The sequence below is a fragment of the Magnolia sinica genome, chromosome 4 (assembly GCF_029962835.1).
Source record: "Magnolia sinica isolate HGM2019 chromosome 4, MsV1, whole genome shotgun sequence".
In the NCBI taxonomy this organism is placed as follows: domain Eukaryota; kingdom Viridiplantae; phylum Streptophyta; class Magnoliopsida; order Magnoliales; family Magnoliaceae; genus Magnolia; species Magnolia sinica.
Genome location: NC_080576.1, coordinates 25848855 through 25964346, shown reverse-complemented (window position 1 = coordinate 25964346; position 115492 = coordinate 25848855). Strand labels below are relative to the sequence as shown.

The 115492-nt window shown below is 39.8% G+C and overlaps 2 protein-coding genes across 3 annotated transcripts; both read right to left on the bottom strand.

The window, feature by feature from the left end:
* Positions 1-2425: 2425 nt before the first annotated feature.
* Positions 2426-23433, bottom strand: LOC131242846 (vacuolar-sorting protein BRO1). The gene is made up of 8 exons (XM_058241762.1): positions 22450-23433; positions 14754-15704; positions 14001-14090; positions 10477-10545; positions 5213-5353; positions 4347-4395; positions 3508-3611; positions 2426-3191 (listed from the first exon to the last, which is right to left on the bottom strand). The coding sequence occupies exons 1-8, from the start codon at positions 23101-23103 to the stop codon at positions 2637-2639; spliced, it is 2613 nt and encodes an 870-aa protein (XP_058097745.1). The 5' UTR covers positions 23104-23433; the 3' UTR covers positions 2426-2636.
* A 15305-nt stretch (positions 23434-38738) lies between these two features.
* Positions 38739-108829, bottom strand: LOC131242845 (DNA-directed RNA polymerase I subunit 2). 2 transcript variants are annotated; one of them, XM_058241759.1, is made up of 27 exons: positions 108498-108829; positions 108175-108263; positions 107917-108048; positions 81567-81643; positions 80962-81025; positions 80732-80802; positions 80393-80470; positions 80212-80257; positions 78686-78866; positions 78507-78559; positions 78306-78379; positions 77724-77841; positions 71149-71236; positions 68438-68553; positions 58154-58281; positions 57996-58075; positions 57592-57833; positions 57351-57515; positions 56996-57160; positions 56780-56854; positions 52707-52810; positions 52560-52635; positions 49746-49874; positions 49527-49670; positions 41507-41719; positions 40370-40624; positions 38739-39520 (listed from the first exon to the last, which is right to left on the bottom strand). In XM_058241759.1, exons 1-27 carry the CDS (start codon positions 108649-108651, stop codon positions 39113-39115), a joined length of 3525 nt encoding a protein of 1174 aa, XP_058097742.1. In that variant the 5' UTR covers positions 108652-108829; the 3' UTR covers positions 38739-39112. The 2 variants fall into 2 exon arrangements, with proteins under 2 accessions (XP_058097742.1, XP_058097743.1); XM_058241760.1 differs by lacking the exons at positions 108175-108263; positions 108498-108829 and having other exon boundaries at positions 81571-81643; positions 107917-107934.
* Positions 108830-115492: the final 6663 nt, after the last annotated feature.

Genomic DNA, 115492 nt, shown 5'->3' with positions numbered 1-115492 from the left:
GGCTCCACATATTTGTTCTTTTCAACTAATGGATATATATCTCTTGTTTCCTCAGATTGTCTAACAAAAGCCTGTTCAGCTGTGAGAGATTGTCCCTCCACTTTAGAAGTCTTGGGTTGGTTCTCCTTTTCCATAGGAGCGAGGATAATCTTTTTACCATATTTAATAAAGATAAATAGGTTATCCCGATCCCTATGTGTAGCATTAATATTATTTTGCCAGGGTTGACCAAGTAACATGTGGCAAGCTTCCATGTCGACCACGTCACACATTATTTCATCCTCATAATATTTACCAATGGAAAAGGATATACGACATCGTTCAGTTACCTCCGTTTTGTTGACCTCCTGGATCCATCCTATCGTGTATGGAGATGGATGTCTTTCTGTTTTCAGTTGTAACTTTTCCACCATTATTTTCGACACGAAATTCTCATCGCTCCTGACATCGATGATCACGTTGCAGACTTTTTTGTATGCAGTGCACCTTGTTTGAAAGATGTTGTCTCGCTGTAATTCTATTTCTACCTTTGGCATGTATAACGGCTTCCTTATGATCGAAGTGGTGGCTTGTGATTTACTATCATCTGATGGTGCTTTGCAGAAATTGGGGTTGTGTCGTACAGCGGCCACGGGCGGTTGAGCATCACTTTGAGCTCGGGGCGGAATTAACGCATCCGCAATACGGTTGAGGGTTGCCTGCAGCCCTTGCATAGTCAACTGACTCTCCCGGTGGAAAGCTTCCATTCTTTCCAAAAGATAACGAATCCCTGGATCACCGTCCACAGGATTTTGATTTATACCTTCGTTGTTTGCCATCGGCCCGAGGAGAATCCTCGCTCTGATACCAATTGACGCAGGGATGAACGTGATGAGGACGATCACCATCTTCCTCAAGGATAACTACTCCGAATCCACGGAGCTTCTCTGGACTCCTCACAGAGACTTCTCGAATCCACGAGGAAAGAAAGTAAGAAAATAGAAATAAATTCTAATAAATTCGAAATTGATTAATTGATTAATAAAAACGAGTTCACAACCCTTTAAATAGGGGTACCAAGCAATAAGAAAGAAATCAGAAGCAAACTAAAATTAAAACTCCTATGAATTCGCAACTTACTATAAATAGTAAATTTACTTTTTATAGTAAGTTTCATAAGTGGCTTAACCACGTTATTCTCTTAATTATTCTAAGCACTTTTCATGTTGGACACAACTCTTAAGACCCAACGAATGAAGAGTTATAATCAAACTAAAACTTACTATTTATAGTAAAAACGGAACTAAACATGGAATTTCACCGTCAATAGGATGGAATCTCGCAAATTTCGGCATGGGCAACGTTGGCTAAATTAGCTCGTTCTACCCCAAAATCATATATGGTACGTCGAGTAACTCATTCCGGTTTGCGAGATATGCCTATTTTATGGTTCTGACGGTCTTGATGATTTCTGTCTCTGATCGGGCCTTCTCTGATCCATCTTAGACATGAAAGTGTCTACGGCCCTCTCTACATCAGTTTATTTGCCATCCAACCGGTTGAAAAACAAATATCAACTTGATCCAAATTGTGGCCCACAATAAGTTTTTAATGGTCAATCACCACTATTTCCCATAGTATGGTCCACCTGAGATTTGGATCAGCTTCATTTTTGACGTCATGCCCTAAAATGAATGGATGGACGCATGGATATACTACACATACATCAAGGTGGGCCACACTAATGGTCAATCACCACTACTTCCCATAGTATGGTCCACCTGAGATTTGGATCTTCATTTTCGGTGTCATGCCCTAAAATGAATGGATGGACGCATGGATATACTACACATACATCAAGGTGGGCCACACCTAATCTGCTCCCGTCTAAATGATATATAGAGCTTTGCTAAGCCCACGTGCATAAACATTGGCTAACACGTGCCACCACATGCCAGCATGGCAGACGGGTGAAATATCTAAGCCATCCACCAGAAGGGTACCACTATGTAGATTCCCCATCCCAAGATCAAGTTGGTCCACTAGTCAAGTGGGCCACAGTAAACAAATGTACATTTGATAACTAAAAAAAAGGCTCACCTATTGAGTGGACCACTTTTATCTTTTGGCAGTAGCATCTACATGGCGAGGTCTACATGATAGATGGCTTGGATATTTCGCTTGTGTGCCATGCTGGCATATGTGGTGGCATGTGCATTAGCTGACATTTAAAGGCACTTGGTTTGGGCAAAGCTCTGAAACCTAAGCTCAATTACCCATGACTTAATCTTTTACGGGGGCATTTGGTTGCACCTAATATCACGACATTTCGGACCAAATCAGTCCATTCAATCATGAAATGTTCTAATAGTTGGTCTAACCAAACATGCCATACACCTACCAGTTTTCTTAAAAATTGTCCCCAAATACAATAATCCTGGACATGTATAATCAAACAGCTAACAATATTATTAAGGATAAGGTGCACAGATAAATAAATACATGCACGCATGCGACTCCACAGACAGGCAAGCGCACCAAGATAACGAACCTGATGCATAAGACCTGATTATGATCCAGGTAGAGTTCCACACTGCTGTCTTAAACACAGGAAATCGACGAGTATAGCAATCAAATAGATGAAGCGAGGAGATGCTTTATTGGTGCTTATAGTAACCACCTTGATGGGGAGGATACGGGGATGGTACAGTGTAGGGAGGCGGAGGGTGCGATCCGGGTTGCTGCGGCGGAATGGTGTAAGGAGGTGGGGGTTGTGATCCAGGTTGTTGCGCATGGGCATTGTAGTATGGGCCGCGCCACCCGGGGTAAGCAGGTTGGCCATATTCATGGCCCACTGGTTGCTGAGGTTGGTAATGACTACTGGTGGGCAGTGGTGCATGATAAGGAGGCTGCTGGGATGAGGCATATGCAGGCTGAGGCTGCGTGAATCCAGCTGCCGGCTGCTCCACAGATTGGTAATAAGGCGTCTGTGGGCGTGAAGGATGTGGTGAGCTTTGGGGATCTGGTGGTTGAGAGACAGATCTCTGTGATTGTGGCGGTCCAGCTGAAGAATAGTTGTGGCCACTTCTTCCATTGGCATTGAAGCTGAGACCTGCCACTTGCCTCTGTACATCTTCAATCATTTCACGGCACTGGATGTTGCGGGTCATCGCAAAATCGCTACACTGCTGCTTCACGATTGTGATTGCATCCTGTTCAAGCCCAAATTAATTTTTAGTCCGTCCTTGACATTACTGCAGAATGCAGCAAAACCATGTGGACTGATTGTGCTGTGCAGCGGCTACAAGTATGGAAACGGAACCAGACATATAAACCAGATACAGGAAGCAATAAGGGAACCGGTACATTTGTATCCTTTGATACCCTTGCTATCTTCTATGCATGTGATCAAATCACATAACATAGAGATACTACTGGGCAAAGGGAAGCTTTTAATGTATAATTGAGATTATCTTGCAATACAAAACAGATCAAAATATCAGGAAGCAGAAACAGGTATTTCCATACCTGAAGAGTGACATAGAATTTGAGTCCCTCATTGATGTTATCCTTGATTTCTCGGAACTTTGATATGGCAGCGGCAATTTGTTTGTAACTCTTCTCCCGAGAAGCTAAAAAGGATAATTCAGAAAATCAATAAGAATTATAGGAGCTTTTCCATGCATAATAGACTCAACCTGAAGCAACTAACATATTCGGTATAATATCTTGTAAAAGAAGTTTTTATTTTATTTTTATTTATTTATTGTTCGTTCCCAATGGTGATTCTATTGGAAAAGCACTGAAGTAATTACTCTTCAACAGTTGTTGGAAGCATTTGCATTGCAGGAATTCACTGCTTCAGGAAAGGACGTGTCCCAAATCAACTCTGCTTGGTCTTGCAAAGGCTATCAAGCCTAAGAGTTTTCTCCGGTAAAAGTATTCACCTGAACTACCCATTGTGTGAAGCCCATTAAAATTATTTACAAGGCTACCAATGCAAATCTGCAGATAAAAACATGTTTGTTTTTTTCATTTTTCATTTTCTAAATGGGTGATGAGTACTGCACTGATTAGAACGAGATAATAAATACCATAGGAAACCAAAGCTGGTGTGAAGCATCACAGAAATATCTTCCCAGCAGCTACAATCTCTTAGCATTGATGTTTTGTCCCAAAGATTATCCAAGTAAATGAATAGAAATTGCTCAAGCTCTCTTTGAAAGCAACCCAAACACATAAACCCATGAACAAATGAAAAACAAATTATTTCAAAACAGCATGTTAATAAAGAAACCCGATAGGTTCACTAAACTAAACCAATATATTTTCATGAAGACGTAGAGGCAGCAGAAACCGATACCCACCTCTGTAATCTTCCAAATTAAAGACAGCAGTGAAATGATCATTTTGAGCCTGCAGAAATGAACAATTGAAAAGTTTCAGCATCATAAAACTCAAATCAGTTTGACGAGTAAATTCTGGATTGCCGTGGTACTGGAATCTTAAAAGGAATTTGGTCAAATATTTATTTACTGAGAAATAGCAGTAGGACAACTGAACAAGTCAGCATCATAATTACTGAGGCGTTTGGCAGGTACATTCTAGATAATTATGGCATAATGGAAGAAATTGCTCAAATTCAGGTAACTCAATTCCTTGGGAGCTGGTGAAAAACTGCCCGTTCTCAAGGCTTTGCTTTGATAACATAGTAAATGAAAGGCAAGGAAGAAGTGTGAGTTTCATTTTTTATTACTTTCTTTGAATGATCATTATGGCATCATGGAAGAAATTGCTCAAATTCAGGCAACTTAAAAACCAGAAATAGCAATGCATGTTTTCTAGGGAGCTGGTGAAAAACTGCCCGTTCTGAAGGCTTTGCTCTGATAACATAGTAAATGAAAGGCAATGAAGAAGTGTGAGTTTCATTTGTTATTACTTTCTTTGTTGCTAAGTTAAATTTAAATTGTTTGGATATCTGAAAGGGTTCCACATAAAGATGTTCGTCCGCAGGCATTTATTTAGAATCAGCAGAAAGAGAACTTGGTGGGTAAGAAAATTTGCACAATAGGGGGGGGGGGGGCGCAGATGATTCCAGCTCACAAAAGGATGATGACGGTACTGATAAACTATTACTATAAATAAGAAGAGGGACAGCCAATTTTAAGCTCACAAGATATTGAAGCATTGATTGAAACATGGCAGTGTTATAAAATAAAAAAGAATAATGGACCTGAATTTGCAACAATAACTGCTCTTGTGCCTCTATATTTTGCCCAATTTCTACACAGATGTGATCATACTTTGCTATCTCCTTCCTGAAAAGATCCTCATATGACCCAGCGGTAGTCATCAACTTGGGTAGAATATCATCCTGTAAACACATTTAATAAAGCACAATGAAAAAAATAAAAAAGCATACCCGTTGTTGATTCCTGAGTTTGCTCAAAAGCTATGATAACAATTGGCAAAACCAAATCAACAGAGAATAAAAGAAAATTAATATCTTTTCATTTCAATGGAAGGGTCGCAAAAAGACAGAACATGGAAAACCAACATGTTTCACAATCTGATGAGTGCAATTAACAATATATCCTTCATGCTAGGAGAAACAATACAGGGACAACCATTTTAAAAGTCAGTCTCAGCCTCGCTGCAGTCTTGCATTGTTTTCATCTTTCTTTTCCTTTAAACCTCCTTTTACTTCCACAAAAGAAGCTGCGGCCATGCAATATCTCACTGGAGTAAAAACCAGTTCACTTGCACATGGGAGCCACAGAAAGTAACTATGCAGAATTATAGTTGAGTAAGAGTGATTTACTTATTCATTTTTGCTTCTAAAGTTTGATGCTGAATAATATAAGAAAGCCCAATGTGTAGGCAATTCACTTTGAGACAATATCATCATCATCTAAACCTTATCCCAACTAATTGGGGCTGGATCTTTACAACAATGTACTAAATAAAGAAATAAATAAATAAAAGGAGAGCCTACCAATCCTTTTCACCACTTCTCAATCACCCAGACAAACGCACAAAGCCAACGGCACACTGAGTACAATGTGTATGTTCAAAGTGAAAGCAGATTATAGCGATGTTTCACCTAAGCAACAAGAGGGCCCACATAATTGTGTAGATCATCATCATCATTTTTTTGCCCTTTCTCCTAACAATTCGGGGTTGGCTTTTAAATGGTAGATTGGCAGAAGTTATATGATTGGATGCCCACTGGACATGTGCTATAAGTTCACACTGACAACACTCGCATGTTGAACCCAATACTAACCCCAGACTAGCTAATACACCCACATCACCAACGGAAAACAAGAAAAGAAAGGTCATGGAGGGATAGTTATCAGGCTTACTACTGAGCATGGGGCACACACATACAGATTGAGATCCATAGCTAGTAGCAGGAAAGAAACGCAGGGCATCCGAGTTGGCATAGAGGCACACATGTACCAGTATTGGACCAAAAGAAGAAAGGACATGCGCAAGTCGTTGGCTGCAAAGAATAGATGGGATCCCAATGACAGATGTTTACCGAACACCACCCAATCATGCCCAAAACTGCACTTTAGCTTAACTATGGAGCATGCAACACCAAACAAGGTAAGCATGATAATTAAACTTGGCCTTGTGTGCTCTAGACCTTAATTATCCACAGATTTTCTTCTTTTTTTTCAGGCAATGTGCAATGGTTAGGATAAAGTGCAGTGTTGGGCATGATTGTGTGGCCTGTGGGTGGTGTTCAGTAAACATCTATCATTGGGCTCCCTTCTATTCTTTGCAGCCAACTACTTGCACATTGCCCAAAAAAAGAAGAAAATATGTGGATAGTTAAGGTCTAAAGCATACACCGCCAAATAAGGTAAGCATGATAACTGAACCATTATATCTGTTAAGTGTCACATTTTCACGAAGTAAACATTTATTCCTGGGGCTTGTGCATCATGCACATTCTCTCGAATAGGGGTGGCAATGGGCTGGGTGATCCATTAGGGCCAGGACTTGGGCCCCTAAACTTGGCCTGAGGGCAAGCCCAGGCTTGGATCGATGCATGGTGCTCAGGAACAGTCCGGCCTGGCACATTCACTTTCACGTAATTTATGAATATTTTGTGTAGAATATCCTAGCTGTGCAAACTGTGGGTCACAGTGGCTTCCTGCTCAACATGATCCTAGAGAAGTTATCCCTAACATTGACTTCCTGCTCGGCAGTGGTGCTAAAATCAGATTTTGGGATGATATCTGGATCGAAGATCAGAAGCTTAAACTCAGGTTCCTTCTCTCCTACCGGATCGAAATTCTGACTATAAATAACCTGAGGAAGAAAGGTATGATCCTTCCCAATATCTATCTTTGTTGTATGCGATTGGAAGAGTCTGTTGATCACCTTCTGCTTCACTGTCAATTCGTCCATTCCATCTGGACTGAGATTTTGATCAGCTTCAATATTTCCTAGTGTATTCCGGGAGAGGTCAACCATTTCCTTCTAGCTTGGCACGGGATGTACTTTGGTAAGATGAAAACCACCATCTAGAGGATGGCAGTCCTTGCAGTCTGGTGGTCAGTTTGGGGGGTAAGAAACGATAGATGCTTCAGCAATTTATCCAATTCAGTCGGGACAGTGGCGACGTTGGTCAAGCGTCTAATCATCGATTGGGCTTCGAATGTAAAGGACCTGTCGGGTTTTGATTTCTTCTTTTTAGGCGTGTTATCTGAGACCTGCTTCCTCAGCAGCCGCCCTTTTGTTATTTCTCTCTTCTTAATGAATTCCTTTCATCTTTCAAAAAAAAAAAAAAATCAACATGAAAGAGTATAGGACCATAATTTCAAATTGCTAAAAATAGTGATCTGGATCGTAAATGGCCCATAATTCAGATCCCACAATATAGAATGGAAAACGTAGGGGGTTGGTAATTTTGGTAAAATCAAATCACCATAAATAAAAAATAAAAAATCAAGATGGTCCGCTAAGTGAGCACACTATTGAAATTGATGAACCAATTATATGAATTGTATGTTTGTGGGCACCTAATGAGTGGGTTGGTCTGATTTTTTTCCCTTTTTGAGTTTAGAGGACTGGCCTGCACCTGGCCCGGCCATGTAGGGACAATGCCAAGGCCTTTTCAGCCCAATGAGGGCCAGGGCTGGGCTAAGGCACTGGCACTAGCCTGGTACATTGCCACCCCAACACTCAAATCTAAGACAAGGTCTGTGCTATACCAGCCTCCAAGGTAATAAGGAGCAAAAAGAAGATCTCAGGTCCGTTCCCGATGCCTTTCTTTTGTTTTGGCCTGCCTATTCTGATTACCAGCAACGTTAACTGACGCCTTTCTTTTCTTTTCTTTTCTTTTTGAAGGGCAAAGACTTTATTGATGGGGGAAAAAACAGGAGAAACAACAGGTCATCTCCTATCAACAATGGAGATAACGGCAATTACAAGACCCTGATTTGGCTAAAAATCAGCCCTAACATTAGCCTCTCTATCAACCCAAGAGAAGACCACCCTATGATGTCCAAACAGATCAACCAATTCCTTGATCCAGTTAGAGACTCTCGAACGACAGTCCTTCAGGGATGCCCAGGAAATCGCGTTGGAGATGATCTCCTTCTAGAATAACATGGAAGAAATTAGACTTGATCGCCACTGTTATTGCTTTGAAGAACTGACACCTCTTGTATGCGCAACACTGAAGTTGCCATATAGGCAATAGAGGAAGACAATTTCTATTGAAAAAGGAAAGAGACAAAGGTAAAATAGGGATGATGAAAAATCATCCAACTAGTACAAAGAAGAGTTAACTCCCTAGCCATCCCGGAACACTTCCCCAGGAATACCCTTGAACTCTGTTAATGAATGTGATATGGGCCTAAGCAGGTCCACTTAGATGAATTTATTTTGTTTATAGTAGTCCAGGACATGGTGGCTTTTAATCATTCTGTTGAAAAATATTTGGACCTCCATGGGAAGCCTGCATGGGCTAATCAAGCTTCTCACATTAGAGAGAGCAGTTGGCCTCCTCTGGCAAACTCTACATCTATGACTCCATAGCCACGTACAACTGGTGAAATAACTACTCTGACTTAGGAAGAATATTCCAAGTTGCTGAACAATTTACAAAATCAGTTCGCTTCTACTACTTTTGCAACTACTTCCACCCCTTCGGCTACATTCGTGACCTTAGGTGTGATTTGTTTAGGATCTAAGTCCCCAACTTAATGGGTCATCAACTCTTGAACATCCGACCTTATAATCGGTGAGTCCAATATGTTTTCATCCATTGATAGCTCATTAACAGGTTCATTTATCACTCTGACAAATGGTACCCAATCCAAAGTATGTGGAATGGGTACCGTTTACACAAGTCCTATTTCATTATCACCTATTTTGTTTGTTCCAAAATTTCTTTTTAGCCTTATATTTGCTACCAAACTTACTAAACCCTTTAACTATTATGTCACTTTCTATCCTTCACATTGTGTCTTCCAAGACCTAAAGACGAAGAAGAATGGTTAAGGACATGAACATGAAGGGTTGTATTATCTTGATTATGACGTTGTAGGCACAACAACACGAAAGACATCTCAGTTTATAAGTGACATTGTTGTCTTGAACATTCATCATTGAAGATTTTTTAAGGGTGTCATTCCATCTTCACCATTGATGTCATGTCTAGATTGTGATGAGTGTGAATTAAGTAAGCATCACCGTGCTACTTTTCCACCACGTGATGAAAAGCGTCATTTAGTTCCTTTCTCTTTAGTTCATTCAGATGTTTGGGGACTAGTTAAAATATCTAGTAGGCCCATATCATATTCATTAACAAACTCTTTGGCAGCTCTCGCCCATTCCACAATCATCAACCTGCCTTTGTGGAAAACCTGCTCCAGTGACATTGACTTGTCACTAAATTAACTATTGGTACGCTCCAACCAAATCGCCCAGAGCACAATGATTAGGGAGATGCGCCAAATCATCTTTTTCAACCAGCCCGGTCAAGCAAAGTGCCACATGGTAAAGAGATCCACCACACTATGTAGCATCACCTAATTTGTACCAAGTAGGAGAAGAACTTTGCCCAAATTGCTTTGTTTTTGCTTTTTGATAATAAAATCGTCACTTAAAAAAAATCACCCAAATCTACCAGGCAAAAATGCAATGGACACAATAGAGGAAAACATTTGATGAATATAATAAATAAGGGGTAGTAAATACGTCTCAAAAGGCCATGAACATTAACTATAACAAATTTACAAATCTCTAAGTGCATATTTCACCAGCAAGTAAAAGAAAGCATTCAGTTATACATGGTAAATAGGTTGCCACATATAAGAGTGGAAGTAGCAAAGACATATATAGTCTGCAGCTTCAAGCACATATAGTCAGAGACAAAATGGTCATCTAGAAACTCAAATGAGAAATGAATTGCAGTATTTCTTTCGAAAATTATTTCATGAATAACAGTATTCTACACAGACAAAATGGTCGCACCTTTCTTTTAATCTCTTTAAGCATATCCTCAAGACCTGCCCGCTGTGCACCAAGAATCTCCAATTGCCTCTGCAAAGGACGAGAATGTGTCAGGAAAGAAACAATTCCTGTCTAAGAATATTGCATCATGGAAGGAGCTAAACCAAATTTGGGAGAAGGTTCAAGGAAAATTTTCAGTAAATCCCCATTTCTTGTCTCCAGCTGGGGCTGGATAGCACAGCAGGTTGTGATGCCTACTCTCTCCTGTTGTAAGAACCGGGTTCAAGTCCTGCCAAGAGTCTCCTGCTGGACTAGTGCAGCAGGTTATGGACGTCTACTCTCAGGTGGGCACCAAGTGGGCTAAAAAAAAATTCCTTCTTTACCAATTCACATTGAAAATTTTGTACTAATGCAGTATAAGCACCAGAAGACCACAACATGCTACCACAAGTAGAGAACTTGATGTAGTGATGCAAATGGTGCCACCTTCCATCATGCTTAAAAAGAAAAGAATTGAACCAATGAAACAGTGATAAAGAGACAAGAAACTAAGAACTCTTGGGCAACAAGGGTCAATCACAAGATCATTCAGTGAATACATCACCAGAACATCCACCGAACATAAATAGAAAGAAAGTATTACATTACATGAGATTTAGCATGGAGGACGTACATAATTCAGCAACAAATGTACATACATATGTGAACAGCCCATCTCAGAACAGCCAAGAACAACTCCATGCTTAATAGTGGCATTTAAGCAGTTCAAGCTTGTCAAGGAAAAACAAAATGGAAATCTAATTAAAATTTGACCTAACATGCTAAGGCTTGATGGGGGAAGACATCCTTTCATAGATGAAGAAGTCGGAGCCATCTGTCATCTGCCCTTCTTTCATTGATAAATGGCATGGGCCCTCTAGGACTGCTATTTCCTGGGCCTCCACATGCAAGGGCCCCTTGGAAAAGGTTATTCATTGTGAATGAGGTAATATCAATATTCAATGGCTGCAGCTGGCTATACTTTTTTTCAGGCTATTCCTTGAGATGCCATCTCCTTAGCAGATAGCTTGGCTGAAGACAGTGTATCTCAGTCTTCTCTTGAAACTGGCACAAACTATCCACTTAGTGGAGATTTCTGCCTTCATATTCTGCTTTTATCTTAATAATATTTCAGTATTCCGTCATAAACAAAGGAACTTTCTAAGATCACAACCTCATGAGCACGTGGCAATTATATGCCGTGGTGATCCTCCATCAAAAAGAAATGACGCTGCCACGGTCCTGCAAAATATTGATGCACAACAAGGTCGATGAATGATTACAACAGCCAGATACACTCATCTTTTAACAAATCCATAGCCATGCACATTGGAGCAAACCAAGCCAGTGTTAGAGCGAAATGGAGATGGGCGATGAAGGGCAACGCGAGGAGAGACGAGACAAAGGCCGATGTGATATCAGTCGAAGTCATGAGAGCTGGAAAGGAAGGTTGTTGTGAGGCAGATCATTGCGAAGGTCTTGGGTGAGAAATCGATCGGGCGGGTGGGAAATGAGAGAAAAGATTAACATCAGCGAAGACCATCGGGGTGGTAGCAATGGGGTTCGCCAGGATTCTCATCAGGGGAATCGCAGTAGGGAGGAAGGTCAAGTCATGGGGAAGACCAGGATCCCTCAAATGGGGTGAATTGAAGAAGCTGTGAGAGGGAAAGGTTGGATAAGAAAAGGGGAAACAAGTGTTGGATCAGGGAGGTTTCGACATCAAGGGAGGGCAATGGAGGGGAAATATCTGTGGGGGAGATACCTAAGGAAGGAAATGGGGAGGGTGAATGGATAAAAGCGGGAAAAAGGGTGGTTGTGAAGGGAAGAAGGCCTTGTTGGCGAAGAGGCCTATAACCAAGCTCTCAACCATATTTGTGCAAAACTTCCAATAGGGCTAGTCTGACTAAATTTCGAAAGGGTTTTTTGGGAGGATTGCAATAGTTGAGAAGGTGGTAAGTCCGAAGAGGTGGGACTCCGGGGAGAGGAGAGAATTTGCCTTCGTTCGGTTGGAGGAGGTGGGCGATGCTGCCTCTATGGTGAAATCATTGAACAAGAGGATGTACGAAGGTTTGAAGCTTTTAGTATGGAAAGCCAGGTATGGCCTGGACTTTGTGAATCAACAGATAGTGAGCAAGCAAAAAAGGAAAATGGAAGGGGATAGAAAGGAGAAGGAGAGGGAGGGGGAGGTTTCAAAAACAGGGGTAGGGAGGGGAGAGGAGGGGGTAGCACATGTGGGCTTATCCTTCAAAGACGTTCTACAGGGTCTACAAGAGTTGCAACAAGGGCAGGAAAAAAGGAGGTAGAGGTTTTAAGAGAGGAAAGGGACGAAGGAGGGAAGCAGAGGATGGGATCTTTAGGGAGAGTGGGCGCGGATAAGGGTATCTAGAGAGAGGAGGGAGGATCAATACCAGTTGTCAGGGTGCACCCTGGGGTGGTGGAGGAAGCTTGGAGAATGCTTCAATGGAGTCTAGTGGTGTAGAAGAGGCCTGAGGCGTCAATGCAAGAGGTGAAAGAGTGCTTTGATGAGAGCAAGGGAGTGGAAGATCATCAGTGCAAAGTGAAGCTGCTTTTAGAATTGGAGGTAAGGGTGTCTCTTAGCCCGGAGGTGTCAATTGATCGGGTTACCATGATGGGTGCCCTGTATCGAGATGGTCTAGTGGTGGATCTGAGCTGGTGGGCCAATTGGTTTGTGTTTGGTTGGGATGGGGCATGGTTTAGGTTTCAGGAGATGCCTCTAGAGCTTTGGTTTACAGAGGCCTTTGTAACAGTCGGCTCTTGTGTTGTGAAGGTAATGGTTGTGGATCCGGCAACGAAGACAGGGGAGGAGGTTCGGTGGGTGAGGCTCTATATTAGGCAGAAAAGACGAATCCCGACAACAGAGAGGGTGGTTATTGCCGCTGGGAAAGTAAATATATCTTTGAGGGTGGAGAGGAAGGAGGTGGTTCCTCTTAGGGAAAGAAGGAAGGTGGTGGTCGACTAGGGGTGGGTGTTGCGCCCTCCTCTTGTGAAGGAACACAAATTCAATGCTCCTGCAGAGCATGAGACCAGAGACAGTTTGCTAATCAGCGGAAAGGCGCGTGAGATTTAGACATGTGGCATATGTCAGATGTCAGGATGATATCATCCATTGGAATGTGTACTCTACCTCTCTCATTAGATGGTGGATAAGATAGGTTATCCTAAAAATCAATGTGGTTGCAGATACATGAAAATATGTGGCAGATAGAAGAAAGACCGTCAATGGCCATTAATAGCATCCAATTTGACAAACATGCTCAATGACGATAGCACCAACATTTTAACTCCTCAAATAGCTAGCAGATAATGCTAAAGCTTCTATGCTGATAGATGCCAGCAACCTCAATAGTTCAGCTAAATAATGCAAACTTGGGAAAGGAGTCAAAAATACATGACTCAATTGACATGAATGGAGAGTGGGCAAGGAGCATAACTGAAATGTATGAACTAGGAAAAATAATGCATTCTATAGTTAAAGAAGAAATTACCAGACTCTGTTTCAGGGCCCCAACAATAGCATCTTCATTGCCATCCAAAGACAAGATTGGCTTCGCAAGACTTGGAAGAGCAGCTTCTATCTATATTTTAAAGTAAAACTAAAATCAGCAGATATGTAAACATGTTTGGCAATAGTACACACTGCAAATAATATCAGCATCAAAACAAAATCTAGTTATGGATAAGATGAATAATCGAATTCATCGCTCGATCAGACCTAGTAGAATGTTGACTAGCTAACTATATAGCTCTTGTGAGATAAGATAGTCACTGATTAACAAGAAAGCATCATCGTTGACTCGGAGAAAACTTTCTTGAGGGATGTGACACAATTGATGAATCAGTAGGAAATTGGCAGAGTTGGACAATCAATATAAAATCTTAAGAATGCAGAAAAGTAAAGAAAATTTTGAAGAAACTAGGGTGGAACTTAGATTTAAGAGGGGTTGGTATTAAAATGAAACGAGGATCTTTGCAAAGGTACCATCTTTCATGCAAATGCAAGAAATAGATTCAGCAGAAGGAAGAGAAGAAAGGAGACAACAGGTTAATAAGAAAGAATTTAACATCCCGATATTGAAGCTATAAAAGTCAGTGAAAAGAGTCTTAGGGGAAGATCAGTATCCTTACACAGTACACTCCAATCTATCATGGAGGAAGAATACCACCAGAACTAAGTGATCCTAAATTTTTAAGCATTCATGACTCTTGTTACAATATTTGCACAGTAGTAACAAGCATACCGGCCGATGGTCAAGGATTGACATGAGAGCTGAATGCTCTCTCACAGCACGCTCGATTCGTGCATCACTTTCTGTGGCTTGCTTCAGGTTTCCAGCAAATCTGTTCAACCTGTCCTGCAAGTTCTTTGTCAGAGTGCTTGACTGAGGTCTAGTCCACCGTGTCCCAAATTGGCTTCGGAATTGAGCATCCTCTCTTGCTTCTTTCTGCAGAAGCTCTTCAGTCTGCACAAGCAGCTCCTGGTTCACCCTTCTCAAATCCTTAAGCTGCTGCAACTCAGCTTCCAAACTGGATGGGCCACCAACGATCTGAACTGCCTCTACATCTTCTTTAAGATCCACTGGTAGTGTGAAATTCCCTTCCAACGCAAGTATAGAATCAGGCAGGTCCATTTCTTTTAGCTTAACTCTAGTTATCTCACTCCCTTGCTGCAACTTCTCAGCTTGTGTCCGAATGATGTCATCGACCATCTCTGTATACCTCGAAAGAGCCTTTGCACTGGTATCTGGGACAAGACTTGCAAACAACTTCTCTTTGCTCGCATCCAAGATTTCATTCATGGGTGTGGACTTGACCAGTGAAGCAGCCGGAAGAGGTGATAAGGAGTTAGCTGCAGGAACCCTCATGAGATAAACCCTATCATTCTCCTTCATAGCCCTCTCCAGGTTGCGATTTAAATTAGCTTCCAATCTAGTAACAGCATCGAGGAGGGGCGCGGCAACACCTTTAGCTGTTTTCTTTGCATCAGCCAATGCAGTGATCCCACTTTTCAGCCGTGCAATTTCCTCCGCAATCTCTTCTTTGTCATGCAGTTCCAAGCCAAAACGGTAGCAAGCTTCCGCATAGAACTGAGCTGCCTTTAACTGTACATGAGAAATCCAGGTCCGGTCGAAGTGCTGGTTGAGAGGTTGAACATTTAAGGCTGCATAAGCTTCCTCATAGTAAAGGCCAACCTGCAGTTGTCACATCACAACAGTTCCAGTTTCATGTCCATAAATATGAAACTCATGTAATTCAAAGCATAAAATGGTTTGATCAATTTTAAAGTGCAAACAGAATCAACAAACTGGCCCCAAAAAGCAGCATAAGCTCAACCCATTTGTCAATATGATACAATCACATCCATCTATTATGGAAGATCAAAACAAAAATGAGAGCACCCATAGCCAACATAGTTTAGGCAGCATTTGGATGTTCAATTGAATTGGATTGCAAGTTGCAACAAATAAATTCAATAAAATCTTAATGACCAAGAGTGAGGCTGGCCTCAAAATTGTGTTCACTAGCATTTTTCAGATCCAACTTGAACCGCACATCCTCATTATGAATTAGATTCCATTCTCATGCTGGTCATTTCCTCTGTAATGAACTGAATTGCTTCCAATATTCTTCACCCAAATGCATCCATAGCGTTTGAAAACAAAAAAACAGAAACTTTCATGAGAAGTAAAATGAGATTCCCCTCTTAAATGAGTGGAAAGGATTCATCCTTTCTCTGCTGCCTCTCACATTTACCCATATGACAGCCCAGTGGTCTGACAGATGGAGTTGAATCATGGACTCCAGAAAGAAGATGGCCTAGGACATGCATACTCTGATACCCGAAGGCTGTCGGAGCAATGGGAGGCTATTTCAGATATTGATGATGAGTGCAAAGTCAAAAATTAAAAAGACTAAGGATTGAAGGAAATAGCAAATATTTCATCGCCAGTCAACTATGAGAAGAAAGAGAGGTTGCCAACAAGAGCTTGATCGTCTAATTTGCCAGATAATATGCTATGATGGAATTAGGCATCAAAGTGGTTCACTTTCTACATGAATATGTTCAAAATTTTAGCTTCACCTGGCCATTACTAGACTGCTAAAATGACAAATCTAAGAGTTATAACTGTTCATTTGGCCTTCTAGCTTCAAGTATCACCTTATATCTTAAGACTGCTCTTGCTCGGGTGGTAGACTCTCGGGAGTTTCAACACCCGGTCAAGGGTTCGAGTATCCATAGGTGGTGAAAGCTCACTACTGCGTGAGTGTGTGGGGGTGTGTGTGTGTGTGTGTAAAAAAATAAAAATAATAAATAATAAAAAATAATTTAAAAAAAGACTGCAATTGAATGCTCAACTGAATTGAATTGCAGGAATCAATCCAATAAAGAGCATATGACCAAAATGAGTTAACTCAACTCCATTTAACATGACGGACAGCCCCCAAATCGTAATGCCTATTATCTCAAATCCAGCATGGAGCTCTTGGAATTACAATTATGATTTTCATCATCATTACAAATTAAAATGGTGCCACCCTTTGTTTTTTTCCTCTATGCTGAACTGAGTGAATTGCAATTCGGTTTACTAGAACATCCAACACAACCTTAGTGTCCTACTGAATAATCGCCTTACTACAACATCCAGCACAACCTTAGTGTCCTACTGAACAATCGCCTTGGTAATGATCAAGACAATAGCCACAAGATGAGAAAATTGGTATCCAAAATTTGAAAAAAAATAATAATAATAATAATAAATTGTCTGGTTTCTAGACAAGCGGTTTGGAACTTTCTACAGTCACGTTTGCAGGTTATGGAAAGATGAATTTCATAGTTGTAACTATTTTTTCAGGCTTTTGACTTCAACTTTTACCTTTTAGTTCCTTCCATGTGCACTTTTGAATGACCAAGAAACGTAGAAAATATATCAGGTTATCTGATACCCACCCTAGAAGTGTGCAACTGTCCACAAGCATGGAATAAGATACATAATCCAAAAATTACACCGAACCAAGAATCATAACTATCTGGTTGTGTCCATCAAATGGAATGTCAAAATACGAATAATGTAGGGCCATTTTCACATCGGGCTCAAGTGGGGTGGCATGTGGGATGCGGGGGCACACTTGGGGTGGGGGCCCGTGTGAGGCGTATCCCATGTGATGTGGGGCCCACGAGGGGGGATCGGCCAACGACCTAACCCATGGGATGTGGGTCTTGGGCTATGAGATAAAGGGATTGATTCGTCATGCTCTATCAGTTCAAGCTTTTAGAGCACGTGGTTAATTGTCCTGCATCAAAGTGGTATCAAAGTGGAGGTCTTGTGTTCGAGACTCTCCTCATCAGGGGTGATTAATGCAAGGGCATTTCCACACTGGGCTTAAGTGGGGTCCACCGTGGGACGTGGGGGCACACTCAGGGTGAGTTGCCCATGTGAGGCAGGCCCCACCTATGTGAGACGGGTTGGCTCGTGTGAGGCATGGGCTATGAGATAAAGGGATTGATTTGGATGTTGTGAGGCTCGGGCTATGAGATAAATGGATTAATTCACCACGCTCTATCAGTTTGAGCTTTTAGAGCAAGTGGATAGTTGTCTTGCATTAGGCGAAATTGTCGAAACCACACAAAGTCAAGAAGCTCGAAACCACACAAAGTCAAGAAGCAAATGTTTAAAAAAATGGAAGTAAAGATTGACCAATCAATTGAGAATTGAACTATGCGAGACAATTAGATCTCAAGTCCCACATGTATAGTCCATTGGATCACAAGTGTGGGTCCCACAAGTCATACATGAGCCCAATATGAGTTCCATATGAAGGAGCATGTGTTTATTTTATTTTTAGCTTTATGCCTTAAAATAAATCTAAAAGTCTAAACTACCCTCACTTAAGGGCTGATTGAACTAATACTTAAAGTAGGATATCTTAGTCTTTTCATTTATTAGGGTGTTCACCATTGTTGGGTTATAAATAAGTCCTTCATGAGACGTGTGACTTTCTTGGAGCGAAAAAAAAGTTGAGAAAGTTTCTTCTGTTTCCATGAATTGCAATGGTGGCATGTGTTACCTCTTTAGCCTTTGTATGCATTCCTCATAGTCCTTCGATTTAGTCTCTTTGGATAGCGAATTACAATATTGTAATATAAAAGCGTCATCATTACGATTTTACAATGTTTGTTTAAACATGTAATTTGGTGGTCAAATGCAAATGTAATAGGAGACAAGTAGATGAATTTGTAATCATTACAAATTTACAATATATTGCAATAAAAATCACCTATTCAAACACATGAATCAGTGTATTTTTCCTGTTGATTGGACATCTCAATAATGTAAAAGTATCATCATTATTATTTTACCACACGCCTATCCAAACACGAGAATTCTTGGTCAAATTACCTGTTGATCAGGAGACAAGTATTGTAATGTGTAATCATTGCACTTGTACAATTCATTACAATCGTAATTCACTATCCAAACAGGCCTTTAATTGCAAGGTTTTAATCATTCAATTTGGTACATCGAATTCTGTTTCTATAAGTAGTTTCATTCCCATCCAAATCCAAACCCATCAAAGAAAAAAAAAATCTTCCTACACCCCCAAATCCAACAAAACCCTATCCATCCCAACTCCCTAAATCAAACAAAACTTTAACCATCTCCACTCCCCCAAATCCAACAAGACCTTAACCGTCCTACCCAAATCCCATTAAAAATAAATAAATAAATCCCAAATTTCCCTTTTAGCTAAATTCTACCCCCAAATCCAAATCAAAATCAGCCAATTTATTACCCACCTAGATACCAATTGCTTGTGCCCACAAGAAGCAAGGCGCCATATAGTCCTTAGATGGGATGAGAAGGCCCTAATGTGTTCCAACAAATTCTACAATAACTGGGACAAATGAATGCCGACTAGCATCTATTGAGCATGAACAACACAAGATAAGTGCCCGAGTGAAAGTCCTCAAGGTCAATGGTAAGAGATGTTTAGGTGATTGGTCTGTTGTAGCTAAATTATCAGCATTTTCCGAGTGGTTATAGTTCTAGTTGGGCCCGTCCCTATGATGTATGGGTAGGCTCAACTGCATGTTGTATTTTTATCTTTTTTCTTTAATAAGATCTTTGATTACTCTTTAAAAAGAAAAAAGAAAGAAGAAGAAGAAGGTAACAGTGATGCTACAGATCCTTAGGCAAATCATATGGCTTGTTTTACTGAAACTAAAGGGACTGGCAATGATCACCTATTTGGCATTGGAGAGGAATGAAGGCCAAGATGAAGTAACGATCTGCCATTAGGCTATGAATCTAAATTGTTCAAGGATTTTTTTAGATCTGCAATAAGATAGCCTAACTTTTAGCAGTACGCCTAGAAGAACCATGATCTGACGTTGAGGTGTTGATTTAATGGAATCAGAAGTGCAACAGGCAGCTCGTCATAAAAAGGGGGCAGGAACACCCTGTCATCATTAAAATAAATAAATAAAACCACGTAGTTTGTCATTGTATCAGACTCATAAGGAATATTCAGAATGGGATGGTAAAGGTTCAAATGGAGTGTGTGGTTGAAGCATATCAGATTGCAAAAGAGCACAGGAGATACCCAGATGGATGGTAGATTAGACACAACAACTATCAGTCTGGAGGGTATCATCTTGAACTGTTGTCGACCATTCATGAACTCCCATGATCACCATAGGCAAAAACCGAAGGACACGACAAAACAATGACCCTAAAGCAGTATAGGAAACATTGGAGACATCAACAGGCAATCATAATAATCCACCTGCTACAAGTGTGGAAATAAGGGCCACCTTGCTATCATGTTCCGATGAAGAATCTCAACCTTTTTCAAGAGGCTAACAATGAGAAAGAGCGAAAAGAGGAAAAAAGCATAGATGATGTTGAGTTATTGCTTTATGGCCTACAAGAAAGTCCAATATCTTGTTTCCTTAAGCATATCCCGACAATGCCTAAGGAAGAAGAGAATGAAGACTTGCATACCAATGTCTTCCACGGATGAGGTAAATATGAGGAAACACCTATCAAAGTCATCGTCAATAGTGGCATCAGCATGAACATTACTTCACAGAAAATGGTCAGTCAATTACAATTGCGATCAGAAAAGTACCTACAACCCCATCAGGTTGCAGGAATAAGTGTGATGAGATCATGCGAGTGACAAATCGATGCTTGGTGACTTATTGTGACTATATTACACCAAATTGATATAATACGACGCTATCCCAATAAGAGCTTGTCACCTCCCTTTTGTCTGTCCATGGATGCACAATCGTTGTGTGCAGTATCTTGGATTTACTATAACATACGGTCTTGTGGATTAAAGGAAAGAAATCACTATCAAACCAATAGTCCTTGAAAGGATGACGGTATGAAGATTGTTTCCGAGACAACCAAGGGCATTCTAAGTAATGATAAGGTGACATGGGCTAAGCTGGCAAAAGATGTGACAAACAAGAAGGCAACAACCATACGCTTGATAATGGCACCTTCATTAGCAGAAAGGAAGGTGCCATTACCAATACAGAAGCTTTCCTATCGAGAACTAGTTTACACTCAAGGTTGCATAAAGAGAAAGCGAAGGCATTTTTCATATTTGGAAGAATTCTACCGACCAAGGACCTATCAACAATGGCCAGAGCTAATGAAGAAGAATCACAACAAAGCAATAAACTGGAAGTTCCCTCTTGATATTGCAACTTGAGGCTGAGTTCTTCAAAGATGGGGGAACTGATGCATTGATGCAACTAGATCACAAGTCTCACATGTATACCCCATTGGTTCAAAAGCATGAATTCCACATGATCACACATGAGCAAAACTTGGGGTCCACATGAAGGAGTATGTGTTTATTCTGCCAGTTTTAAGCCTTAAATAAATGTAAAAACGTCTGCACTGCCTCACTTAAGGGGCCGTTTGGATGGGAGTAAATGGAGGTAAATGACCTCTGAGGTGCGTTTGGATCGGAGTAAATGCATGGAAATGAAGTGAAATGGGAGTAAATAGGCATGTAAATGAAATCCTCCTTCAAAGGAGAGATTTGGAGGCTGATTTGGGATTTTCTTTGAGAGGCAATTTGGGATATTAAAGCTGATTTGAGATATCATAGATGTTCCTACGAATATATTGGAAATTTCCAATGCCTTCCAATCCCTCCCATTTGCTCTCATCCGAACAGAATATTTGGATTTCAAATGCATTTCATTTACTCCCATCCAAACACAGCTGAGTAAGTCATTTACCTCCAATTCCATTTCCCATTTACCTCCATTTACAAGCTCCTAAAAGAGCCCTAAGGGTTTATTGGACTAATGCATAAAGTAGGGGTATTTTAGTCTATTCTTTTATTAGGGTTTTAGTCTTAATTGTTGCCAGGTTATAAATAAGTCCCTTATGGGACATGTCTTTCTTGGAGCTTGAATATTTAGAAGTCAAGAATGTTTCTTCTCTTTGCATGAATTGCAATGATGGCATGTGTTGCCTCTTTGTGTCTTTGCATGTTGTGCTCACGATCTTTCAGTTATTTCTCCAGTTTGCTGCATGTGAATCCTCCCACGCTCTTAATTTTGGTGTTTTGATCATTCACTCTGTCCATTTCTGCAATTAGTTTGTCTTTGAGTCTAGTTGCATTACTACACCAATCTAAAGGGGGGCCCGTGATTTTGACAGTTTCGATCAAGATAAATGCATGAAACACATACAATGGTTGGGTCCATGCCTATGGATGGCCCCACAGATTATAAATGGTTTATCATAAATAAATATACCACAATTACAAACACAAAAACAATAATTAAGCAAGCAATAAAACCTTAAAAATCAAATACCATTATTCTCAATCAACAGGAAAAGAAGAAGAAGAAGAAGAAGAAGAACATGTGAAGACATTGAAAAAGAAAAAGATGAAGAACACTACCTGCCTGGAGACCTTCGCACAGAGCCCCGGTGGCTTTCCGTCAGCGATCACCTTCTCAAAAAAACATTCCTGCGCCTGCGCGAGCATGAGCTTCTCAAGCATCCCTGCGCACTCACCCGACAAATCAAGTGTCGCGGCACCGCCCACTGCCGCCTTTGTAGCCTCATTATCCCTCAGAAACCCAAAAGCTCCAGCAGCCGCCTGGAACGAATTGCACGCCTGCTTGAGCCCGTGGGCCGCAGTCCTGTCAGCCGAAAGCGCGATCTGGCTATATACGGCCCCGAGGTTGAAGAGAACCGCCGCCTTCTCGAGGTGGATGTTCTGCTGCGTCGCCTTCTTGTTGGGCTTGAAAGCGTCGTGCCAGGTGAAGGAGATGGCGTTGATGTGGTCCCGATCGGCGGAGATCGGGAACCTCGATTCCATCAAGCAAAGGGCCCGATAGTAGGATTGAAGGAGGTCACGGCGGGCATCGGGGGAATCGGACGGCCGCTCGATGTCGGACCGCATCTGACGGATGGATTGGAGGTCGTCTTCTAGATTTTGGGCTTCTCGCTCTGAGTAGTGGAAGGTGATGTACTGGCGGAGGGGACGGTACATCTCCACGGACGAAGTCTTCTTCTCGTGGATTGCTAGCATCACGTTGTTCACAGCCATCGATACTGGTCGATCGATGGATGCGATCGGAGTTTCTACCGCTTACGCGGTTGTTTTTATTGGAATTCCGCGTCGGACTGGAACGATTTTCTACGCTTTTCTTTCTCTCTCGCGCGCGCGGGGGCACCTGTGACTGACTTTCGTTGTGATTACCTTCGTTCCTTCCCTACGAAGGCTACGACTGATTCCTAAAATGCGCAGCGGTGCGCACTGCGCATGGTGTACACAAGACGGCGTTTACCTCGAGAAATCTGAAGCGATTCGCGAGAGAAATGGAACAGGATATCCGTGGTACACGTGTTGATGTAGTACAGGCGTGTGGGATCCTGGCCGCTTATTAGGTAACGGCTATTGTATCCTGGCCGTATTTACTAAGTTTGGGCAGGCCACGTATGCCTGTCGAGTACAGCATTTGGGACGCGGATTGCGTACTACCACCGCCCGTCCCTACCTTGGAACGGGCAGTTCTGTGGGCGGGCCCACCGTGATGTATCTGTACATCCAAACCGTCTATCCCTTTTCTTAGATTATTTTAAGTTACCAAAACAAAAATGAGGCAGATCCAACGATCAAATGGACCACACCATAGATGACTCTTGCATTTAATGCAATTGACATTTAATGCTATGTGCATTTTAATGCAACCAAGCTTATTATTTAGTGTGGTCCGCTTGATCGTTGGATCTACCTCATTCATGTTTTATTACTTAAAATAATCTGAGAAGAGGGATAGACGGTTTGGATGTACAGATACATCACGGTGGGCCCGCCCACAAAACTACCCGTTCCGAGCTGGGGACGGGCGGGAGTAATACGCAATCCGCGTCCCAGCATTTGGTCCTGTTTTTCTCCCTGGAGGGGTGTATTTCACGTGCATATATGAACTCGATTAAAAGCGACTAAACTGTGGGACCGACCACTATCGACTAAGTTACTGTCCTAAAACCAGATTGTGTCAAAATCCGGACGACACTTGTTTGTTGAAATAAGAGCCTTTGATTTTTAATTGCTCAATGAATGTCCACCAATTTAATAGTGAGATGACTAGACAAGACTAAACTGTGGGACCGACCACTATCGACTAAGTTACTGTCCTAAAACCAGATTGTGTCAAAATCCGGACGACACTTGTTTGTTGAAATAAGAGCCTTTGATTTTTAATTGCTCAATGAATGTCCACCAATTTAATAGTGAGATGACTAGACAAGTCTAATTTATGGTTAATCGTACATCTGAACAGGAACCCATTTTGGACGGTTTGAAATCAATTACTAGCATTCCACGAATTCAACTTCTAGACATTTCGTAATTGCCTGCATATAGCCGTGGCTATATGCGAGGTTCTCTTTCTTTCTTCCAAACTACCTTGGACTCATCGGATTTTTCAAATCCTCTGTAAATATGATGAAAATAAGTAAATTATTTTCACGGAATCAAAAGAACTTGTTTAAATATGTGGTCCCCATCGTGACATATATGATATATCCGATCAGTCCATCTATTTTAATGGAATATTTTGAGACATAAATAGAAAAATGAGTAGATCCAACACTCAATTGGCCCACACAAAAGGAAATAGTGGTCTCAAGAAAATTTTAACATAGGCATTCAATTCCCTTTTTATTACGGTGTGGTCCATTTGAGCTTTGGATCTTTTTCAGTTTTTTGCTCATGCCCTAAATTCAACTGGCATAACGGATGGACAGCGTGGATAGGCCACTTACATCGTGGTGGGCCCTACATGTATATTTCACTGTGCCCTCCGTTTTAGCCTAAAAAACAGTGCGGCTCAAATCGAAACAATGCTTGGGATAATAACTATTATTTGAAAAATCAGGTGTTAACAGGATAACATATTTGTAGGTGTTTTCCTGACCATTGGTCCACCTTAATTTAAGTATTGAATATCCAAGCCGTACATCAGTTTTTTTCAATTCATGTGGACCACACAGCAATGATTGAATGCCCACCATTAAAAACTTCTCAGGGCCACAGAAGTTCTAGACTAAGTTGATTTTTGTGTTTTCATTTCATTCAGCTTTACGAGGCTTTATCAACAGGTTATCCTTAGAATTTTTTAATGGTAGGCCTTCAATAAGCATTGTTTCATGGTCATTTGAGATCTGGATCTGCTTCATTTTTTAGACCATGGCCTAAAATGAGCTTGAAAAGCTGATGGACGGCTTGGATGTACAACAAATACATGAAGGTGTGGGCCCACGGTCAGGGAGACCCGTTAACGTGTTACCCGGATAACACCTGCTCCGCAGTGCATCCATCGGATATTTGGGCCAGTTTCCACTCACGGTGGGCCCCAAATATTGATTTGCATCTTTCATCTGACCGTACATTTTTCTCGAACGCGCCTGCCCCAGCTAACGTGCGGACGGATCTGCTTGATTTTTGGGTCACTGCATTCATGGTGGGTCCGCATGATGATTAACGAATGAGCCGAATCTCGTGTACACGTGCGACAGAAGTACGTGTGATTGCGTCCACGTGTGGCATAATCATTGTCCATTTCCTAATCAGAGCCCGGGTTCTGTTCAGTGTAGGGTAGCATTTGGACGTGGATTACGTCCTAACCCGCCCGTCTCTAGCCATGATTGGACAGTTATGTGGGCAGGCCCACCGTGATGTATCTGGTTATCCACACTGTCCATCCCTATCCATCCCTTTTCTGTGATCGTTTTAAGGCATAAGTAAAAACAATAGGTGGATCCAACGCTCAAGTGGACTATATTAATGATTACTTTTGCATGTAATGTAACCCAAGCTTATTATTTTTTATGGTCCACTTGAGCAGTGGATTTGCCTCATTTTTATGCACATAATTTGAAATGATCTGAGAGAAGGGATGGACAGCTAGAGCTAGGCATTTTTGACCCGATTTGGTAGATCCGACCCGATCAAAACCAAACCGACGACCTAAATTGGTGCGAATCGAGTAGGATCAATCAAATCCGACCGTCTTTCAAATCAGTATCGGATCGTGGTCCATCCGGACTGATCCGACTCGAAACCCGAACAGAATAGATCCGACCCGAACCGATCCGGAACGAGTATTTCCTATATATATAACTTTTAAGTTTTTTACCCTAATACTTTTACCCATATTTCTTTCTTACACCCTCTTTCTTTATGACTCTACCCATTTAATGATCTTCTCTTCTTCTTCTTCAAATCTCCCACAACAACAATTTTAGTTGTCCCTGATTGGAAGAAGATTGGTATGTTTTTTTTTTGTTTTTTTTTTAATTTATTTTCCTTAAGTCCATAACCGAACGATTCCAAATCCTAACCTAAGTCAGATAATCAGATCCACTAGGTTGGAAGTTGGAACCATCATGACGTTTATCTGGTGCAAAAATCAACCATGTCGGCTCCTCAGGTGGGCCACACATGAGAACAATGTATAGTCATTGATAAATAGAAAAATGTAAATGTGGTCCACCTGATGAGTCGATATGGAATATTTACATATAATGTGATCATCATGTTGGTGCCAACCTATTGGATGGTTTGGATGTTGTATAAACATGAAAGGTTGGAAGTTATCTACTAGTTGTACCATAACTTACAGTCCAACCCATTGGACTTAAGACCTGATATATATATATATATATATATATATATATATATATATATATATCAATCAGTACCTGTCAGAAATCCGGATTGCGTACAGAGTTACACCTGTACACTTTTATCGTATCGAGTAAACTCAGTTGGGCCCCCTGTGAATGTATGTGGTTTATCCACACTGTCCATCAATTTTTTCTACTAATTTTAAGGGTTGATCCCAAATTTAAAGTAAATCCAAAGCTCAAGTGGACCATACCACAGGAAACAGTGTGGAATAATGATTTCCACCATTGAAACCTTCCTAAGGCCGACAGTAATGTTTATTTGTCATCCAACATGTTTGTAAGATCACAAAAAACATGGATGAAGAGAAACCACAAACATCAGCTTGATCCAAAACTTATGTGGCCTCTAAGAAATTTTCAATGGTAGAGGCTCAATCACACTGTTTCCTGTGGTGTGGTCCACTTGAGATTTTTATATGCTTCCGTTTTAGGCTCAGGTCCTAAAGTTATTTGTTAATATGAATGAACAGAGTGGATAAAATAAAAAAATAATGGTGAACCCCACAGAGTTTACTAAGTACGATAAGGGTACTAAGTTACTCAGTACACAATCTGCTTCCAACCTGTTAGTAGCTAATCCGCGTCCCACACACCAGTTGCACAGGTGACAGGCCGTTGCCCGTTGTAAATACGTGTCGTGCGAAGACGAGCGCATATGCGCCTCGAGCTCTGAGTTGTACGAACGGCTCAAACGAGATCAAAGTTACATAGCCCCACCATGACGTTTATTTTCCATCCAATCTTTTAATAATATTAAAAATACATGGATGATGTGGAAAAACAAATTTCATATTGATCGGAAACTTATGTGATATGAAAAAGGGTTTCAATGGTAAACAATCAATCCCCCACTATTTTTTGCAGTGTGGTCTAACCAATCTTTAGATGTCTTATTTTTTGGCTCAGGCCTTAAAACAAGCTCTCCGAATAGATGGACGGTTTGGATATAACACATACCTCATAGTTTGACTAAAAAAACTTACTGACGTCAATACACCACCACCAGCCAATCTGCTTCCAGTTTGTATCGCCCACTTCTCTCTTTCGATCTGAACGTTACTCAACCTGATCCGATACAGTTTTTCTGACCGAGTCGGACTGGATTCAGGTCAGGCTAGCAGTGCATTAGATCGGATTGAGTCAGATGACCCGAACCCGAATCGGATCAAGTTCGGATCCAGCCATGTAGAATACGGACCGAGTCGAGTTGGACCCAATCCAGTCTGACTCGGTCCGATGCCCAACTCTATGGATAGCATGGATAAACAGATACATCAGGTCTACCCCTGCCCTTCGTCTTTAGCCAAGAACAGGCGGATCTATGTGAGGGCACACCGTATTGTATCCGCATATCCATGTTGTTCATCCCATTTCTGGTATGGTAAGAAGCTTGGAAGACATTAAGGTCCGTTTGGCACGTTGATTGGATGGGATTAGAGGGGATTGGAGGGGGTTTCAAATCCCCTTGGTTGTTTGGTAGCATAAAGTAACCAGGGGTTTCAAATCTAGGGGGTTTCTAATCCCCTCTTTGAGGGTGTTTGCAATCCACGGTGAGAGCTTGGATTATGGGGTGTTTGACGCATGGTATTAGGAAGGATTAGGTGAGATGGGATTAAAAAAACATAATTATTACATGTGGCAGGGATTATCCCCTGTTACTATGGGATAAGCTTAATTTTATGCTATGTTTGTAATACAATGGTACATTGAATGATATACTCACCATCATTTGAAACTACCGAGAATAACACATATGTGTTATATCCAAACCGTCCATCTGTTTTGTAACCTCATTTTATGGCATGGGCCTAAAAATGAGGTAGATCCAAAACTTATGTCGCTGCAAAAAAGTTTCAGCGGTAGGTATTCAATCACCGCTACTTTCTATGGTGAGGTCCACTTGAGCTTTAGATCTACCTAATTTTTTGGCCCATGCTCTAAAATGATCTCGAAAAATGGGTGGACGGTGTGGATATAGCCCACACATTATGGTGGGACCTACACAACTTGCTAACATTGAGTGGGATTGGCACGGGACCCAATGTAATTCCATCTAATCTAATTTCAAGCTTTTCCATTCTTCCCAAACATTGAGTGGAATTGGCACGGGACCAAATGCCATTCCATCTCACCTAATCCCATCTAATACCATAAGCCAAAAGCCTCCTAAAATAATTTCAATAGTTGCAGGTGTACCATGTGTGCCACTGTACACTATTATTCTATTGGGCACATGACCCACTAATGATGATTAACATTGTCCAAACATTGTCCATGTAAATCAGCACCGTCCAAACATTATCCAGCACTGTCCAAACATTGTCCATATTAATCAACGATTAAAAATTGTTGTTTAGTCACTCAAACATGATCTTGTGCTTGCGGTCCATCCGAGAGTTGGAATTTCATCATTTCAGGCAAAGCATATATTTCAGTGGGCTTATCACAACCATAGTGTCAAAAATTATATATCTCACTAATTGGGGATATTAAAGTTGATTTAGTAATTAAATTCAAATCCCTGTAAATATACCATATGTAGGTATTTTTGAATTAAAGTTGATTCACACTCCAGGGGTGCCAAACACACTGGGAGGATTGCCAATCCAGGGAGTTTCCAATCCTGGGGGTTCCGAATCAAGGGATTCCAAATCCACACTCCCAAACAGGCACTTACTATAACAATGAGGTCAACTTGCGATCTACCCTTGTCATTATTATAACCTGACACTATTCAGGTTTTAGTGATTTGGTGGGATTCACATTTGTGCCAAGAAAGAGAATTGACATGGTCAATGGTCAAGGGTGGTTTGGGTATGAGGTTTAGGGTTAAGGGTCTAGACCAAACACACACCCTAACCTTTAGGGTCTAGACTATAGTGCTCTTTTCCTGAGTCATTGTTTTTGCATCCTAAATATAAGGGTGTCAATGAGCAGGCTCAGGCTTGAAAAATTAGAATTTTGACTAAGACCAGGATAATGGCATTCAAAAATCAGACGAGACCTACCTAGTGCCCCATTGACAGCCCTGCTAAAAACATCCTTACTAGAAGACAACCATGGTGAAGGACAGCCAGGTGGTATATTTGTGTAAAATTGTCACTACAACCGCACCACTCTTGTCCACGTAGTACTAAAATATGCAAATCGAGCATCTCATCCTCTATTTCACAAAGTAAGAATATTAACCACTCATTCACTTATAAACCACAACTTTTCTCACACTTTATTCGATGTATGACTAAAGAATTACAATGTTTTTTTAAAAACCCATTTTGAAGGGGAAATGAAAATTTCCAAAACAAAAAAACAAACTTTATTTTTTTAACCAAAATTCAACCGATATACCTAGAGATCTGTGTACCTTCATGTAAAATTGACAATTCTACAAACGGTGAGAAGGCAATGAAGAAGATTACAACATAAACAACAATCCATATACATTAAATATTACACGCAAACCTTAATTAACAGAAAAGTTACATCCAGTGATATTCCACATTCGATCCACATAAATATTCCATGAAAAATATGTGTAAAAATATACCTAGTTAATTGTATATAAGTATAAAATCTACTCCACAAATCGTGACTAACCATCTGATTATATCCACATCATGCCCAAAAATTATATACATACACACACAAAATAATGTACATGAAAAAAGAGTCTTGCCCAATCCAACTATAGATGACATTCACAAAATTCGAGCCATAATCCAAAATAATGGTACAGTAGTCAATTAGCCAATATCAAGTCATCGAAGCCTCTCATCTTAGGTGTATCACTTTATCCATTTTAAGAGTTTTTAATATTTTACATCATCGAACATTCCCACTTGCTTAACTCTTCCGCATATTCAATATGATCTAATATGATTTTTAGAACTTTTTGCATTTCAGCATGTCTTGTCCTCATGTCCTAATAAACTTGTTGAGTTTGCATAATATCAATTCTCTCATTCGAGATATGTTTTAGAGCATCATTTGCTGATTTTTCAACGTGACATTGAATTTTCATCCCACGAATTTGTAGACTATATATGAATTGTCATCTTGTGATCAACTCTTTTTTGACGTTCCACATTTGATCTTTCATAAGTTGTTGAATTATCAACATGACTAAAACTAAAAAGAGTTACGTCGGTGATTCAACAGCTTTCAGAAGATTGGATACGGATGGTCAAAAAAATAGTTAACTACAAGACGACAATTCATAGTTTACAAATTCATGGGATAAAAATTCAATGGCACACCAAAGATCAGCGGATGATGCTCTAGAAATGCATCTCTAACAAGAGAATTGATATTGTGTAAACTCAACGGGTTTATCAGGCCACGAGAATAGTACATGTTGAAATGCAAAAGTTCTAAATATCATATTAGATCATATGGAATATGTAGAAGAGCTAAGCTGGCGGGTGAAGACAATGGCCAATGTTCTATCATTTGAAATGTAAAAAACTCTTAAAATAGATAACGTTATACACCTAAGATGAAAGGCTTCAGTGACTTGAAATTGGATATTATATTATTGTTTTGGATTATGGTTCGGGTGTTGAAATTTGGTTTTTGAAAAATTAAATATATTTGAAATTTTCGTTTTCCCACCAAATCAATTCAAAATTTTCAAATGAAAAAAGTGTAATTTTTCTTTAGTCCCACATCGGAAATGAGAAAACAAGTCTTGTAGTTTATATGTATAGGTGTGTGTAGTATTCTTGCTTGGAGTCTTGGAGGTTGAGATGCTCGGGTTGTGTAGCACTGGAATGGACGCTTGGGCTTAGGCATGGGCAGTGTGGACGTAGTGGCGCTAGTTGACACACTTTGCACTTCGCGCACGAACCGTCATGAGACGGTACGATCGTGGTGCAAGTGGTCTGAGATAAGCTTAGGTTTTATGGGCTATAGAGAACGGTCGAATTATTGATCCGAAACGGTCAGCTGTTTTGAGAACGGTTAGCAGCCTTAAAAGCCACAACGGTCCGAAAAAGGACGGGCTTAAATGCTCTAATGATCAGATCTTTTGATCCAACGATCTAAAACGGTCCAAATTCATTATCAACGGTCATAAATGTTTTTCAAATGTTTTAAGTCATTGATGACCAACTAGCTATAGTCACTCCTCTGGTGCCTATATAAACTGGACCATTATGGTCCAAAATCAATCAACTCCAACAGATCTATTCCAAACCATCAGATCTCATTAAAATCCACCTCCTTCTAAGAATATTGCAAATATGTCCACTAATTGAGTTTGCTAGAAAATTAGCTGCATTGAAAAGTTCCAAAATAGACCGTTAGTGATTGCTGCATATAGGATCTAGATAGGCTTGTTTTTTCATGTAAGCAATTCTCCTGTAACCCATCAGCATTTGATCAGGGGGCGAATAACGCTTTAAGGACAATGTAATTTTAGGTGATTCAACTTGGTGATAAAAGGAAATAATATTTAAAAGTTTTATTTCGATTTTGTAACATATTTCACAACAATCTTAAAGCATGATTATGGATATCGAAAGTGTTGCATTAGTTAAACCGATGAACCACGATTTAATCAGATTAGACCAATTCAATGGTACGAATTTCACCATGTGGCAAGACATGCTGAAATTTCTTTGCACTGTGTTGAAGATATTCTACATCATGGATCCAAATCTCCAGCCTCTACCAAAAACAACGGATGCCGACACTTTGGAACAAATCGCTGCCAGAATTAAGTGACAAGAAGACGAACTGCTGTGTCGCGGCCATATTCTCAACGCACTTTCTGATCGGTTGTACGATCTGCACACAGGAACCACTTTAGCAAAACAAATCTGGAGTGTATTAGAATACAAGTACAAGGCTGAAGAAGAATGAACACACAAATTCCTAATCACCAAGTACATCGATTTCATGATGGTAGACAATAAGCCACTATTGGCCCAAAAACCATGAATTACAAATAATTGTAAACAAAATAAAAACTTTGAAAATAGAACTACCTGAACCCTTTCAAGTCGAAACTATTATTGCCAAATTGCCTCAAAGCTGAAAAGACTACAAGATGAATCTATTGGATAAATATGAACAATTCACCATGTAAAAAATTAAAAAGCATCTTCATATTGAGGAAGAATCTCGTAATTGAGACAAGATGGATGACGCAAATGGTGCATCCTTATCTAAGGTGAATGCAGTGGAAAAATCATCCTAGAATATAATAACTTTGAGAAAAATGATTTCCTAAAATCAACAAAGTTCATGAGAAATTCGAGAAAACTCAAAAGAAGAAAAATGGCAAACTCAAGGGTCATTGACATATCTGTGACAAGACTAGACATTTCGTCCGAATATGTGGGGACTGAAAAAAGCCTAAAAAAGAGGCTAATGCATTATACGATGATATCGTAGTAATGGTCACAAAAGTGAACATAATTCAAGAGAATGTCCTGGGTTAGTGGTATAATACAGGTGCCACAGTCCATGTATGCAACGACAAATCTGCCTTCAAAATCTATGAAGATGTGACCAATGGTCAAGATGTTTAAATGGAAAATGAAGGTCAATCTATGATTGTTGGCAAATGAACTGTGGAATTACTCTTTACTTTTGGAAAGAAAGTAATCTTGACCAACGTACTGCATGTCCCATAAATAAGGAAGAACTTAGTCTCAAGGGATCTTTTGACTAAATTAGGAATAAGGGTTGTGTTTGAATATGGCAAATTGATTTTGTCCGAAAATGAGAACTTTGTGGTAAAGGATTATGATTGTGATGGGATGGTTAAATTTTATTTGAATGAAAAAAATTCTACTTACAAGGTTGAGATTATAAAATTGTAGCATGATAGGTTAACACATTGATTATAGTACCATAAAACTCATGGCTAAGAACGGCTTAATATCATACAATGATAATGTGAATAATAAATATAAAGTGTGTGTGTGTGTGTATTGTAAAATAATTAGGAAACCATTCCCAAGTGTTGAGAGATCGTCTCAAATATTAGATATAGTACATACTAACATATGTGAGCTAAATGTCATTCTTATCCGAGGAAGCAAGAGGTACTTCATAACGTTTATACATGATTGTTTAAGATATGTGTATATATATGCGAAAATTTAAAGATGAGCCATTTAATACATTCAAGGTCTATAAATCCAAAGTAGAAAATCAATTAGTTAAAAAGATTAAAATTCTTCATAATGACAGAGGATGAGAATATTTTTCTAATGAATTTTCTACCTATTATGAAGCACACGACATAATACACTAATGCACAACACCTTATACACTACGACAAAATGGTGTTGTCGAGAGGAAAAATAGGACTTTAGTTGAAATGATCAACTTAATGCTAATACAAGCACAATTATCATTAAACCTATGGGAAGAAGCACTGTTAGCTACGTGCCATATTCTGAATAGAATCTCATGTAATAAGATCAACACCTCTCTGTACAAAATATAAAAATGAAGAAAACCTAACATAAAGTATATTAGAGTGTGTGGGTGTTGTGCGTATTGTAAAACTCCTGAATCCAAAATAACTAAGAATCAAGAGCTATCAAGTACATCTTTATAATATATGTACAAAATAATAAGGCGTATAAACTTTTAAACTTAGATTGACATAACCCATGAAACCACCCCCCATCTTGAACCCAAAAGAACTAAGTTACAATCAAGAGCTATCAAGTGCGTCTTTGTAAGATATGTACAAAGTAGTAAGGCCAATAAACTCTTCGAATTAGATTCACATGTCCCATGAAACAACCCTCCCCCCTAAAAAAATAATAGTAATAAAAATAAAAAAATTCGCATGCCTTTTAAAAGAGGCCTAAGCCTGTGTAAAATATTCTCATTATAAATTCAAAATTTTTTTCCTACCTATCCAATGTGGGACTAAACCCACACCACAACAAGACAAAATGCCTTTGTTACTTTTTAAAATTTTGGAGGAAAATTTTTAAACCATTTAATTTTTTTTATTAATTTTGAGAAATCAAAAAAATATGAGAAGGATTTGAGATGTCAAATTATTAGGCAACAATGTTAAAGAAGAAAAGAACTTTGACTATACCATTACCTTATCGTAGAAGAAAAGCTTCATTAAAATAGCGCGTTAAAAGAAGAATATTTTAACATTTTATTTAACTTTTGCATGGAGCTTTAGGCTATATTTGGTTACACTAAGTATCATGATATTTAACACCAAATTATATGCTCTTTCGAGAGTATTGTTGTTATGGGGACATTTATGAAGACTTTCCTATATGGGTATTGGAAGTGGGTCCGCTTCATAATTCGAGAGTTTTGACAACTCTCATCAACTCATGAATCTAGGGTTGAACACTAAATCGTGCTATAGTTTTAGAACATGTGGCAATTAAAAATATGTGTGTGACCTGTCCAATTGTCCCTTATACAATACTTAGTTCAAGACCGTGGTTACTAGGGATTCCTATGTAACTTTGATTGTCTATATTAAGTGAATGTTCAAGTCCATAAGACATGTTTTCCTATACATATATCTTCCATATATATCCCGATCTCTTTATTTTGAAAAACAATAGGGGGTTGTTGAAATTTCTAAAATAAAGAAAGAAAAAAGTAAGAGAATGGTTGTGCCTTTTGGTGATTGTTTGTGACAATTTATTTGTGAATGGTGGTACCTCTTGGCAAATGAAGCATCATTTGATTTTGAATATAGTGGTGAAAGGATGCTATTGATAGTGGAGGGATACTATTGTTGAAAAGACACTTTGGAAAATGATGTTTTTAAATAAAAATGAACTTAAAGCAACTCTTATAACCCTATAAAAATTGATTTTTGGGTCATTCCAAAATCGCAACAACTCCAACAACCTCATTTCCCTGTTCTTCTTCATTTTTCATATATATATATATATATATATATATATATATATATAGTTATAAATTTTTCAAGGGATAAATTGCAAATAGTTAAAAGGTTAGGTGGTAAATTGTGACAACATAGAAGTTAGGAGTGTACGGTGTAAAAGTTTGTATGGGTTGCGTTTTTTTTTTTTTTTTAAATTTGATAGGTCAAAGCCCATTATATTGTGGAGATAGATTTACTATAATCCTCTTGTAAATTAGTTTAACCACTGGCAAGGTGCGACGCTATCATTAAGTGAGTGGTTAGGTATCCAAATTAAAGTCAAAGACATTTGAAGATGCTTATTATTTTATAAACAATTGAATTAGGGCACACTATTTGGACATTTAATGTGAGCAATTCAAATTAGGGTGTGGCATGTGCCATACACATGGAGAGGAAATGAAGAGAGAACCCAATTGGATGCCAGGATACTTTGCATCGGCACCTGCTGGGCTTCTTTCACAATCATGGATAGACGATTTAACGTTTAAAAAATTTGGGCCATCTATCAAGTAAATTAATCTTGTTTGACCTTGATCCAAAAAATCAAGCTAATTCAACCTCAAGTAAGCTGCCTTATAAAATTATACCTAAAATACCTAAATTTATATGGTATGACTTATTAGAATATTATGATTTTTGGTGGTTCTTTCATTGGTATAAAAGCCCATTAAATGAATGAATTAGATGGCACATATTAAATACCATGGTAGGCCTTGCACAAAATTAACGGTCAACATTTCTTTTCACCATTTCCTTGCCATGTGTGAGACTTGAGTTTTGGATGATAAGCAGCACAGCTATGGACAAGAAATTAACCCCACTAGATATCCAGCTGTGTTGTGGATAAGTTGGGCTTTGGTAGGAGAGAGTCAGCACACGTGCGTGAAATCTTGATCATTTTGGGTGAAATCTTAACCGTACATCATTAAGCAGGCACATTTTCTAATTTCAAAATGCCCGGAACTTTATCTAAAATGTCTTTTTTATATCCCCTAAATTACTACAGTTGGGCACTTACGAGAAAGTCTCACCAACGGTTGGACGGCACTCAGAGAAAATCCTCAAACCGATGGTTAGGATGCTGGTGAGGTTTCGGCATACAGTAAGATCCGGTACATGTCTGCCTCCTGTACCGAGATTGATGGACGCGATTTACCTGTAATCCGGCTGTGGGCCCCACTGTGATATTTGCGTTATGCTTACTCTGTCCATCTGTTTCGCCAGCTTATTTTTGGACATGAACAGAAACATGAGGGAGATCCAAAGCTCAAGTGGGCCACACCAACGAAAACAGTGTGGATGAAAATGCCAACCGTTGGAACCTTTCTAGGTCACATCGGAATGTTTATAAACCATCCAACCCGTTCATAAGGTTACTCCCATCCGGATGAAGGTAAAACACAAATATTGGCCGGATGGAGTTAATGATAGCCGTTCAATTTCTGCTATATTGTGTTGTGGCTCACTTGATTCTTAGGTCTCCCTCCTTATTGAGCTCGTGTTAAAAGGAGCCAGAGAAACAGATGGACGGAGTAGATATAAGATAAACATCATGGTAAGACCCACACAGCTCGAGGTTACAGGGGATTCTGGTAACTCCGTGTTACAGGCGAAGTGCATCCCAGATTGATTACTTCGTAAACAGTAAGGCTGCAATGGACGGCTGGCAATGGGCCCAAAAAAAATAAAAGGCCCACCCCGACCTGTTCAAAATGTCTGCCGGGCCAAACAAACATGCACACGCCACACAAGCAACCCACGTGTCAATTTTCCACACGTAAGCAAGATCCATCTGCTCCATGCTTCGTGCCAAAACAGTCCCCGAATGTGGTGGAAAATCCTTTTTATTGAAAGGAACCCTGACCATCCACAGCAGGGAGCCGCAGACGTGTACGTGATCCAACCTTTCCCCCTGCTCTAAAATTCCGTGCATCTCACTTCTACATTTCAAAATATAGACGGCCATATTTTTTTTGGAAGATGAGTATCCAAACATATGAGCTCTGTTCACGTACACACGTGCGGGGCCCACACGCGTGTGTGCAAGTTAGATGCTGACTAAAACGTCAAGATGATCAATTAAACATTGACGTGGACCGCTGGTTAATCTTTCCACATGTTTGGTCTACATGATGATCAGATCAGACTGACTCTCTCACTCCAGAGACAAATATCTACGCAGTGGGACCCACCTGACGTACCAGAAGCAGTCGCAGATTCCTTTCGCAGGAACTTCCTCCCACCGTGATGTTTGTGGGAAATCCATCCCGTCCACATCGGGACATGGTCCAAAAAAAAAAAAAATGATGCAAATCCAAAACCCAAAATGGTCCCCACGACAAGAAAACACTGGGAGGAAAATGCCTACCGTTGAAACCTCCCTTAGGTCGACCATGATGTTCATATGCCATCCATACCATTCATAAGGTCATTCCTACTTGGATGAACCGAAAATATAAAAATTAGCACGATCCAAAACTTTAGTGGACGAATGCTTCAACAGTGGACTTTCAATCCTCTCTCGTGCAGCTAGCGTGAGTATTGGATTTTCGTCAATTTTGGGCCCATGTCCTAAGATGATCTGTAAAAAACGGTGAATTTTTCAAAAACAACACGATGGGCCCCACCTAACTTCCCGTAAAAACGGTTGGATGGGGTGGATTTTTCAAAAACATAACGGTGGGCCCCACCGAGCTTCATGCTGCTAAAGGCTTTGGCAGGAAATCCGCGTCCACCATAAGCGTGCTCCATTTCCACCAAGTGGATAACTGTCAAATTTTATTTTATTTTTTTTAAAAAGAGAGAAAAATGTGAATATTTCTCTTCATTGATCACTTGGGGGATGTTCAGGACCATTGACCGGATGGACCATACCCAAGAAACTCATCCGACCATTCTACTTATCAATGATCAACATCAAACATTCAATGGAAAAATGCACCAATCAGGTGGCTGCGATCATTCAACCACAAGGTTTCTGGGGCAAAACACTTGTAAATTATTATTATTATTATTATTATTTTTTCCAGATCTATGATCATTTAAGAAAGAGAAATGCTCTGGTTTGATTAAAGCATTATAAGTTATAGTGATCTGAGAGCATTGGAGCATTTCTATTTAAGAAAGAGGTGCAGAATTTCCGACAAAATCATAACATCAGGATATGTTAATATAGAAATAAATAAATAAATAAAACATGCTCAGAAAATAATTAGTCTAAACCTACATTTTACAGATACAAAACCAACATGATATTTCAAAATTTGAACAGAATTTCTCCAGTGAAATTCCCACTCTCCGGATGGCATTCCAGTTTCAAATTGAATTGCGTCATACATGCCAACAGCTGCCAGTGTTTGGTTCCACCGCTGCCTGCAAAGTTGCAAACTCCAGATGTATAAATAATTCCCCATCATCAGCAGGCCCCAGGACGACTTGCATGGAATGCACCTAGTTTCACTCTTCACTCTCCGGTACTCAACCGAAGGGTCACTTTCACGTTCATCGCCGCTAATTCTGCGGCCAAGTACCTGAAGACATACGGCATGGCCACCGTCTCCATCCCTTTGCTCGTTTTGCAGGCTTGGCACATGACCTTCTTCGGAGCTCTCCCAGGGGGCAGCCCACCGATTGCTGGTGTGGCTCTTTTCTGCTGTTGGATGACAGATGCCGTGAGGACACTCCCGCAGAGGGAGCAGACATCAGCGATATGATAATCGGAACATGTGTGGAGCCTATCGTGTAACAGGTATGCGGCCCCATGTGCGAGAACTGAGTCGCGCTCCATCTCCCCAAAACGAATACCTCCTCCACGCTTTCTTCCTTTGATTGGCTGCCTGGTGAGCTGATCGACGGTTCCTGTGGACCGAACCTGCATTGATTGCCACAAGTAAATTGAATCAGATTCTCAAACTGAAATTAGGTCGTTACAAGGAACAGACATGAATTGTAGCATGATAACTTGAACATGGGCTCGGATATGCAAAACGGTTACAGCATAATAACACCTGGAGCTTTCTTAAGCCCACATGCGCATGCAATAAAGCTCATGTACATGCCATATGCCAGCATGGCACATAGGCATAAGATCCAATCCCTCCATCAGGTTGGTGCAAGCTTCTACATGTTTTCCCAAAAAACAAATCTTGTCCATTCAGCATGTGGGCCCCAATATTAGAAACAAGTGGATGGCTTAGAAAATTTCAGCCAAGTTTCTCGGAGCTGTACATTTATATTGCAAACAGTGGGCCAGACAACTAGTGGATCAACCTGATTCTTGGGCTAGCGCATCAATACCGTTGTTACTTTCTGATGAATGGATTGGATCTCAGATCTGTTGTGCCAAGCTGGCACGTGTGTGGCGTGTACATGAGCTTTATTGCACACGCATGTGCTTAGCAAAGCCCTAACACGTGAGGATTTAGCAATTGTTCGTGAGATTTGGCAACCATGAATTGGCTTTCAAGGCACAGAGATAAAATAAAATGGCATCCATGGCCTCTAAGCTCGATTTCGGAATGCATGAATACATTGGTTTCATGTTGTTTTGTGAAGTTGGCCGCACCACAACCAACTGCCCTGATTTATGTCCCAGGGCAAGTTCATGATGGGGACCACACGATGAATGGTTGGATCCCATGTGTGAAGGCCGTATGAACATTGCCAATGAGACTAAAGCAATGTCCTCTGTGTTTCTTGAAAAAAAAAGGACATAACTCACCTGATACTTGTCAGAAACCATGTGTCGGAGACGCTGGTAATAGACAGGCCCAATAAATATTTCACATGGAAGCTCTGTCCCGAGGACACCACTGTACATGACTTCCAATCCATGATAATTGAACCCATAGGAGGTCAACATAGGGCCAAGTTCATCAACAAGCGAATCTGATTCGGTAGAGGACTCTCCATCTGCTTTCTTAACTGACTTTGGAAATGGAGTTGCATCAATGAATTTTCCATGTAGGCAGCCTCCCTGTGCAAAAAAGGTGAAAAAAATGTGTCGTTCTTAGAGAAAATGCAATCAAAGCAATTCGAACATCAAGTACTCAACAAGTCAAAAGAGAGTAGAATTCTAACAGTGTGAAGGTGGATTCTATCTAGGAACGAAAATTTTCACTCCTAGGTTTCTGAAATAGAGGTATCCTGCAGAAAATATTCGACAATACTGTTTCCCAGTAATTTTCAAGTGATACCAAAGATTTATTATTTTTTAGTGGACAGCCCATACACGATACCTAGAAAAGCCACACGATTAGGGGCCGTCTGGAGCCTTGTGTTTGTTAAGTCCTGTTTTACCAATCCAGGGATTTGCATTGAATCCAATGTTTGGAGCCTCTAGGGATTGGCAAAGTTCAGGATCAATGAAGCAACTTACCAACCCCCAATCCCCAATAACTAGTGATTGACAAGAAAGGGAAAATGGAAAAGTTAATCTTTGATAATTTTCATGAGAACTACTGTCAGGGTCATGTTTGGATTGAAAGTGTAAATCTTAATATTTGTTATTCAACGGTCAACTAGTTGCTTATGCTAGAGAATCCAAACTATGAAAAAAATGCAATGACTGCATTATGGAATCCCCCCTTTTCTTTGATTTCCAAACATTTCTAACTGTCACATCAATGAAAAAAAAAAAACTTCCATTTCCATGATTTTCCCCACATCCAAACATGCCCTTACATTCACAAGTGAGATTTATCTAATGAAACCAAACATCCCCATTCCCCATCTAAAAAAATAACATAAATCAAAGTTACCAAAATCACATATTAAGTAACTAGTAAACATCCTGGATGGAATACAGACGGAAGAGGAAATGAGATGGAGCCATTCTGAGGCATTCATTCAACAGTACCTTAGCTGCTATAGATTCCAAGAGCATTCCAATTGTCATCCTAGAAGGAAATGCGTGTGGATTGATAATGAGATCTGGTCGCATTCCTGTACTTGCTGAAAATGGCATATCAATATCAGGCCAAAGCTGAGAGCAGACACCTTTCTGCCCGTGTCTGCTGCTAAACTTGTCACCAATGATAGGATCTCTACGACGTCGCATTCGGATATTCACCTGCTTGAAAAGTACAAAAGAACAATACAAATCTGGGGAAGAAAAATTTTCAACATATTGTATTTCTTTTCAAATTCACATTTAGTCACCAAAGAACTATTTCATTGGTAGGAAAAACAAAAGATTCATACATTCCATGGCATTCCCTCCCTCCCTCTCCCCTACCTGGGCTCTTATAACAAGCCATGGCATAGGTTCAGAGTAACACCATTCAGATGCCAACACAGTCCCACCCAGTATTTTGACCCCCAGCCCAACTATTAAATGCATGCATGATGCACCAGAGGTCGAGCAAGCAACAATGTAGGGACAGTTTCTACGCAAATTGCAAAGCAAAGAGCACCTCCGTGTTTGCTCAAATTAGGCTGCAGCCTCCAATCCTGGTGGCGCCCTTTCGTCAACTACTTGTAACCATCACCCCCCTGGGACCCAAAAATTTTAAATCTCCGATATGATTCTGGCGGAGTCCTAAAAGCAACAACATCAGCCGGTCCTTGGGTCAGCACTGTCACAATTTCTACCAACAGCCATTGTACACAAATAGGCACCAAATTCCTGTTTTATAGAACGTCTCTGTAAATACTTTGTGCACTGCCCCCCTCATGGAAGTGCCAATTAATCTCATATGCTTGGTTCTTTTGCAGGAAACAGGATTTGCTGCAAACACATAGGATGCTTCATAGTCACAGAACTAATGAAACAAAACATGATGGATGCTGTTTTTATGGCAATCCTAAAGTCATTAAGAAATGTCCTAAAAAGGCACTTCGCTAGGTAGTTTGTTTTAAAGCCTGATTTGGAAACCACTGCCTTGCTGCCTTTTCTTGATATTAAATTGTTGCCAGAGAATACAGGGACTACTGCTTGATCTTCTCAGTCTTTGACACACCTCAATCTGCATCAGACATTAGAGAACCATTTCCTAAGATCTGAACCTTCCTGTACTCGAGCCACTCCTCAAAATCATAAGAAAATGAAAAATCTTATCCTTTCAAAGTGAGCAACCAAGGGTTTGAAGGTATGTCCCTGCATAGTTGCAGAACACCAAAAAAAGCATGAAGATGACACTAGCAAGAGCTGCAAGATCCCTCCCACTTTATCGTTATTATCTGCTGTTTCAGTTGACAGATTTGCACAGTGTTGCCTTGGAGAGAAATTTGGGATCACAACATGCACTTCCACCGTAGTAGAAGAAAGCATCAAAGCATTCTGGCATCTTGTCCAATTAAAACAGTTGGACAAGATGTCACTAATTTAGTCCCCACTACACACTACAAGAAATTAGGAGCATCAGTCCTAGATTATTAGTCAGACCCGATGACACATCCCATACCTTTGTGACAGAGCTATCAGCTAGAAATTGAATATCAACAAGAAGGATGTTCTGCTTACCAATATGAGATCCAGTTTCAAACCTTTAGGGCCTGTTTGGTTGGACGTATTCCATGTGAATTGTTGTGTATTTTACACTTTTTAGCATTAATTACTTACCACAGGAATTTGTGAAGGAAGGGAGGCTGCATGAATGTGACATCAACAACTTTTGGGTATGGAAAATGAGATGGGACTCTATGGATCCCACCATGTTGTATATCTCTTATCCATCCATTCATTTGGCCTGATCATTCTAGGGTATGCCTCAAAAAATGAGGCAGATCCAAAGCTCAATTGGACAACACCACAGGACGAACATTTAGATGGTTAGCGTTCAACCTACACTGTGTTATGTAGTGTGGTCCACTTGAGCTTTGAATATACCTCATTTTTTGGGCTCATGCCCTAAAATGATATGTAGTAACGAATGGATGGCGTGGATATAACACATATCATGGTGGGGCCCACAAAGTTTTGACTTCAAATTACGCACACTGTCATGAAAATTGATCCAGGGCAAATACTCCTCACTTTCAAACACCAGTGGTGTTGTTTAATGTTTGTATTTATTGCTGACTTGAGAGGAATTACATACATCCAACCAAACAGGCCCTTAGATCCACAATACTTGATAAGATCCACAATTGCAGCAATAAATAGATTAAAAGATAAAAGTTAAAAATGTTGAGTGACACCACAAGCAAAACCCTAACAAGTCACTCCAAAAGGAATATGGAGCCATCTCACTGCTATCTTCTAGAAGAATCACTCTCCGAGGACCAGACTCCCACTGCAGGAAACCTAAATGATACTTTATTGAATTGAAAATACCAAAATCCATTCACAAGGATCATGCGTAGCGTACCCCCCAAAGAAAAGAACCCAGTTTAAAAGCTGATTGGTCCAAATGTAAAACTACTCTAAATTTGTCTCAAACTTGCACAGGAAAAGAGATAGAAAAGGAATGTAAATAAAAAGTATTAGACTCACAAAAACACTTATATACCAACCATATGGGAGAGTCTGCACCAGGGTATGGAATAATGCATATGAAACCCAAAATTAGTATATGGCTCGCATATAAAGCCCTTTAAAGACATCTGATTGGATCAGTAGAAAGAGCAATAAATCAGATCATATATATGGACCATCCAATTAGATTTGTGGGCTCACAGTTATATCATTCAGGACCGCATCCTTAAAAACAAGTAGCAGCAGCACATCTACCCTTGGCAGCTGTCCAAAACTTCACACGGGGATGCTGACATCATATTAGGCTAACAATCATGGCCCAAGGGCTTCCCTCAAGCATAGAACATGCAGCATGATTTTTATATATATATATATATATATTTTGCGGGGGGGTGTGGGGGTGTGTTGGTGTGTGTGTGTGTTCTGGGGGATTGCATTGCTGGCTGTTTTCTGGTTGATCTGGTTAGAAAGGAATACTCAAGCTTTTCAGAATCAAAGTAACTCTGTGTGTATAGTTCTTAATAGGGCCCTTTTGTTTCTGTCAGCTTGGCTAACCTGAGTTGAGGGGCTGGGTGGTTTTTTTTTTTTTAATCTCTTTTCTTAGTTTTATTTTCTTTTGTTTGTTTGTTGTTTCTGTTTTTTCTTTGCCCTTTTGGCCTTCTAATAATATTGCATCATCTTAAAAAAACCAAAAAAAAAAAGCGTGCAGCACTTGACTCACAACTCTGTGAACGAGTCATCGTCAAACCGCTAGGATTTATCTAGAAGAAGTTTCTAGATTATTCTAAACTACTCTAGCTACAAGAAGGCATTAGAGAACTCCAGAACACTCTAGAGATTACTACACAACTCTAAGCCTTCTCTACAATACACTACAATGCCTTTAGTCTACAAGATTAGCAAGCAGACTTGACAGTCCGTTGAAAAGCTCCTTGGAGATGATCGGTCCATGGCATGATGCCACCATAAGATCAACCCCAATTTTGGACTTCCAAACTTGCTACCCCGTCTATCTACTGCAGCCATCTTTGACTGCTTGAGAACTTTCTCATACTGACCATAAACTGTGTCCCATACGGATTCAATAGTTGGGCAGTCAGATGCAGCCTACTTTGAGACTGCTTGTCTCCATCAAGGTTCCTGGATTCACTATTGAACACCACTTACATCTGCACCCGCATGTATGCTTAGGTTTGGCACTCGAGACTGCATCATGATTAATTTATCTTCAACAAAAAACCATCTAAAGAGGTTTGGCACCCGAGACTGTATCATGATTAATGTATCCTCAACATAAACCATCTAAAGAGCCAACATCTACTACTCACATGCATAAGTATAGATTGAAATGCTACTACTCACATGCATCAGTATAGATTGAAATGCTAGTGCGGAAGGAGCATCCACTTGTTCTCTTATGCACATCAATGTGTATGATACACTATCCATTGGATATCAAAATTACATTTAAACACATGTATGACTTTAGTTTAGCAATTACGTACATGTATGCATCTCTGTATGCATATGGAACCATAGATAAAAGGGAATTGTGCAAGCATGTATAAGGATATATCGATATCGGTCCAGGAACTAAATGATAATGATGACACGTGATATGCTTACATTTGACTAGATGGTATACCAATAGGGTTTGGAAGTGTATAGGAGAAATAGGATTATTTTGGTTGACAAGTTGTTCAATAGGATGGTAAGATTGAAGAAAATGCTAGACAAATGGAGGAAAAGTACCATGGAAACTATTTATAAGAATAAAGAAGATACACAGAGCTACACTAAGAATCATGGATTAAACCTATGATCCATACAATGAAATTTTGGAAAGGAGTGATTGAGCAAAGACAAAGGCATGAGATGAATGGATTAGAAAATCAGTTTGGTTTCATGTCAGGGAGGTCCATCTCTGAAGCTATATTCCTACTTTGTAGACAATTGATTGAGATATATCGGGAGAGGATGAAGGATCTCCACATGGTCTTTATGGACTTAAAGAAAGCTTACAATAAGGTCCCCGGAGAGAATCTTGTGGGTGTTGTAAAAAAAAAGGAGTTTCAAGAGGATATATTAAGATGATTAAGGATATGTACTAGGGAGTAGTAAAAAATAAGGACCACTAGTGTATAGACTAGTGAGTTCCCAATAACAATACGTTTGCACTAGGGGTCACCATCAAGCCCATGCCTTTTCGCATTGATTAGACGAGTTAACGAAGTATTTGTAAGAAGAGATCCCATGGTGTTTGTTGTTTTCTGATGACATAGTTTTGATTGACAAGAGAAAGGAGGGAGTAAACACCAGTGTTTTAAATATTGATACTATCGGCCGATATTATCGTTATTAGCTACCATCGACACGAAACCCTTCAAAAATACTAAAAATTTCCGGAATTATTTGTATTGTGCGATATATCGCACCATATTTTGTGATATTGCCGTTATTATCATTTTTCTCGTGCTTTATTAAGGGATTTTATCAAATTTGATGCCTAATTACCCGAAAAAATTGAAAAAATAAAATAATAAAAGAGAAAGGCTTTCAATCCACGTAAGAGAGGGGATTTCGGTACCAGATCGCGTGATCAAAAGTATAATTTGGTGGGCCATGATCGACAACGGCGCGCCGTGCGAAAAAATCTCAAATTCCCTATTTTTTTTTCTTCGAATAGATGATAGATTGAAATTGTAAAGGTGATTTTGGCGACAAATCAACAAAAATCCTGGAGTTTTGGAGTTTCGGCGAGAGATTTTGGGGTTTTGAAACCCACTTCTTTGAAAAATGGCTTCGGAAGCCCTTTTATAGGGAAGCCACCACCAACCTAGCTGGTGTGGGTACATGTCGTGTGAAAACGAGCGTTGACGCTACTCGTGCTCTGAGTTGTACGAAAGGTTCAAACGACATCAAAGTTACATGGGCCCCACAATGACGTATTGATCATATCTACACCACTCATCCATTTGGGGAGATCATTTTAGATCTTGATCCCAAAAATGAGTAATTTCAAAGGCTTAAGTGGACCACGCCACAAATAGAAGTGGGGACAATGATTCTCACCGTTAAAACATTCATAGGGCCCACTGTGATGTTTACTTTCCATCCAATTTGTTCATAAGGTCACACGGACCTGGATGAAGAGAAAAAACAAATATCATATTCATCCAAATTTTCTGTGACCCTCAAAAGCTTTCAATGGCAGGCATTCAATCCCCCACTAATTTTTACAGTGTGGTCCACTTTATTTTTTGATGAGTCTTATTTTTTAGCTCAAGACTTAGTATGAACTCACCAAATGGATGGACGGTTTGGATATAACTCATACCTCATGATGGGACCCACAAAACTTGGTGACATCAACACACCAGCTAGTGGTGGTGTGTGGTACACCAGCCAATCCGCTGCCCTTTTACCCTACGAGGTCTCTAGTTATAGATGGACGGTCTTGTTGGGGGCTTTGTGGGTTCCACCTTGATGTCATGTGTTTTATCCGTATCGTCCATTTATTTTGGATGATCAGTTTAGGGCATGAGCTGAAAAATGAGTTAGATGCACATTTTAGGTGGAGCACACTAAAAAAAGTGGTGATTTAATAGTTAAAATTTAAAACTTCCTTGGCCAATGGTAACATTTATTTGCTATCTAACCACTTTTTAGGGCCTGCTATTTTATCACATAAGATCTAGACGAACAGAAAACCAAATATCAGCTTGATCGAAACTTTTGTGGCCCCTAAAAAGTTTTTAATGGTGGCCATTGAACGACCCTTGTTTTGTGTGGTGTGGTCCGCCTCAATTTTGAATCTGCCTAATTTTTTAGCCCACACCCTAAAATCATTTGCCAAAATGAATTGACGGTGTAGATACACCTTATTACATCAATGTGGCCCAATGGTCAGGGTCTCACTCAATGCCACAGTTGACCAATATTCGAGGAAGCGGTTTGTGTAGTGGGCGTGGATTTCAGGAAGCTGACTAAACTCTTTTCGGCCTACCTCGATGTATGTATTGCATATCCACGCTATACATTTGTTTGGGCTGCTTATTTTATTGCATGGCCCCAAAAAATTAAGTAGATACAAGTTTCAAGTGGACTACACTACAAGAAATAGTGGTCAATGATCTCCCACCATTAAAAACTTCCTAGGGTCCACTGTAATGGTTATTAACCATCCAACCTGTAGAATCTGCTTTATTTTTTGGATAATGTCCTTAAATGATATGGTAAAATGGATGGATGGGGTGGATATTGAATATAGTTGTCTTAGTTCAATTGGACAACACATAACTTAGGACCCTATACAAAGGAAACCTATTATGTGCACTTTTTTTTTTTTTTTTTTTTTTTTTTGAGACTTGATGATTTAAAAGTGTGCATTAAGGTCTTTTTAAATAATCCTTGAAGTTTAATTGAAAATTTCAACAATTTTCTCAATGTTTCCCCATGTTTCCCAAAAAGTGCGATAAATTACGCGATACAAACGATATATCCCATGCGATAACTGATATGTATCTATATCCCAAGGCTGCGATGCATTGCGCGATACCAATATTTCCAACTTTGGTAAACACAAACCTAGATATGTGGAGGGGTGCTTTAGAATATAAAGGCTTTAAAATTAATTGAACTAAAACAAAGGATACAGAATGCAAATTTATTAACAATAGGAGCGGAAACAAGGAACTAGTCAAGATTTCTGACCAAGAAGTTTCCCAAGATGACCACTTCTGATATATTGGGTTGATAATTCATGGGAGCAGAGAGATTGAGAAAGATGTGGCCCATAGAATTCAAGAAGGGTGGAAGAAATAGAGACGTGCCTCCGGAGTTTTATTTAATCATCATGTACCACTTAAACCAAAAGGGAAATTTTATAGGATAGCTATAAGACTAGTCATGCTTTATGGGACAAAATGTTGGACAGTTAAGAACGACATGTTTAGAGGATGACTGTAGCTAAAATGAGGATGTTGAGAAGGATGAATAACAAGACAAGGATAGAATCATAAATGAATGCATTCTAGAGAACTTGGGGGTAGCAACAATAGGTAATAAGACAAAGGATGGTAGGTAGACTTAGATGGTTTGGTCATGTGCAACAAGTATACAGACTGCGCCGGTTAGGAGTGAGTTGGTACAAGTTGAAGGCCCTAAAAGGGCAAGGGGGAGGCCCAAAAGGACGTGGGTGGAGGTAGTAAGAATAGACTAAATGACCCATGGTCTAGCTGAAGTTATGGCCCTTGATAGAGTGGAATGGTGGAACAATTCATGTAACCGACCCCAATTAATTGGGATAAGACTTTGATGATGATGTTTACATCTGGAATTAAACAAAAGTAAATACAGTTATCAAGTTTTCATCAAAACCCTTTTCAGCTATAAACATCTATATTACAACACAGGCTCATTTCTTGTACAGAAATCTAAATCAGGGAGAAACAAACTTTACCTTCTGCAAGCAATTTTTGGAACTTGCCCCATCAATAGAAACATAGTCGATCACAGCAGATTCTGAACCCTTTAGTGTCATAGTTTTTGTTGTATTGTTTACCGTATTATGAAAACTGCAATATGGTTCATTTGGGTGTATTACCTGAGAAAATAATGGTAGTGAGGTTAAAGGTTGAAACTCTCTTAACATAACTGAAGAAAAAAATTGAAGTCTAACCTGCCCAACATATGGGAGACCATCAGAATCAATCAAAGAATTCTGAGATCTATCTGTGTTACTTCTAGCAAACACTTTGAAACCAGGATCTGATTTGGTACGCTGATCCGCTAAGTCAAAAGTTTCAACCTGCGTAACAGGGTTTACAGAGAAGAAAACAGGTTAGAAAAGGGAAATCCCAATAAAGATGCCAAGTAAGCTAGTAAGCCAGTTTCAACAACATAAGAATGGTACATAAACCAAACGGGAGATCTCAATGGAATACAACAAAGTATTTTCTGGGCAAGTAGTGTTGGACAAGTGAATGGCACTACTACAGTTTCATTGGTGGTTAGGAGCAAGGTTGGCAAACTGAACATTCAGACTTGACTTGGCCAACCTACAAAATTGAACTCAGGCAAGTCAACACGGTGGCTTATGCAGGTCATGTTTTGTAGAATTGATGTTCATTGTTGCCCATCCAATGATTCCTACCATTGGTATGATGTCCAGTTGTCCACTGTCACCCGTACCATTAGAATGATGGGCCTCATTGAGTGGCCCACATAAAAATACCCCAGATTGAAAGATCCTAATAATGCAGGGGCATTTTCACACCGGGCTTGAGTGAGGTCGCTTGTGGGATGTAGGGGCACACTCGCGGTGGGTGTGGCCCATGGAGGAGGTCTCGTGTTCGAGACTCCTCACCGGGGGTGATTAATGGGCATTTCACACTAGGCTCAAGTGGGGTAGCCTGTGGGATGCGGGGACACACTCGGGGTGGGCGGCCCATATGATTTGGGTCCCACGAAGGGGGTTCGGCCGAGGTCCTAACCCATGCGATGTGGGGCCTGGGCTATGAGATAAAGGAATTAATTCGACATACTCTAACAGTTCGAGCTTTTAGAGCAAGTGGTTAATTGTCCTGCATCAAATTGGTATCAGAGCAGGTCTCATGTTCGAGACTCCTGACCGGGGGTGATTAATACAAGGGCATTTTCACACCGGGCTTGAGTGGGGTCGCTTGTGGGATGCAGGGGCACACTCGGGGTGGGTGCGGCCCACGGAGGAGGTCTCGTGTTCGAGACTCCTCACTGGGGGTGATTAATGCGCATTTCACACCAGGCTCGAGTAGGGTAGCCCGTGGGATGCGGGGACACACTCGGGGTGGGCGGCCTGTGTGATTTGGGGCCCACGAAGGGGGTTCGGCCGAGGTCCTAACCCATGCGATGTGGGGCCTAGGCTATGAGATAAAGGGATTTATTCGCCATACTTTAACAGTTCAAGCTTTTAGAGCAAGTGGTTAATTGTCCTGCATCACCTAAACTTTGGCCTCTTTTTGAGAAACAACTTCAATACTTTGGCAGACCATGATGCTTGATATGCAGACAACAAGGAATTGCACACGTGGCATACAGTGACTTAAACAAGCTGAATAGCGCACCCTGTTTAGATGGATCAAAATTTGAGTTTGCACTGATTTATATTTTTTTACTGGTTGATTGGTGGACATGCAATGGATGGTGTTAATGGCCCATTTAACCAACAAATGTCCATTCATAAGAGGTTACAATGGTTCGATAAATCTGGTTACGAAATAATGACCTGCCTAGAGTGGGACCCACAATCTGGACGGTTTAATTCAACTTTCACCACCATTTTTCCTCACAAGGGTCTAGCTCCAATTTCCAAGGGCCTGTGAATCAACCTCACATCTGAGTTTCAAATAACACAGTTTGTGATGGTTGAAATATGGGCTATCAGAAATTGTACACATGACATGCACTGCCTCAAATTGAAATGCCCAAATTGCGATCTGCTTAAGATAGGTCATCATCCAAATGTCAAAACGATTGAACCTCTGATTAATGTAAAGGGCAGTGTGGATTGGTGGAAATCAAAAGGTAACTGAAGAAAGGAAATCAATTTCCTCAGATGAGATGGTTTATCTCATTTCTCTCGTGCAGGTTTAGTGACTCATTCCAGTCACTGGATCATGTGTACCAGGGAACCAAGTTCATGTCCTATGTTCACCCCCATCAAGAGCTCACCATTTTTCACTTGGTGTTCACCCCCATCAAGAGTTCACCATTTTTGACTTGGTGAGTCCTGAGTTAAACTCACTGACTTGACTGACCTGGGTTGGGAATTTTATTTTGTGATTGTTGCTATTGATGATCATGTTTCAGCTGTTTTCACTCTTTTTCTTCTGCATTTGTAATTTTTACCTTTCATAATAAATTTCGACCAAAAGTCTGGCAGTTTAAAGATCTGGCTTTACTTTTTGGCTATATAAATTTCAAAGTTGCAAGAGAAGAGGGGAGAGTGTCATGTGACGGAGATGATGTTGTGTCAAACTGCTTAATCACATAAAGACAATCATTTGGCAATGAGGTTTGTCTGGTCAAAATTTCAGAGGCCTGAAATTATGCATCCTAAATTCCTAACTTTCAGTGAACATTTAATAATTGTATTAGTTCATTGCCAACTCAGTCCCAGTTTCAAATGCTGAGGAGTCCACTTTTGCATGTGTTATACTCAAAACACTGTAAGATCACCAACCATTCAGAACCAGACGGATGAAAATGACACACTGATAAATAGGCAATCAATAACAGGACATGGAAGGGGCAGCAAAACTTCAGAAACACAATTAACAGAAAACATTTCAAATGTGCCTCCAGCACAAGAGAGCTTCGACAGATAATTTTCCACCAATTTCTTAGCAAGAAGCTTGTGCAAAATTCTCAGAATTCATAGGAAAGTGCATAGATTTTCAAATGTCTTGATGTTCACAGAAGTGTAACTTGTAAATCTGTAGTAATATAAGCAGACCTGGTATATATGACCATGACACAGCCCACGATCAACTGATGACTTGTTCAAGATCATAGCATCCTCCATATCGTAACTGAAAATGGTAAGTGAATCAGACCATGTGATTAACAATAACAGAAGATGTCTCATTTGCATAAAGCTTACCCTGAGTATGCCAAAACTGCAACGATTGCATTCGTTCCTGTGGGGTACTCATCCATGCTATATTTTTCATATGAAGCTGTACGTACAATGGGGGATTGAGGAGTCTACACAAGTTACCCACAACATGTGTTATCATGCAGTAAAGAAGCAAAGATTATGCAATCAATAAAGTACTACTAACTTATACGATAAAGGGGTAAACAATAAACTACCATAAAAGACCATTTGAACAAAGAAGTGGAAAAAATTTAATAAAACAATTTTCCGCTTTAATCAAAGAGTGGTGGGATTCTTTGGAAGTCAATGGCTATGCCGAGTTTATCCTTTGTAGAAAGTTGAAGCTCCTAAAAGGCTGAATTTTGGTTTGGAAGAAGGATGTGTTGGGCAAGAGGCAAGCTGAAGTGGATTCCATGCTAAGTAATATCCAGGCTCTTGATTTGAAGGAAGAAAGTTGTGAGCTGTAAAAAGAGGAACAGGCACTTAGAGCTAAGCTTGTGCAAGATTATGTGGGTATTCTTAAAGGAGGAAATTAAGTGGAGGCAACAATCTCATGCCACATGGCTTAAGGAAGGCGACAGAAACACTAGGTTTTTCATAATATAACTATTGCTCAGGCTAGAAACAACAAAGCTAGCAGCATCGTGGTTAAAGGCAAGAGGATCGAGCAGAAAGTCCAGGTTTGTGAGGCAGTGGTCGACTTTTACAAAAGTCTGTTGCCAGGGGAGAGGTGGAAATAGTTTTGGATAATTTGAACTTTAGCTCCTTTTCAAGGACGGACTCGGATTATCTAGAGAGGCTTTTTCCGAGGAGGAAGTAAAAGATGCTGTCCTCTCCTTGGGGAAAGACAAGGCCCTAGGTCCTGATGGCTTCCCTCAAGTGATCTTCCAAGAGTTTTGGGAAATGCTTAAGGCTGACATGATGAATTTCACACAGGAATTTTTTGAGCGAGGCCGGCTTTCTTGGGAAATGGGGGTGTCTTTCATTGCGATAATACCTAAAATTCCAGGGGCTCAAAGATTGGAGGACTTTTGGCCTTTAAGCCTATTCGGAGGGCCGTATAAAACCTTGGCAAAAGTCCTTGCCAATAGATTCTAGAACATGATTGAAAAGGTTATTTTGGCTAACTAAGGAGCTTTTGTGGAAGGGAGACAGATCTTGGATAGTGCTCTCATTGCTCACAAGTGCATCGCCTCTAGGCACAAGGAAGGGCTCAAGGGGGTGGCTTGGAACTTGGTCATTGTTAAGGTTTATGACCATGTGGATTGGGATTTCCTAGACTATAAGCTCAACAACAAGGTATTCAAAATCAGTACGTAACGGTAATGGTTATTACCTTTACATGTTACAGGGTTGAAACGGCCGTTACAAAAAAAAAAGGTCATAAAGGCCCCGTAATGGCCCTTTAACAATTTTTTCATAAAATAAAAAAGATCATAACAGTAACGGTGTTGGCTGTTACGGCCACCGTTACCGTTTACACTTGCTCAACAGAATTGGTTGCAGGGGGATGTGGTGTGTCTAGATTAAGGAATGTATAAGGTTAACTCGATTCTCGATTTTAGTCTTCTTTTTATTTATTTATTTATTTATTTTTAAAACGATGATAATATTATAGCCAAAGGCCAAAGCCAAAATTTTACAAATATATACAGGTAGGAGATTATAAGTAGGATGTTGAGAAAGGGATCAAGAGGTGGGTCTTTTTTACAGTTTCAAGGCAGCTAACTCAAGCCCTCCAATCTCCAAAATTAAATTTGTAGACACATTTTTGTTTTGCAAGGTGATTGAAGAAAAGGTCAACACTTGAGTACGATCATTAGGTGCTTCGAGGTGGCATCGAGAAGAAGGTTAATTTGGCCAGGTGTGAAATATTGGGCATCCATTTCGAGTTCGAAGAGTTAGCTCAATTGGTCGGGTCCTTCAGATGCAAGGTAGGTTTGTTTCCTTTGACTTATTTAGAGCTTGTTTGATTTTCCAGTGCAGTGGTAAATACCATGAAAATATGTAATAATTATTTCCCCTATATTTACCTTGCCTTTTTCGATGTTTGATTTGACGACCTGTATTTTTGACACAAAAATTAAGAACGCCACAACATATTTGTGGGTCCCACCGTGATGCGTATTGCTTATCCACACCGTTAATCTATTATGCCTGATGAATTTATGGCATGAGCCAAAAAACGAGGCATATCGAAAGCTTAAGTAGACCACACCACTAGAAAAAAGGGAATCAAACACTAACCATTAAAAACCTCTTAGGCCCATTGTTTCTTTTGGTGTGGGCCATTTGAGTGTTCAATCTGCCTCATTTTTTGGCTCATGCCTTAAAATATTGTATTAAAACAACTGGACGGAATGAATTTATCATATACATCACCTTGGGGTCCAAAAATTTAAAATAACTCTTTTAAACTGGTTTTCGAGGTAAAAAGTACGGTAGATTTTCAGATGATTTTCAAACGGGTGAAATGGTAATAATTACTCATTTCACAGGTATTTACACAGCCACTGAAAATCAAACACACCCTTAGGGATTCCTCTTTCCTTGGGGAGCCCGACTAAACACTAATGAGACAAAGTTATGGAAAGGTTCAAGAGGAAGCTAGTGAATTGGAAGGGGCGGTATTTGTCATTGGTGGTCGAAGCAACCTTATCAAAGCTGCTTTATTTAATTTATTGGTCTATTTTATGTCGCTCTTCACGTGCCTCAAATCAGTTCTAGCTCATTTGGAAAGGCTTAGATGCAACTTTTTGTGGAGGGACGCCAAAGGGAAGAAGCATTTCCACCTATTGGAATGAGGTGAGCTATGCAGGCCTTTTGATGGCCCTATTGGGAAAATGGTGGTGGCACTTTGGGAAGGAGAGGGGACCGCTTTGGATGGAGGTTATAGCTAGAAAATATGGGTGCCTTGATGGTGGGTGGTGGACCATGGAATCTTCTTTGTACAGAGTGTCGGCACTTTGGAAAGGAATTCATGGGGTGAGTGCTAAATTCAAGGAAGGCGTGGATTTTCCTGTGGGAATGGGGAAAATATTTGGGAAGATGTTTGGAGGGGTGATTCACCCTTACAAGTCAGTAACCCATTGTTGGCCCGCCTTGCTCCGAATCGCAACATTATGGTCACTAGTTTCTATGCTAGTTGCGGCGGGAAAGTAGTTTGGATCCTACCGTGTCGTCAGAATCTCCGGGATGAAGAGTTGGTGAAACTTATTTCCCTATTAGATTGCTTGCATCTCTATTGCCCATCTAATGAAGAAAGCAACAAGATGGTTTGGGTTAAAGACAAATCAGCCCAGTTCTCGGTTTGATTTTTTTACTCTCCGAAAGTCAGGTAGGAAGAAAGCGCACACTAGTCACGTTTGGCATTATGGTGCGCCCCCAAAAGTAGCAGCATTTGGTCAGCTAGCAGGTAGGAAAAGAAATCTTAACCATCGACAACCTCCTCAAGAGAGCAATGATCATCCCAAATATTTGTCTAATGTGCATATCTTCGGCTGAATCTATTAATCATCTCCCAGTTCATTGCCCTTTTGCAAGAAGTGTGTGGTATGCCATTCTAAGGAGTTTCAATTGAGCGTGGTCCATGCCTCTTGACATCGAGGACCTTCTGACAGCATGGCATGGTCTCTCCAGAATGAAGTGAAAGTTCGTTGGTGACTGTCGCTCTTGGCCAGCTTGTGGTTGATTTGGGGGGAGAGACAATAGATGTTTCCACAATGAAAGTAAAGGGGAGGAGCGGGTAGTCAGTAGATCTTTTTCTTTCATCAACGAGTGGGCCGTAAGCATGCTTATGATTTTGGTTTTTTCTTGTTTTTTTCCTTCCTGTTTTCAGCTTTGTAGTTTGGCACTACTTCAGCTCCTTTTTCTTTTTCTTTTTTTTTCTTTTCTTCAATGAAAGCTTTTGTTGCCTTTTGAAAATAATTTAATTAAAAAATATTAAATTTAAGTTGTAGTAGTTTTGCAGCTAGTAACTGAACCATCAGAAAACTTGTTGGTACATAAGAGTTAAAGCAAGTTGTGAGCAGCTTATCTTGTCTATCGAAAAACAGATAAGATGATATCACCCATACCTGAAGATGGTATAGCTTGTGATCTGCACGAAATTGTATAGCTTGGGATGAGAAAGCCATTGTTTGTTTAGCCATCTACAATTGAGTGTAAATTAATTGGAAGTTATTGCATAAACTAATAAGAGTAACAGACAAGACTGTATAGGCCAACATTGTGCTACAACATTAAATTTTCTCGTTAAGTTGTAACCAAAATGCATTTTTAGAAGGGACAACCTGGCATTGATACATATTACGAGGGCTTTGATTGTGATCAGACCAAGGCGTGAGATTGGCAACCACACTGAGTATTGCGGTCGGGTGGATCTCTTCATGAGTGGCAGAAAAAGGACCTTTCCTCCCCCCATCTCCCCCATCCGGACATCTTATCTCCATATACGCCTAGGAATTGCAGATAAAATCCACTTAGCTACATAGATGATATCCACCAGACACAAATGTATTGTTGAAACAAACCATCATAGAGCTATATGCAAGGAAGAAAGTGTTGAATTCTGGAGTCCAATACTAAGATAATAAGCAATAAAATGTCATAATAAGACAATATAACAAAGTTTTATAGCTACTGCACCTGTTCGAAAGGTCCAATAAGTTCAATATCCATATTTTCCCCTGAAGGCTGGGAAATATTCCTAACTGGACGAACAAATCTTGAAGGTGATGTGAAAAGGTACAAGCCAGGATAAGCTCCTCCCATGGTAAAAGGTACATACCCCACCTCCAAATCATCAGGAATCTGAAATCTATGATATCATCGGTGACTTCCATGGAAGAAAAAACATTTAATGTCCACTAACGTTGAGAATACGCACCCCGGAAGATGGATTAATCTTCAATCTTCGAAAATGTGCAATGGCATTCTCGACCAAACTAGAAATTATAGAGCCAATAACACATCCATCTAAAAGAACATAGAGAACATCAGGGGGAGCAGCTTCCTCAAGCTTTGGCACCAGAGGTGTCATTCCCATTCCAACAAGAGCATTCAAAATGCGCATGCGGATTTTGAGAAAATCTTTGACATTTCCTTGCGAGTCAAAGTATGATGTGATTCCTGAAAATAGATGGAGAAAAGTATATTAGATGCATCTTGTACAATGGGGAGCACAAATATGACCCCTTGAATTGACAGGAAAAAAAAAAAAAGAAGGATAGGTGACCCTATTGCACCCCTAATGATGGATAAAATTCACCAATACGAGGAATGAAAACTTACGACAACTAGATGTCAGATGATTCAACAAACCACATGGTTCCCCATCAGGTGTGTGGACAGGGCAAAGAAAACCCCAAGCTCTGAAAACCAAAACAATAGGGATAAAAACACATAAAACAACCATTAACTACCCAAATAAAGTAGCATGACAAACATACTCTGGTAGCAACTTCCGAACGTCAGTGGTGCGCATTCCCGTGAAAAAAGCACCTCTATGAACAGATCGAAAATGTGAGAGAAAGCGGAGAAAGTTGAGCTTCTCTGCTAGAATGGTCATGGACTCTCTCTGTTGAAATCATGAAACACACCATAAATAGTATGCCGATCTATTTTGGAATTAAGCCAAAACTTCCAACCAAACAGACATCAAATAAAAAATCTAAGTGACAACTCCTAATGTTTTTCATCCACAGATTCTGAAGACAAAAGTGCCCTAATTTTAAAATTACTGAGAATCGTGCATCTAAAAAGGTAAGGGTTTGCTGCAGTTCATGAAATCACAAAGCCAATCGATTTATGGGGTGTGACATTGAAAGTCTAGAGTCTAGTTGATCAGTGGATTTTTGAACAAAAGTCCTTTTAATGAATTCATTGATAGGAAGATTTAAACATCAATTGAGTCTAGTTCACAAATTCACATTTAACTTATAGTCCTTAAGGCTTAATTGAACTCTTATTTTAGCTTGATAATTACTCAAAAGTGTTAGGAACCAAGCCTGGTGATCCCTTGTCTACCTCGATATGAAAAGAAAAAAAGGACCAGCTGAAAAAGAAGTGGAATCAAAAAGGGCTACCTATTACATGTGCTTAATGAAAAAAATGAAAGAAATGGAGAGAAACAAAAAGATGAAGAAAGACGATAGTGTGAATGTCATCGATGAAAAATCAAAACCTGAAAAATTAAGTGGAAAGGCAGATGGGTTCGGAATCAATAGATTATCTTGATCAGACCATTTCTGAGTAATTATCATAGTTAACATCATGGAGGGAAGGCTGCCTTTTAGTGATTATAAGTTGGAATTCATGGACCACACTAGGAACTTGATGTTTGTATGTATGCTATCAATTGATTGTTGAAAAGAACTTGGTTTAATGGTTCACTAATCATATTAGGTTTTAGACTGATGATATTTTGTCTTTGTATCGTTGAATTCTATTCACATATGCCTTGAATTACACAAAACATTACTCTTTTGAAAGATGTTTGAAGTTTGGGTTTTGGATTTAGTTTTTCGCGTGTTTTGCTTGGGACTACCAAAATGTTGGTTGGCGGTGTGTTGAGTGTGAAATATTGCATACTTCCCCCTCATTGTGTTTTTTATTTATTTATTTATTTATTTATAGGCATAGATGTGATAAATTGATTTAATTGTATGTGTTTTTCTGTGCATATGGCATCCAACTCTTTCATCATGTGTGCTTGACTTGGATGAAGGGACAACCCAAAATCAGGCCATTCCAAAACTAAGAAAGACCACAACACGTGACTTCAGAAGTTTTAGGCGAGATTTTACATCGTTTCCTATTGCATTTGCATGGCCCAAATGATTTTCTCCCTCCCTCACACACACACACATGAATATCACATGCACATACACGTGCATGCATGCATGCACATCAACAAGTACGTGTAGATGCACACACGAATCTTACACACATGCAAGAATACTCCCCACACATAGTGCTAGATGGAAACACGCAATGGAGAAGGTTAATCACCTTTGAGGAATCGATTTGACCATTGATTTCAATTAAATCCTCACACGTATAATGGTTCTTAGTTAAATTCCACACTCCATCTTGGTTATGCTAATTTTAAGCCTCTAGAATCTAGAGCCTTTCTGCAAACCTCCATTTTATCATATGCCTCCTCTCTAGTTTGCGAATATTGTCGTCTTGGTTGACAAGAGTAGAGAGGGGAAATGTTAAATCGGAGACATCAAGAAATGCTCTAGGGTCTATGGGCTAATACCCTCCCTCCCTCAGTGTCATCATGAGCTCCCTCCCTACCACCATTATTAGTGTCATCATGAGCAGTATAAGCTCCCTCCCCACCTGTAACATCCCGTACCTCTGGTACACGTGCGTTACCTCTTAAAACGGCATTAGTGAAAGCCAGGATCGACCAGCTAAGTAACTTAAGTAAATCATGTGTAGGATAGAACCCTCCGTCAGCACTGATGCCACCCACCATGACCCCCTGGAAGCTCGGGCTGCACTTCACACCAGCCAAGGAGGTAAGCATGAATGAAAAACTTAAGTACAATTAGCTTCTAAGTCAACTAGTAGTGGCAATATTTTGAAAACTCAACCCATGAGAGTCAGTGGGTAGCCAACGGAGTACCCCTGTGCCTTAAATCCATACTTAACCGTTGAAAACAAATATCAGACCCATCTGACCGTCGGATCGCGGCATGTGGGCCAAATATGGCCCCAAAAGGTGCATAACGGCCCACTTGGACCTCATCAACGGCCCAAAGTGGCCCAGGACACCCTAATGGGACCCATGAAGTGGTTGAACGGAGTGGATGAGTCACCATCATCACAAATAGGGCCACACATGGTGCGTGTGCACCTTACAAGTGTAGTGCACGACGTGCACAGGATGAGACCAAGCGGTCAAACATGCATTGACCAATAACCCTTGTAAAAAGCTGATTTTTCCCATCATTTCAAGTGTTTGAAATTGTAAGACTTCAAGCCCCAAAGTGGACCACCCTGGCCACTTTCCAGATGATTCAAACCGTCCATTTTACTCGCGTGGGTCCACTAAACAAAACGGTATATAGTCTTAGGCCCATGCATTGGAACGGTGAAGATCAGCCCCAACCGTCCAATTCCTTCATGTGGGGCTGAGATTCAACGTAAGGGACCGTCAGGTGGCTTGTTGGGCAAGCCAACACCCTATTGACCAAAGGATTATGGCCCTCCCCTTTGCCAGCTGAGAGGAGTCCTCTCACAGCCCAAAAATGGCTGGACAACTAAGAAAGAAGAAAAAGAAGATTTCCTTCTTTTGGATAGTGAAGGCTGTCACACTTGTGACCGTCCAATGGGCCACGTGGCTTCATCTCAGCCCTCCCAAGTGGAAGGTACGAGATGAGACAACCAACTCTCTCATCTCATGAGAAAGAGAGGAGAAATCGGAAGATTCTCATGAGATGGAGCCAAGTGTCGCCTGGGGTCCGAAAAGTGGACCCCACACCACTTATGGGACCTATCCAAACCGATCAAATGGTCTGGATTGCCCTAAGAACCTTTAGATGACGATTTGCCATTGATGGGTGGGTCATCTTCCTCAAAGACCCACCCAACCACGTCAACAAGATGGGTCCCACTAGGCTTGGAAAAATGTACTTCTAGGGAGCCCAGGGCGCTACAAACGCATCTCCACAAACATATGGGCCCCATGCACAATGGACCATGGATCCAAACCATTGAATATCACTAGCTGACCGTCGGCTGTCCCTCTCCCAGCCTATAAAATGGGCTCAGCTCTCCAGGGTTTACACAGAAGAGAGGAAAAGGAAGGAGAGAAGGAAAGGAAAGAGAGAGAGGGAGAAGAAAAAAAAGAAGAGAGGGAGAGTCTGTGTTGGAGGACAGTTCAGCCAAGCAAAACCAGGTCCTCTTCCTTCCATTTTTCTGCTTCATTTTCCTTACTTGGTGGCCACGTTTTGGGGCCAGAAGTTAGGCAGCAAATAAGGCTGCAAAAGTCCCTTGCATAGGTGTCCGGTCTCATCTGGAATCAGGCCTGAAAACAGCCTGAAAATCAGGCCAGGAAACATGCCAAATCCTGGCCGTTTCCGGGCTGAAAATGGGCCAGGAAAGGTCCCTGTTTGAGCTCCGATTTAGACTGAAACAAGCCTCACAAACGGGCCATGCAAGGTGCTGTTTCTTAGCCTGAAAAATAGCTGAAAGCTGGCAATGTGATAGCTGATTTTCGGCCTTGAGAACGGCTGGGAAAGCGCAGCGCATCAACAGCTGAAAGTTACCGGTTTTCAGCCTAACTAGTGGCTGCAAATCAGCCAACAATTTGCCTCCAAATAGTCCATGAAACAGCGCCAGCTGATGCACAAACACGGCTGAAAGATCAGTTGTAACGACTGATTTTTCTGCTCTAATGAATAGCTGAAAATCTGACGTGAAAGCAGCTGCAAAATGCACCTGTAAACGGCTGATTTTCCAGCCTGAAAACAGCTATAAAATGCACCTGTAAGTAGCTGATTTTTCAGCTCGAAAGCAACTCGTATTTGCAACTTGAAAGCAGCTGAATTTTTCAGTTTGCAAACGGCTGAAATAGGAACTGAAATCAGGCCTTGCAAATAGGTCTTACGTGGGCAGCAATACTGGGCCCTACAGAGACCTGGAATCAGCACTACAGTGGCTGTATTCTGGGCTGAGAACTAACCCAGAACTGGGCCAAAGCAGGCCCAGCGTTTGTACATCAGCAGGGGTGGGCCACACCACATCAAGACGTGTGGGCCTCACCACGTTAACGTCAGGTGGGCCGCACCCTGTGCAGAACCAGGTGGGCCGCACCATGCAAATGAGTGGGCCCCACCATAGAATGTGGTGGGCCTCATCATGAGGTGTTGAGGGCCAGCCCCACTTGGGTTTAATTTGAACCCAACAACTGGGCCAAAACAGGCCCAGTTCAGCCCATAGTTGATGATGGGCTTGAGGCCAATAGGGCCACCTTGTTTGGATAAGTATATGGTGGGCTTGGTCACTTTAATTCAAGCCCAAATCTCCCCCATAATGAGCCCTATAAGTCCCATACACTTTCAATGAATTAAGAACCTTGAAACACTTATCTAATATGGGCCGTTAAATCAAAAATGACTACCAGGAAATTCCTAGCTTGGTGTTGGGCCGCTAGACGCTCACGAGGACTTGGATCGAGTGGCACGCCACGCATCGTCTGGTGATGATTTTCTTCCCCTTGAGCTTTCCATCTCTAAACTGGATTAAGGATAGTTTTTCTTAGCAGTTACAATGACATCCTAGGAGTGGATGATCATTCGACTTGCTTGCTTAAAAACATGCCTTGTAACTGTACTTAGCTTTTGGTTGACTATGGAACAGACATCTGGAAAAGATTAAATCTCTAACTTTCTATGAATACGATCCTTTAAATAATTTACCATGTTTTAAAAATCTATTAATCATATGGTTTATCTTACCTAAAGGTATGTCTTAGACTCACTGAAGCATTGGTTAATCTTGCTAAGAACTGTATGTTTAGAACTGAATCATGTTGATATCTTTATGTCTCATATGATTATAATGGTTGCAAGACACATAGCGATTGAAATCTCTCCACGAAAACTCTTATTGAAAGAGAGTCCGGGCTTAGGGTGTAACGGAACGAAGGTGATGAATAGACCCTCAACATGGAAGTTATAATTAGTGGCGATTGAATTATGGGGCTCACCATCTATGGAGTGATTCCACTTACCTGATTGAGGAGTGAACTATACCATGTTTATGCTCACCGCTGCTTACTCGTATTGATTCATACATACCGTCCTACTTTAGTCGCTGCATTTAACTGATTTCTATATTTCATTCCTAGTCAGCATACGGTGGTAGTACCCTAACATTGAGAATTGATTGGCTACGTGTTAATGGGTTCTACACACACCCTAAGGCGGTAGCCTCATGAGCCGAGGATGGTGGTATGGGACCTATGCCCGAGCTGTTGGCCTACGCTGGTGTTAAGCCCCCGTAGTGACCTTGAGCTTACTTAAAATGGCTGATTGTAACTGGATTAATAACCGTTGACTAATCATGCATATATGGCACAGACCAGCATCTATCGCTATCGTACGTGATGTATATATTTTTCCGACCGGATGATTTTCACAGGTTCGATGAATGCATGGGTGACAAGCCCAACTTCCGCATAGATGTGCATTCCCGGGGCGATGACTGCATTCATGCATCCATGCACATAATAAGACTATATTTGCTATGTTTTGGATTGTCTGTATATTTTATGTTATTTCTTGTCTAGGGGCAGTGTGTAATCTTGAGAGGAAATTACATTGAGCTGACCACTCATTCATCAATGTTCAAACTGTACAAGCACAGTCGTTGAAGAGCGCGAGGCGGACCCGAAATCTACTACCGCTGAGGAGTACTACGACGAGGAGTCGCAACAGGAGGCGGCTGCCTACTTCGGTTTAAACCAATAGTTTAGTTATCATGGTTACTTTTTGAACAATTATATTTTTGGGATTTTGTATATGGCCCCAGCTGAGTGGCCCTGAATATTCATTTGAGTAGGGATATATATCTATGCTACGCTTGTTTCCACAAATCGCACTTTGATAAATTGTTTATTTTGATCACTAATTAACACTGAGTTTTCGAGAACGGGTCGAGTACCCGGGTCCTCGAAAACTGGGGCGTTACACCACCACCACTATTAGTGTCATCATATTCACGAGCAACATGAGCTGAGAATGAGTCTACCACCACCACTCCCTCCCTCCCTCCCTCTCATATATATAAATTTACGAGAAGGTTTCAAGCCCAACCGGTCGGGTGATAAGTTATTGTCCAACCAACGAATAACTTAAGACTGTCATGAGTGCATGACATACAACCCGACTGTGCGGTTGGTCCCATTGTGAGGGTGCACAAATTGGTGGGTCCCACCATAGAAAACAATAGATAGTCACTAATAAATAACAAATACAAGCGTAGTCCATGTAAATATTTATGTACCATGCCCTCTGGACCAGGGGCCGTCTCTTATTCTCCTTGAATTTCTCTTATTATTTTTCCTTTTGCCCTTGGTTCTACTGGTATTTTATGTAATTTGAGACACCACTTAAATAAGAAGAGAGCTAGACATCTACCCCTAGTTAGGGTTTTTACTCTCCCAAATGCTTTTTTCTCTCTAGCCTCATCCTCCCTTCTTGATCTCCCTCTCTTTTCTTTCTTTTCTCTTCTTTTCTTTCTCGTTCTTATATTTTTCTCTTGGTTTAAGAGTTATTGCAGCCTCATCAGCCATTGAATGTAATTAACAAAGAGGGATCTTATAGCAGTTTTTGATTTTCTTTGAAAGATTGCTGGATTTCAGTTTTGATCAGAGTTTTCAGCCATTTTTCTTCCAGTAATTTTAGAAACTGGTTTGCAGCAGCTAGAGTTTTCTGGATATTTATGTTTGAACAATTTTTTGGGTTCTTTTCGTCCTGATTTACAACAATTCTTTTGCAGCCGGCAATCGGGATTTTGAGACTTGTTTTTCTTTTTGAAAATTATCAAGATTTGTTGATATATGGTGAATTTAGCCATAAGATCCCCTTCTCCTCTTTAGTGGTTTGATTTGACGCTACGAAGATTGGTGCCTTTTTTAATATTTTGGGTTCTTTTTTTAGACTGCTGCAAGTTATAGTTGGTTATAGCAGTTTTATTTTTTGTATTGATTGGTGTGAAGTCATGATACATAGTACTCTTTTAATTGTTTGGGATTAAATATGGCTTCATCGTCAACAACTGAGACAGTTGATCCCATCACCTCCAAGATTGAGAGGTTGATTGTTCATTCTAAAAATCATGGGTTGCAGCAACTCAGAAACTTAGCAATTATCTTCAATAATCAAAAGTTGTTGAGATGTTTGTTTGAGGAAAATAGAAGCTAGAATATATAAGATGGCAATATAGTGGAACCTCCTATGACTGATCATTTTCAAAGAAAATCGAACAATTTGGTAGTTATATCCTGAGCCTAGTTTGTGAATTCTATGAACCAAAGGTTAGTGATGAACTTTTTCTATTGTCAACTGCACATGAGACTTGGTTGACTGCTTGTGAATTGAAAGTTGATCAGAATAATATTGTCAAATTTAAAATATTTATCAAGAGATTGGTCATTTGAGAGGGGGAGAAATCATATTTGATTATTATACCAAGATGTGTGGCTTGTGGTAGGAACTCTCTCTCCTAGATGATCTTCAATTTGTTTGTACTAGATGTAGAGGCATATAAAAGAAGTGTTGAGAAGAAAAAGATATTTGAATTGTTGGCAGGTCTTCGTTTTGAGTTTGAACCTGCTCGAGCTTAGATTCTTGGCCCTCCTACTTTACTTAACAGTGTATATGCTTTGCTTTTACAAGATGGGAAGTGGTGTATAACTATGAGATCAACTGTGGTTGAGAAATCTACCCAGTGATAGGATTCAGAAATTTTACTAATGTTAGCGTCAATTGAGGTATAAGTGTAAGAAGAGGAGGTCGTGATGGTGGCCGAGGTCATGGTCGTCGTATAGATCGTCTATACACTCATTGTGGTAGATATGGACATATTGCTGACTATTGTTAGATCCTTCATGGTCAACCTCAAAACTGAGCCGCTAATTCTACAGCTGCAGATGGTAAGGATTCTTAGGATGCTATTGGGGACGCTATATCATTGGCAAATTCACTCACGGTTCCATCAGCCGGTCATGTGTTTCATCGCTCGAAAGTAAGTATCATGCCTTAATAAGAGATGTCACTCAAAAGATAAATGATTTGAAGTATAGATTCCAAAGCGTTTGATTATTCAAAGGATTCAACCCTACCGTAAATAAGTGAGTGAATCCCAACGTCTCATATCTATACAATTAAGATAGATGATTTGATGGTTCTAACTGTTATGATTGATATGGTTGTTGTCCTAGCATAATCCTTGCTTTGTGATACACGCCCTGAAAGATTTATGCTGTATATTGAACATGCAAACATGTCAAACGTTGATATCATGAACTTATTGATACTCTCAGAGAGAAATGTATTGTTGACTATACATGACTATGCATATACATTGAGCACGTGTGACATGTGATGTAGGATGATGGAAACTATCCTAGGATGCAAGATGAGAGATCAATTACACATTAATTTCACAAATCAACATATAAAATCAAGCATATCCTCATAATTGATTCAGAAATTCAGATTTATAACACGAAGATCCTAGGTTATCACATACGCAATGCACGAAAATATAAAATAATTCAAGAGTGGCCCACTTGGAAGTAGGGACTTCTAATTTAGCATGGGTAGTGCAACAACCAAGTGGATAGAGGGTCCTTTCTCTTGCTCCAGTGGTAAACTCTAATGAGTTTCAACACCTGGTCAAGGGTTCGAGTACCCATAGGTGGTGAAATCCCACTACAGCGTGTGTGGGGGTATGTTTGCGTGTGTAAAATAATAATAATAATAATAATTTTTAAAAAAAACCACGTGGATAGATAATGATACAAGCAAAATTCTGGTTTGGGAAAAGTTCGAAAAGAAAAAAAAAAAACAGATTTTCATTAGGGTTTTGGATTCATGAATGGAGATTTAGGATTGGGGTATTTAGGGATTCAAAGGATCTAGGGATTAGGACGTTTGGAGGGAAATCAAAGAGGGAAAACCCCAAACAGGGGCCCACGCGTGGCTAGGTAAAAGGAAAAAGAGATTGAAGATTGGGTAGGGTTTTGATGGGTTGAGAAGGTTGTAAGGGACAGGGAAGGAGGAGGTTTGGAGGGAAATCAAAGAAGGAAAACCCCAAACAGGGGCCCACACGTGGCTAGGTAAAAGGAAAAAGAGATTGAAGATTGGGTAGGGTTTTGATGGGTTGAGAAGGTTGTAAGGGACGGGGAAGGAGGAAGATGAGAAGAAGAATGATACCTTTTGGAGATGAGAAAGATGAATGATGCACCTTGGGGAATGCACCACCAAACCAGCATTTATCCTTCCACAATTCAATTGGAAGAGAGGGTTTCTCACAAACCCTAAAATATGAGGAGGAAAAATCCTTCACACAAGAGACTCTCTCTCTCTCTCTCTCTCTCTCTCTCTCTCTCTCTCTCTCTCCTCAATAACTCTACTAGGGTTGGATGTCCACCCCCCCTCGTGCTTTTATAATAAAATTTCAAACTAATTACAACTATACCACTCAATTAAGTGAAATAGCCCATCATTTAAAATAAGGAAACTAAAGCATCTATTATTAATCTCAATGTCAAATAAATCCTAAAAATAACAAAAGACAAAGGAAACAAGCTCGGAGTCTAAGGGACCCAGATCTAGAAATTTGATGGCCCAATGGCCTGATTGACAAGATCCAATAGTCGAATCGACACGAAATAAAAATTCTCCGACTAAAATGGTATCCTAAGCAGCGCACATGCATCATCCTAAAGTGAGGTCTTCCTGATGCACATCTAGATCTGGTGGCCCGATGGCTTGATATTTGTGGTGATCCGCTTGGTGGACAGATAATCATTGATAAATAACAAAATATAAGAGTGGTCCACCTAAAGAAAGGATGGGGCCGATTTTGCACAAGATCAATCTTCACGACAGAAGGTATCTTATCCTCCATGTGTCTCTATCCATATATTCAACCATTGTTCACATTTTAGAAAAGATAAAGACATCATCTAGTTCCCAACATGTGAATACCTGTTGCAAATCAAGACCTGACATTGTAGCTAACCTTCCATTCTTTATCATACTCTCAATAGCTTTACCAACATTTGATGCAGGACTTTTATCCATAACCTTCTTTATTTGGGCAGCTGCATCGATTTCACATGAAACAAGGGTTAGATCTTCCAACATGAAGGGACTGTCCAACATAAAAAGACAACTAAAGCAACCAATGTCTAGGAAGCCAGACAATACGGTCCAGACTTGTTTGACCAGAACCGGAGCAGTTATCCAATCAGAACCAAACTAAACCATTGGACTTTCTGAAAGCCACTCAAACCATCCGGTTAAGCAGTCAAGCCATTCAGCCCTGATGAACTGGATGGTTTTCAGCAAACCGGACTCATCAATACAACACACCATTCCATTTTTGGTTTCTAAAACACGAAGTGCAACCTAAAAATTTCAAAGAAATGAATCAGCACATTAATATCAGAGCCTTCATGCAAAAAACTTGTATCTCCATCAACAATCAACCAAGAAATCAAACACCATGATCAGACATTTAAACCTTCGAGGCAGGTAAGATTAATGGAGAACAGGAAGCTCAAGAGATTGAAGGTTAGGAGATCACTGCATATTTACGCACGGCATACATGATCATCAATCCAAATCATAGCCCACTACAGATGGATCATAAGCACAAAAACTACATGAAACTGATGATCTTAACTCTCCAACTGGTTCCAATCCAAATGGATAGTTAAAATAAAAGGTAGCCAATTGTTTGAATTCAAAATCCAATGTCCATTAATCAGATGCTGTAAAGCATTCAATGATTTCGGGCTAATATTCCATTTGCAATGGGTGCCAAGTTTTGGACAGTTCAGACGAACTACATGCATGCGATGTGAGCATTGGCAATGTACTTGTGTTATAGAAGTCATTCTCTACCAAAGTATCAACTACCACCTCATCGAGAAAAGAAGGTTTATTTATTGATGCGGGCAGGTGGGTTGGTTGTCAGGTGAAATTATTACAGCTAGAATAGCTAATGGTGGTTGCTTTTACCCATCCGGTGGCATAAATGTACAGAAATACTGTCCAAATCACAAGCCCCATCAAGGCAGGAGTGTATCCCAAAAGTAACACCATCCAGACAATCATAACCATCCAATTGACATTTATCATGTGGATGGTTAAAGATAGAAAGGCCACCCCATTGCGGCAGAAGCACATCCCAAAAGTCACATCAACCAGACAATCATAACCATCCAATTGATGTTGAGCATGTGGATGGCTAAAGATAGTAAGGACGCCAGCCAACCTCTATGGAGTAACAACCCAGAATAATCCTCCATGGAAAAGCAACTTCCAAGGTAAAATATAAAGCGCGAATTTTTAGTGCATAACACTTTTGGTGATAGCTAGGACTTGAGGTCCTCAGATAAGTTGTGGGGACTCAATAGCTTCACACACATTAATCACCACAAAAGGCAATTCAAGCTGCTAATACAAGGATATGAAGCTAACCAATGCAAACACCACAGAAGTCAAGTCTATGACATTGCATATTTTAATTAAAACATAATAGCCATTTAAAATTGAAAGGCAAAAAAAATAAAATACAAACATAAAGAATTATGCATTACCATGTTAACAACAAGAAGCAATCACCAACATTAAGAGGCTGACTTGAGAGAAAAGAAAGAACGTGTTTAATGAATAGAAGGCGGCCAAAGTATTTAACTCATGGCACAGGCTGCAAGTGATAATAGATGCATATCAGAGTTGGCTTCCATTAGCAAGGAATGCAGCTGAGTTGTGAACTAATCCATAGGGCAATACCGAGGAGAGCTAACAAGGGCATGGAACTCACCCAAAGAATCAATTAGTGAAGACAAGCCAATTCTTACTGTTAACAGTTAAAGGCAAACTAAAAATGTGTCACAAGCAGTGCTTCTGTCGGCGATATTATCAATAATATCGGTATCACTGATACCAAAACACCCTTTAATTTGGAAAATTCCAGGTATCGCTAATGTATCGAAACATATCAGTATCAGTACAGTATCGTTAACCCCCCTATACGAGGAAGTGTGTAAATACTGGGGAAAAAAAAAAACCTGAAAATTAAAAAGAAAAGGGGGGGATATTTGTGAAATTTTTTGTGAGATGTTGTTCTTGACTCGTTTCGACCATTCCTTTTGAAGTATTGTGAATTGAAACACCTTATTGGGGGAAAATTGAAGATTGAAAGGTTCTTAGACAGGAAGTTCCAAGGTATGAAAATTTGTATAAATTTCTGTTTTTTGGTTCTATTGCACGGACTTGTTCTAGATGGAGATTAGGTCAAAAGCCCAAGATCCATGGCAGGCAGTCTTTTCTTCAACATCGAGCTCTGTGTTCAAGCATATCAAGTCATAATTTCCTAAATCAAAGAAGTCACATTTACTACTTTTAGAGCATCAGTTAGAGCAAATTGTGAGAGGATCTTTTCTTTTCTCCTCTTCTTTTTTTAAGGGGTGAATTCTGCAAGGATTTGCCATCATTTATCATAAGATTAGTAGATTATTTATTACATCCATGGTTGATTTCCACCCAAAAGCCATATGATTTACTATTTGGGTCTCCAAACACACAAAACCAATTTCATTGCGGGCAGGACCACCAAAAAACTAAATAAATTAGCATACATGTCTTTTTGGAACCAAGCAAAATATATAAACAAAGATATGTCATACTGCTCTTAAATTCGAATGTCTCCTCGCTGTTTTGTATCTTGTCCTCAATTTGCTGCCTTGCTTTGTGTAACCAGTCTTCTAGTTTCTCCTGCAATACAGAGCATTAGATCAAACGTTGACACACCCACCCACCCGTGCATGTGTCTGTCTATAAGTGGCAGTATCAGGCTGCTGTAGAGCCCAAATGCTGTGCGTATATAACAAATGACCCGTACAATAGATATTCCTTACCATGATGGTTAGACATAGCAAAAATCAGGCCAATCCAACCATCTGCTGCACCATAGAAAACAGTGAAAAGGCCCCAAAATCTCCAAATTCAAGTGCCAGGGATCACCTAATCATTGGATTGAACTGATTTTTTGGGGTGTCGCATCATCATGTTAGGGCAAACCTTTTCGATGGGTTGGATGCCATATATAAGCCACATGGACCCCACCACTAGAAATTGGGTGTTTTCAAGCGGTTGTGCATAGTTTTTTTGTGGGCCAGTCCACATAATGATTTGCTTGGCCTGGTTTTTTGTCTAGATGCAGATCATGGTGGGGGATACCTTTAAGATTGGTTGGATTTCATAGATGCTCCATGTTGGACCTACAACACCCAGCACTATTTTTTTAGAACATCATGGTGGCAACTGGCAATACCTTTCAGATGGATTAGATGTCATACCCGCTCCATGTGGGCCTGATTTTTATCTAGATGGACATCACAATGGGGCATACCTTTCAAATGGGTTGGATGTCATATGCACTCCATATGGGCCCCACAACAGACCAGTACGGTTACCATGTGAGCATTTGTACACGCATGCATGCACACTTACACATCTTGTGGTACTGATACTAGCCAGATTTGGGCCCACGAGATGTATGCACATAATCCAGCCAGTCCATCTGATGTGTTAGCTCATGTTACCCCCAGGCAATGTTCGAAATATCGGTACCACGTTACGTATCGCATCCTTGGGAGAGATATGTATCGATTATCGCACAGGATATATCTTTTGTATCGGGTAATTTTCACACTTTTTTGGGAAACATGGGAAAACATTTGGGAAATGATTGAATTTTTCGATGAAACTTCAGAGATTGTTAAAAAAGACCTTAATACAAACATTTAAATCATAACATCTCAAAAAAGAAGTGCACATAATAAGTTTCCTTTGTATAGGGTCCCAAGATATGTGTTGTCTGACTGAACTAATGCAACTATATTCAAATTCAATGCATAACATTTAGAGTGTACTGTAGTGTATGTGATGATCATTCCATTAAACACTCTTAAATACTTCAAAATTAGTCTCAATGGACAGTTAGTTTAAGGGAAATTTTAAAAATAATAATAATATTTTAATAATTTTTAATTAAAAATGATTTTTATTTTCAGAAAATTGACAAGGACTAAACAAATCAGTCGATCAGACCTCATACATGCTTGATTTCATGTTTGGAGTGCAATATTGCAAGCAATTTGGGAGAAATTAGGGAAAATTTGAATTTCCCTCAATTTTCCTCAAATCGGACCACCTACACTCATATTTCGAAATTAAATTGTATATGATGATCATTTCATTGAATACTCCTAAATACTTTGAATTAGTCTCAATTGATAGCTGGTCGAAGAAAAATTTCATTAAAAAAAAAAGGAAAACAAGAACCCATGGATATCGAAATCAATGCTCAAACTCCATGATTTTTCATGCAAAACATGAAGAACCAATGGATTTATAACCATTTGATGTTGATTTAACATAATTTCAACAAAAAATGGATCATAAATTAAAAAAGTTCACCAGATCGAACATGTGGGATATAGCGGCACTACTTGGGCGTTTCGTATCGCACAGGTGAGATACAAGATATATCGTGGGATATATGCCGATATCGTCAATATTTAAAACATTGCCCCCAGTGCCCAAGACTAAGGACAATCCATGAATAAGGTGGGCCATAACACAAGGAGCAAGATGAGAGGGAACGCCCATCCTTGATTTGTGTTTGGGGGGATGAAGGGTCGTGCTAAAAATCAGGCTATTTTGCCATGCAAATGGGCCTCGATGCAAAATAAGGGTGAGCTTTCACTCCCATCTTGCTCCTGTTTTGGCCCACCTAAGTGTTGGATCGTGCTGAATTTTTTAAGCCAAGGGGAAACATGAGCCAACGCATTTGACAGACGGGTTGGTTGTTCCCTGCACATGTGTGACCATTCCAAAGGTTCCATGTGGTCTGCTGGTGTGTCTATGTGTGTGCGTAGACATATGCACACACTAAGGGGTATGGCATGTGCAATGCACATGGAGAGAGTAGTGACACAAGACAATTAACCACTTGTTCAAAAAGCTCGAACTGTTAGAGTATGGCGAATTAATTCATTTATCTCATAGCCCAGGCCCCACATCTCATGGGTTAGGACCTCAGCCGAACCCCCCTCGTGGGCCCCAAATCACATGGGTACCGCCTCACACGGGCCGCCCACCCCAAGTGTGTCCCCACATCCCACAGGCTACCCCACTTGAGCCCAGTGTGAAATGCGCATTAATCACCCCCAGTGAGGAGTCTCGAACACGAGACCTTCTTTGTGGGCCTCGCCCACCTCGAGTGTGCCCCTGCATCCCACAGCGACCCCACTCGAGCCCAGTGTGAAAATGCTTCTGCATTAATCACCCCCGGTGAGGAGTCTCGAACATGAGACCTTCCGCTTTGATACCAATTTGACGCGAGACAATTAACCACTTGCTTTAAAAGCTTGAACTGTTAGAGTATGACGAATTAATTCCTTTATCTCATAGCCCAGGCCCCACATCTCATGGGTTATGAACTCGGCCAAACCCCCCTCGTGGGCCCAAAATCACATGGGTACCGCCTCACACGGGCCGCCCACCCCGAATGTGTCCCCGCATCCCACGGGCTACCTCACTCGAGCCCGGTATGAAATGCGCATTAATCACCCCTGGTGAGGAGTCTCGAACACGAGACCTCCTCAAATTCATGAAATGCTTGTTATACTTCTCGTGGGACGGGCATAACACCAAAGCAGCCAACAACGCTCATAAAAGGGAGTGGAGAGAGTGGAGCTACGCATGTATATGACATCCAATCCATTTATAAGGCGTGGCCCACAATGTTAGGCCTTGTGGAAAAATATCTATCCAATCCGCGTCTCAAAATTAACCACACTACAGTGAACAATGATAACGGCATGCCAACCATAGGTTTGCATGTGGGGCCTAAAGTCATCTGTCTATTCCATCTAACACGTTCATCTTAAATTAATAATCTAAATTAAGACCAAATAATCAGATTGATCTAAAACTCAATAGGGCCATAATGCATTAACTTAAAAGAGGTTTAAGCCATAACTTACATCATTCCTTGTATTGTGGACCACTGGAGCTTTAGATCAGTCTTAAATTTTGGGAGGTACGATGAACATGAGGGGCTACATCTGATGGATGGGGTGGATTTCAAACAAACAATATGGTGGGCTCAACAAAGCTCGGGCATTGCATTCCCTCTTTCTACGCGTGTTATTACAATACAACATTTTAAGGGATGCAAATCTCCACCTTTCCTTGTTTTTTGGGTGAGAGAGAGAGAGAGAGAGAGGGTCATGCTCAACTGGTTGGATGACAAGTTCCTATCCAACCAGTGGATAAGTTTAATCCTCTATGTTGTGAGTTAGAAGATCTGACCTATCCAAAGGTATGTCCCAACATGAGGACCATTTAATGCAAAAAACATCCCAATCCACTCATCAAATGGGCCACACGACAGAAAATAATAGGTAGTTGCTAATACAATCTTTAAAAAATCTTGTGTGCCCACCTGATGAGTTGATTTTGATCATCATGGGCCAACCTTTTCGACAGGGTTGAATGTCTGAGACACGTGATAGGATAGAAATTATCCATTGGTTGGATGGTGAATTTTGCGGTTCAACCGGTTAAAACAATCATCAGGTAGACCACAACATGGAGAACAAATGTGGAGAAGGTGTTCTGTATCCGTTACGATACACCCGTAAAGGCCGATACATATAGGTAACGACCATGACCGTTACATGATACGGGCGTGAAAATGGATAGTTTTTTTAGACCATATCAGCCGTTACGGTGGCCGTAAAGGCCATTACAAGGCATAACGACCGTTACTCCCATAACGGTCAAAAAATGATCACTTTTTTTTTCTATTTAAATTCATTTTTCTCATCTTTTTCACTTTTCTCATTCCAAAAACTCTCCTATATCATTTTACAACAGATTTCGACCACTCACTATAGCTTTTGAGATTAAAATTGTGGATTGAAGTGATTTGAGCAAATAGAATCTCCGAGGGCCTTTTAAAAATAAAAATAAAAAATTGAAAAATCAGTATTTATGCCTTTTTTCTGATTCCTAATTCTAATGCTTGATTGTGATGTGTAAACATTAGAGACATAATCATATTAAACAATTCACTACATAGCCCGATACAACACTCTCACCAAAGAGTGGACCGTTACACTACCATAAACATGTTCCAAATAAAAAATTGAATACATATTTGAAATATTTACATTATTCTTGATTTTCTAGATATTTTTTTAGAATTTTTCAGGCAAAAGAAAATTTTCAACCGTTACGGGGGTCGTAACGGTCGTTTTGCCCCCGTAACGGCCGTCATGGCCAATACCCGTATCGGTAATGGTGGTGACCATTACGGCCACTGTTACCGATATGGAATACCTTGGGAGAGGGGGACCATAGAAGAAACCCCAAATTCATTTTGGGGCTCACCATGATGATGGGATACCTCAAAAATCAAGTGTGTATGTCATGTGATGTGCCCCACCATGATCATGGGATACCCCAAAAATCAAGTCGATCCGATCATGAGGTGAGCCACACAAATAGTAAACGATGGAGAAACACTCAAAAAATCCAAATTGATGGTTGGATCAGCCTGATTTTTTTCCCTTGCCACACCAATAGTAAATGATGGAGAAACACTTGAAAAATCCAAATTGATGGTTGGATCAGCCTGATTTTTTTCCCTTGCTACCACTGAAATTATTGGGTGCATGGTTTTGAATGTCGGTATCGGTCGGCGTATCGACCCCGTATCGGTTAAAAAAATTTTAAAGCAACTACATACATACATACATACATACATACATACATATATATATATATATATATATGAAAAAATATTAGAAAATAGGAAAAAAAATGTGATATCCAAGAATCTATTTTTTTTTGTGCGCGTGGGTTTTGACCATGTATTCAATGGTGTATCGGACCATTCTTTGATGAGAATGTTGTATTTCGGTTTGACTTCTTGAAGGTTAACTAAATAGGCCCTAATTGAACACAAATCAATTATGATCTGGTGAACTAGGGCCCGTTACATTGAAATACAATAAAAAGAAGATGAAAATATTAAAAAGAAAGTGAAGGTTTACCCTTCTTTCAGACTTTTCCCATAATGATCCACTTCGCTTCGATTTGTCGAATCCCATTCAAATCATTTGTTTTTATCCCAAAATAGGTCTAGATCTAGCCTAAAATGAGTTTTTAAGCTCCTTCCATAGTTTAAACGGGGGAAAAAAAAGGAGGAGACATGAGTAAGATTTTGAAAACAAAAAATCAAAATCAAAATCAAAATTGGGCTTCTATGGGTGTAACAGCCTGTATGTGCCGTATCAGCCCCATATCGGCTGATACAGGCTAATACAGGCCGATATGGGTCAAATATTTTCATATCAGGCCAATATCACCCCAGATCGTGTATCGTCATGTGCTGATATGATACCGATATTCATATCTATGATCGGGTGCCCTCTTGGACAGGTTATATGTCATATACACACCACATGGGCTCCATTTTGTGCCATTACCTCCATAAAATATGATGGTACTGCTTCCACCATTACCACCTCATGCTCTTGCCACTGCGCGGTTGGTTGGGAAAAAGAAAGTGCTTACCATTGACAACTCAAGGAAAATAAAGATGATCGTCATTGACAACTATGAGAGTTTAGACATGATTTTACATCTCTGTGGTGTGGCCTATCTGAGTTTTAGATTTAGGCTGATTTTTTGGTTCCTGGCCCAACACAAGGTTGCACTTGATTTGATGCACCGTTTAAGTGCCACACATAAATCATGGTGGACCCCACAGAAACTTGAATGCGTGTGTTGAAATATGCATGTATGCATATGACTGAGTTTCTTGGGCTCCCGTCTCAATGTGAGGGCCGCACCCAATGCACAGTTTGGATGCCACAAACATCACAGTGGGGCGCATTGAAGCTTGAATGAGTGTACAAAGTACATGCATGCTTGTGCACGCATGCATATATATATATATATATATATATAGAAACACACACACAAACAAATGGACAATAAACAAGATGGAAGCGATGCCATATTTCAGATCAACCCAATCCCCATGCCCACCAGCTTGCAAAGAAATCCATACAATAGCAGTCAATGGTTGACTATCCATGGTAAAGAACAACAAGGACCAGGAGAGGAGTATGAGAACAACAAAAAAAAAAAAACTGAAAAACAACAATTTTAAGCATTGTACCTTCAGATAGATACTAATTAAGTGTCCAGGCTGCAGAACCTCTTGAAATTGCAGTGCATCCGAATTATCTGGTACAGACGTTTGATCGACAAGCGAAAAAAGCCTCTGCAGCATAAAACTAAAGGATAGTAGCATATTAGTAATGTAATGGACCCAAATGATCATCACAATCTTCAATTAACAAAATCCTCTCTTCTTTCCTTTTTTTCTTTCTTTCTTTTCTTTTCTTTTTTTTTTTTTTTGTGAGAGAGAGAGAGAGAGAACTTGAATTTTATCAATGAAAAGAAAGGAAGAAAAGAAAAGTCACAGTGATGACGAATCATCTCTTGCAATGCAACAGATAATATGAATTCCAACGTGAATTTAAAAAATTAAATTTAAAAAAAAAAAAAAAAACTCTAGGGGACAATTATCGAAAGCCTCTAAAGACTTGAGCCCAAACAACCAGAGTCACTCTGTCTCTCTTGAACACTTGCTAAGGTTCTGTTATTAAGCAAAGTAATAGTTGTTGACGATACAACTATTGGAAATATAAATATCAGTACTGAAATTTATATGAAAATGAATGAGACAGTAGCTAACATTAGCAAATTGAATTTGTCATGGTTGCTCCCAAGATGCACAAGTACATAGTTTCTTAGAACAGCTTCTCCAACCTACAAAATATAGTGTGAAATATGGGATAGAGACAATAAGAAGCAACGTCAGATCACTCAAATATGTGCTTAAACATTGGAAAGAAATAACATAAAGAGCACTGGGACAACATTGCCTTAAACTTACAACAGAATGGCTTTCTGTTTTCAGTCCATCCATTGCAGGTTTGAAGTACTCTCCTGAATTCAGAGGAAAATTTGATACCACCATTTATAAGAAACTTGATAATTATGGCTTGAGAGAATAACACCAATAAACATGCTATTTTTTGTTTTCTTTAATTGGCTAATACATATGATAATTACCAATATACTGTAGACATTGAAGGCGAGTTAGGAGAGACAAGTTCCTGACTTCGTCAAGAATTATTTTCGCCCTTTCACCTGCAAGCTGACTACCAACGGCACCTTTTTCCCTCTGATGTTTCTCACTATAGAAACATGTCAAACTCACATAAATTTCATGGTCATTAGTGTCAATAAGGGCCTGTTGACAACAAATGGTGATGTTATTGATGTCAATCAAACAACACTGATCTTTCAGAGAGAGAGAGAGAGAGAGAGAGAGAGAAGGATGCCATGCAAGTAATTAAAACATAAAAAAAAGAGAACTCCCAAGACGGAATTGAAAGTTATTTTCTGACTACAACTCTATAAGCGATACTAACTGGATGCCATGCAACAGTAGCTTCATATACTGTATACAGCAATACTTGAGAATGAGCAGGGTAATATGCATTACCAGCAACATAGATGATAGTATGACAATCAACATGCTCATATCATTTAAGATGCAGTTCAACACTCATAACAGTGTGATGACATAATTCTATCTTGCAAGCCAGACTTGCATTCGTGTAAGCTGATGCTGCTGGGGCTTCTTCTGGTGATTTACTTTTGGTAGCGTCATATTCATGGCACACCACCATGATCTGATCTAGGTTCATTTAGAATCCAATTTGGGGAGAATTGGGATATGATTCCATCTCTAATCTTAACAGATAAGGATTTCAATTATCTCTTCGCTTGTATTGTTCCGCACTAAATACTTCCATTACTTTTGTTTATCAGTAATAGCCTCCTCACTTATAATAAATCCTCTTACATCAAGTCTGCTTCTTCAATCCGAAGAACCCAGCGTTAAATGGCTATAACACTTCTGAGACTATCAATCATCAAATCTGGCATTCTGAGGCAAGGGCTTGTAAAGATGGGCAAGTGGAATTTCAAGATTATTAAAGAACTTGAATTTATGCGTGGCTCTTTCCTCAGAAGGCTCAAGGCTGTTCCTATGATGGTTGAACAGATATAAAGTACTACAAGTAAAAGTGCGGAGGCCAAGTTTAGATGCGTCAGCTGTCAGATCCTAGTCATTCTAAGATTTTAGTTTGTTTTATCTTATGTTAACAGTTCAATGGTTCTGTTGATAAAGGAGCTGGTGTAATAAAGGATCATATGGTTAAAATTATTCTGCAATACAATAATGAACTTTTACCTTTTTACAATCTTCTTCATGCTAGAACTCATTCTCACAACATTTCATGCCTTCTCTATGCTCAAGAAACTCTTATGGGATCTACCACATCACCCCCATATTTCCCCCCCGGGCAAAAATTAAAAATAAAATTCCATGAAAGGATCATAATATGACTATTTCCCAACACAAAGTCAGAATGAGCAGAACATTTATCTGTTGAAGGAATGCATGCTGATGAAACATTAAATCAAGGAATGATTAACAGATATTCCTATGTTTGCTCCATAATAGATATATTAAAAAAAGCAACAGCAAAAACTATACATTGAGAAGAATCAGTTTTTCAGCTTAGCACCTTCAGAACAATGCCCACAGGAAGTAGGTACTCCTTCCCTCTCATCCTACAAAAAATTAGAACATAATGTATTGTAGGTGTCTGCAACTTTGATTCATATAATAAATAAATAAAAATTGCTTTACCAATAACATAGATAAAATATGTCATAAATATAAATTGATGCATTCACATTACTCACAAAAATCCAACTCTTGCACTGCCATTCTGAAGGTAAAACAGCTTAACTGTGACAGCAGATTGATCTTCTCTAACACATCTAAACAAATAAATGAAGGATATGACAATCTTGCAGAGCAAAACCAATTTTCAAGAGTAATAGCAGATAAATGCATAACTAAAGCAAAATCAAACAGAAGAGTGAGAATACAACAATAATCCAGTCCATTTACAGAAGATACCAATTTCCATGATTCAGGGACTCTTGTCACTAGAGTATTGGTGCCTCCTGGAGAATTTGCCAGAATCTTCACATAGAGGGATGTAGATCGAAAAAAGAAAAGAAAAGAAAGAAAAGCACCTGATAACAACTGCTTTATCAGTATATCCATCTCCTCGTTTACGATACGCATTTCGCACAAAAGCCATTGGCTGGAACATTAGAAGGGCATTTAGAAATGAATTGAGGTATTTCTTCTGATGGGCAAAATATCTGATGTGCAAAAAATTATAGAGGTATTCGTTGGATGCAACGACTGAGGGTTCAACTAGACTAAGTATTAGCATTGGAGCATAGAGAAAATGACTCACATAGTTTCGCTTTGGCATGATCAACAATCGAAAAAGTCGTTCCATCCCATTGCAAATGAAGTAACTGGAAAGGAAAATGAAAACTTTAGTAGAAAGGATAAGAGAGTAGAATATTCTACACTTTAAGGAAACACAGCACTGATAATTGAAGACAGCCATCAAGGTAAGCATAAAAGGTGCTCCAATTCTGAACATAGAGCCATCAAGTGTGTGTGTGTGTGTGTGTGTGTGTGTGTGTGTGTGTGTGTGAGTGATCCAGGGTTCAAACCCTGGTAGTATTACCTATTAAAAAAAAGTATATACACGAATAGAAAACATAAACAACAGCATGATAAAATAACAAAATCAAAATAAGATAATAATAGAAGTCCAAAACCTGAGATCCATAAGAACAAATAGTTAAAGCAACACTTATGGCACTTCTGTGTTGACCTCATAACAAACAACATCTTGCAGGAAAAGATTAAACACTGGAACAGAAGTGCCTATTCACATGGCCAGACTATATACTTTGAATATGCAAGCAAAATATAGTAAAAGAAACAATCCTTTTTCAAAATAAATAAATAAATTTAGAACATCGAGGAAAAAGCTTCCATACTCACCCACCCATTTCAGTCATCTCCTCTTTGTGGAGAACCAGTTCTTGAGGATCAGCATTTCGCAAGTGGCAGAGTTTTGACTACACAAATAAAAGCTCGAATCATTAGAACAAACATGATAATTGAAAGAAAAGAAATAAACATTGAAGATGATTTTTTTATAGGTGATAAACATTGAAGATGATTATATATCTGTTTGATATAAATGGTGATCAAATACACCATCTGCATGGTCAATGACATAAAGAAAATTGGTTGAGTTCTGAATATCCTATAAAAGAAAGAAAAGCTGGCTAGAGTTGGAAACAATTGCCAACTAAAAGTACCACAAAAACAAAAACAAAAGCATATCAGTAAATATTAAATAAAGAGGACATTAAGTTGCTACTACATAGCAACATACAGCAGAAGCTTCAGATTACAAGTACTGTAAACTAATGGCATCCAACCAGATGCCCAGCAGGGTAAGAACTAGAAATCATTCAAAAGATAAGCATGCAGAAGAAAGTACCACACTTCATATTTTTTCGTGACTCTCAAACAGTTGTGCATCATAGGTTTCCATAAGCCCAAACAATTTATAAAATGACGTATGGTTCTAAGCAACGTACACAAGCACAACAGTTGCCTTCAAAATGATAAGACAGTTATTTACAATGCATCACATCCGTATTCTCTAGAGAGCAGTGATGCGACCAAAACAGGCCAGTCCAGTCATCAGGTGGGACATGCACAAGGTATTCAATAATGGTAATGGTGGGTGTAATGGCCGCCATTGTTACTGTTACGATACAGGCCATAACAGGTATTCAATAACGGTAGTGGTGAGCATAATGGCCGCCGTTGTTACTGTTACAATACCGGCCATAACAGCCGTTATGGCCAATTATTAATAATAATAACTACAGTAATGGCCCCATTACGCGTAACAGTGCCCTCATTTGCCGTTATGTGACCGTTTTTGGATAGCATGGAAAAAAAAGCTACATGTTCTCTCAAGAAAGAAGTGATTACATTTACGATGTTCATACATATTATACTAATACAATATCTAATTACCTCTAAAATTTGCTGCATGTTTTACTAAAACTGCAGCATATGGATTTATTATTTCTTCAATAAATGACCCTTGGGAGGAATTATCATCATTAGGATATATACAAGCCATGTTCCAAAAGGTATTTTCCCACTTTTATAAATCGACATTACTAAAATCATTTCCATTCATACAAACTCAATTAAATGAATTAGAGCCAAAATCCTATCGACAAAATAGAACGTTCAATCAAACAAACAAGCAAGACTAATAAAGCACAACTGGACTGCTTCCTCATTCCAAAAAGGCTGAGAGGAGCACAACCCAGATTTGTCAGGAGCTATTATCCCAATGCAAACATTGGACCACCATCCAATTCCACTTAATTCACCAGAATCCAGAAAGGGCATTCCCCGTTCAAATTAAAGAAAAGAAAAAGTCAGGAAGCTCGAACAGTAGTGAAATGAATCAGTGTTCGAGGGTTGAGCTGGGTCCAGATTTATGAAGAAACTTCAATATAGGAAACATAAAATCAACGAAGGGAGCAACGGGAAGACCTCAGGGTTGCATTGTTTAACAACCACAAAAATTAAGAACATCTTGGAGATAATAATCTTTTTGAAAGGCGAAAAGCGATAAAAAATAATTTATTTTTCCACTGGGTTGATATTCTGAGGTGCAAGGGTATATCCAAGTTATGAGTGGGAGACAAATTAGTTGAAGAACCGAGTGAAGAAGCCTATAGTTGATTATTTCCAAATCCTTAACTCAGGGGAAGGTTTCAAAAATTCTACCCTACGTGGAACTAGTTTTGATACTATTCCCACAAATAAAGGGAAATGGTTGGAAGGGGAGTTTCATGCAAGCAAAATAAAGAGAGGCAATTTTCGCTATAAAGAGCAAGAAGGCTCCGGGACCTGATCCATTCATGATGGTCTTCCATCACAAATTTTAGGGAAGCAGATTGCGTCTGACCCCCGCCCAAACGAAGCAAGGACCGGCCAGATATGTGTCGGGCCCCACCATGATGTATCTGTTTATCCACGCCGTCCATCCCTTTTCTCAGATCATCTTATGGTATGAGCCCAAAAATGAGGCAGATTCAACGCTCTAATGGACCACACCAGAGATGACTCTTGCATTTGATGATTTTTGCATTTAATGCAACCCAAGCTTATTATTTGGTGTGGTCCACTTGAGCGCTAGATCTACCTCATTTTTGGGCTCATACCTTAATATGATCTGAGAAAAGGGATGGACGGTGTGGATAAACAGATACATCACGGTGGGCCCCCGCACGGATCTGGCCAGTGCTTGCTACGTCCGGGAGGGGGTCGGCCGCAATCCGCTTCCAAATTTTAGGAGGCGAGAGACAATCGTCTTATGCCAGTATTTAATGAATTTTTTTATAGGAGTCATATACATGAAGGAGCAAAGCTATATTCACACATTCTTAAGAAAAACAGGGCAGAGTAAATCTTGGATAATGATGGAAGGCATTCTTATGGCTAATGAGTGCACGAACTCTAGAAAATGAAGGCAACCTACGGTCATCATATTTTCAAAGTCAATACGGAAAAAGCGTACTTCAAATGGAGGAATTGGATTAATCATGCATATTGACTAGGTATTTTCCATCTCAACCAATAGAAACTTCTAAACACTTCTTTAAAATCTAGAGGTCTTCTAGCAAGGAGATCTGCTCACTCCCTTTTACTCCAAATTTTGCGAGAGGCCTCGGCAAATTGTCACGGGCAATATTCTCAAAAGCTACACTGATGTACTCTAGGTATCCCAATATACCCCATACAATATGCTAATAATGATATCTTTTGATATGCCTTCAATGAGCAAGTTAGAGTTATTAAAGCCATCAGGATATGTTTGAAACAATCACCGCTCTTCAGGTTAACTTTAGCAGAAGTGTCATCTTGGGGTGGGACTAGAGTCGTTCAAAATGTAATGGAGACAATTAATGATTGTAATGTGGATTGTACGATTGTACAACCCACTTGGATGAATCTAATAAGGGGTCATACAGCGGTATGATTGATGCGGATATCAGTGGTGCACCCTTTAGAGTGTACTAGAGGAGGAGGTGTCGCCGACAGAGAACCGGAGCGGGGGAGTTGATGTGGATGGACTGCTGGTCTATCGAACCCATTTGTTGGCACGCTACGAGTGCAGGAGCGGCATAACCGCCCATGGGGCGGATTTCACACCCTATCGCATGAGTGTTTTAGTTTTAGGCGTTTTTTTGTTATTTTCCTTGTTTTCAAGGGCTTTAGTGCACTTTTTTTATTTTTCATCTTTTTGTTATTTTTCTTATTTTCAGGGGCTTTGGTGCACTTTTATTTTTTCATAGCTTATGTATACGTTGTGAGAACCCTATTTTATTATTATTGAATAAATAAAAATTCGTATTTTTTCTTCCTCTTTTATCAAGAGATTAGGGTTTCAGGATTGGCCCTTAGGTGTTGAGGATTCTACCCCGATTTCAGGTTTCTTTCTTCCTAGATCTTCGAGGTGCAGGAAGAGGTAAGAAATCCGCATTCTTTTCCTATGATGACAAAGGACCCGTAGTTTCTTCATCCTGAACTCTCCCTTCTTCATCCCTTTCATTCTTCTAGACATTCCCTTTGATTAAAACGGAAAAGAGGGATGGCTAGTCAATAAAATCAGATCCAAGCTTGACTGTGGACTGACTTATGCTAGATTTGGGATATCCTCATATCCATAAGTCCTCCTTTTTTACTGTTTATGTGATTTTATGCTTAGGGGCATGATCCTGACGGAATGATCTCATCTCTATGTTGAGATTTGCCTAACCCCTTTGATTTTAAAGCAGTTGGTTGATTAATTTATTTACTTGAACCTTGTCATCCTGATAATACATGCATCTAGGGTTAGACCATCACATGTCCCTGCATCAATGGCCCACCTATTCTTGAGTTTTGCCCAAGTATCCCTTTATTTAGTCTATCACGTGCACTTAATATACACACGTCATATTGTGAGGGATATTTTTGGGATTTTTACTTTTTAACTTAATATAGAAAGAAAGATAGCAGGGGCGTGCAGCCCTCTCTCTTTTTTCCCATCTCTTTTTCTTTCTGTTTTCTATTTCCTTTCACTTCTACATGGTATCAAGGCAGATTTCATTCTGATTTACACCACTTTCTCTTCTATCTCATAAATTCTTCTTTTTTCTTTTCCTCTTTGCTCTTCATATCTCCTTTGTGTTGAAGGTTCTCTTCATTTCTCCTTTTTTGGTGGCAGGCCTTTGCAATTGTCTATACATGTGAGAGGGTTAATGTTGTATTCATGATCATCGCTCTTCTCGTGTTCAGTTAGAACTTTTGGGCTGATTGTTTCATCAAGTGTGGTGTATACATCATGTGGAGCGTGCAATTGGAGAGTTCTTATATCTAGAAGAGTCAACCCTCATTCGTGTGAGCATTTATATTATTCTCTTTAATTTCTTCTTCTAATGGAAATGGAGGATGATCAAAGATCTACGTTCTTAAATCCATCTGATTTTCTAGTTCAAATAACCTCTATAAAACCAAATGTGGCAAATTATCTCCAATGGTTTAAATTGATCCAAGTGTTTTCTATGACCAAAAGAAAATTAAAATATTTGACCATAAAAGAAACCAAATGAAAGTGATAACACATACGACTGGTAGATCCAAAAAAATGATCAGATCGTGACATGGTTGTGGAACAATATGAAAACATTTATTAGCGGTAATGCAATATTGCTAGATACCAAAAAGGAGGTGTGAGATGCATTACAAGAGATGTATTCATCCGATAAAAACATCTCTCATGCATATCAGTTGTTTGACAAAAATTTTGCATACCAAGGGGATAAGTCACTTGGTGAATATTATTCGAAATTCAAAGGAATGTGGAAGGAACAAAATGTGTATCAGCCAATGACTAATGATCTAGAGGAACAACGTTAGCAACATAAGGATTTCTGTGTGACTAAATTCCTATCTGACCTAAATCGGAATATGAGCTAGTGCGTGCATAGATCTTTCGTGACAAAGTTATCCCATCTCTAAATGAAGTTTATGCTTGCCTTCAATGTGTATCTCTTGGCTTAGCGGGTTGAATTAATGATAATTATTCTCTCTTATCATTTACTAGACGAGGCTACGGTGATAATCGTGGTGGCCAAGTTACTCTAGGAGGTGAAAATGTGATCAAGGTTATCGTAGTGATACAGGAGGTAGTCGTGGTAGAGGTCATAGACCGAGAAAATGTACTCACTGTGGGCTTACAAATCACACTAGTGAGAAATATTGAGACATGCATGGGAATCCAACTTGGGCAAATCAGGCATCTTATTTTGAAAAGAGCAATGGGTCTCATTATGTTGGTCCCATTGTTGTCATGTGCGACCGCATATGCACATATCCATATGTAGATCGCATATGTGATATGGCACATGCGATCGCATATGTGATGTATGCGATCGCATACAACATATGTGATCGCATATTGGCCAACGGTTGGCACATTATGTTTTTTATTTGTAAAAAAACTTCTTGTCTATAAAAAGCCTTTCAAACCTCCCCCATTTGCAATATTCTCACTCCAAACCTCTCTTACTCTCTTCTTTTCTTACATTTCTTAATTCCAAGTGGTTTTAATCTCTCTCTCTCTCTCTCTCTCTCTCTCTCTCTCTCTCTCTCTCTCTCTCTCTCACACACACACACACACACATTTCCTACTTCCAAGCGGTCGTAATTTCTCTCCTACATTCCTTCTCTTGTAAGTTGGAAGATCAAAATTCAAACACTCGATGTTTAATTCATTGTTTAATTTATTTTATTTCTCTCAAATATGTTTTAAATATGTAAAATTAGTTATCTATTAACTTAGGAAAGTTACCCTTAATTTCTTTTCTTTGTACAATTTTTTTTTGAATTTTTCCATATTTTTTTTATTTTTCAAAATTATATATATATGCAGTCACATATGCGATTGTGCGATCACATATGCGCATAAGCAGATGCAATCGCACATGATCACATACGCGATTCGACAACATTGGTCGGTCCAGCTCCTACAATTAAGTAGCCATGTACATCTGTTGACATAGTTACACCTACTAAAGATGAGTATTCCTAGTTATTGAAGAATCAGCATATCTCTATTGCTACTCCCACTTCTACATTCACATTCTTGAACTCAAGTATGACTTGTTTAGGATCAAAATCATCTTCTCCATGGATCACTGACTCTAGGGCCTCTGGGCATATGATAGGTGAGTCCCGTGCCCTTCCTATATTGATACAATGTTGTCAAGTTCATTAATCACTATGGCAGATGGTAACAGTCCAAAGTGTGTGAAACATGCACTATTCATCCAAGTTCATTTCTTTCATTGTCATTTATTCTCTATGTACCTAAATTTCCTCTTAGCCTCATATTGTTAATAAACTCACTTAATTGCTCTGTGACTTTTTATCCTTCACACCACATTTTTTAGGATCTAAAGACAGAAAAAGATTGGTAGAGAACACGAGCATTGTGGAATTTACCATCTTGACTATGAAGTAATTGGAGCAGTAACATAGAACAACATTTGTCCTTACTAGTGGCATTGTCATCTTGGTCACCCGTCCTTGAAGTTTCTCAATAGTATTAGTCCTTCATTATCGCTATGTCAGCTTTGAAATGCGAACCGTGTAAGTTAAGCATGATCAAGTCACTTTTCCAGCACGTATGGAAAACCATAGTCTAGTTCCATATGCTTTAGTTCACTCAGATGTTTGGGGACCTATTTTAGTCTCTAGTGTGTCAAGGTATAAGCGCTTTGTTATTTCACCACCAATTTTTCAAAAATGACTTGGCTTTATTTAATGTAAGATAAATATGAATTGTTCTCTATTTTTAAGATCTTTCATGTGGAACTATAGAATAAATTTAACTTCAAAGTGTGTGTGTGTGTGTGTGTGTGTGTGTGTGTTTTCATTCAGATAATGCTAAGGAGTGTATATCCTAATATTTCTATAGAAATCTGAATTGTTGACATCTTGAAATCAAGTTTTGATTCAATTCGGGGTGGTCCTCATTGTGAGATTCCATCATCTTAAATAGATCACATAATGCTATACATGGTATATGTTGACCCATAATTTTGGGTGATTACAATCCCTGATTTAAGGGATGATGAAGAAGAATAATTCTATTCTTAAAATAAACAACTTAAGTATAGTACATGATTGAATGGGATAACGAAGGAGAATAATTCCATTCCTAAAATAGACAACCTAAGTACCGTACATGATTGAATGGGATCCACGTTTTGAGAGTGTGGTCCCTCGATTGACACCCTCTCTCTCTCTCTCTCTCTCTCTCTCTCTCTCTCTCTCTCTCTCTCTCTCTCTCTCAAATTGATGCCGAAGAATCGAACATCATCAAATTGGATACAAGACACTGATGGTGTGATGGAGGCAGTCCTTTCGTGAAGATATCAACGATTTGAATGTTGGTGGAGACATGAGGGAGGTTGATGACCCGGCGCTCATATTCATCACGAATGAAGTGACGATCAACTTCGATGGGTTTTGTACACTCATGAAACACTGGATTCTCTGCAATTTTAACAACACTGGTATTATCAACATGTAGAGGCATAGGATGAGGTTGAACAAAGCCTAGATCAGCCAGAAGTTCACGAAGCCAAAGGATTTCAAAACAAGCAAAGGACATAGCTTGATACTCTACTTTTGTAGAAGATTTTCATACCCGATCCTGCTTCTTACATTTTCAGGAAATTAATGCCTTACCAAGGTAGATGCACCAACCAGTAGTTGATCGGCGCATGTCAAGGCAACCAACCCAATCAGCATCAAAGTATGAATGTATGGTAAGATCATTAGCTATGGGAAAGTATAAACCCCTTTTGGTTGTGCCAAGAAGGTATCGAATGAGGCGTTTGACCGCTACTAAGTGAAGATGCCGAGGAGCACTCATAAATTGACTCAACAAGTTGACAACATAAGTTATATCAGGTCTTGTGATAGTTATATAAATTGAACTTCCAACAAGTCGTCGATATAAGGTAGGCTCAGGGAGAAGATCACCATCATCTTTGCTCAACATGATATTTAATTCAAGAGGTTTGTCAACTGGAGTAGAATGCTAAAGATTGGCTAGTTCAAGGAGATCCTCAGCATATTTTGTGTTGATTGAGAAACAATCCTCAAGAAGATTGATGAACCTCCAATCTAAGGAAGTGAGTGAGTGGACCCAAATCCTTCATATGAAATGATGCATGGAGGGAAGCTTGAAGACGCTTTATCATGTTGGAATCAGTTCTAGTGATGAGAATATCGTCAACATAGACAAGAAGAGCAGTAAGCCTAATAGAAGTTTGATGAAGAAACAAATATGCATCATAAGTACTCTGAGTAAAACCAATGTCACTATGAAAGCTTCTGAGTTTCTCAAACCAAGCACGTGGAGCTTGTTTGAGACCATAAGGGAACGCCGCAATCGACACACTACGTCGAGAAGTAGAGTGTACTCCTTGGGGTAGGCACATATAGACCTCCCCCTTAAGGTTACCATGAAGAAAAGCATTTTTTACATCCAGCTGGTATAGCGGCCAGGACTGTGATGTGGCAATGGTGACAATAATACGAACGGTATTCATTTTTGCCACTAGTGCAAATGTTTCTTCATAGGCAATCTCGTATTCCTGTCGAATTCCTAAAGTCACAAGACGAGCTTTATGGCAGTCTAAAGATCCATCAGGTTTGAGTTTAATAGAATAAACCCACTTGCATCCAATCAGTTTGATAGATGGTGGGACCTTGTACAATATCCCAGGTGCGATTCTTTTAAGAGCCTGCAATTCATCCTGCATGGCTTGTCACCAACGTTCATGTTACACAACCTAAGAGGCGTGGGGAATAGAATTAGAAGACAGTGTAGCCATCAAGGTAGTATGGGTAAAACCATATCGGTTGGGAGGCTTAGACAGTCGCAAGAGTGACACAAAGAGGGAGGTTGACTTGCGTTAAATGCAGACGAGATCTTGAGGGACCTGTCATGTAATTGTGTCTTTCTTCCGCCTTTGATACACAAAATTAGGGTTAAACCGAGTAAATGTTGTTTCGTTGGAAAAACCAGACAAGGAGACAATAGATATAGAATTTGGAGGCTCAAGATGCAGTTGAAAAAAATATTGATTCTTTGAAAAAAAAAAAAACATTTCCAGAAATCTGGATACGACGAATTTGAGGATCATAGCAAATGAATCATTTCTAGTGGGGTGCATATCGAAGGAATGCACATTTGGAAGACTGATCAGTGAGTTTGGTGCGTCCAAAAGAAGGTAAATGAACAATACGGACACAACCAAAAGTACAAAGATGATCATACGATGGGGGTGTGTTGTACAAGCGAAAATGCGAGGTTTGAATGTTAATAGAGGAGGGTAACCGATTTATAAGATAAATTGCAGTTGTGAGTGTCTCAGACCAAAAACGGGGAGGAACAAAAGATGTAAGCAAAAGAGACCAAGTTACATCAAGAAATTTATTTTGTCTTTCCGCAACATCGTTTTGTTGGGGGGTATACGGACATGTTCATTGAGAGATTATCCCCCTTTGTTGCAAAAATGACGTAGAATTTTAATGCAGGCAGAAAACTTATTTTCGACATAAGCTAAAAACATCTTAAATGCATGAAACACTTTGGACTTCGAATGCAAGAAGTAAACCCAAGTAAAACGACTAAAATCATCAATAAAGGTCACAGAATACTTGTAATGGGTATGAGAGATAACTGGAACAATTCCCCATACATCACTATGTATTTAATCAAAACATTTTAAACTTAATGTAGTGGATGTAGGAAATGAAAGGTTCTTACTTTTCCCAAACTTACAAGTATTGCAATCAAAAGACACATAATTTTTCACACCAACAGATTTATTCGTCAATCCATAATTGAACAACATCGATAAAGTTTTGATATTTGGATGTCCACGCCTATTGTGCCACAATTGGCATTTATTCTGAACAGAAAAACAAAACAAATCATTTATTGGTTTATGCTGAAGAAGTGCAAAAAGGCAAAGAGGAAAGAGACGTCCACATTTAGGGCCCTTCGCGATCACTTTCCCCAACATCTGATCATGTATCACACAATCCAAAGGTGAAAATAAGATATTGCAGTTATTGTCAACAAGTTGGCCAACAAAAAATAAATTGGTGGTCAAGCAAGGAGAGAGATGAACATTTGTCAATGGTACTGAGCCATGAACATCACCAACTGCAGTAATTGGAAGACTACCTCCATCTACAGTCTGAACTTGGAGATTGCCAGTGTATTTTTTGACATAGGAAAGATTTTCAGATGTGAATGTCAGGAGATTTGATGCTCCAGAATCAAGATACCAAATAGGATGTTTTCTAGTTTTACCTAAGACACCAAGTGCAAAAAAGGCATTTAGAATCATTTCTTGGACCATTTCGGGGGTCAGAGATGCAGATGAGACTGGCTATGTACTAGATGAGGTGGAGGCGGTAGTCGAAGCAAATGAAATCGCAAGCTGTATAACAGATGCTTGCAGTATAGGCATGAGGAAACCGATTTGGAGTAGTCTGATTCTGAGAATGTTTATAGCATTCAGTAATGATATGACCAGTTCCTTTACAGTAAGTACAAAAATTATGTTGACACTGGGAGGCATAATGACCAATTTGTTTACAACTGTAACATTACACGATACTCGTATCACGAGAAGAAGGTTTTCCTTGAGCAGCATAAGCAACATCAATGTTACTTTCTTTAGTTTTATGTTCCAAATGTACTTTCGTTAATTGTTGTTGTTCTTCACAAAGAAGTTCATTCATGCATTCATCCAAGGATGGGGATGGAACCATACTCATTAGATTAGACTGAATAGTCTCATATTCATAACGTAATTTCATCAAAAATTGGTCCCGGTGACTAATAGATTAAAGTCCTTGGATTTCAGCCAGAACGACGTCAAATACATTAGCATATTTAATCGCATCATATTCAACTCATAAAGTAAGAAAACCTGAATAATATTCTTGAATAGTCAAAGTTCCTTTGATGATATTGAGCAATGTCAAATTCTAATTGGAATTGAAGTATAGAATTTCCTTGATGATATACCTTTTATTTTAAATTCCCACATTTCCTTTGTGGTTTTGTAGGGTTTGAAATGCAAAATGAATTGATGATCTACTGGTCCAAGAATCCAGGATTTAATTTTCGCATCCTAAGTATGCCAGGAGGATATCTTTTTATCATCCTCTGTATGCAGCATATCAGATCCGAAGACATGCCCCCACAATTCCTTGCCTTCAAGGTATACTTGGAATTGGAAAGCCCAAGGGGTATAATTTTTGCCAGTAAATCGAACCAAAAATACCTCAGACTTCTCCATTTCTATGATTCACAGCCAAGAATGGATCAAAATATCTGATGAGCAGAAAATACCAAAAATCTTCTGAATGTTCTGAATATTCAGGTTGTCATGAACTAAGAGTAATTTCTGACGGTGCTTGGAAGATCGCAAACTCGTTCTATACGAACTGAGAGAAGATGTTGCAACTTTCATGTATTGCAGCAAATAAAAAATTGATGGAAATGGCGAGACAAGGAAGTCTATAAATCAAAGACGAGAAGTCTCCAATCGCAAAGAAAATCGCGCGAACTTCAAAGTGAGCATTGTGGCTCTGATACCATGATATTTCTATAGAAATCTGAAATGTTGAGATCTTGCAATCAAGTTGTTTCAATTCGGGGTGGACCTCATTGTGAGACTCCATCCTCTTAAAGAGATTACAGAATGCTATGTATGGTATATGTTGACCCATAATTTGGGTGATTACAATCCCTGATTTAAGGGATAATGAAGGAGAATAATTATATTCTTAAAATAGACAACCTTAGTACATGATTGAATGGGATAATGAAGGAGAATAATTCCATTCCTAAAATATACAACCTAAGTATAGTGCATGATTAAATGGGATCCTTGTTTTGAGAGTGTGGTCCCTCGATTGACATATCCAATTCTTTTAGCTTGTATTTATCTGAATATGGTATTTTGCATCAACCATCATGTGCCCACACTCCACAGCAAAACGTGTCGCAGATCGGAAAAACCGTCATTTGCCGAAGATGACACGTGCCTTGTTGATTCATATGAATGTCCCAAAAAGTTTTACAATCATGCGGTCTTGCAACTTGTAATTTGATCAATAGAATGCCCTCTACTATCTTAACGGGTTGATCGTAACATGCAGTTTTGTTTTCAGGTGTTCCATTGTTGTTGTTGCCTCCCAAGGTTTTTGTTTTGTATATTTTGTTCATCAAACGGAGTTAGACCATGATAAATTAGACACTAGAGCAGTTAAATGTATCCATGTTAAGTATTCTAGAATGCAAAGAGGTTACAATCCCCATCTTAGAAAACAATTTATTTGTGTCGCATTGCTTTCTTTGTGTGCACTACATTATTCTCAAATGATGATAGATTTCTCGATTTAGAAGCATCACCATTAATGTTTATTTTATTTTTTTTGAAGACACAGGGTGTCCCCATCTCATTTTTTAAGTAAGACTAATCCCTGCGGATACACGCAATCACCCACAACCACGTGTATCGGGTAAAGCCAAGGAGGGGAATCGAACCCTCACCTATAGGGAGCAAACCTACAGTGAAGACCATTCGCCCAAACCTATGCCTATTCATGTTAAGGAAAACGTTATCCAATTACCTCCTTCCACTAGTTCATCCATTCCTACTACTATGCCTACACTCAAAGTCTATTCATGATGAAAATGGGAAGATAGTGCCACCAACCATGATGTGTCATCCACCATATCTTCTTCCAAATATGTTGATCCAATCACTTGCATCTCTTGATTCATTTGATATCCATATTGCTCTGAGGAAAGGTAAGTGTGTACCAACTACCTTATCTCCAAATTTGTTTCTTTTAATGCTTGTCTTCCGCCTATTCCTAAGTCATACCAGGAAGCCTTGTCAATAAGGAGTTGAAGCCGGCTATGGAAGAAGAAATTGCAACACTCATCAGAATGATACTTGGGATCTAACTAATCTTCCCGCCAATAAATGTACTATTGATTGTTGATGGGCCTATACAACTGAATTTTAGCCCGATGGCACATTTGAATGACTGAAAGCTCGCTTAGTCAATAAGGGATACACTCGATGATGTAGGACGATTGAAACAAACCTAGGATGCAAGATGTGAGATCAATTACGCATAAATTTCAGCATTCAACATTTAAAACCAAACATATCCACATAATAAATTCAGAAAATTCAGATTTGTAATACAAAGGGCCTAGGCTATCACATACGCTGTACACAAAAATATAAAATATAATGAGAGTGGCCCACATAGAAGTAGGGACTTCCGATCTAGTGTGGGTAGTGCAACAATCACGTGAAAAGACAATAGTGCCTCAAGTCTAGGAAAGGGATTAAATTAAAAAAAAAAAAAAACATATTTTCATTAGGGTTTTGGGATTTAGGGATTGAGGTTTGGGATTTTTTGGGGAATTAGGGATCTAGGGGTTTGGTAAGGTTTGGGAGGGGTATCAAGGAGGGAAAAGTACCAAAAGGGGCCCACACGGGGCAGCCCATATGGACGCATATGCGTGCATGTGGGTCCACACGTGGATGGGTATGGGAAAAAGAGAGGAGGTGGATTGGGTTGGGTTTTGAAGGGTTTAGAAGAGTTGTAAGGGAAAGAAAAGAAGAAAAAAAGAGCAAGTTGAGTACGTTGTTGGAGAAGATACAGAGGATGAAAGCACCTTGGAGGAATCAACCACCAAGCAAGCCTCTACCCCTCCACAATTCAATCGGAAGGGAGGGTTTCTCACAAACCCTAAAAACAAATAGGAAAATACCATTTCAACACGAGGACCATTTTCTTTCTTTTCTCAAGCTCCCATTAGGGTTAGACGTCCACCCACCCTTTGCTTTTATATCAAAACTTCAAAAAACAAAAAAAATACAAATATGTCACTCGCTTAAGTGACATAGCCCATCAAAATAAGCAAACTAAAACACTTACCATCAATCTTAACCGTCAAATAAATCCTAAAAATAACCAAAAAAAAAAAACATAAATGAAACAAAATCAGGGTCCAAGGGGCCTAAATCTAGAAGATTTGGTAGCCTGATAGCCTAATCGACAAGATCCAACGGTCAGATCGACATGAAATAAAAATCATATGACTAAAATTGTTTCTTAAGCAGCCCACATGCATCATCCCTAAGTGAGGTCTTCCTAATGCACGTCCAATGCATGTGGGGTCTTCGAAATGGCCCAACGGGCCCCATCTGGAACTCGTCGCCCATCCACAGAGAATTGCGCTGATGTGGGTGGTTGTCTCCGTCTCTGGTACACCCAAGTAGGTCATCTGATGTCCCCATCAACTCTCCCCGACTAAGAAGAATTCACCACTAGCGAGAGGAGCGTTAGAACTCTGCCTCTGTAATCCAAGTGTTGTCCGACTTCGGCCTAGTCTTCCACTTCACGAAGTATTTCTGATATTTTCCATGGCGGGTATAGATCGCTTGGTGGTCCAGAACATCCTCGATCTCTTCTTTCCGACCAGGTAGTGATGGAAGAGAAGGCAATGGATGGGAAATAGGGTCTAGTAAAGGCCATGGGTTGGGGACAAGGTTAGGGACACCATCATCTAGGATAAGAGAAAGGTCTACTAGATGACTAGAAGATGGAGGTGTGGGTCCATCACAAGGTCCTCCACGTTGAATGTTGCGATAATGCCCATGTTAGATGAAAGATCCACCACATACGCGTTAAGGCCCATTCTTGTCAAAATTTTATACGGACCTACATTGCGAGCATGCAATTTCCTCACAGTTCCCTATGGGAATCGTTCGAGCCTAATGCGGACCATGGCACAGTCACCCAACTGAAACTCCTTAAACCTACAATGTGAATCTGCAGAGATTTTATAATGTTGATTACTAGAATTAATGCACCTCTTGTTCTCGCTATGCAAGTTATGAATATGTCGTGCAAATGCTTCTGCAGACTCAGATGGCCTATGTGAGACGGACATGGGTATGATGAAATTTATAGGCGTTCTAAGCTTGTACCCAAATAATATCTCAAATGAACTCATTCCTATGGACCTATTGATGGACTTTTTGTATACAAACTCGGCTAGGAGCAAAATCGCATCCCAGGTCCTAATATGGTCTCCCACCAAACATCGTAGCAGATTCCCTACGCTTCAATTGACAACTTCCATCTGACCATCAGTCTGAGGATGGTATGCCAAAGAGAACTGGAACTTAGTTCCCATCATGTGCCATAGATTTTTTCAAAAATAACTCATAAACCGCACATCTCAATCTGATGAACTACCTCTGCAAAGAATATCTTAGCCACGTTATTGGCTTCAAATGTTTTAAAACATGGAAAGAAGTGACCCATTTTCGAAAAGCAATCCATAACTACAAAAATAGAACTATCCTTTTTAATCGTCTTGGGGAGCCCAAGTACGAAATTCATGCTAATATCAACTCATGGAGAGCGGGGGACTGGCAAAGGTGTATATAAACCGATATCCTGCTTCCTCTGCTTTGCTAGCTGACAAGTCCTACATTGCCCCATAATTTTAGCCACGTCTCGCTTGGGAGTTGACCAATAAAAATGCTTCTCTACAAGGGCAATAGTCTTGTCACGCCCAAAATGACTAACCATCCCTCCAGCATGAAGCTCCCAAACAAGAAAGTCACGGAGGGACATACGAGGTATACACAATCTACCACCTCTAAACAAAAACTCGCCAACCAGGACAAGCCCACTACTACCCCCGAACTAACCATCTAACAACGATGCGTACATCTCCCCAAAATATGGGCAACTAGAATGATCTTTCTTTAATCGTTCAAACCCAGCGACTTCGACATACATGGATTGGAGCAACGCAACTCTACGACTCAACGCATCGGCAGGTTTATTCTCAACCTCGGCCTTGTGCTTCAACCTAAAAGTGTACTCCTAAAGAAATTGGACCCACTTGGCATACCTCGAGTTCAACTTCTTTTGCGAGTTGACATAGCACAAAGTCTCATAGTCAAATAATAAGACGAACTCCTATGGTAATAAATAATGGCACCAATGGCGCAAAGACTGCACTACTGCATACATAGAATTCCTTGTCATAGGTAGAATACTTTTGTTTCACTTCATTTAACTTCTCATTAAAGAAAGCGACAAGGTGTCCTTCCTAACTAAGCACTCCGCCTATACTTGCACCAGACGCATCATAAGCGACCTCAAAAGCCTTGAAAAAATCTGGAAGTCGCATGACAAGAGCTCCAGTCATCTTGACCTTAAACTCCTTGAACGCCCTAGAGGCTGCTTTAGTCCATTGAAACTCGCCTTTTTTATGCAGTTGATGATGGGAGCCATGATGGAACTAAACCCTCTAATGAACCACTTATAAAAGGTAGCTAAGTCTTAAAAGCTACGCGCCTCATGAATATTACGCGGCTCAGGACAACTTTGGCTATGTCCTTGACTTTCTCGGGATCTACAAACATGCCCTCAAATCACACGATAAAATCTAAGAAAATGACACTACTAGACAAAAATGAACACTTCTTAAAGTTGGCATACAACTTCTCTGCCCCAAGGATCCCACATACTTGCCTCAGATGGTGTTATTGTTCATTAGCCATGCTATAAATAAGGATGTCATCAAAATGCACGACTAGAAACTTCCCCATGAAGGGTCTCAACACTTACGTCATCGCCTGCATAAATGTACTTGGGACATTGGTCAGCCCAAAAGGCATGACTAGCCACTCGTATAGCTCATCCTTCGACTTGAAGGCAGTTTTCCATTCATCACCTGGGCGAATACAAATCTGGTGATACCCACTCTTGAGGTCTATTTTGGAGAAAATTTTGGCATTGGTCATCATGTCCAACATATCGTCAAGACGCGGTATAGGAAACTGATACTTAACAGTAATCTTGTTGATGATTGTGCTATTCACACATATGCCATGTGCCATCCTTCTTGGGTGTCATAAGGGCAGGCACGGCACATGGACTCATGCCCTCCTGAATGAACCCTTTATTAAGAAGCTCATTACTTGCTTCTTGGGTTCCGCATGCTTCGTGGGGTTCATTCTATAATGAGGAAGGTTTGGGAGAGTCGACCTAGGGACAAGATCAATAACATGATGGATGTCCCTCATAGGTGAAAGTTCATCCGGAAGGTTGTCAGGAAAGACACCAATGAACTCTTTCATAACCAAAATCACCTTACTAGGCAACTCTACACCAACCTAGGGGACAGCCTCTCTGGTCACTAGGGCATACACCTATAAATCCTCCCTAGTCTCTCTTTCAAATTCTTTTGCATTAATGATGTGAGGAGACTTAGGCTTGGACTTCCTCGAAGTTCTAGGATCACAATTCACACCTCTTGGTGGTCTCCTTCTTTTTCGATAGGCTCTTGGGTGGAAGAGGACACAATCCAATTTTATTACACTCAAACATGAATGTACAAATATTCGAGCGATTGAATATTGTAATGTCCAAGTCAAATAACCAGGGCCTACCCAAGATGATGTGGCCGACATTTATGGGAACTACATTGCACCACAGCGAATCCTTATACAACCCAAATTGGATGGGGATATAACATCGTTGTGAGACCGGAATGGAGGATTCATCAACCCACGACACACTGTAGGGCTAAGGGTGAGACTCGGCTTTCAAGCCCAGATGACTCACGATGCTGGTAGAGACCACGTTGGCATAGTTGCCATTGTCCACGATCACTTTACGATTCTTTTCTCCACACTTGGTATAAGTGTAAAAGATCGTGTTCCTATGCCAATCATCATTTTCTTTAGTTTGGGCAAAGGCGCATCTGACTACTGTGAGAGTATGGGTCTCCTGCTCATCAAACTCCTCATCACTAGCACCAATATCAGGCTCATGTTTCTCTACATCACAATTGCCCTCGGCATCCTCATCTACCTCATCTATCATAACAGCTTCACCTCTTTCTTTGTTCGGGCATTCCTTTGCGAGGTGACCATAACCATTGCAACGAAAACACTACATGTGCTCACTTCCCTTCGAACTCGCTCCATGGCGATCTGACATTTCATGCCACTCGAAGTAGTCCATGTCAGCTAAGCCGTCAAGGAAATGCTTCGGGTTCAAGCAACCATCAAAATTGGGAGCATCGACTTTGACGCTCTTTATTACCCGTTCCTCAGGGTCGTAACAATCCCGCAACTCTCTACGGGGCGTGTAGGCGCGCAATCCTACATGATCTACTCCTTGACCAAAGTTCCTATTACGACCCCTAATGGGATCCACTGGGACGACCCTGTTCAACTAAGTCCTCATCCGCTGGCTCGTCTGCCTGAGACTGGTGGGTCTTCCCTGGTACCCTCTAGCCGCATGATACGCTGGTTGCTGGCAATCAATTGTGCGGCAGTGGTCCTATTGTGCGTCTCAATGGCCATCAGACAGTTAATCTTTTTGAGAGCCTCGGCAATATGATTCATCTTCATGGTTGGGAATAGATCAAAACCACGACCTGTTCACGTTTGTATAAACTAAATGACCTTAATGAAAGAAAACCTAGATATGTGTACTATATAATGAATGCGATGTAAAATTCATATTTGATGACGCTTAATGTGATACTATATGATGCACCTGTACTTTATGTATGATGATCCTATGTACCTTAAACTCGATGGACGGTCCTAGAATGATTCTAATAAGGCCAAAACTTAAAATTCAGCAAGTAGGTGTCTTAAAGTCACTAAATTTGAAATTTCCAGCAATATAGGACTTTTTAAAACACCAGGGCAGAAAATTCAGCAAGCCAAATCAGAAAATTCAGCAAGCTATATGCGATCTATATGCTCTATTATTGGCATATGAATTTTGTTGAACACATACCATACGCTAAACCTAAGCTCTAATACCAAATTTGACGTAGGGCAATTGAAACTAACCTAAGATGCAAGATGTGATATTAATTGCGCATTAATTTCAGCATTCAACATGTAAAACCAAACATATCCATGTGATAGATTCAAAAAATTCAAATTTGTAACACATAGGGCCTAGGCTATCACAAATGCGGTGCACAAAAATATAAATTATTACGAGAGTGACCCACTTGGAAGTAGGGACTGCTAATTTAGCGTGGGTAGTGCAACAACCATGTGAAAAGACAATGACACCAATAAAATCAGGTTCAGGAATGGGATTTACATAAAAATCAGGTTTCCGTTAGGGTTTTGGGATTTTGGGATTGAGATTTGGGATTTTTTTGCGAAGGAGGGATATGGGGATTAAGAGATCTAAGGATTAGGAGGGGAATCAAGGAGGGAAAAGTACCAAAAGGGGCCCACATGTGGTAGCTCGTACGGACGCATGTGCATGCGGGTCCACATGTGGATGGGTAGGGAAAGAGAAAGGAGGTGGATTGGGTTGGGTTTGAGGGTTTTAGAAGAGTTTTACGGGAAGGAAAAGAAGAAAAAGGAGAAGTTGAGTACATGTTGGAGAAGAGAAAGGGGAAGAAAGCACCTTGGAGGTATCCACCACCAAGCAAGCTTTTACCCTTCCACAATTCAATTGGAACGGATGGTTTCTCACAAACCCTAAAAATAAAGAGGAAAATACCAGTTCAACACAAGGACCCTTCTCTTTTCTTTTCTCAAGCTCCCAATAGGGTTGGAATACCCCCCCCCCCCCCCCCGGCTTTTATATTAAAACTTCAAAAAATTTTACAAATATGTTACTCACTTAAGTGACATGGCCCATCATCCAAAATAAGCAAAATAAAACACTTACCATCAATCTTAACCGTCAAATAAATCCTAAAAAAAAAAAAAAAAAGCGTAAGTGAAACAAGATCATGGTCCAAGGGACCCAGATCTCAAAGATTTGGTAACCCGATGGCATGATCAACAAAATCCAACAGTCGAATCGACACGAAATAAAATCTTATGACTAAAAATGTCTCCTAAGTAACCAACATGCATCATCCCTAAGTGGGGTCTTCCCAATGCACATGGGGTTTTCAAAATGGCTCGGCGAGCCCCATATGGAACTCGTCTCCCATCCACAAAGAGAGATGCATTGATGTGGGTGCTCGCCTCCATCTCTGGTACACCCGAATAGATCCTTTAATGTCCCCATCACTCAGACCCTCGGCATTAACTATATTGAAACCTTCAATCCAACTGCCACGCTGAATACCATTCCAATCATTTTTATTTTTTTTTTGTTAATATTGATCAAGGGTGACCCCTCATTTAACTCGAAGTTAAAAATGCCTTTCTTCATAGTGATCTCACAGAAGAGGTCTATATGGACAACCACCGGAGTTCAATGCTCACGTAGAGTCAAATAAGATTTGTAAACTAAGGCAGGCAATCTAGGAGTTAAAACCGTCACCACATGCATGATTTGATAAATTCAATGAGGTTGTATTAGCCAACGGTTTTGTTCAAAGTCATGTTGATCATTTTGTCTTCATACGAACAAGTGCCTCTGGTCTTATTGTATTAGTTGTATATAAAGATGGCATTGTGATCATAGGGAGTGATGGTAAAAGAATTGAAAATCTTAAAAAATATCTTCAACGTCACTTTCTAAAGAAAGATTTGGGTCATCTTTAGGACTTCCTTGGGTTTAGAAGTTACCAAATCAAAGGAAGGCGGTAATCTACCTCAAATGAAGTATATTTTTGGATTTGTTCATATAAGCAAGACTTCTTGGTACCAAGCCAGTTGATACACCAATGAATAAATCACAAACTAGTTGGTGATCAATGAGAAGCAGTTGAAGCTTGGTTAAAAAACTTATCTACCTAACAATAACTAGGCCAAATACATCATATGCTATGAGCGTGATAGGTCGGTCTATGAGTTTTCCTAGGGCAGCTCGCATGAATGCGGTTGTTCAGATTTTGTGATACCTTAAAGGAACGTCGTGCTAGGAAATTTTATATAAAATGAATAATCAGATACAGGATATTATGATGCAAATTGGGCTCACTCCCCAACTAATGGTCGGTCTACTATAAGATATTGCACATTTGTGGGAGGGGATTTGCCACAAGGAAGACGAAAAAGCAGAGGGTTGTAGCCCGATCAATCATTGAAGCAAAATATAGTGTGATGTCGCGATGACTCATACCACATGTGAGCTCGTGTGAATTAAGAAACTTTTACAGGAAAAGTTTTGCAGTGAGACCACCAATGCAGTTATACTATAATAATCATAAAACCTCCCCTATTGTAAACAAATTAGTTTATCATGAGAGAACCAAGCATAATGAAGTCAATTGTCATTTCATACATGAGAAGGCTTGTAATGTGTGAAATTTATACCCCATATTTTCGGTTTCAGGATCAACTTGTTGTGTGTTCACTAAAGCCCTCGGCATAGTCAGTCTACACATATTTATTCCAAGTTAGGCATCAATGGCATCCATACTCCAGCTTGAGGGGGAATGTTTATGAGGGTCGATGTGGGGACATACAACTATATGGTCCACCTGGATTAATGTAGTCAGGGGTGTTACGGCCCACATAGTCTTCAATTTTGTTTGTGTCCCTTTATTTAGTCTATTAGGTGCACTCAATATACATACAATATTGAAAGTGAGGGGTATTTTGGAATTTTTACTTTCTTTACTTAATATAAAAAAGGAAGACAGTAGGAGCATATGGCCCTAGTTTTTCCTCTATCCACTCTTCTTTTTGCATCCATTTTTTCTCTCTTTTTTATTTCCTTCCACTTCTACAAAGACCAAATCTTTGGGTGTGGAGGAATCAAGCTTCCTAGTAGCTTGGTCTTCCGCTTGAAGCGAATCTTAAATCATCACCCACATGAGAACCAATGATTGAAAGATTTCAGTAGAAGTGAACAACATAGAAAAGATCGTATCGCTCATGCAAGGGCCACATCACTCTTGTCAAGTCAAACCCATCAAATCTCCCAACATTCCATTTTCAATATCCCAACCAAAATGGTGAAATAAGCTAGAGTAAAGTTTTCTTCTTCTTCTTCTTTCTCTATTTTTCTATGAATGGTTGCCAAAAAATTTATTCAAGAATTAAGCAAATAAATTGGGTTCTTTTGGCAAAGTTGTGGAGATTCATCAAGGCACAAGAAGCTCAAATGGGTCTACATTCGGAAAACCATTTCAAATTTTGGGGACATGGCAAAGGGCATGCATTAGATCTACTCGAATGGGTTGTCAAGATCTTTGTTATAAGGAAATTCTCTTCCCAAGATGTTCCCCTGCCTAATCACTTTACTGCATGAGCTAGCGGATGACAGGATTGTTTGGTCCATTCAATTTTCTAGGAATCTATGGCACTCTGACATCGTCATGGCGCTTGCATTTCTCAATAGGTTGTATAGGTCATTCTCCTTCCCCCGGTCAAACCACCTTGCGCAAAGGTGTGGGGAACTAGCTCTCCTCCTAATGTGGAAGCTTTCATTAGGGTTGTCATTGCCAATAAGACTCACAATAGAAAACCTTCAAAAACATAATTGAGCCTTCCAATTTGTCTTACATGTAGAAAAGAGTTGAATCAGTGGTTAATATATATCCATTTAGTGCAATGAGGCATGATATATTTGGGCTAGCTACTTCACCTTTTCAAATTATATATGGGTTCTCTCAGGTTTGATTGCGAAGATTATGGGCAATTGGAATGATGGGCCTTCAAGCCTCAGAGTTAAATTTGATGGAGGATGCTTCCCCTTGCAATTTATGTAGGGAATATGGAAGAAAAATGAAGAAAAGAATTTTTTGTGCTAAACCATTGAGACTGGTTAACCTTGTGGCCCCAATATTAAGCGATAGTTGGTAACCTAGGGTTACACCTTGGAAGTATTCAAAGGTATCCACGAGGGTTGGATAAGATCCACTTGATCATCTCTTCTACCATGACAAAGATTGCTCAAAAGTCAAAACACCATTGGAACAACTAAGATCCTATTCCAAGCAACTACTACCTTCTTGCACATGAGGAGGCACCCCTTGATGCTGTGTCGGCGCTGTCAAAGCATCCAATAGATGAAATATTTCACGAAGTATTCCCACCACCCGACTATATCTTGTGTTCATTCTAAGAAAGGTATTCATTGATGTCAATGCTGAAGACATGAAGATTTGGCCTTGGGCTCCCAATGGCAAAGTTTTGTCCAAATCACTCTTTCATGCCACATGCCCTCCAATAGGGTAGTCTTCAAAGAGTGGAAAGCATCAATTCCTCTTTGTGCTCAAGCATTCACTTCCCTTGCCATAGCCATTAAAATCTTAATGCTTGGAAATCTCCAAACAAAAAAAAAAAAAAAAAACCCACAATGCTCCCTAGCATCTGCTTTCTTTGCAAATGCGAGGAAGAAATAAGTTGACCTTTTATTTCTTCATTGTTCCTTGGCACATTCTATTTGGAGTCACTTCCCTCATCCCTTCGGTCTTTGTTGGGTAATGAGAACATCTATTCAAGAGGAGATATGCAGTTGGCCCAACGTCCTGTTTTAGCTCAAAGGGGAGAATGTGGGATATTTAGTCTTGCACTGATGCAGGACATGAAATTTAAGTATGAGATGCAAGAATTCAGGCTTAGATCATACCAATTCAGAAACAGTTACACAAATTCCACATCCCACATTACAATCCAAATCATTCAATTAAAAGGGGAATCTATGCGGGTCCAGGCCGACACAGGCTAGGACTGGACCAATAAAAAATTATAAACCAAATGATGTCAAAGGGAAATATAAATCAACCACACATGCATAAAAATCAGCCCCTAATCCAAGGGATTCTCCAATTTCAATTCAAGGAACCCTAGGGTGAAAAAAGGGGGCAAATAAATTAGGGCTAATGCAAACTAAGGCTATAGGGTTAAGGAAATAGGAATGAAAATATGAAAACCAGAGAAAACCTGACCCGGAGAAAGCTCCTGCGTGTAGATGGTGGCCCGGGGCTGACGCACGTGCGCGGGTGGGCTGGCCGCACGTGTGATGGAAGCCCGTCTCCTCAAAGTGACACCTAAGCCTTAATCGGTTAGAGGATACCTCCAACCCCTTCAAGCTTGATGACGATCCGACGTAAGGTTGAGGTGCAGTGCTCCGCCGAAGTTTCAGCCCTCTTACAGGTTCAGATTCTGAAAACTGGCTGTAGGGGGATGAATAGCTATAAAAGCTGGGAAATTCAAAGCAATAATAATAATACAAGATGGGATATATGGATGGGATAAGGTGGGGACAGGTGGGGATAGATGTGGCTTCACACCACGTAGTTAGCCCTTCGAAAAGGGAGGGCTTAGCACGCACTTTTGAATTCTTCCACAACTCACGAAGAGAGTAGAAAAATAAAGCAGAAATTTTTATTAAACTTGAATGAATGAAAAGAACTACAAGGGGTGCCTATTTATAAGGAAAACCTTATACCCCAAAAACTCGCACCATGTGCGCAACCTATTACTTGGCGATGAAGTAAACTAAAATAAAAATCAAACAAAGAAATCTAAAGCGTTCACAATGTTCTAAATAATAACAATAAGCAAAACCTAAAAATGAAATCAATCCGACGAGTAGGCCACAGTTATAAGATCCCATGATGGGGCTTTTCTTGACTATCGGGCCCACCCTTTTGAACCAAAACTTCGTCTTCTAGCTAGGAAACCCTCCCTGGACGTCATCATCGAGCCAGATCGATGGTGAGGCCCTCCTTCTGCGTACGTACGTGCATGGGGGGGTGGTATGCGTGCGCATGTGCGCATGATGTTCCCATCATGCACTATATATTGTGGAGCTCATGGAAGCAAACAAATTGCAAGATCTTCGATAATAATGTCTCCTACCCAGAGCCGTCATAAGAAAAATCACCCACACTATCATATAATGGGCTTTGGCCATTCCAGTTTTCCAAGGATCTTCCCAAGCTGCTATCTTGAAGGAATGGAAAGAATGATTGAAAGATGGAAGCCCTAAGTTCATATTCCTTTGGTTTCTAACCAAAGTTAGGCCTTTGAAGTCTTTTGTTTTTTACCTCTTTTTTACTTCTTTTTCTTTTTCTTTTTTTCTTTATAGTTTCACGTTATGTTACATTCAACAGGTTACTAGTTTTAGACAAAAAGTTCACTCGCTATAGGGGCCCGTCCCCTTAGCTTATTTGCATTTTTCTTTTAGCTTAAATAATATTAGTCATCTCTTCAGTGTGTGTATGTGTTTATGTCTTTATGTATGTCTTACACACACACGGACTATTTCCTTCAAAATTTTCTCAGTAACCATTGAGCTCTTGAACAAGTCCATATATGGAACCTGCCTTCATACCAATTTAATCGGAGAGTCAATTCAATGAGAAGGAAAAAAAGAAGAGAAGAACGAGGAATTTTTTGACAAACCACACGGTTCTTCAGGGTTTCCTCCCACAGTGAGAGAATACTTTCTCCCAAAACTCACGCTTTTTCTATATGTCATTCATAACTCCCCATATATATGACCTCAGAGATATTTATATGGGCCTAAATACAAATATAAAGATCCAAAGAGATGCTTCAAATCTAGATTTTTAATATTTTAGGCTCCTTAGTACATAATAAATTCAATAAAAGATTATCACATAGATTTCTACTAAAACACAAAATGAACAACTTTTTAAAGATTCTATAAATCCCATTTAAAAAAAAAAACTACAAAATAACTGGATGGGCAGTTATTTTTACCAGCCCATAGAAATGCATTGATTAGTAATTTTTAGCTCCTCTATCAATGGCTGCCAATCACAGGTGTGATCAAAGTGGTCCCACATTGGACACGTGTGATCAAAGTGGGTCCCACACTGGACACACATTTTCTGGCTCTGCATGAATCACTCACACTTATAACAATCAGTGATGTGTGAACAACCATCCCATCTGATCATGCCCCAATTGGGCCACCTCACTGTGACTATCCATTTTCATTGGATAGCTGCAATCGTCAGATAGGTGCAGACATCAGAGCATCACACAACCCATAAAAGGAACCACGATATCCATAGCCTGGGATACCAAAAGGTGGACACCACCTGTACCATTAGTCCATGAAACGGAAACAGAAAACAACTTCTCCTTTAATCGAGCATCATACAACAATACATCCTAAAATTCAACCACCAGGCAACCACAGAATTCTAGAACAAGGTTTGAAATACGAAACCAGAACCAACCTTTAACATTATTGGAATATGCCCGAAACTGAACCGCTCTCGAATTACCGGCCCCATTGCCGACTTCTCATTCCACTGAAGGCATACATTGGTAAAAAATTTACCTCGATATGTAAGTCCACCTTGCCTACACTGTTTTCAACCAAAAAAAAAAAAATCACAACCATAAACTTTGAAAACGAAAAAAAATTCATAAATTGCGAGAAGAAGAAGAAAATTAGAGTAATCAAAGCAAAGCCACCTATCTTCGGAACCTACCTCGAAAGGAAGAATTTTTGTTCTTTTCACTGATTTCTTCCGACCGCCGTCCCATTGTGGAAAGCCTAATTCCGGCTTCTCGAACCAAAGTAAGATGGTTTGTCAAGAAATAACATCCAGAAAAAAAAAAAATTTGAAGAAGAGGCATCCATATAGTGAAAGAGAGCATTGCGTGAATCCAGACCGTCCATCTATCTGTTGGGTCTGCCAGTTGCATCTGGACCGTTCGTTTGAGTAAAGATCATCCGTTCGGCGTGACGAAGCGCTAGACAGTACCCCATAGATGAACGGTTTGGATCTACGTAGAAACAACAGTAGGATATTTCGAAGGGTGCAATCTTCGGAAGGGTTGTAGATTTTGACGGGTTGGATGTTCATGATTATCTTCTCGAGACCTTCGTCTATGAAGTAATCGAAAGAGTCGATGTGAGGTTTGAAGAGCTCCCGCAGGGCTTCGAAGTCCGTTCCGTCTCCCATTTTGGACGAGTAGGGAGTGTCTCTGTAAGACGAGTAGAAATTCCGACACCGAAACTCGCGATTGGTAGCGTTTGGAGAAGAACGGGGTGCTGGAGGTGGTGCTGAGAAGAAGGCGGTTTGGCTTTTGCGAAGTAAAGAGAGAGAACCCGTGATTTTCCGCGGGAAGCCCTAAGACATGCCCTAATAACTTTTGAAACGATGATGGGTTCCTCTCACGTGTGAAGGGACGCACACGTGTCAGAGACTCGGACCATTCATGAGGCGGCGTGCAGCGTGAGTATTACCACGGACCAAAGCTGATGTTACCCGGCTGATCAGGAAATTCAAACGGACGCGGATTCAATCCTACCCTCGCCCGGACGGTAATCCGTCAGGGTAGGGATCCGTGGGACCCACCGTGATGTCTGTGTTTTATCCACGCCGTTCAAAGCTTTTCTCAGATCAATTTAAGGTATAAACCAAAAAATGAGGCAGGTCCAAGGCTTAAATGGACCACAAGGTGGGGATTTAACGTCCACCATTAAAAGCTTCTTGGGAAAAAAACATAACGTTGGCCCTTAGAAAGGTTTCAACGGTGGGTGTCATTATCAGTGTAGCTTCCTTTGGTGTGGTCCACTGGATCTGTGGACCTATCTCGTTTTTAGGGTCATGTCTTAAAATGATATGAGAAAATTGGTGAAGGGAGTGGATAAAACACTTAAATCACGGTGGGACCCACAGATCCGCGTCCAATTCAAACTTGAAAGAGAGCGGCGATGAGAAATAATGTGAGCGGATTACTGCGGCCCCGGCCTCACCCAAGATGGTGCGTCCCTTACCGTGGGGCCCACCTTGATGCACGTATTTTATATCCACACCGTCCATCCGTTTTGGGAGATTGCTTTAGGGCATGAGCCCAAAAACGAAGCAGTTCCCAATCTCAGGTAGACCGTGCTATTGGAAACAGTTGTTATTGAACAACGCACCACCAATGTTGAAAACTCCCTGGGGCCTACCGTGACGGTTGTTTGTTTCTGCGGTGGTTGGATGAGGGTGCATAAAAAAAATAAATATTAGCTTGATACAAGACTTTTGTGGCACATGGTAAGTTTTTAATAATTAATTACCACTATTTCCTGTGGTGTGGCCCACCTGAGATTGGGATCTGCTTCATTTTTGTTTTCATCCTCCAGAATTCTCTGGCGAAATGTATGGACTGTGGGGATATAGAGTCCACGCATCAAGGTGGGCCCCACGGTAAGGGCCATACCGTCTTGGGTGAGGCCGGCCCCACCTAACCCGCTCCTAAAAATAAGGCCCAGCGGTTCAGATTCCAGCGTACATCTATGGCTCGTTTCAAGTGTACGATCCTGCTTTTTGGTGCGTTGCATGAATGGGCCTGAATGGCTACTGGAACCAAACAGCCTGAATGGCTCCACTACACATGTGGGCCCCACATTGATAATTATATTTATCCATGTCATCCATCCATATACGTGGCATTTTGATTTTATGTACGTATGTAATGTCTCGAATTTCTGTAATTTTAGATTTTTAAAAAATTTTGAAATTTTTTTATATACTTAGCTTGTGTTGTCAACTAATTGGTCATTGACACTCAAGGTGAGCCATTACATGAGTGGTACTAGTAAAGAATCACACAAATTTAATTAATCAACCATATAAAGCCAATGAAACTGCCCAACCACTTAAACATCAAGTTTTGCCTTTTGATTTATTCATCTAAAGCTTAAATATAGCTGACCTATCATTGACTAATTAAGACAAATATAACTAAATAAAAATATACTTAAAGCCGAGACGATCAGGGTTCAAATCATAATTAATGAACTAAATTGACTCAGTTACGCAACTGGCATAAGAACCAATGGTTTATGGTGATTATGAATGAATTGGCATTTTCGGTAGCTACGAATAGGCTATCTTATGAACTTACTTAATCTAAACCTCAATCATTGCGTACAAAAAATATTGATACCTAATGCATTACATAAATACCTTGATTATCCAAACAACTTATGGATCGCTCGTTAGTGGGTCACTATTTCTAAAACTATAGAATAATGTCTGTCTCATTAGGCTTGACGCACGTCGTTGGTGACAAACCGATAAAGTACCCAAAATTGCTCAACTTGGGCTAGAAGTCGAGTGCTTGAAACGCACGAGTCATCTGGGCTTAAATCTATAACTCAAGTAAAACTAGTCACTTCGTTCTTTCACGAAGTTATGACTTTCGAATCGTCGATTCATGGACAAAGTCGGGGTACCGACTAATTAAATTTCCTCACACATATCCGTATAGTCTTTACCTCGATCGACCATTAGTAACCGTCGAATAGACTTCTGATCATACTTGTCGATCAATGGATCCAAATGGCAGTTTGATTGTGTTTATGCATAGATCATCACTAGGGCTAACTATCTAACGATAGGTATCGACTCATACGCCCTGTAGTGGCCCCCAAAGGGTAAAAACACACTCTCTTATGGCTATTATAGTAAAAATTCAACCCTTAGGGCTGTTTGCACCAATTATAACACTATATAAGGCTTTTGTTTGGGCACCCCCTCCTCCCATGCAAATTTCATGCCTATAACAAGAGAAAATGAGATTTAAAAAAAAAATAAGAGAAAGAGGAGAAATGAGAAGAGGGAGAGAGAGCTTGGGGTGTGAGTGTTGGTGCACATTCATCATTTCATCCCCTCTCTAGTCGCCTCGCCGTAACCGGAGCCGTCGTTGAAGCTTTCCCGACAACGATTGGAGGTAAGTATTGAATCTCAATTGTAATTCAGGGTTCAATAGTTATTTATCCATAACCTCATAAGATTGTATGCTTGTTTAGGTCTTTTGACGATATTTTCCTAACACCTTAACCCTACGAGCATCGTAAGTCAAGCAAATCATCACAATGTGCGAAACATTATCTATAGGTTATCTTTTATCAACCCTTGAGGGTCTCAGTTAATGATTAGATGCTTATAAATGAATTTGTGCATGCTAATATATTAACATTTTGATTTGTCTATAATATATAATATTGGTTTGATATGGATGCTCACATGTTTGATAAAATGTCTAGGTGATTAAATGTGTTGTTTTATGGATGCTCATATGTTTGATTGAATACTTAATTTAATGTGTTATTTTGTTAATGTCCACATGTTTGATAAAATGCATAAGTAGATGTGTTGTTTTATTGATGCTTATGTATTTAATAAAATGCCTAAGTAGGTATGTTGATTCTATTGATGCTCACATGTTCGATGAAATGCTTAAATGGTTGTGTAATAGAACTTATGTTATAGTTACATGAAGTAGTGCTTAGTCCATAGCGATGCTTATAATTGCTACGTTGTTGGGTTAGTTAGCTAACCACCATAACAAAATAAGTGGTCCGAGTTAGGGCGACCACCCTAGACTTATTCAATCGACTCGGGTTGAACACGGATGATCGACAGTAGTCGGACTACATAGGATGCTTGCACAAAATGTCAGTTGCACCAGGATTCTCCCAGGCCAATCAAAGTAGTCCATTAGTTAACTTATCGTATATGTTCAAAATGTTTGACACAACTAAGTATAATACATGATACCCTGTTTCCAATGGATGAATCCATTCATAATTGTTAGTGTGATGCGATCCCACTAAGACTCATGAGCCGGACAAGATAGTACAAGACATCGTGTCTGAAATGTCAGCCTATGCTGAGGTGACGAGCCTCCTCATAGTGACTAGTGAGCACTAATGGAGGTGATAGATCGATATTCGAACGCCCCCCGTCAAATTACCTACCCAAGGTTCCGTGCCAAAGTACTGTTTGAACGACTTGGGCGTGAATGGAATTGGGTGGTGAGTCATTTCCTTTGTGTGATTTAATTTTATGTGACAAGCCCGTATCTCATAACTGAGTGATTATATTTAATATTTGGGTGACGACACATATCGAGTTGATCCTCATACATTTGTGTATCACGTCGTACATTTAGAATAACTGATTTGTAAGATAAATGGGTGATACCTAAATCTAGATTAAGGGACAGTGGAGAGGAGTCGCTACGTGCCGCAACGAGCCACGTGATCCGGATAAAGACTCGTGATATAACATTGGTATCCTACCTTTATTAATTGGTTGTATGCATTGTTATTAATAATCACTCGTCTAATCATGTATACTTTATGATATGTTGTGATTTGATACTGGAGTCACTTGTGAGGGAGTGTTGGCATTTGTGAAATAGGTATTGAAGTCACTTGTGAGGGAGTGTTGGATTATAAGGTGCATGTATCATTTCATAATATCAATTGTGCATTTAACAAGGGTATTATATAATGCTTGATTGGTTGTTTATCATTAACTACATTGATTGTGTCGATAACATGTGTAACTTAAAACTAATGAAACCACTGAGTTAACTACTCATTCTCACCTCGGACGGTGTTTTAAAACACCAACCATACAATATTATTGATGAAAGTACTAGCGAGACCTTAGTCGTGTAGGCTTATAACTACTTGTGCCACCGTCGTTGTGTTTTGGAGGATTAGGCGAAAACTGAAAACTTTATACTTCAATTGTCTTGGGTATATATATTGTGGCTTGTATAATTCTCATTTGGGCGGACACCAATTTTTTAATTATACTTTGACTGTTAGTCATATATTTACTAATTTATGTTATCTCTACCTCACTTTAGATTCGTTAAATTGAATTACACTACTCTGATTGTCCGTGTGTAAAATAAATGTAAATCTGAACGAAATTACACGTACGTTTTCATTTAATTAACACCCGGGAACTCAAGATCGGAGTCTATGTACTCAGGTGCCATTTTTTGGGGTGTTACAGTGTACAAGTGAACAACATCCATTGTCCGTTAATTACAATTCCATGGTCTATTAAACAGGATTTTGCTTAATCCAGTATTTTTCCATAGTAATAATTTTATCCCAAGCATGGGATTAGACAACTAAAATACCATAGTATATATAGACACGCAATCATTATGCAACAACTATATTAATCTCATTTAATACAATTTAATACCATTTTATTACACAGACCAAACATGCCCTTTGAATTTTGAGTTTGCTGCAGCCTAGCCTAGAGCATAGGGATACTCAATGGTTCTTTGATTTAACTTGGGTTAATGTATATAATATGATACATATACAATTTCTAAGTACCTTTGTATCAAATATTTTATATGGGCAATCTAACTTAAAATCAAAAGTCCAAAGAGGTGCCCATAGGTACTCTTGGTGCAACTTAGGAGTCATTCACAAGGCTGGCAACGCAGTGTATCATCTACTATATGGATGGTTTTACAACGTGAGGTGTGCTTAGGTAGAGGAAGGAAAAATCTATCCACAATGTTGCAAAAATAACAATCCAAAACACAAAGAGGATAAAGGAAAATGATAATGAGACAATCAAATCTATTGGGTTCAAGGCTTGACTTGAATAGTCAATTTCTCAAGATAGATTTGTTGTCCTTTTTATGGTAGTTCTAATGAGTGCAAACAAAGGAAATCCGCAAATTGTCTTTAGGATACAATGAACAATCAATCCGAATTTCAACATGAAAATTTGTACATTTAAGTGTCGAACAAATCTCTAGCTTTGACACCGATATGCTTTTAAGGGCCTGTTTGGATATGCGTTTTGGGATGTATGGTATCGTATTAGAAGTTATGATTTGACGTTTACCATGTTTGGATTGGAGTGAATAGGAGTTGAATCCCATGCGTGCGAATTCAAACTCTAGCCAAATTTTTGAACCAGCGGTAGAGTATTGTCAGTGGGTTCTATTGCTGTCAATACTTCGTATTCATTGCGTTGTATTCGGCAGCGGATGAAAGTTTGAAATTTATACGATTACAAGATATCTAGTACCTATGCGGTGTAAGATCGGGACCGTTCATTTGGTACATTTCAACATGAAAATCATCTAGGCTAGAAATCAGAAAGTTCCATACGTCAAACAGGCCACCCGACCCAATTAAGATTGTACAATATGCAGACATAATACGTCTTATCCAAACATTGATTTGTATAACGTATTATATACTATGCCAAACAATACCTCCTATCCAAACATTGTTAGTATCTGATTGATTTGGATGTATTTTGAAAACCATCTAATGTATACATGAACAGTACCCAAATACAATACAATACTATACGCAAATCCAAACAGGCCCTAAAATGTTCTGGAAAATCACAGTAAGAGGTTAGATTCGAGAGTACTACACAATGGATGGTTTATCTGAAAAATGGAGAGACTATACTTTCTGGATTATAGTATCCAGGATTTATAGCAATTGAATGGTCATGAAGTTCTTCCTGTAAAGATACCAATGTACCTCTTCAAGACATTCACACCCATTCATAGCAAACAACATCATTTTATGAAAGGGAATGACCATTTGTCCTATGACAGTTATTTATGTATCATTTTAGACATAAAAAGGTCATTAAACAGTTTAAAATTGTTGCCACATGAGTGACACGTGGCATAAGTGCCACATGTACAACCCTACCACAACCACTCTCAATCAACACTAAGGTTAATAATACTTAAGAGTAGTCAAGTTGGCCCAAAAAGTTTGAACCACATGCCAAAAAGACTAAGAGCGTGTTTGGCCCGACGCGCTGGATGGTATTAAAACGTCTTAGGAGGGTTATTGTGGTCAGTTCCATCCCATCTACTGTTTGGGATGGCGGGTGTACATTAACCCTCTCGCCCTCGTAAACACCGTCCGCCGCCCGACGGATTCGACAAATCCCACCATGAGATTTCGCACATCCCTCGAAATACCATGGGATACGGGATGGGATG

Bases quoted from the DNA above. Each gene is read 5' to 3' on its own strand.
- LOC131242846 (XM_058241762.1), bottom strand. From the start codon at position 23,103: ATGGCTGTGAACAACGTGATGCTAGCAATCCACGAGAAGAAGACTTCG. The intron at 15,705-22,449 runs GTAGTGTTCTTC...TGACAACTGCAG, and splicing joins GTGCGAAGGTCTCCAGGCAG to GTTGGCCTTTACTATGAGGA. The intron at 14,091-14,753 runs GTATGCTTGTTA...TTTAAAATATAG, and splicing joins CAATCCTTGACCATCGGCCG to ATAGAAGCTGCTCTTCCAAG.
- LOC131242845 (XM_058241759.1), bottom strand. From the start codon at position 108,651: ATGGGAGACGGAACGGACTTCGAAGCCCTGCGGGAGCTCTTCAAACCT. The intron at 78,867-80,211 runs GTGCTAAGCTGA...TGTTGTCAACAG, and splicing joins CTGTGGGCATTGTTCTGAAG to GCCCTTATTGACACTAATGA. The intron at 78,380-78,506 runs GTAAGTTTAAGG...TATATTTTGTAG, and splicing joins AAACAGAAAGCCATTCTGTT to GTTGGAGAAGCTGTTCTAAG.